This window comes from Ranitomeya variabilis, chromosome 4, assembly GCF_051348905.1.
Source record: "Ranitomeya variabilis isolate aRanVar5 chromosome 4, aRanVar5.hap1, whole genome shotgun sequence".
NCBI classification, from domain to species: Eukaryota; Metazoa; Chordata; class Amphibia; order Anura; family Dendrobatidae; genus Ranitomeya; species Ranitomeya variabilis.
In genome coordinates, this window is record NC_135235.1 from 380,343,058 (window position 1) to 380,475,578 (window position 132,521).

A 132,521-nucleotide genomic window follows, 5' to 3' on the forward strand; every position below is an offset into this window, starting at 1 on the left:
ATACGTCGTTGGCTGCAATGGAAGCCTATGAGCGACGGATGCGTCGGGACACGTCGTACGACGCAATACAGCGCTGCAATACGTTTTTTTTTACACTGAGCATGCTCAGAAGCAGAATTTTGTTGCCAATTGGTCAGACACCCCCAAATCTATATAAACCTGGCCTGGGCCTTCAACCCCACATATGCCAGCAAGAAGACAAAAGAGAGAAGCCTGCTAGCAAGAGCCAGCCAGCAACAGGACCCCAGCCAGCAACAGGACCCCAGCCAGCCACAGGACCCCAGCCAGCCACAGGACCCCAGCCAGCCACAGGACCCCAGCCAGCCACAGGACCCCAGCCAGCCACAGGACCCCAGCCAGCCACAGGACCCCAGCCAGCCACAAGACCCCAGCCAGCCACAAGACCCCAGCCAGCCACAAGACCCCAGCCAGCCACAAGACCCCAGCCAGCCACAAGACCCCAGCCAGCCACAAGACCCCAGCCAGCCACAAGACCCCAGCCAGCCACAAGACCCCAGCCAGCCACAAGACCCCAGCCAGCCACAAGACTCCAGCCACAAGACTCCAGCCACAAGACTCCAGCCACCATAGAGCCAGTGTGAGTATTGCAATTTTTGTGTGCCTGTGCATTTCTGTGCGTATGAGGTACTACTGACTACAGCAAGAGCTTAAAACCTGAAGAGAACCTGAGGCCTGCCATCGTCCTGCACCAGCCAGTGCCATGCTAGAGTCCAGATCCACCATGATGCCAGCCACTGTGAAGACCTGCTGCTTCAGCCAAAGGATTGTCAGCCTTTTGTATGTGTGTGTGTGTGTGTGTATTCGTCTTCTGATTGAGTTCACCTTTCTGCCTTTGTTGTACATATGTGTATTTGCATAAAGCTATGTGCGTGCATGTGTATGTGTGTATTTTTGGACGGCTGTGTGCTTTTGTATCATGTGCCTGCACCTTATTATGCCTTTGTCAATTTTATGCCTGTTCATGTGGGAGGGTATGTGTCCCTGTTCAGGATTGCATCAGGATTTGGTCAGGATTTTCCATCAGTATTTGTACGCCAAAACCAGGAGTGGGTGATAAAAGCAAAAGTGTGCCTGTTTTCCTATTATACTTTCCCTCTTGTTACACTCCTGGTTTTGGCTTACAAATACTGATGGAAAATCATGACCAAATCCTGATGCTATCCGGAATGTGGACACATACCATGCATGTTTGTGTGTGTGTCTTGTTGATTGCATGTGCATTTGTCCATGCTTTAATTAGTTAATTGCCTTTTTCTGATGTATTGACTGTATAGTGGTCTGTGCAGCATGTGGTTTAAAAGTGTTTTTTTTTTTTTTTTTAATCTGATGTATTTTTTTAAAAAGTCTAGCGGTCTGCAGCTTGTTGTTTGAATGTGTGAGTGTGGTTTTTTTTTTCTATTTAAAGGGAACCTATCACCCCGTTTTTTCGGCATGAGATAAAAATACTGTTAAATAGGGCCTGAGCTGTGCATTACAATAGTGTAGTTTGTGGACCCCGATTCCCCACCTATGCTGCCGAAATACGTTACCAAAGTAGTCGTTTTCGCCTGTCAATCAGGCTGGTCAGGTCAGATGGGCGTGGTGTCTTCCCCCAGATATTGCGTAGTTTTCCATTGGTGGCGTAGTGGTGTGCGCATGTCCAAGGTCCCGAATCCTGCACAGGGGTGTGAAAATAGCAGCGATGTCCGTTATTCCATTGGTGGTCGGTGGGCGCGGCCATCTTCCTTTGGCCGCGCGTGCGCAGAAGCGGCGCTCTGCTGGCCGCGGCGCTCTGCTGGCCGCGGCTTCAGGAAAATGGCCGCCGCGATAGCCATCTGCGCACGCGCGGCCAAAGGAAGATGGCCGCGCCCACCGACCACCAATGGAATAACGGACATCGCTGCTATTTTCACACCCCTGTGCAGGATTCGGGACCTTGGACATGCGCACACCACTACGCCACCAATGGAAAACTACGCAATATCTGGGGGAAGACACCACGCCCATCTGACCTGACCAGCCTGATTGACAGGCGAAAACGACTACTTTGGTAATGTATTTCGGCAGCATAGGTGGGGAATCGGGGTCCACAAACTACACTATTGTAATGCACAGCTCAGGCCCTATTTAACAGTATTTTTATCTCATGCCGAAAAAACGGGGTGATAGGTTCCCTTTAAAAGTGTTGATTTTATTTTAATTACTGTTAAAACCATTTGCAGTTGATGTACTTGTATTTAAAATAAAGAGCATGTCAGCTCCTAATTGTGATTTTTAAAAAAAAGAGTGAAAAAAAAAAAAAAAAAAAAAAATTTTGTTAAAAAAATGTCCGTAGTATCATTTCATACAGGTAAATTTAAAACAGGTGTATGTACCAATGGTTATACTTGCAATACACAGTTGGTTGAGGGCACTTTTTTTTAATAAAGGTTACACTTAAAGGTTTTTTTGGGGAGGTGATTTTTGAAATAAAATGTGGTAAATATATGTTTACATGGTGGGTTCACATTTAAAAAATTTTTTTGGGGAACATGGAAATGAATGGTATACCGTGCACCTGTTTTGGGGTTTTGGTGTTCACATTTAATGAACTTTTCTCACATCATTTTAGCAGGGTGTTTATTAAAACATTACCTAGTTTAGGGGGTGGTCTAACTAGAAATCCATTATACTTATTATAGATACACCAGGGCCCAGGACCACAGCCGCCGCCTGTCAGCCCACCAGGACCACAGCCACCAACTGTTAAAAGTAAGTTTTGAAGACCCCAAATCTGCTGCTTCAATGTGTAGAGCAGATTGCAAGTGTCTTTAAACTTACAGAAAAACCAGGACCACAGCCGCCGCCTGTCAGCCCAGGACCACAGCCGCCGCCTGTCAGCCCACCAGGACCACAGCCACCAACTGTTAAAAGTTTTGAAGACCCCAAATCTGCTGCTTCAATGTGTAGAGCAGATTGCAAGTGTCTTTAAACTTACAGAAAAACCAGGACCACAGCCGCCGCCTGTCAGCCCAGGACCACAGCCGCCGCCTGTCAGCCCACCAGGACCACAGCCACCAACTGTTAAAAGTAAGTTTTGAAGACCCCAAATCTGCTGCTTCAATGTGTAGAGCAGATTGCAAGTGTCTTTAAACTTACAGAAAAACCAGGACCACAGCCGCCGCCTGTCAGCCCAGGACCACAGCCGCCGCCTGTCAGCCCACCAGGACCACAGCCACCAACTGTTAAAAGTAAGTTTTGAAGACCCCAAATCTGCTGCTTCAATGTGTAGAGCAGATTGCAAGTGTCTTTAAACTTACAGAAAAACCAGGACCACAGCCGCCGCCTGTCAGCCCACCAGGACCACAGCCACCGGCCTTTACTTACACAACAATGTCCTCTTCTGACAGCCCTCCTCCACAGCAACAGCGTGTATCGGTAAGTTTACACAAATTTTTTTTTTTTTTTTTAAATTTACTTTTTTTTTTGATAACTACATGCATAAATTATGTTTCAACAGGAAGCTGAATCAGATGAGGAGCTGTCAGAAGGGGGCGAGATGGGTGGAGAGATGCAAGTGGAGGAGGAACCAAGTGTAAGTAGTGGTGAAACAGTTGCTTCGCACATCACACTGCACCATACACAAAACAGATTACTAAACACAGAAAATATATGCCTACCTTAACTGAGAATTTGTTTACTTTATTTCAGGCTGCTGCTGCTGCCGCTGAAGGCTCTCCCAGACACTCCCAGAGTCGGCGGACTCATCGCCGCGGTCGGCCATCAGTGAGTTTTTTTTTTTTGGGGAGGGGTATTCTATTGGTACTTTAGTGTTTCAGTGTACTAATTTGTTTGTTTTCCTTTTTGGCACAGGCTTCACAGCGTGCTCCCGCAGAAGAGGATGATGATGATGCCGACATTGATATCGAGAATCTCATCGAGGAGGTTCGCGAGCGGGAGCCGCTGTGGAACATGGCTGACCGCAGGCATGCTGATACCGGTGTCACCCGTCGGCTCTGGGACGAAGTGTGTCGCAACCTGTTTCCAAGGCGGGAGAGCCTTCATCCTCAGCAGCAGAGCAAACTAGGTAAGTATTCACTTTCCAGTGATGTTTTGAGCTGACTGTAATGTATTGCATTTACCAATTGTTTGTTTTTTCTTTTGATTCTTGTCTTCACAGTTGGAAAGGTTAGGAAGCGGTGGCGGTCACTGAGGGATCGCTTTAAGAGGGAATTCATCGATGAGATGAAGGCCCCGAGTGGATCTGCAGGAAGGAAGAGGAGCAAATATAAATATGGCCAGGCCCTCTCCTTCCTGAGGCGAACCATGCTAAGCAGAGTGTAAGTATTCTACAGCACACTAATAACCATGTTAACCTGTCTACTTAGTTTGTTTTCAGTCAGGGCTTTTTCATTCCAATGTATTAATTTCTTTTGTTTTTTCTTTCACAGCACCTTCTCCAGCCACCGGGCGCCTGCATCTTCCTCTGCGCCCTCTGGAGCGATCCCTCCTGAGTCCGCCACTGAGGGCCACGTCAGTAGGCCCCACACCTCTGTCCCCTCCTCTGACCCCTCTGTCCCCTCCTCTGACCCCTCTGTCCCCTCCACTTCATCCGCCCCAAGCAGTGGAGCATTATTGCAGGCTTCATTGCTCGCATCTGATGCTGAACAGTTAGCGTTCCCTTTACCCCACCCCTCTGATCCTGCCACCTCGACACCACCATTAGGTTCGTGGCGGCAGCGACAGAGGGGTCAGGAAAGGAGCTATGCTCCTGAGTTCTTACACCTGAATGCATCCTTCCAAGGCTCTTTCAAAATTTTGGGAGAGCAAGTGACTGCTGGTTTCAACATGGTGCAGTCACGCATCAGTGAAACAAGCCGTGAAACCAGCAGTCGCTTGGATAGGCTGCATTCAGCTGTAAGTCCCGATCCGGCCAATCTTTTTTTCCAATCCATGCTCATGAGCATGGAGAAGCTTTCTTTTGAGCAACAGATGCGGGTAATGAATACCTGCCATAATGCTGCACTGCAGGCCGTTAATGAAGCTACCCACACACCTCCCCACACCTCCACTCCAATTCCACCCCAGGCCCCACCCCAGGCCCCATTTCCACACCATACCCCCCATTACCAAACCCAGCCCCAATACCCACACCAGCACCATTACCAAACCCAGCTCCAATCCCCACACCAGCACCATTACCAAACCCAGCCACAAACCCCACGCCAGCCCCATTACCCAACCCAGTCCCACTACCCTACCCAGTCACAATACCCAACCCAGTCCCCACAACAATCCCGGCCCCCAGACCAAATTACTTCCCCAATGTTTTCTTTACTCAGCTTTTCTCTTCCCCCTACCCCAACACCACCCCCCTCTGGTCAGCCTCTTGGTTTAACCCCCCCTTCCACTGCACCCCAAACAAGTAGGGTTTCCCCACCTATCGACGTGGTCCAACCTTCCTGCCCCTCCTCCTCTCATATCTCCACCCAAAACTTTGAAGACTTGTAAATATGTTTTTTAAATGTTTATGTCAAAAAAATTTTGCTAAGTTTTCCCCCCAAAAAAATTGGAAAATAAAAAAAAACTTTTTTTTTTTTTTTTTTGCCAAAAAATAAAGAGTTAAAATAAAATTCTGATTATAATTGTACTCTGTGTGTGTGTGGATTTATTAAGGTAATATAATAAAAAAGGTTTAATAAAAACAAACACCAGACATGTTAAAGGTATAACATAATGGTTTTACTAGTAAGAAAACCACGCTTTTGGGCCTTTTTTTTTTTGGGGGGGGGCAGAAACACATTTTTTACATAAACAAAACACATGGGAAACAGGTTACACATGGGAAACAGGTTACACAATCATGTCTTGCCACGGGATCCGCCCGACAGGTGAGACAAAATAATCGGCAAACTGGTCCCTCATCCTTGTAACTGAACTTGTAGAGCGAACCGAGCTGCTGCGGTAGTCCCACAAGGTGGTCTCCAAATCTTCATCATCCAAGGAAACGGGCTCCTTTGAAAGGACAAAGTTGTGGAGCACCACACAGGCTTTAACTACCTCGTCTATTGTTGTTGTTTTCAGCTTGATAGCCGTCAGCAAAACTCGCCACTTCGCCGTCAATATGCCAAAGGAACACTCCACTACTCTTCGTGCTCTAGTAAGCCGGTAATTAAAGACCCGCTTGGTATGGTTTAAGTTCCGGCTACTGTACGGTTTCAGTAGGTGCGGCGACAGTTGAAAGGCTTCATCACCTACAAAGACATATTCCAGGGCTGGGTCATTTGTTCCTGGCAGTGGTCTGGCTGGCGGTAAATCGTAGCTCTCTCCATAAAGGCAACGACCCATTGGAGAGTTTTTAAGAACTTGCGAATCGTTGGACCGTCCATATGCTCCGATGTCCACGGCAAGGAACCTGCAGTTGGCATCTGCAATAGCCATAAGGACGATGGAGAAATACTTCTTATAATTATAATACTCCGATCCTGTTCCTGCCGGTTTCGCAATCCTTATATGTTTCCCGTCAACTGCACCCACACAATTAGGGAAATTGCAAATTTGCTGAAACTCTTCAGCACTTCGCAACCAGATTTCCATGGATGGTTGGGGGATATACTCTGGTTGCAAAGTGGTCCAAACAGCCTGACATGTGTCCTTCACTATTCCAGAGATAGTGGAAATGCCCAGCCTGAACTGATAATGGAGCGAAGTCATAAGGCCCCGTCTCACATAGCGACGCAACAGCGACCTCCATAGCGATCTCGCTATGTGTGACACGTACCAGCGATCAGGCCCCTGCTGCGAGATCGCTGGTCGTGTCGGAATGGCCTGGACCTTTTTTTGGTCGTTGAGGCCCCGCTGACATCGCTGAATCGGTGTGTGTGACACCGATCCAGCGATGTCTTCACTGGTAACCAGGGTAAACATCGGGTTACTAAGCGCAGGGCCGCGCTTAGTAACCCGATGTTTACCCTGGTTACCAGCGTAAATGTAAAAAAAAACAAACAGTACATACTCGCCTTTCGGTGTCCAGGTCCCCTGCCGTCTGCTTCCTGCTCTCACTGACTGCCGGCCGTACAGTGAGAAGTGAGAGCACAGCAGTGACGTCACCGCTGCGCTCTGCTCTCACTGTACGGCCGGATCTCAGTCAGAGCAGGAAGCAGACGGCAAGGGACCTGGACACCGAAAGGCGAGTATGTACTGTTTGTTTTTTTTGGTAACCAGGGTAAACATCGGGTTACTAAGCGCGGCCCTGCGCTTAGTAACCCGATGTTTACCCTGGTTACCCGGGTGCTGCAGGGGGACTTCGGCATCGTTGAAGACAGTTTCAACGATGCCGAAGTCGTTCCCCTGATCGTTGGTCGCTGGAGAGCGGTCTGTGTGACAGCTCCCCAGCGACCACACAGCGACTTACCAACGATCACGGCCAGGTCGTATCGCTGGTCGTGATCGTTGGTAAATCGCTATGTGAGACGGGGCCTTTAGATTCACCCGTAGCTAGGAAACTTTAAAAAAAAAAAAAAAAAAAATGTTAGAAAAAATTCCACAGACCAACAAGTTTTAATATGGCACTGTTAATTTTTTTTTAAGGACGGGACACACAATAAAACCAGCATGAAACCGGTGTAAAAAAGCAGTGGAATGTCCGCCAAGAAAACCCAAATTACATGCTGCAGAAAATAGTGCGCAGTATGCCAGCGCAGTATTGTCTGCAGCATGTAATATAACATTCAAAATGACCAATGAAAGAAAAAAAAGCAGTTGCATGTCATCAAACCCAAAAAACTTTAAAAAAAAAAAAACTGCAGAAAATGCAACGCAATATTTCAGCGCAGTATTTTCTGCAGTCTGTTATCTAACATTCAATATCAGCAATGACATTTAAATAAAGCAGTGGAATGTCCGCCAAGAAAACCCAAATTACATGCTGCAGAAAATAGTGCGCAGTATGTCAGCGCAGTATTGTCTGCAGCATGTAATATAACATTCAAAATGACCAATGACAGAAAAAAAAAAAAGAGGCTTACCGCAGGGTCACCATCAGCCGCTCCGCCGGTGTGATGGCAAGCCTCATCCTTGTATCCTGTCTTCGGATGACATCCTCCAGTTTTGCAAGCAAAAAATCAAAATGTTCAATCCTCATCCGCACGTAGTTGTGGAATTTGTGTGGATTGTGCCGCAACTCCAGGTACAGAGTGGACTGGACACCCCGGGTCATCCGTAGTTGATTAATCGGATGAATCCACAGTCGTCTCCGTTGCTGCAGAAGCATCCTACGCCTTTCCGCTGCCGCCTCCTTCTCCCGCACTATGATATCCAGGCGATTTGTCTCAAAGATAACGTCGGTAACCAAACTAGCAATCCTCCCAAGAACACCTTCCATCGCTGCCACAAAACTAAAACCCACAAAGATGGGCTGTAAAAACAGTACTATATAGTTTTTCAAATTTTCCAGTAGCCAATCAAATTTGGGAGCCTCCCATTTTAAAAACGGATCCGTCGGAAAAACGGATACAACGGATGGTAAAACGTATGCAACGCATCCAGTATTTTCGACAGAAACGTTTAGCGGATTTGCGACGTATCCGTCGAAATGCTGGATGCGTGGCATACGTTTGTCACAGTTTTTCACTTTTTTGACGCATCCGTTTTTTTCGGCAAAAAAACGGATTTGCGACGTTATCCAGTTAACGCTAGTGTGAAACTAGCCTTAGGGTATTTGCACACGTTGCAAATTTGCCTGTGCAATTTTCTGCGTGGATTCTTAGAGGAAGAAAGCGCAGTTGAAAATCTGCGTGGTTTTGATGCGGATTTGTATGTGTTTTTGTAAGCTAAATAAAGATATATTATTTAACAAAAAAAAATTGTGATGTAATTTCTTATCCAACCTCTTCATTTACATACTCCAAAAATAATATGATAGAATAATGTTTACACACACACAACAGATACTGTAGATAGATAATAGATATAGATAATACCAAGCCCGATGTTTAGTAAAAGGGAACCTGTCACCCCCAAAATCGAAGGTGAGCTAAGCCCACCGGCATCAGGGGCTTATCTACAGCATTCTGGAATGCTGTAAATAAGCCCCCGATGTAACCTGAAAAATGAGAAAAAGAGGTTAGATTATACTCACCTGGGCGGGCGGTCCGATGGGCGTCGCGGTCCGGGGCCTCCCATCTTCATAGGATGACATCCTCTTCTAGTCTTCATGCTCCAGCGCAGGCGTACTTTGTCCTGTTGAGTACTGCAGTGCTCAGGCGCCGGGCCGCTCTGACCTTTGTCGGCGCCTGCGCAGTGCAGTACTTTGCTCTGCCCTCAACAGGGCAAAGTATGCCTGCTCCGGAGCCTGAGGACGTCATCATAAGAAGATAGGAGGCCCCGGACTGGACCGCGAAGCCCATCGGACCGGACCGTAGCTCACCTTCGATTTTGGGGGTGACAGGTTCCCTTTAACATAATAAAATGGTACAGAAAGAGTTAAAATAAAGACACACACAAAATCTGCATTAGGGCATGTTTCCATGGTCCGGATATGCAGCAATTGGACGCAGTAGATACCCACTCCATCCAAAGCGCTGCCAGCTTTTGTACACGCTGTGATTCTGCATATGTTCATTGAACACATGTGGAATCACCGCATCCTATATATACATAGACATAGACTGAGCATCTCCACGAGATAGACATACTGCGGTCTATAAAGACGTGCCACATGTGCATATACACAGGTCTACCACCTGCATCTTTGAACGCACAGTGGAGATAGGATTTCATAAAATCCCATCCACTATGCTGTAACATCTGGACGCTGCTGATTGGATGCTGCGGCTGTATGCAGCGTCCAATCCACAGTGGTTTCTGACCGTGTAAACATACATTAAGGCTGGGGTCACACTTACAAGAAACTAGCTCGAGTATCTTGCATCAATTCCCGGCACCGCTGCCAGCACTTGGACCGGAGCGTTCAGCAGCATAGAAATACATGCAGCCGCACATTCCGGTCCTGAGTGCCGGCAACAGTGACAGGTATTGAGGTGCAAGACTCCTGCAAGTTTCTTGCAAGTATGACCCCGGCCTTAAACGCAATATCTGTCCAATTAAAAAAAAAATGGAAAAAACATTTGCATGGCGTCCTGCGCAATTTTCAAAACCAGCAGAGGGAAAGCCAGCGACTGGGGGCCGATGCTTATAACCTGGGAAGAGTGTAATCCCCATGGAGCTTCCCAGGCTATTAATATTGGCTCACAGCTGTATATTTAGCCTTTACTATTAAAATAGGGGAGGCCCCCCAAAAATGACGTGGGGTTCCCCCATAATTAATAGCCAGCAAGGGCTATGCAGACAGCTGCGGGCTGTTATTAATAGCCTAGGAAGGGGCCTTGGATATTGCCCCCTGGCCAAAAACCTCATTTCTCAGCCACCCCATCTCTAAGATGCGCCAATTCTGGCACTTAGCCTCGCTCTTCCCACTTGCCCTGTAGTGGTGGCAAATGTGGTAATAGTTGTGGGATTGATGTCACCTTTGTATTGTAAGGTGACATCAAGACAATAAGACACCTATCCATTACTAATCCTATAATTGTTACATGCTAAATACACAGCCAGAATACAGTATTTTAATGAAATAAGACAACGCAGTTTACCATATTTATTAGATGCCTAATTCTGGTGATGCCCTCATTCTCTTGCAAATAAATAAAATAATAAACCAACACAAATACTCCCTTTTCCGATGTAAGCCCACGATGATCTCCCCTGTAGAGCTGTCACATCAGATGTGACTGTTCTACATGGCCTCCGGCGATGCACTGACAGGAGATCATCACTACTGCAGTGCATCACTGAAAAGAGGTCACCGGAGCTCGTGCTCTCACTTTATGGCTCCGCTGCGTGAGAATTTTCTCACACCGCGTTGCCGGTGACTGCATGAATCAGGTAACCTCTCTCCCGGCGGCGGAGGGATACACTGCGGAGGTTATGTTTAGCTGTTTCACTTGGTGCTGTACAGAAGTCTTTCCCAATCCAGCCCTTGTTCATTTTTATGTCAGCTTGTCAGCATTTTCGGTTGACAGGCGAATGCGCTTAATCTGTTATAATTCCACCAGAGGCACTAAAAACCCGCTCTGATAGAACGCTAGCAGCAGGGCAGGCCAGGCCATCCAAGGCATAGAGAGCCGGTTCATGCCACGTGTCCAGCTTGGATACCCAGTAATTAAAAGGCACAGAGGAATCCCGGAGGATGTTTGTACCATCAGCAAGGTACTCACTCAGTATCTTTCCAAACATTGCACTTCTTGTGAGAGCACCCTTTGCCTCTGTGCCTTCACAATGAGAGTGTGAGAAAACTGTCCCAGAAATTTGCCATTGTTCCCCGGTCTGAGCTGGATTGTACTTCGGTCTCTCTGGCTTGGACTCCTTGGTTGTACAACAAACTGACGTCTGCTGCCTGCGTTTTCACATGGGAATTTTCTAAGTAATTCTGCTACAAGGGCTCTCTGGTACTGCAACATTTTAGTACACCTCTCTGCCTCTGGCAGAAGAGATTGAAAGTTCTCCTTGTAGCACGGGTCTACAAGTGTCACCAACCAGTAATGAGTGTCACCAAAAATTTTTAGACTGCAAGGGTCACGTGAAACACAGCGCAACACAAAGTCAGCCATGCGTGCCAGACTGCTAACAGGCAAGACTTACGTGTCCTCACCAACAGGATGATTGACCATGCGGTCCTCCTCCTCCCTGCTGACAGCTGTGCTTGTAGTACCGTCTATAGCGCAAGAAAGTAGCTCCTATTCCTCCTCATTGCCTGCCAATGCACCTTAGGAAGACATGAGGCTGGGCTGAGTGTAATCACCCTGTATGGTTCCTTGATCCATGTCCTCGTGCTCTGCCTGCAATGCATCCTCTAAATGAGAGCAGAGAGGTTTTCAGAATGCTGAGAAGCAGGATGGTGATGCTAATTATGGCGTAATCGCCGCTCACCATCTTGGTGCAGTCCTCAAAGTTTTGTAGGATGGTACATATGTCTGATATCCATGTCCACTCCTGAGGTCTTATGTGTGGAGTCTGAACTGAATATCGATGGCCTTGTTGATGTTGGTAGTCAACTGCCCTCTTCTGCTCACAAATCATTTCCAACATATGCAGCATAGAGTTCCAGCGCGTGGGGACATCACACACCAGTCGGTGAGCCGGAAGCTGCAAACGCTGCTGAAGCACGGCAAGGGCGGCTGAAGCTCTAGCTGACTTTCTAAAATGGGCAGACAGACGGCGTACTTTGACTAGCAGATCCGGCAGCTCCGGGTAGCTTTTCAGAAAATGTTGAACCACGAGGTTAAGCACATGGGCCAAGCAAGGTACGTGTGTGAGCTCACCTTGCCTCAGAGCCGCCACCAGGTTCTGGCCATTGTCACACACAACCATGACTGGCTGTAGGTTCAGCGGTGTCATCCAAGTATCTGACTGCTCTTTCAGCGCTGTCCACAATTCTTGAGCATTGTGTGGTTTGTCACCTATGCAGATTAGCTTCAGCACAGCCTATTGCCGCTTGGCTGAGGCAGTGCTTTCAGCTTCTGACTGATGTGTCGATTTCAGAGATGGAGGCTGAAGAGGAGGTGCAGGAGCTGTAGACTGTGAGGGCAACCGATTGATTTAGGGCCCGCAATCCTCAGCATGGGGAGGATGTGTTCCATCCCAAGGTCCGACTGGGTCCCGGCTTCCACCATGTTAACCCAGTGTGCTGTCAGTGAGATGTACCATCCCCGCCAACAAGCACTTATCCACGTGTCTGTGGTTAGGTGGACTTTACCCATGCCCTCAACAATGCTGTTACTGGGAATGTTGTGGGACATGTGCTGGTGTAATGCCGCTACGGCACACCAGGAGAAATAGTGGTGACTGGGGACCGAGTACCTTGGGACAGACACCACCATCAGGTTGTGGAAAGCTTTTCTCAACGAGCGTCATCATTCCTTTCGGCGCCTGCTCAAAGGCAACCCTAATGCTAATTCCCCAAAGCATCATTACAGGCAGGTGCCCTACATGTATGCAATTTGCACATTCTACAGCCTGTGTCCATTTGGATCCACACACTGCTCCACATTAGTTATAACTGCGCATCATTATTATAGCGTAGACAGAATCCTTCCGCCACCAAACATCCAAATGCTTTTTGGGCATTCCCCACATAAAAAGTTGAATATTAATCCCTTCATGACCTTGGGATTTTCAGTTTTCCCGTGTTCGTTTTTCACTCCCCTCCTTCCCAGAGCCATAACTTTTATTTTTCCGTCAATTTGGCCATGTAAGGGCTTATTTTTTTTTGCGGGACGAGTTGTACTTTTGAACGACATAATTGGTTTTACCATGTCGTGCACTAGAAAACGGGAAAAAAATTCCAAGTGCGGTGAAATTGCAAAAAAAGTGCAGTCCCACACTTGTTTTTTGTTTGGCTTTTTTGCTAGGTTCACTAAATGCTAAAACTTACCTGATATTATAATTCTCCAGGTCAGTACGTGTTCATAGACACCCAACATGACTAGGTTATTTTTTATCTAGGTGGTAAAAAAAAAACAAAAAATTGCGCCATTTTCCGATACCCATAGCATCTCCATTTTTCATGATCTGGGGTTGGTTGAGGGCTTATTTTTTGCGTGCCGAGCTGGCGTTTTTAATGATACCATTTTGGTGCAGATACGTTCTCTTGATTGCCCGTTATTGCATTTTAATGCAATGTCACGGCGACCCAAAAAACGTAATTCTGGCGTTTTTTTCTCGCTATGCCGTTTAGCAATCAGGTTAATGCTTTTTTTATTGATAGATTGGGCGATTCTGAACACGGCAATACCAAATATGTGTAGGTTTGATTTTTTTTTTTATTGATTTATTTTGATTGGGGCGAAAGGGGGGTGATTTAAACTTTTTTTAAATTTTTTTCACATTTTTTACTTTTTTTTTTTTTTTTTACTTTTGCCATGCTTCAATAGCCTCAGAAGCTGGCACAACGCGATCGGCTCTGCTACATAGCAGCGATCTGATGTTCGCTGCTATGTAGCAGAAATGCAGGTGTGCTGTGAGAACCGACCACAGGGTGGCGCTCACAGCTACCGTGGATCAGTAACCATAGAGGTCTCAAGGACCTCTATGGTTACAATGTAGAAGCATCGCCGACCTCCGATCATGTGACGGGGGTCGGCGATGCGCTCATTTCCGGCCGCCCGGCCAGAAGCGCAGGTTAAATGCCGCTGTCTGCGTTTGACAGCGGCATTTAACTAGTTAATAGGCGCGGGCAGATCACGATTCTGCCCGTGCCTATTGCGGGCACATGTCAGCTGTTCAAAACAGCTGACATGTCCCGGCTTTGATGCGGGCTCACCACCGGAGCCCGCATCAAAGCGGGGCTTCTGACCTCAGACGTACTATCCCGTCCGAGGTCAGAAAGGGGTTAATTTCTTTATTCATCCTTATTGACATCGCCTTGCTTATTTTCAATTTCTTTAAAAGAACCACACACCTGTTTTATATATACCTCATTATAGTGAGACAGTTAAACCAGATATTATTAAGATAACAATAGTAAGAAGTCCCCATATACCTGGACTTGTACAAACTTGATACCATGAACCATCTCTTAGGTCCATAAAGGGCTTTAATGGCTTTTCTAACTTCATAAAAATATATATGTTGAAAAATGTAGCTCGGTTATTTTCCTAGGAAGCAGCCATACATAAGTCGATCATTAAGTCCCCTAGGGATCACAGATTCCATTTTAAAAATCCATTGAGTCTCTTTTTGCAGAATCAGTTTATCCCAATCTCCCTGTCTCCCACTCTGTCTGATCACCTCCAACACAGAAGGAGAGAAGCTCCCCTTTACCCTGATGTACTTCCCATACGTGACGAGCCACTGGTGTATCCCTCTCATTTCTAACATCGCCCAGATGTTCACCAATCCATTTCCTAAATTCCCTCCTCATCTTTCTGATATAGTTCTTAGGGCATGAGCACGTGGCCATATACAGTTAGGTCCATATATATTTGGACAGAGACAACATTTTTCTAATTTTGGTTATAGACATTACCACAATGAATTTTAACCAAAACAATTCAGATGCAGTTGAAGTTCAGACTTTCAGCTTTCATTTGAGGGTATCCACATTAAAATTGGATGAAGGGTTAAGGAGTTTCAGCTACTTAACATGTGCCACCCTGTTTTTAAAGGGACCAAAAGTAATTGGACAGATTCAATAATTTTAAATGAAATGTTCATTTTTAATACTTGGTTGAAAACCCTCTGTTGGCAATGACTGCCTGAAGTCTTGAACTCATGGACATCACCAGACGCTGTGTTTCCTCCTTTTTGATGCTCTGCCAGGCCTTCACTGCGGTGGTTTTCAGTTGCTGTTTGTTTGTGGGCCTTTCTGTCTGAAGTTTAGTCTTTAACAAGTGAAATGCATGCTCAATTGGGTTGAGATCAGGTGACTGACTTGGCCATTCAAGAATATTCCACTTCTTTGCTTTAATTAACTCCTGGGTTGCTTTGGCTTTATGTTTTGGGTCATTGTCCATCTGTAGTATGAAATGACGACCAATCAGTTTTGCTGCATTTGGCTGGATCTGAGCACACAGTATGGCTCTGAATACCTCAGAATTCATTCGGCTGCTTCTGTCCTGTGTCACATCATCAATGAACACTAGTGACCCAGTGCCACTGGCAGCCATGCATGCCCAAGCCATCACACTGCCTCCACCATGTTTTACAGATGATGTGGTATGCTTTGGATCATGAGCTGTACCACGCCTTCGCCATACTTTTCTCTTTCCATCATTCTGGTTGAGGTTGATCTTGGTTTCATCTGTCCAAAGAATGTTCTTCCAGAACTGTGCTGGCTTTTTTAGATGTTTTTTAGCAAAGTCCAGTCTAGCCTTTTTATTCTTGATGCTTATGAGTGGCTTGCACCGTGCAGTGAACCCTCTGTATTTACTTTCATGCAGTCTTCTCTTTATGGTAGATTTGGATATTGATGCGCCTACCTCCTGGAGAGTGTTCTTCACTTGGTTGGCTGTTGTGAAGGGGTTTCTCTTCACCATGGAGATTATTCTGTGATCATCCACCACTGTTGTCTTCCGTGGGCGCCCAGGTCTTTTTGCATTGATGAGTTCACCAGTGCTTTCTTTCTTTCTCAGGATGTACCAAACTGTAGATTTTGCCACTCCTAATATTGTAGCAATTTCTCGGATGGGTTTTTTCTGTTTTCGCAGATTAAGGATGGCTTGTTTCACCTGCATGGAGAGCTCCTTTGACCGCATGTTTACTTCACAGCAAAACCTTCCAAATGCAAGCACCACACCTCAAATCACCTCCAGGCCTTTTATCTGCTTAATTAAGAATGACATAACGAATGGATTGCCCACACCTGTCCATGAAATAGCCTTGGAGTCAATTGTCCAATTACTTTTGGTCCCTTTAAAAACAGGGTGGCACATGTTAAGGAGCTGAAACTCCTAAACCCTTCATCCAATTTTAATGTGGATACCCTCAAATGAAAGCTGAAAGTCTGAACTTCAACTGCATCTGAATTGTTTTGTTTAAAATTCATTGTGGTAATGTCCATAACCAAAATTAGAAAAATGTTGTCTCTGTCCAAATATATATGGACCTAACTGTAGACTACTCCTGTAGTTTTACAGTTTGCAAAGTCTCTTGTAAATTTTTTTTTTTACCATTAGATGCACTCAAAAAACTCTTCCCTGGTTTCACCCATTTGCAGAATGAACAATTGCCACATACTTTCCTGTCTAGCCATGTGCCCTCAGGTTTTGGTCTCATATAGTGGCTATAAACCAATCAACCCTTCAAAGAGCGACCTCTCCGGAACGTGACTGCTGGTTTATTGGCAATCATGGCAGACAGTACTTCATCTGTTTTTAGGATACTCCAATGTTTGTTCAGAATTCTAAATATTTGATCTGTCTGATTATCTTATGTGCCTATAATTCTTACAACTTCAGAGTCCTTTTCAATACTAGTCGGTTGTAAAAGGGTCTGCCTATCTCTCCCAAGTGCATTTCTGAACGCTGGGTCTAGAACCCATTCTGGGTAGCCCCGTTCTCTAAATCTTTCCTTCAAATCATAAGATTGAGTCCTAAATGTCGCTGAGTCAGCAGTTCCTTCTTACCCTAAGGTACTGGCCTCACGGAATAAAACAATGATTATATTGATTCCTGAGCCCAATTCCGATTTAACATTAGTTAACAACTATAGGCCAATCTCCCTGATGAATTCAGATCTAAAGATCTACTCTAAATTAATTACAAGTAGACTCAAAACTTAATTACTTACCCTCGCTAATAGGTAGGGACCAAATTGACTTCATTAAAGGTCATCAAGTAACAAACGGTACAAGAAGATTATTAAAACACTATCAGATTGATTCATTCTTCTAAATTGCCCACAGTAATTATTAACCTGGATGCAGAAAAGGCCTTTGACCGTCTCAGTTGGTTATACCTAAAATTAGTACTTCAATTTGTTAATAAAATCCTCGTTAAAGCCAGTGATATGGCATTATATTCTATACTCCAACAATTATTCATCACAACCATTCGAGATCTCAAACGGAACTAGGCAGGGTTGCCCCCTATCCCCACTTTTATATTGGCAACGATGCCGCTTGCTCAATCTATTAGGCAAAATAGCAAAATTGAAGGTATCATGACTCACATGCGTCAACTTAAGATAGGCCTTTTCGCTGACGACTTGATACCGAGTCTAACAAATCACTCTGAATCAAAGAATTACAGAACACTTAAAATTTTCACCGAAATCTCTTACTTCAAGATTAATGAGAAAAAAAATCAAAAATTCTCCCCTTCTACCTGAGTGAATCCGAATTAAAAAAAGTTGACAGTATTTCGGCACAGAGTTGGTCAGACAGAGAAATAGAGTATCTGGGCACAATTATTACAAAAGATTTAAATCTAATAATGGCAAAGAATCTTAAAATACTTCTAGAAACAATTAAGAGAGACCTCTTCTTCGGAACAAGAGACCTGTCATTGTGGGGAAGAATTCTTGTTATCAAATCATTTATCGTCCCTAAAATTTTATATATATTGAGAACTCTCCCTCTCAAAGTCAATACCTCATACCTTACAAGCCTCCAAACAACGATCAATTTGTTCACAAGAAAAAAGCAAGAACATCCACCAACATTTTGTACAATTGTAAGCCATATGGTGGCATAGGCTTACCTGACGTAACAGCACTTTATTTAACAAATCCTATTAAACAAAGCCAGTATTGGTTTTCGAATGATGAGCACTGTTGTGAACTCTGTTTTTGGGCTCCCTCTTGTGGTCACAAGTGGTACTGTGTGAGTGCGGTCTTTGGGCTCCCTCTGGTGGCTTTGTGTCATTCTGCAGGTCTGAGGCTGGTTCAGCTGTCTCGTTATCTGTTAGCTGGTTTCCTATTTAGCTCACCTGGACTTTCAGTGGTTGCCTGCTGTCGATGTATTCAGTGCTATTTTGAGCTCTCCTGAATTCCTTCGTTATCAGTCTCTCCAAGAGAAGCTAAGTTTCTGTTTGGTTATTTTTTGCTCATCAGTGTTCAATATGTTTCTTGGTTATTTATTCCTTGTCCAGCTTGCTAATATGTGATTTCCTTGCTTGCTGGTAGCTCTAGGGGGCTGAGTTTCTCCCCTCACACAGTTAGTTGGTGTGGGGGTTCTTGAATTCTCAGCGTGGATATTTTGTATAGCGTTTTTTACTGACCGCACAGCTCCGTCTGTCTTCTGCTATCTAGTATTAGTGGGCCTCATTTGCTGAATCTGTTTTCATTTCTACGTTTTGTATTTTCCCCTTACCTCACCGTTATTATTTGTTGGGGGCTTCCTATATCTTTGGGGTCATTTCTCTGAGGCAAGTGAGGTCTTACTTTCTCTATAGGGGTAGCAAGTTTCTCAGGCTGCGTCGAGACGTCCAGGAATTTAGGCACGTTCACCGGCTACCTTTAGTGTGTTTGGTTAGGATCAGGTTGCGGTCAGTCCAGTTACCATCTCCCTAGACCTTGTTCTATGTTCAGTAACTTAGCTAGTCTATTTTGTGATCCTCAGCCACTAAGGATCACAACAGTACAGCAGGCCAAAAGTGTTTAATGCATCGCAGAAGTGGGATAAGAGAAGTCCTGAGTACAAATTTTTTTTCCCTCTCCCTTTGCTGCAGTCTGTCCAGCTTCTCTCATCCCCTTAATCTCTGTGTGGTTTTCAGTTCAGCTGCAGACATGGATATTCAGAGTCTGACTTCTAGTGTGGATCATCTTGCTGCAAGGGTGCAAAGCATTCAGGATTTTGTTGTTCACAGTCCTATGTCTAAGCCAAAAGTACCTATTCTTGAGTTGTTTTCTGGAGATAGATCTAGGTTTCTGAATTTTAAGAATAATTGTACATTATTTATTTCTTTGAGACCTCGTTCCTCTGGTGATTCCGCTCAGCAAGTTAGAATTGTTATCTCCCTGTTACGTGGCGACCCTCAAGATTGGGCTTTCTCCCTGGCGCTAGGAGATCCTGCATTGCTGAATGTGGATGCGTTTTTTCTGGCGCTTGGATTGCTTTATGAGGAACCTAATCTTGAGAACCAGGCAGAAAAGGCCTTGCTGGCTCTCTCTCAGGGCCAGGATGAAGCTGAGGTGTATTGTCAAAAATTTCGGAAATGGTCGGTGCTTACTCAATGGAATGAGTGTGCCCTGGCTGCAAATTTCAGAGAAGGTCTTTCCGAAGCCATTAAGACTGTTATGGTGGGGTTCCCCACGCCTGCAAGTCTGAATGACTCAATGGCTTTGGCCATTCAGATTGATCGGCGTTTGCGGGAGCGCAAATCTGCGCACCATCTGGCGGTGTTTTCTGAACAGAGACCTGAGTCTATGCAATGTGACCGAATTCTGACCAGAATTGAGCGGCAAAATCATAGACATCAAAATGGGTTGTGCTTTTACTGTGGAGAAGATCTTGGATTCTCGTATTTCTAGACGGAGGCTTCAGTATTTGGTTAAGTGGAAGGGCTATGGTCAGGAGGATAATTCCTGGGTTTTCGCCTCTGATGTTCATGCGGCCGATTTGGTTCATGCCTTCCATGTGGCTCATCCTGATTGCCCTGGGGGTTTTGATGAGGGTTCGGTGACCCCTCCTCAAGGGGGGGGGGGTACTGTTGTGAACTCTGTTTTTGGGCTCCCTCTTGTGGTCACAAGTGGTACTGTGTGAGTGCTGTCTTTGGGCTCCCTCTGGTGGCTTTGTGTCATTCTGCAGGTCTGAGGCTGGTTCAGCTGTCTCGTTATCTGTTAGCTGGTTTCCTATTTAGCTCACCTGGACTTTCAGTGGTTGCCTGTCGATGTATTCAGTGCTATTTTGATCTCTCCTGAATCCCTTCGTTATCAGTCTCGCCAAGAGAAGCTAAGTTTCTGTTTGGTTATTTTTTGCTCATCAGTGTTCAATATGTTTCTTGGTTATTTATTCCTTGTCCAGCTTGCTAATATGTGATTTCCTTGCTTGCTGGTAGCTCTAGGGGGCTGAGTTTACTCCCCTCACACCGTTAGTTGGTGTGGGGGTTCTTGAATTCTCAGCGTGGATATTTTGTATAGGGTTTTTACTGACCGCACAGCTCCCTGTCTGTCTTCTGCTATCTAGTATTAGTGGGCCTCATTTGCTGAATCTGTTTTCATTTCTACGTTTTGTATTTTCCCCTTACCTCACTGTTATTATTTGTTGGGGGCTTCCTATATCTTTGGGGTCATTTCTCTGAGGCAAGTGAGGTCTTACTTTCTCTATAGGGGTAGCAAGTTTCTCAGGCTGCGTTGAGACGTCCAGGAATTTAGGCACGTTCACCGGCTACCTTTAGTGTGTTTGGTTAGGATAAGGTTGCGGTCAGTCCAATTACCACCTCCCTAGAGCTTGTTCTATGTTCAGTAACTTAGCTAGTCTATTTTGTGATCCTCAGCCACTAAGGATCACAACAGAGCACCCAACATGGCTAGAACTAGAAGAGGTTTTTGAACAATAAACCCCGAAGGAAATCTTCAAATATTTTCTAAACAAATCTCCCAATAACTGTTGCAAGCATCCTATCTTCTCGGCTATTCTGTACGCGTGGGAAAAGCTTTCAAAAAGGAAAAGGTGTTCCAATAGGAAAAAAATGCTATTTAACACTCCAATAGATATTATAACGACAACTCAAAATATTGAATCCTTTCCCATATGGCGAGAAAAAGGGATTAAAAAAAAAATAAGACATTTATGACGGGGAGGAATTTATTAATTTTAGTACTCTGAAAAATAGATTTAAAATTCCTTCTTCAGCTTTTATTCATTACATGATACTGAAGGAACAAATTCAGAACTTTTTAACTAAAAAAACCTATTCTCTCTGAAGCAACTACTAATTTGTTAAATAATCCTAAGCACTATCTATTTTGGAGTAATAAAAGTATCTATAAATGGTTTAATAGCGATACAGACTTGATTAAATCACCTTATATGAAAAAGTGGGAAGAGGAGTTAAACATAACATTAATCCCTGAGCAATGGGAAAATGCTATCCATTTTACTTATTCATCGAACATATGTATGACACTACAAGAATCTTATTTTAAGATCCTCACAAGGTGGTACTAACACCTGCCCGCCTGTCACATATGACCCTTGGTAGCTCTCCTTTGTGTTGGAGAGGTTGTGGAGAATATGGAAACTTAGTCAACATGTTCTGGAAAGGCCCAAATATAAAACCCTTGTGGAAGCAAGCCACAAAATCAATTAGTAAAATCCTAAAAGATTGTTATATTATCACTCCACAAAGGGCTCTGCTATCAATAGGATGAGAAAAGGTTAGTTCAACAGCAAGACCTATTATAATCCATATCTGTTTAGTTATAAAGCAAATTATTGCTTTACACTGTAAAACCCGGTACTTCCAGCTTTTTCTGAAATCATTGATCAAATAAATTTGCACAGAATCTACGAAGAAAAATTTGCAATTGCGAACAACTATTATGACAAATATGGTAAAAAAAAAAAAAAAAAAATGGGCATTATGGGTTGAAATTTATCCTGACTTACTGGTCTAAAAGAAAAGAGTGATCATTGTTGTATGACTGTTGCATACCTGTAAGGGGAACAAAATTTTTTTTAAAAAAAATCTATGTTATATGTAATGTATTATAATTGTACCTGTTTAGGACAGAAAGTCCTCTCCGTTTTTAAACATTCCCCATGTTATTTGGGGTAGCTCCTCTCCCCTTTCTTTCCCTTTTGTTAAAATTTAATAAATACCATTATGAAACATGAAGTTTGGGGCTCCTTCATGTGTGTTGCCTGTAGAAGTAGGGCTCCCAGACAGGCAGGCCTGCACTTTCACTCAACTATTTGTGTTATTGTTCTTACATTTTTCTACCAATATCGTTAAAACATTTTTTTTTTTTTTACTTTTGCCATGCCTGATCGGCTCTGCTACATAGGAGTGATCTGATGATCGCTGCTATGTAGCTTAATTACAGGCTTGCTATGAGTGCCGACCACAGGGTTGCGCTCACAGCAAGCCGGCATCAGCAACCATAGAGGTTTCAAGGAGACATCTGGTTGCTACACTAATGCATCGCTGACCCCCGATCATGTGACAGGGGTCGGCGATGAGCGCATTTTCGCCCGCGCGGCCGGAAGCGGTAGTTAAATGCAGCGGTCAGGGTTTGACAGCGGCATTTAACTAGTTAATAGCGGCGGGTGGATCGAGATTCCACTCGCCGCTATTGCGCGCACATGTCTGTTCAAAACAGCTGACATGTCGCGGCTTTGATGTGGGCTCACCGCCAGAGCCCACATCAAAGCAGGGGATCTGACCTCGGACGTACTATCCAGTCCGAGGTCAGAAAGGGGTTAACAACCAGGTCTTCATAGAAACTTCAATTCAAAGCTGTAAATGCTGACCCAGACCCTGATAACTCATGCATGGCCCATGGCTGACTGCTGTTGTGCCATTAGCAAATTTCTACTGTGGGTCAATTGATGCTACTTTCCATGATACCTGCCCTAATTTTAGCCATTTTGTCACCCCTTAAGGTGTGTTTTGTATAAGTTTGTATTGACTTTTGACTTGTATTTGAATTTAATTGGGTTTGGTTATGTTTGTCTAAATGTTCTGCGAGTTGAACCGAACCTTAAAAGGTTTGCTCATCTCTACTGGGGACTACAATGGCAGTTTGCAATTTTCACTCGGCAACATCCACTTCGGCTTATTTCTGGAAAACACCCAGAGTTAAAATCGTCACAACATTTGTAGATAAACTTCCAAATGGGTATAATTTCCAAAATGGGAAAATGGGGTCAATTGATTGAGGGATTATTCTTTTATAGCACTTAGGGGCTCTGTATATGGAATCCACAAACTTCTTGCAAAATCTGCACTCCAGGAGGTAAATAGTGCTCTGTCACTCCAGAGTCTTATTGTATGGCTAAGCAGTACTGTACAGCCACACAAGGTTTTTCCACATTCAGCAGAAATTGTGGGACACATTTTTGTGCCATTTTCACCCATTTCAGTGTGTAAAAATGATGTAAAATCTGGGGCTAAAACAAACATTTGGTGGTGAAAATGCAATAATTTTCTTTTCACTGCTCAATGGTATAAAATTCTGTCAAGATCACTGCACCACTAGATGAATTAATTGAGAGGTGTAGTTTTTAAAATGGGGTCACTTATGGGGGGGGGGGGGGGGGTTTCTGCTGTTTAGGCACCTCATGGCCTCTCCACATGACATTGCGTCTGCTAATTATTCCAGCAAATTTTACGTTCAAAAAGTCAAATGGCGCTCCTTCCCAGTTCTGCCATGTGCCCAAACTGTGGTTTTCTACCGCATATGGGGCATCGCCATGCTCAGGAGAAGTTGCACAGCAAGTTTTGGGGTCCATTTTTTCCTGTTACACTGGAGAAAATAAAAAAAATAATTTGGGTCTAAAGTTAATGGAAAAAATGATTTTTACTGGCCATTTGCCAATACATGCAACTTCTTTTTACATCAACGTAGCCGTTTGAGGACTTTTTCACATGATGAACTTAAGTTGATTCTGATTGCATTTCTTGCACGGTCTAAAAAAAATGCTGCTCTGGCGTTTTTTTTTCCTTTTACGGCATTTACCAATCAAGTTAATTTTATGTATTGATAAATCTGACTTTCATGGATGCAGCGATACCACATGTTTAGTTCTTAATTTAGTTAATGTTCTTTAACTTTGATTGGGTGGAAAAGTCATAGTTACTCACCGATAACGGTGTTTCTCGGAGCCCATGACAGCACGACGGAGAGAGGGGATCCGCCCTTCAGGGACAGGAAACCTACAGATAAAAGGGCGGTACCTCTCCCTCGCATCAGTTAGTTTACAGAGCATCGGAGGACCTCCAGGTTAGTTACAACAGAGAAAAAAATCATATTATAACATTTCTTAATAAAGGAACCCGTGCCTAGACTATATTATATAAATTATATGTTATTAAAGGTGCTCACCGCACTCGTGATGGGAGGGAATAAGCGGGTGCTGTCATGGGCTCCGAGAAACACTGTTATCGGTGAGTAACTGACTTTCTCGGTCTCCCATGACAGCACTACGGAGAGAATTGCAGAGACTAAGCTAAGGGAGGGACCACCGCCTCGAGAACCCTTCTCCCGAAGGTCAAGTCAGACACAGAGGCTAGATTTAATCTATAGTGTCTAAAAAAGGTTGATGGTGATGACCAGGTGGCCGCCTTACATCTGTAACCTCTCAGCCCATGAGGTAGCTACTGCTCTTGTGGAATGCGCTCTTATACCATCTGGGATCGTATTCCCCGTGGATGAATATGCCGCTATTGCCTCCTTTATCCACCTTGCCAAAGTACCTTTGGATGCCCGGAATCCTTTTCTGGGACCCTGAAAACAGACAAACAAAGAGCCTTCCTTTCTATACTCCCTGGTGGAATCTAGATATTGGACTAGACATCTTCTGACATCTAGATTGGAAGTTCTGCTCTTTATCATTTCTGGGGTTTGGGCAAAAGGACGGCAGGGATATTTCTTGTGACCTATGGAATTTTGACGCCACTTTTGGCAAATAGGCCGAGTCGGGTCTAAGAGTGACTATCATCCAATATTTTTTGTAAAAGGTGGGTTAGAGGATAGGGCTTGAATATCACTTATTCTGCGCACAGATGTTAAGGCTACTAGAAGAATGGACTTAAGTGATAGTGTTTTTATGGGAATCGTCTGTATGGGTTCAAATGGAGGACCAGATAAAGCTGAGAGGACTAAATTTAGGTCCCACGAGGGCATCTTTTGAGTAACTAAAGGTTTTGATCTTGTTACCGCTTTAATGAATCTTATTACCCATGGGTTAGCCGCAATATTTTGGTTATAGAGTGCTCCCAGAGCTGCTATCTGTACCTTAAGAGTACTGACCGCTAACCCCTGTTCCAGACCTTTTTGTAGGAACTCAAGTATTTTATTAATTGAGGGCCCATCCTGGATTTTTACTTTGGAGACAGACAAGAATTTTTTCCATGTTTTCCCATATATTTTAGTAGTAATAGGTTTTCTTCATTTTAACAATGTAGCAACTAAGTTGTCTGAGAAACCCCTTTCTTTTAATAGTCTCCGTTCAAAAGCCAGGCTGTCAAATGCAAGTTCGACTCTTGTGGGTGGAAGATCGGTCCTTGCTGTAGCAGGTCTGGCATATTCGGTACGATCCATGGGTCTGAGACCGATAGCATCCTTAGCCAGGAAAACCATGTCCTTTTTGGCCAGAACGGGGCTTTAAGGATCATTTTTGTTTTGTCTTCTCTGACTTTCCGAATGACTGCCAGGATCAGAATGATTGGCGGAAAAGCGTATGTCAGCTTGTGGGTCCATGGGATCAGAAAGGCATCCAGAGCCTGGAAATTCCCTTCCGGATTCAGTGAGCAAAATTTGCTTACTTTTTTGTTTTTGGAATTGGCGAATAAGTCTATTGTTGGAGTTCCCCACATTCCTGTGATCTGGTTGTAGATAGACTGATTCAGGGACCACTCGCCTTGTTTTCAACTGGGTTCGACTCAAGTAATCTGCTTTCTCGTTGTTTGAACCCTGAATATGTAGCGCAGAGAGGGATAGTAGATTTTTTTCCGCAAGGCTGATAATTTTGGCGGAGGAACTCATCAGTGACAGAGACCTTGTTCCTCCCTGGTGATTTATATATGCTACTGTCACTATGTTGTCCGAAAAAATTTGGACATGATGTCCTCGAATGTAGGTTAGGAAAGATAGAAGAGCACGATGCACCGCCCAAAGTTCTTTTTGGTTTGAGGATGCTGATAGTTCCTGAACTGACCAGTTGCCCTGATCCACTCTGTCTTCCATGTGGGCCCCCCACCCCCTGGACTCGCATCGAAAGAAAATCTATTGGTAGACCGGATTGTATGAGTTTTAAAATCCAGGTGTTGTTGGATGAGGCGAGTCTTCCCCCCACCATAGGAAAAATGTCATTTGGAGGGCTTTTTGTCACGGGAAGTGTTGCCGAAAAGGTAACCTCTATCCCTTCTTCTCCCTTCTTTCCCATTTATTCTGTTCCCTGGGAGGCCTCCGACGAAAAAATTTCCGGTTCCGAAAGGACTGTCTGAATGGGGCTGGTCCCAGATTTGGAAACCCCTTCTTTTTGCCTCCAGCTTTCTGGAGGATGTCATCCATGGTCTCCCCAAACAAGAAATTCCCCTCACATGGGATAGAACATAATTTTAGCTTCGTTTGGAGGTCCTCTGGCCAACTCTTAAGCCATAAGGTTCTTCTGGCTGCGTTGGAGAGGGCAGCGGCCTTGGATGTTAAACGCACTGAGTCCGCTGAGGAGTCGCTAGGAACACTGCTGCTGCCCTAATTGCAGGGATTGAGTCTAGCAATTTTCTCATGGGTGACCCATCCTTAATCTGGCTTTCCAGCTGGTCAACCCACACCATTAAAGACCTGGAGGTAGGTCGCTGCAACTGCAGGTCTCAAGCTACCCCCAGCCGATTCCCATGCCCCTTTAAGAAAAGTATCCGCTTTCTTATCTAAAGGGTCTTTGAGGGTACCCATATCCTCAAACGGGAGCGCAAATTTTTTCGAGGCTTTGGCCATCACTACGTCCAATTTTGGTGCCTTGTCCCAAGAAGTGGACGCCTCGTCTTCAAAGGGATACTTCCTTTTAAGCGAGGGCACTGAAGAATTTCTCCTGTCCGGTTTCTCCCACTCTTTTTTGATCAGTGTCTGGACATTGGGATTTAATGGAAAAGTTCTCCGCTTTTTTTGTCCCAGACCTCCGAACATTATAGCTTGAGCCGTTTTATCGGGTCTGGGATCCTCAACCCCCATAGTAGCTCTCACGGCTTTTACTAGAGCATCCACCTCCTCTAGTGGAAAGCAATGATGGCCCGAATCTTCATCGGAGGAAGATAGGGAGGCTTTAGAATCGTCAGAATCCACGTCCTCAGATGAGGATCGGACAGAGTGGGAATATACCGTCTCCTTCACCTTATCCTTCCCTTTTTTGGAAGATAAAAGGGCATTCTAAACCTCAGATCTAATTATACAGGCCCTTCTCAAAAAATTAGCATATAGTGTTAAATTTCATTATTTACCATAATGTAATGATTACAATTAAACTTTCATATATTATAGATTCATTATCCACCAACTGAAATTTGTCAGGTCTTTTATTGTTTTAATACTGATGATTTTGGCATACAACTCCTGATAACCCAAAAAACCTGTCTCAATAAATTAGCATATTTCACCCGTCCAATCAAATAAAAGTGTTTTTTAATAACAAACAAAAAAACCATCAAATAATAATGTTCAGTTATGCACTCAATACTTGGTCGGGAATCCTTTGGCAGAAATGACTGCTTCAATGCGGCGTGGCATGGAGGCAATCAGCCTGTGACACTGCTGAGATGTTATGGAGGCCCAGGATGCTTCAATAGCGGCCTTAAGCTCATCCAGAGTGTTGGGTCTTGCGTCTCTCAACTTTCTCTTCACAATATCCCACAGATTCTCTATGGGGTTCAGGTCAGGAGAGTTGGCAGGCCAATTGAGCACAGTAATACCATGGTCAGTAAACCATTTACCAGTGGTTTTGGCACTGTGAGCAGGTGCCAGGTCGTGCTGAAAAATGAAATCTTCATCTCCATAAAGCATTTCAGCCGATGGAAGCATGAAGTGCTCCAAAATCTCCTGATAGCTAGCTGCATTGACCCTGCCCTTGATGAAACACAGTGGACCAACACCAGCAGCTGACATGGCACCCCACACCATCACTGACTGTGGGTACTTGACACTGGACTTCAGGCATTTTGGCATTTCCTTCTCCCCAGTCTTCCTCCAGACTCTGGCACCTTGATTTCCGAATGACATGCAAAATTTGCTTTCATCAGAAAAAAGTACTTGGGACCACTTAGCAACAGTCCAGTGCTGCTTCTCTGTAGCCCAGGTCAGGCGCTTCTGCCGCTGTTTATGGTTCAAAAGTGGCTTTACCTGGGGAATGCGGCACCTGTAGCCCATTTCCTGCACACGCCTGTGCACGGTGGCTCTGGATGTTTCCACACCAGACTCAGTCCACTGCTTCCTCAGGTTCCCCAAGGTCTGGAATCGGTCCTTCTCCACAATCTTCCTCAGGGTCCGGTCACCTCTTCTCTCCAACAGACTTACCATTGAGGTGCCTTGATACAGCACTCTGGGAACAGCCTATTTGTTGAGAAATTTCTTTCTGGGTCTTACCCTCTTGCTTGAGGGTGTCAATGATGGCCTTCTTGACATCTGTCAGGTCGCTAGTCTTACCCATGATGGGGGTTTTGAGTAATGAACCAGGCAGGGAGTTTTTAAAAGCCTCAGGTATCTTTTGCATGTGTTTAGAGTTAATTAGTTGATTCAGAAGATTAGGGTAATAGGTCATTTAGAGAACCTTTTCTTGATATGCTAATTTATTGAGACAGGTTTTTTGGGTTATCAGGAGTTGTATGCCAAAATCATCAGTATTAAAACAATAAAAGACCTGACAAATTTCAGTTGGTGGATAATGAATCTATAATATATGAAAGTTTAATTGTAATCATTACATTATGGTAAATAATGAAATTTAACACTATATGCTAATTTTTTGAGAAGGACCTGTAGTTTTAAGTTCAGATGAGAAATCATGGGTCTCTTCACACAATAAACGTTGAATGCATGATTTACAAAGCTTTTTGTTCCAGGCTACCGGCAAAGCTTTGTTACAGGTGGGGCAGGACCTATTTTTCTTTTTCTCCAGCCTCTTCTTACCCTAGTAAGGGAGAAGAGGGAACCCCATTATCAAATATGTACTTTCACGGAAATCACTCACCATTCGGATGTGGAGGTAGGTACCGGTTCTGGAGGAGGGCCCGGGTCTGGTAGAAGAGTCTCTTGAGGAGGGGAGTTAGTCCTTGCAACAGATCTGCTGCGCTGCGTTGACTGACTGCTAGACCCACTTCTCCTGGAACTCTTAGGGTCTACCTTCTTATGGTGCTGCTGCCTTGGCTGCAGTTGCTGCTGTGGATCGCTGTCCTCCATGCTTACAGGGAGATAGTGCGACAACTATGTGTGCACTATCTCCTTATTTGAATCCGGCACCACCTCCGGCGTTTACCGCACTTCCGGTCCTACGCACATCCTCCAGGGAGAGAAAGACTACCGCGCATGTGCGCGGAGATGACCTGGAAGTTCTTGCCGCATTTCCGGAGCGGCGGCCATCTTTCTACACCCGGAGCGTGCGCTAATCGGCACAGGCGCTCCGGGTGATCCAGCGCCCCTTTCTCCTTCAGAGTCAGCGGCGTTCTCTCCCCCACACACCCTGAAGAACCCCTCGGTTCCAGCGGTGGCGGCTTCGGGTGCCGGACAAGCCGTGGCAGGAGCCTCCTCGCTGCCGGAACCTGACTGCCCGGTCCGTGATACAGTGTCTTCTTCAGGTACCACCAAGAAGAGGTTCCCCTTCAGGGACAGGAAACCAACTGATGCGAGGGAGAGGTACCGCCCTTTTATCTGTAGGTTTCCTGTCCCTGAAGGGCAGATCCCCTCTCTCCGTAGTGCTGTCATGGGAGACCGAGAAAGGAGCCACTTTTACATTTAACTTTTTAGTCAGTTTAAGAAAATTTAACTTGCGATCATCTTTACACTATATACTTTAATAATCAGTACATAACAGTAAAAACCACAATCTCCTATAAAGTGTGCTCTAAATGCCGCTGTTCGAGAATGACAGCGGCATATAAAGAGTTAGCAAAACTGGGCAAAGCTCAGCTTGCACCTGTAAGAGGAACATGCTGGCTGTGTAACAGCCATCACCTGATGGATATGGGACAGGCTTAGCCACTGATTCGGCATTAAAAATGGGGATACCTATGAAGTATAAGTATGATATGACGGGAAGGGGTTGTGATTAGAGTTGAGCGAATTTCTTCGGGTTCTCTCTTATTCGGCAAGCTATAGTGCTTGCCGAATAAGCTCCAGAGGGAACCTGGCTTCCTGGATCGCTCCTGTTGATCAGCGCCATCACTGCATGTGTCGCGGCTGTGTCACAGTCACAGCACATGCATGGAGATCCTGTTGGGCTCTCCATGCATGTGTGGTGACGGTCACACAGCCACAGTGCTGATTGGCCGGCACGATCCAGGAAGCCGGGTTCCCTCTACAGCTTATTAAGTGGGAACCCGAACAAAAGAGTAAAGAGTAAATACTTTTTCATTCAGTGTATATCTAGAAAATGATGGATTGCTTTCTTAGGCTGGATAAAAAAATAATAAAAAAAATTAAAAAAAAACACAAAAAACAATCACTAAAAGGGGTTCTCGGAGAATGTGGTCAAAATGGCTGATGTCGCAAAATTCAAGTAGCAACCTGTCCAGGGCACATGTCAGGTCGGGTTGCAGGCTAAAGAAAAACTGACTGAGATGTCAGTTTCGACTGTAAGGCTTTAGGCATTGTGAACAAGCATGACTGATCGGCTCACTTATTCCGCAGAGCGGACTAAAGCAGAAGCGAAAAAACAACAACTTCTGGGCAGCCTTGAGCACAACTGGCTTTTTTCTGTCTTGCTTTAGTTCTGCTCTTTACTCATGGTAAACCCACTCTTCTCAGTTGGAAAGCTTTGCAGCAGGTTTCAGAAACCAAAGATCAACTGAGCAGAACGGACTCTCGTTTCAGTCCTGCTCTGTCAGCCAAGGAGAATTTTTTTCTCACCCGTTTCAGTTGTGCTCAGCAGATGACTGTGATGATCAGTTATGCATGTTCATGATGCTGCTGCTCCTCAGCCTTATAGCCAAGACATCTTGAGAGGTGCTTCTTCAGTCTGCAATCTGCACTGACATGCATGTGCCTAGGATGGGTTGTAGCTTGAAATAGAAGACATCGGCCATTTTAATCACATTTTCTGAGAACCCCGTTTAAATTTTCATATTGAGGTGTGCACACGACGTTTACTTACAAAATGGTTTTATTTTTGAAATATGAAACCAATGTCAGTGACCCACTACTTTATTACTAATTTAATAAAACATGGTTAAATGCAGGGAAAGAATAAGATGAAAACCGTGCTTTTCATGACTATGCCAAAAACAACAAGTTTAGATCAACTAATAAGAAGCTGGTTTTAAAAAGGAGTAGTGAGAAGAAAACAAAAAATAACCAAAAGTTTGGATTGGTATAAAATAAACTGAATAATAGTCACCTTACTCCTTTGATACTGATGAGCCATCACCAAGATAGGCAATCTATATCAGATCAGTGAGAGTGTGCGGCAATCAGCTTCGAATATATGTAAACAGTAGACTGAAATTAACAGCACAGCTGCGTAGGCCATTTTGGGGATGTTGCTGCATCTCAGCTCCTATTCAGGTGAACAAGAGATAAGCTGCCAATCTTGGAAACCACCACTAGTGTATAAACGGTGCAGTTTGGCTCCAGTTGTTGAAGGAGTTCATTGTGAAGGAGCAGTGTGATGAACTCACACTGTCACTGGGGACGTATCTTTAAGGTTGGTCATCAATACCAGATAAAGGTCATGGACAACCGCTCTACGGGTCTTCTGCCAGCCTTATGACCTTCAGTAATGATTTTTCGTCAAGGATGTGTGATTATTGCAGTAGTGATTGCAGCAGTGTCCACAACAGCAAGTTTGACATCTGTGTTGAAAGGTTATAGCTGCAAACCAAGATTCAAAGACAAAGCTGCAGTTAATTGGTAAGGTGAGTAAATACAAAGGCAGTCTGATATTTTATACCAAAGCTTTTGGTTTAAAAAACAAACAAAAAAAAAAAAAAACAACTAAAGTTTTGAGGAACTTGACAATGCCTTTTAAAGGGCATTTTTGCATCTGGGACCCATATATTTTTGTTTTAAGAAAAAGGTTATTCACAGAATTATCTTGAGATAGATGTGGGTCCCAGTGGTGATCTTATAGATATTTATGCTATATCTTTTGGATATTACAAAAACATCCTGGATAGGAATAACTAAGGTGACAGGAAAAAAACTGATAAAAAGGCGAGTAGAAGTCACAAACAGTGGTAGGAGAGCATTTTGCTGCTTTGAGAGAATCTTAGCGTCTGCAGAAAATACACTCCAATAGTTATCAATCACACAGATGTTATATTACAAGTCATGAGCATGTTGTGCAACATCATCTGTTGTGTGCTTCCAAGAGCATTAGAAGATGTCCAGACAACCACATCAAAGGCTGTAAAAGCGTAGACTCCGATCCATTCCAGTAGATGCCAAAAACTTTGCATTTTGACCAAATGCCAGACCTGTTGTGAGCGCACTGTGATCTGCAGAGAGGAGAAAATGTAGAAAATAAGTTTACAAGGGAAGAACTAGCCATTGACACTATTTGTTGAAAAAATAAGCGCCAGGGATACATTTGAACTATAAAAGAAGGCTAAAACCTAGAAGACTTGATGTTTTCCTTATGTCAACACGCTATAATTTCAAGTTTCATGCTAATTTTAAACATTAACAACTTCCCAATACATGACTTATCATTTACCATTACGTCATGCAGTAGGAAAGGGTGAATTGAGCTCCGGAGCTACACCATATCTGGTGGATGTAAGGGCATGTGAGAATCCCACAAGGAAATTATTTTATTATTTTTTTATAGTGCCATTTATTCCATGGCGCTTTACATGTGAAAATATAACATAGTGTACCTGGAATAAAAAGCTGAGGGGTCCTGCTACCTGACATCATATTCTTTGGTGCAAGAACTATTAACAAAGCGTTACACTGATTTGCTGGTAGAACCAGTGGTATGATTATTTCTCCAAAGTTTCCCAGTAACCAATCTTAAACCCTGCAATAATTTCAGGCCACATGTTGCTTATGCTACTGTGATCATCCTGTGTTGCCTAAAACATGCTGGGATGTCATTGGTCAGCAATTGCAAAGAAAGCTTCCAGCAGCGGATCTTCATGATTTACAGGTGCTTCTCACTAGTGATGAGCAAGTGTTACACTCCTTGCTCAAGTTTTCCCCAAATACGCTCGGGTGATCTCTGAGAATTTATGACTGCTCGGAGATTTAGTTTTTGTTGATTCAGCTGCTTGATTTACAGCTACTAGCCAGCCTAAAGGTACCTTCACACTGAACAACTTAACAACGATATCGCTAGTGATCCGTGACGTTGCAGCGTCCTGGATAGCGATATCGTTGTGTTTGACACGCAGCAGCGATCAGGATCCTGCTGTACCATCGTTGGTCGGAGCTAGAAGGCCAGCACCTTATTTCGTCGCTGGATCTCCCGCAGACATCGCTGAATCGGTGTGTGTGACGCCGATTAAGCGATGCCTTCACTGGTAACCAGGGTAAACATCGGGTTACTAAGCGCAGGGCCGCGCTTAGTAACCCGATGTTTACCCTGGTTACCAGTGTAAATGTAAAAAAAAAAAAAACACTACATACTTACATTCCGATGTCTGTCGCGTCCCCCGGCGTTCTGCTTCCCTTCCCCTTCCTCAGATAGCAGTTAATAACCTCACTGACAGCAACAAAGGCGTGCAAGTGCAGCGATTTCTGTGACGCTCATACACGATTGTGAATAAATCAAAATGTTTTTAAAATTACGGTCCTATTTTTTTCATAATTTGCATATTATTAACATGTATATCCATGCTGTGATTCCACAATGTCATGACTTTTGCTTCTTGTTGTTGTAATTTCAAAGTTGAGTGTATTGGACACTTATTTTTAGGGTGGAGGCGGCTAGTAAATTTTGATTGGCAGATGTCATTTTTATTATTCATTTATCTCACATTTAAACCCTTAAAAAATAAATCTGATTTACCCTGTCACTGTAGCTAGTAAATTAACAGGTGAAATTGGTGTTCCTGGATGCATATCAATGCAAACAAAATAGAGTAGCATTCTGTAGTGCTATAGCATGGAAATAAGAAATATGAACTGTATTACTGCTCTAGAAAATAGGAAAAAAATGAGAATACTTAGCGCATAAATTGGCCAATTCATGTGTACCCGGCAGCCGCCATAAGGCGATTCTCATTGCTCAGACCTATCCTTTTTAGGACTCCTTATCGGCCGATAGCCTACATTTATATGGGAAGGTAGGATCCTGCTGTAATTTAAACCGCCTGAGGCTGAGGGGCGGAGAACTCAGCCAGAGAGCCAATGTACACAAATATCAAAGACTGACCGTTACTTCCAAACAGAACTCTGGCGCGTACAGGTGCTTACTAAGAGTAGTTATCTCCATACATAATTAACAAAATAAAGTGGCACTCTATAGAATGCAAACATGAAATTTGAATTGCATTACTGCTCTACGAAATTAGAAAAATTGAGAATACTTAGCGCATAAATTTGCCAATTCATGTGTACCCAGCAGACTATTTAATTGGCCAAGTTATCCATCAAGTATTTTCAATTTTTGTTTTATTTTATAGAGCAGTAATGCAATTCATATATTTCATGTTTCCATGCTATAGCACTACTTTGTTTTGTTAGTTATGTGTGGGGACGGCTACTCTTAGTCCGTACCCGATTTCTGTTTGGAAGTGACCGTCAGTCTTGATATTTTATGTATATCAGAGGTGCCTGGAATTCATAAGACCAAGCAGTGCCAATCTCCTTACACCCAGCAATCACATAGTCACTAGGTCTGGAGGAAGAAGTGCTGAGACCGCCTTCTATAATGTACATAGTGCTTCCACACAGATCAGGAAGGCAGAGAGGGTAATAAACACTCGTGCAGCTGCTATACAATGCAGGGACTTTTTAGAATGTCAGTGCAGAGTAGAATTCCCACCACGACAGACGTTTAAAGTCTATTAGAGGTCCAGTAAGTAGTAGGTAAAGGATTTCCTAGATAAAACTCCTCTCAAATTCTTGTATACATATAAAATGACAAACAGCTGTTACTCACCTGCCCTCTGAAACTGCTATGTAGTTTACAGACATCACAACAACACCACTTATCACTACTTGCTTCAGGCATTCACAGAGCTTAGCAGCTTTGCTAGAGAAGACAACACAAGCCACAGAGCTCAGAGACTGGCTGCAGTGGTGATATGTGCTGTAATCATGACCTCCCCACTGCAGCCAGCTAAAGACTGAAGCGCATGAGGTTGGGAGTTTGAGTAACACCCGTGTGTGGTACTACTATGTATGCAAACTTCAATGATCATTGTGGTTTGTCCTGATGAAAAGGTATGACCACCTGGAAATGAGTAGACAAAACCGAATCTGGTCTACTATATATTGGATCCTCGACAGCACGGGTTTTATATCCACTTTCATCTCAAAGTTTGCATACTATCCGTTTGGTGGATCTGCAGCAGCCATTTTGTATTACAAGTTAGGAAAGGGGGTTCTGATTGCCACAACCCCGCAGGAGAGCAAATCTGGTTTTCAGACCTTCCTTTGCAATCCAGAAAAGACCCTATTGCGCCTATTGTCATTCCAGTTGTTATCTACATTAGCATATTATATGTAAACATTTGCTGGGATAAAAGTTTATCCCTGAAAACCTCTTGAGCAGAACCCATCGAATACAGAATCGAAGATTTTAACAGAAGTTCTATTTCAGTGGGATGGGAAATGATTTATGTTGCAATGCTACGGGAATTGCTTACAGTAGTAATGGTCTCAAAAAAGGTACCGTCACGGGCAAGTCACGTCCTCCTGGGAGATTTGGGGTCAGAAAGAGTCGCTGATCTTTCATTTAGCCGATGTGTGTGTGTTTCATATTAAGTGGATTTAGTTTCCTTTGGTGCTGAGGAGGTTAACGACCCTTTGTATGGAGGTTACAAACTTGCAACTCCATCTCACAGCTGTTCCTGACCTGGTCATTACCTCACTATAAAATCTGGTCACACCTCCTCTTCCTTGCCAGTGAAAGCTTTGTTTCCTAGCTTTTTGGAAACACTAGGCTTAACTGGAGATCTTGTGTGCCATTTTGGGTGTATGCTTTCCTCATTGTCCTATACCCATTTGTAATAGCACGGCATGTACATTTACCAAGGGATATTTCCCATTTGGTTATTAAATTCCTATCCCTCCCTCTACCTTTGCAGAGTGTTTTTGCATGTTGGCGGCTTTCTGTTATCCCAGTCTGTCATACCTGTTAATACACTAGCATTTCTGTCCCAGGTCTCCAAGCATAGGGAATAACAGGAGAACAGTAAGGCTTGTGGCCCGAACCTCCGAACCTTTAGTTAGGGCCCAAGTTGTAGGGACCGTTCAGGGACCCTTTCCCTAATCACGTACTGTCACCGTGTGACAGGTACAAGCTGATATCCACAGCCTGTATTGTAACTCTCCCCGGTCATCATTTGTAGTTACCAGCAGGATTATTCAGCAGAGGGCAGGACCAGATAAGCTGTCCGTTTCAAACACTGCAGACAGAATGGAACGGTCTATCCAGAACATTCATTACAAGGATACATATACCAAGATAAAAAATCCTCAGCACAGTAATCCTTGCAGCAGGTGCACAACATGAGATTTTACCAAATCATATGCACACTTTGTGGAAGAAAATCATGAGTGGAAGCAGGGAGTAAGTGACGGTGTGAAAGATCATTAGTCCGTGTTCACAACATGTCATACAGCTTCCATCAGTGGTACATCGGGATGGCTGCAGACATAGCTCCGCCTGAAGTCTTCCCACAAGGGAATACATTTCCCATACAGCCCCCTATACCCTTCAACATCAGAACATACCTACAAGGTCGACTCAGATATACAGAAATGGATTAGAATAATATGTACCGGAATGGAGAAAAGGATCTTTTAACCCCTTACTACTTATGATACATAGCATGACAGCTCGTTTAGCCGAAAGGCGTTGATATTTTGTGTGTGTTTTAAAAATCAAACAAATTATCACTTTGGATGTGCTCACTGACTTATGATATTGATCTGCCATGCCGTGGATGTCCGCTCTGTCCTCTGATGATAGGATTTTTTCAAAGCAACATGTGGAGTTGATCTGTCTTATACTCAATTCTTTAATGACATGCCTCAATACTATACTCAGATAACAGTTATTTTGTTCCTTTTTAAGGAAGTAAAAAAAAAAAAAAAAAAAAAAAAAAAAAGTAAGTGCAAAAACAAAAAAAATAAGGTTATCTGGGTCTTTAAAAGGGTTAAAGCAAATGCACCCCAAAATCCCAGTGACTTACAAGCCAGAGATTTTGGTGTGAATTTTAATGCGATTTCAGCCTAGGCATTGCAAGATTGAGGATATGTCTCAAAGAATATGGTGCAGGCAAAAGTTACAAGATCTGCATATGATTTGTGCATGTGACACTAAAAGCCTACTGATGCAAATGCAGATCAAAATACTGACAAATGGATAAGGCTTACACTTCAGCAGGATGGGAAGAAAATATTTTTCCACCCAGATGTCTAAAATTAATAAATGTTATCTATGGAGTTTAATCTGCACAAAAATAACATTCACAGTTAGTAATAAAAAGCCTCATTAGCACCATGAAACAGACCTGTGAAGTGTAAAACTTCAGCCCATTGTTTGCAGATATAAACCTGGACGTCGGTCCCGCCAATTGCAAGATATGTGCCACTCTGATCAAATACCAATGACCGCACCTGTTAAAAAAAAGTAAACGTTTCTCTCAAGCAAATGAGTCATAAAAACTGGATTTTGTAGAAACAGTGTCATAGAAACAAAGCTACTAACAGGGAAATGTATTCACAATATTACTGGGAAGCATTAACCTCTTCCTAACATATGCCCTAATTACAAGGTTGGTGTCGAGTGCAAGGGTAAGAAGAAGTCGCAGGAACTGAGCCTAAACCATACCCAGTGGGTGCAAATACCTGCCTCTAAAAGCAGACCACTGCTGTTTAAAAGGAAAGGTCATGCGCCTTGTCCCACGTAAGCCAATAAGCCCATTTTCATACTTCATATCTATAAAATTCAACTTTTAATGTGGTGGGATGTGTAAGCTGTGTGGAGTATATCAGATTATAAAAGGGTTTTCTGTTAACAGGGTAAAAACAAATCTTGTGGTACAGTTTGTGATACTCTTTGAAGCAATCCTTAATGCAAAGGCCAGGTTTCACAATGGTAAATGGTGTCCTTTCGTATTCCCCCTCCTGGAGAGTACTCTGCAGCTTTTCTGTGTTCCTCACTTTCCTGCAGTTTGGGAAAATGTTGCCCTGGTACAATACAGTCACCTTCAGTTTCAGAAGTACTGGGATGCTCACCGTCCAGGCTGCCAAATGTTATGGCCTTGATAACTATCTCCTGAAACTGAAAGAAGGGCCCCGTATTGCCTGCACATCAAAACAGAACAAAAAGCATTGCACAGTACCTATACAATGTGCATGGTCAGCTTTTAGTGTCACACCTTTTCACATGACCCTGAATGATTTCAGGACCTGATTGAGAGCTCTACAGAGATCATGCAGCTGTTGCATCGGGGAGCCAGTAGTCAGCCACAGCCTGACTTAGGGCTCATTTCCACTTGCGAGGAAAACGGACGAGTGCAATCCGATAAAAAAAATCGGATTGCACTCGGACCAATGTTATTCAATAGGTGTCTTTTCATTTGCGATTTTTTTCTCAGCCGAAATCGGACTGAGAAAAAAAATCGCAGCATGCTGCGAGTCTCGGACGAGACTAGCCAATGCAAGTCAATGGGTGCGAGAAAAAAAACGGACGGAATACAGATGGTCCGTATTCCATCCGTTTTTTACGGATACATCACCATTCTGTGGCCTAGAACACTGTCCATGGTCCTGTAAATGACTGTAGAAAAATAGTTGCAGAGAAATAAAACGGATTGCATACGGATGTAAAGCGGATGGTGCGATTAACAATGGCATTGCACTGGCATTACACTCGCATGACAATCGCATACGCTACATCCCTTTTTTCGGTCCAGATTACGGACCGATTTGTCTCTCGCCAGTGGAAATGAGCCCTTAGAAGGCAGAAGGGTTTATTAGATCTCAGCCTTGCTGCATACAGAGCTAGGCAAGCTCTGTGTATAATAGTGTAGGAAGTGTGGACATCGCTTCCTCTTCTGGACCCAGTAATCCTGTGAAAGCTGTGTGCAGGGAGGAAGCAGGAGCTGTTTTTTTGTAGTTTGCTAGTCTTTTTACCGTGTGGGGTAGTGTACTATTATTGGCCGCTTCACATTCTATTTTTAAACTTTTCTGGTTCATGTCACTTTTATCCTCCTATATGTAACTTGCTTAACTGTTCAAATAACAGTAATTTTGACCAGGGGTTAGAATCTATACAAAAACCACCAGGCTTATCATAAATTAGGGGCTGGGAGCACCCAAATTTTACTCCCCCAGTATCATTAACCACACCGCAATGGCTGGTAGGGAAACTCCAAAACAGATATACCACAAAAAACCGGAGTAACAAAATCCCAGAGCACATGTTCGAAAACATATAAACTTTATTAACAATAAATAACAATGCAATGCAATAAAATTCCAATTGTAATAAGAGCACAAATAAGACAGGAGAGTTTTCAAATGGAGAGCCCATAGGTATACCAGCGGTGAAAAAAAGAGTCCAATAAAACCAGGGTAAGTATATCATATATCAAGTTCCCAGAATCATGTGGGGAAACATACGGTACCCCCATATCAAGAGACAAATAGTAAAACACATACTTGTGTAGTAACATGCCCCCACACAAATCACAGTCAAATTCTCCGTTCGTAGAGCTTACCCATGTGTGAGGTTAGAGGACCCTCTCCGCTCCGCTGGCAGCCCCCTGACGCGCGTTTCGCGGTTTGCTTTATCAAAGATATCAATAGATATCAATAGATATCAAAGAGTCTTTGGTGAAAACTTGACTCTAATGTTTTTCTTTTTCTTGCTCACAGAGAATGCCAGGCAATCATAGAAGAGGGACACTCCTCTGCTTTTAAGAGCAAGCCTCCCAAACCTTGCACCTGCTTGTTAATGGCCGTAACTAGTGCAAGCACATAAAAGTGCACGCTTACTTTGCTAGTACTTCCATTGCACTACTGGTGAGCAGTGATGTGGGAATGTGATGACGTAGGGTAGCATTCTACTAGCCTTGCAACTGCACAGGATTTGTATCTACACTATGGAGCTGAGCCAAGAGGAAAGCAGGGAAATTTACATACTGGGCAAGGAAGAAACAACGACAATGTACTGAGTATGTGGAGGGTTAGGAAAAAATAGAAACAAAGATTCATGGGAGTAAAGTGAGGTGACCAGTTCACTTTAGGCATAGAATATGTATCTATGCATTGCACATGAATTCTTGTAAGTTTTCATACCTGGTATCCTTCTTCTAGCTGCAGTGTCTTAAAGTTCTTTAGCTTCCGTAAATCCCACAGTTTGACACTGGAATCATCAGCCGCAGTCGCCAAGTAATAACCATTTTCTGAAAATGCCACACATGATACAGGACCAGAATGTCCAGGAAAATTGGCCACATTTGATCGTTCCTGATAAACGCCACAGACAGAATATTAATAAATTTTATTTATGTCTAAAAAGGATCCAAACAAAATGTGCACAATCTGAACTAAAAGTACTGTGCAGATACATTTCTCACACAAAATAATTGAACTACAAAACAAATATCGACTGGACACCCTGCACATTTAGATTTACTAAGGGGTTCCCAAAGAATGCAATAAAATGGCCCCGTCAGGCTATTCATACTACAGCCCGTGATATGTGACTAGGATGGGTTAAAGTTTGAAGAAACACAGCACCTGGGGCTTGTATCAACTGACAGAGGAGCTGTATTGTGAGCACACATACAGGAGAACTATTGGAGAAATGTGTGATGAGAAAAAAAAATAAACCTCCTATGCTAACTGAGCACAGAAGTCAGAGGCTGGAGAAAAAAAAATCCTTTGTGCTCGGTCAGCCAAGGTGATTTATTTCCACTCCTGTCACACACCTCTCCAGCAGCTTAGACATGTGTGCATATGATACAGTTCCTCTGACAGTTGAGACACAGCGGTCTCTATTTCTTCATAGTGCAGCCTGTTCTGACACATGAATGGGAAAGGGTGCCATTTGACAGGCTATTTTATTACTTTCTTGGAGAATCCCTTTAATTAGCTGCAGAGAATGAGAAAATGTTTAAAGGTGTTGTCCACTATTTTGTTACTAATGACCTATCCTTAGGACACCCAGCTCCCCCACAGATCAGCCGGAAGTAAACAGTGCTCAGATTAACAACTCCATATAATATTTAATAGCAACTGTTGCAAAGAACTGCAGCTCAGTTAGGTCCAGAAATATTTGGAGAGACACACAAGTTTTGGCATTTTAGCACAACATATTGAAGATACATTTATACAATAATCAATTATATTGATAACTCTCAAATTGCAGCAAACTCCGCTTCAATTGGAGGGTATTTGCAGACTAATGGGGGTAAGGGTTTAGGAATTATAGATCATTAAGGCTATGTGCACACGTTCAGGATTTTTTGCGGTTTTTTGGCGGTTTCCTGTGGGAAAAACGCTTAAAAACCGCATACATAAGAATCCCATCATTTTTAATGCATTCTGCAATTTTTGTGCACATCGCGGTATAAAAAAAAAAAAAAAAAAAAGCAGCCTGTTCATTAATTTAGCGGATTTTTTGCGTTTTTCCCCCTCTAATGCATTGGGAAGCCCCGGAAAAAAAACGTCAAAAAACAAGTCAAAAACGCGAAAAAAAATGCATGCGGATTTCTTGCAGAAAATGTCCGGTTTTGTTCAGGAAATTTCTGCAAGAAATCCTGACGTGTGCACATAGCCTTAAAAGTAGCTGCTTCTTTTTTAAAAAGGGACAAAAAGAAATTGGACAGTTATTGCAAAACCTCTTTAAAGGGGCTGTTCACTACTAGGATATTCCTTTCTTGATCTGAATGCTTGGCACCAATAAAATAAAAACCCCTTATACTCTCCTCCCGTGCCGCTGCCGTTCCAGCGGTGTCAGCACTTATGCAGTTGTGCTGACATGTGAGCCCTGCGCCCAATCAGTGGTGGCATCACTCACAGGCTTCAGACAAATCAATCATCAAGAGGATCAGGGCTGTGGCTGCTCTCTTCCTCTTGATTCTCTTATGCAGTTAGTCATATTTGTGGACTTAACTGTGCGGTCTTCTGATGAAATAGCATTTTAAAAGTGGGGTTGTCTGACATTTGAATATTTTTTTCATGCATGAATGATTTTAAAATATAAAACTGAGGTAGTCTCCTTCAAAGGCACCCCTATAAATCTAGGAGGTATGCACTGACATTGGAAGCCATGTCTGCTCCGTTCGGAATAATCAATCAGGTAACACACACACAGCTCAAAAAAAAATAAAAATAAAGGGAACAATAAAATCCCACATCCTAGATATCACTGAATGAAATATTCCAGTTGCAAATCTTTATTCGTCACATAGTGGAATGCGTTGAGAACAATAAAACATAAAAATAACCAATGAAATCAAAATTAATATCCCATGGAGGTCTTGATTTGGAGTGAAATTCGAAATTAAATGGGAAATATATATAAAAATATAGCCTAAAAATGTAAATTACAACTAATATCCCACGGAGGTCTGGAGTTGGAATGATGCTCAAAATCAAAGTGGAAAATGAAGTTACAGGCTGATCCAACTTCAGTGGAAAAGCCTCAAGACAAGGAAATGATGATCAGTAGTGTGTGTGGACTCCACGTGCCTGTATGCATGGGCATGCTCCTGATAAGGCAGCAGATATTCTTCAAAGGGATATCCTCGCAGACCTGGACTAAAGAATCAGTCAACTTCTGGACAGTCTGTGGTACAACGTGGCATTTGTGGATGGAGCGAGACATGTCGTCTCAGATATGATCAATTGGATTCAGGTCTGGGAAACAGGCAGGTCAGTCCATAGCATCAATGCCTTCATCATGCAGGACCTGCTGACACTTCAGCCACATGAGGCCTATCATTGTAATGCATCTGAAGGAACTCAGGGCCCACTGCACCACCATATGGTCACACAGTGGGTCTGAGGATCTCATCATGGTACTTAATGGCAGTCAGGATACCTCTGGCAGGCACATGGAGGGCTGTATGGCCCTCCAAAGAAATGCCTCCCCACACCATTACTGACCCACTGCCAAATTGGTCATGCTGGAGGCTGTTGCTGGCAGCAGAACGTTCTCCACGGCATCTCCAGACTGTCACATGTGCTCAGTGTGAACCTGTTCGTTTCCTTGAAGAACACAGGGTGCCTATTTCCAATCTGCCAATCTTGGTGTTCTCTGGCAAATGCCAATTGCCATGCACGGTGTTGGGCTGCAAGCACAACACCAACTTGTGGACGTTGGGCCCTCATACCACCCTTATGGAGTCTTTTTCTGACAGTTTGAGCAGACAAATCAATGCTAGTGGCCTGCTGGAGGTCATTTTTCAGGGCTCTGGCACTGCTCCTCCTTGCACAAAGGAAGAGGTAGTGGTCCTACTGCTGTGTTGTTGCCCTTCTACGCCCCCCTCCATGTCTCTTGAGTACTGGCCTATCTCCTGGTACCGTATTTGCTCCCTGCTCTGGACACACAGCTAACAGAAGCAGCTACCCTCCTTGCCAGAGCTCCCATTGATGTGCCATTCTGGATGAGTTGCACTACATAAACAACTTCTGTGGGTTGTAGACACCACCTCATGCTACTGTACCTCTAAGCCTGAGAGCAATGACTAAATACAGAAGTGACCAAAACAGCCAAAAAGGATGAGAACAGAGAAATGGTCTGTGGTCATCCCCTGCAGAACCATCTCTTTATAGGGGTTGTCCTGCTAATCATTTCTACCTGTTGTCTGTTCCATTTTCACAACAGCAGGAGACATTTATTCACAATCAGTGTTGCTTCATAAGTGGACAGGTTGATTTCACAGAAGTGTGATTGATTTGGAGTTGCATCATTGTATTGTTTAAGTGTTCCCTTTATTTTTTGGAGCAGAGTGTACCAGCTACTTATTAGGTCACTAAGGAGGTCTGGATATCAAATCAATCAAATGGAACGTACAAAAGTGGGACTTTGATTCCACCAACCAAATCTAGAAGGCATAGTTTCTATTGACCATGGCAGCAAGTGAACTAAATATCTAGAATAACAGTCATCTCCAATTCCACCCGTTCAAGTGGGATTTCAGCTGTATATTAATGTACACTGCAAATGTAGAAAATGGTTATAGTACCAGTCATCCTCCAAAAGCAATATTTATTTGCAAATCTAGTGGTATTCAGCAGGTAAAAAAAAAAAAGTTAGAAAGTTTTATTATAAGCACGCCTACAGGAAAAAAATAAAAATAAAACTGTTATATATTTCCCTGCAACTGCTCACTTCCAGTCAATGGAGAGATGCAGGGAGTCATCATTCACTACACATTACATGCAGGATCACTTCCTCAGCTCCATGACAGACTGGCTGCAACAAACACTGCCAGTGCTGCACAGCAGGTTGTCACACAGCGCACGCACTGTAACAGCTCCCTTGCATCACTGCAATATCTGGAAGCAAGCAGCTGCAGCGAGATTAGAGCCTAATTCTCTCCCAATAGCCCTACTTCCAGCAAACCAGACCAAATGATTGAAAAGCTATTCACCTGTGGAGTACCATTATATTTATTAGACAAACAGTGTTTTCCTTTACCATGGGCAGCATGAAGCAGAGCCTGGCTGCACGTCTGCTATACCCTGAAACCCTGTGGTGTTTCCAGCTTCTCCAAACCCTGCTCTAGCTAGCAGACAGGTCTCTCTCTGTACATAGGGACAGAGCGGTTATCCACATGGATCGAAAGTGGCTGGCTGGTGGGATGCAGCAGACTAGTTAGCAAGGAGGTGTGCATTCGTTATATGTGGTTCTTTTTCTGCTTTGCCATGTTCATCACTTGTTTGCACCCCCGCATTTTTTCATTTGAATTATTGGTAGTGCGCCAGTGACTTATTACCTTGGCAGACTAGTCAGCAAGGACACGTCCCCGATCAGCCGTTAATTCTGTGATGCTGCAGCATTTTAGAATAAATTATATCCGTTTGCAGTTGTGAAGCCAGTGTTTGATTCATGCTGCCTGTGGATTGGGCAGCGTGAATCTAATGACAGGTTCCCTTTAAATTTTTCATCCGAGATTAGGGTTTACAAGATGAGATCATTTTAGATGCAGGAGGGATACTACAAGTATTATTGGTGACATTACCTTCAAATCCCAGATCTTAATTTGGGAATCCATTGTCCCGGTACCAAAAATTAGTCCATCAGGATGAAACTGAGCACAGGTAAGAGCTGCAAGAAAAAAGAAAAACATCCGAGTGTAAAAAGGTTGTCTGGTGATAGCAAAGTTTATAATCTATCGATCGGATTAGTGAACACGTAATGAGGGTGACGGGGTCAGACAGCTGGGACCCTGACTGATTGGCACATGGGGCACTCATCTCTCAGAATGGAGTGCACATGCCAAACGGCCATTACATATGGAGCTGCCAAGCTTTTTCCGTTCAGTGAGAGTACCAACAGCCGGATGCTGACTGACCAATAAGTGATCACCCATGGGCTGGAGAGGTGATAAAGGGTTGTCTGGTAAAAACAAGTTAAGCACAAGTTCACAAAACTATCTTATAAATCAAGTAGAAAGAATCATGTTACCACATCCTGAAGTTTCATCTGTCACTTTGGTCAGAACACGTCCTGCATGAATGTCAGAGAACGCCCAGTACTGAAAGAGGGAAGAAAGGGACAACGAAGGGATATCATTACTCCTTTACACGTTCATGAACAAAACAGATTTCTGCAGCATTTTTAAAGAAGATATTTCATTTTTTTTTTTTTTAAACTAACACTCCAGCGTGTTTTTTTTTCCCCAGCGCTGGAGTCAAGCTTTAAATGCAAAAGAAAGTCAAAACCGCACCCTTTTATATAAAGATTGAAGGTCTCAGCAGACACAAGGGTGCACGTCCAAAACCAGGGAGCCCATCCTGGACAGCTTTAAATGCAAGTCTCTGCCCCCCAGGTCACATTCTCACGCTCCAGAGTCTCCACCGTTTTTCGGCACGTTCCAGTCCCAGTGTGCCATCTTGTGAGTGCAGCTTCTGACTGCCTGGAAGTCAGAAGTTACGTCACAAGCTCTCAATACAAGTCAGAGCCAGAATGAGGCAAAGGAATCACAGACTTGTATTGAAAAGTGACCTCCGCGCAGCTCCACGAAACACTGGAGTAGCTGGCAGGTCACTTTTCTTCAGAGACAGACAGGTGCGACACTGGAATAAGATGGATGGCGGCAGGCAAGTATGAGAAGGGGTAGGGGAATTACATTTAAAGCACCACTCCAGTAGCACAAGAAAAAAACCCGCTGGCATGGTGCTTTAAACAGAGTACCTTCTCTAATTACTGCAGCTCCACTAACAGTTTTATGTCACAGAAGAAAAAAAAAGACAGCAACTATTGCAGAAACAGTTAAACAGCAGCAATTAATGGAGGAACCCAGTTTAAATAAAAAAAAAAAATACAGTGAGAGGTCCTCTTTAAGAAATGGGTGGATTGTATGTGTGATCAAGGACTAAGAACTGCAGGGTTTGAAACGCGCATGTCCACTCTATTCTTCCCACATTGGGGGTTGTGATTTCTACGCTGAATGGATTACTAATTTTAAAGAATTTTTCAGTAAAATTAAAAAGATTTTATGGGACAGTTTGAGCTGGATTACCTGCTCGATTGAGTGATAATTTTTTCGTTACGTACTTTACTTCATGCATTGTGCTTTAATCCCTTCCTGATGCATGGCTATCACCTCAGGTGCAGGCTGAGCCAACGACAGGGCACCAGACCCAACAGGCGCCAGCCCCACCAGACCCAACAGGCGCCAGCCCCACCAGACCCAACAGGCGCCAGCCCCACCAGGCGCCAGCCCCACCAGACCCCCAACAGGCGCCAGCCCCACCAGACCCAACAGGCGCCAGCCCCAACAGGCGCCAGCCCCACCAGACCCAACAGGCGCCAGCCCCACCAGACCCAACAGGCGCCAGCCCCACCAGACCCAACAGGCGCCAGCCCCACCAGACCCAACAGGCGCCAGCCCCACCAGACCCAACAGGCGCCAGCCCCACCAGACCCCCAACAGGCGCCAGCCCCACCAGACCCCCAACAGGCGCCAGCCCCACCAGACCCAACAAGCGCCAGCCCCACCAGACCCAACAGGCGCCAGCCCCACCAGACCCAACAGGCGCCAGCCCCAACAGGCGCCAGCCCCACCAGACCCAACAGGCGCCAGCCCCACCAGACCCAACAGGCGCCAGCCCCAACAGGCGCCAGCCCCACCAGACCCAACAGGCGCCAGCCCCACCAGACCCAACAGGCTCCAGCCCCACCAGACCCAACAGGCGCCAGCCCCACCAGACCCAACAGGCGCCAGCCCCACCAGACCCAACAGGCGCCAGCCCCACCAAACCCCCAACAGGCGCCAGCCCCACCAAACCCCCAACAGGCGCCAGCCCCACCAGACCCCCAACAGGCGCCAGCCCCACCAGACCCCCAACAGGCGCCAGCCCCACCAGACCCCCAACAGGCGCCAGCCCCACCAGACCCAACAGGCGCCAGCCCCACCAGACCCAACAGGCGCCAGCCCCACCAGACCCAACAGGCGCCAGCCCCACCAGACCCAACAGGCGCCAGCCCCACCAGACCCAACAGGCGCCAGCCCCACCAGACCCAACAGGCGCCAGCCTTTAAAGTGTAACTTCTGTTTCAGGAAAACTTGCAGCAGAATGTCCATGCGGTTTTCAACTCCTCCCTTATCTCTCCACTCCATAGCAAAAAATGCAACACAAAGTTATCAAAAGGTCGATTTGGACACTACACCAAAAACAGGTAGAGATGCTTACCAGTCTGGTCGATTTGGACACTAAAATGGTATAAAAAACTTTAGCTTTCTATTTAGAAAAGTAAATAAAGCTCATACACAGGTTTGTAGGCAGAAAAATAAAGTTACTGGTGTCTGAAAATAGTGACTTTTTTTTTTTTTTAACCACACATAGGTAGTTCAACATATTTTACATTGTACATTTCTGTAACTGCACGGAACTGGAAAGTCATGTTGCTAGGTCATTACCACCACACAATCAGCCATAGAAACAAAACCTAAAAACCTGCTGTAATCACTCCCTGGCACATTGATTGGCAGCCCACTCAGCAGCATGTGTGGACTGAGCCAAAGTGCCACGGTGTGATTACATTGCCCCAACAGGAAGAGCGGTTACAGGGGAGGGTGGATAGAGCTTCATTTTCTCCATGTAGCCACTGCTCCACTAATATAGCCTAAATTGATTTTAAAACACCATTAACCTGCAGATTAACCCCATATTTGCAGAACAGTTACGTTTGACATGACAGGATCCCTTTACTTAAAGAACATAAATGACTGTCTTATTTAACCGAAGAGGGTCTATGGTTTTAAGATAATAAATCCACTGGGCCTCTTTTTGAAGGATATGACTATCCCAATCCTCTATTCTTTCTGTGTATCTTATGGTCTGAAATATTGGAAAAACTGCAAAGGGATTATTGGAATGTACTGGTCTTGTATGTTTGGCAACTGGTCTCTCTCCCCAATTATCGACATTCCCAAAGTGTTCTAGGATACAATGTCAAAATCATCATCTTACTCTGCTAATATGACAATTAGGAGGATCATTACATTACTTCCTTTATTTTCACCTTTGTACTCCACACAGTAAATATGCTGAATGTATCCATGAGCTAATGTCATCTCTCAAAAATAAGAACAATCACAACAATTAAAACCATTAAGAAGCATTACTTCTGCTGTGACGCTCCATAGTGGAATATTTTCAGGATATAATTTGAGTCAGCCTTGTGTCATATTTGGGTAAAGTAACTCATTTTGGCTCATGAAATCAGTCTCTCATTGGATAGCAGCATTTTTTAGTCAAGTAGGACTTTATTTAAATTGGTTGTCTGGTCAAAACCAGTAAGTGAATGCGCTGCGGGAATTCGCCGGTTTCAGGGTGGGGAACAGACGGTATGACTTATACATAACCCGGGCCAGTGGGCTCAGCCTTGCTGTCCATACACTTGTAAAGCGCGAGGTCGGGCCCTCTAGTCAGCTACGCCCAATGGCCAGCCACACAACACTAGTTAACCTCTTAACGACCAGAGGTATTTTTACTTTTGCATTTTCATTTTTCGCTCGCCTTCTTCCCAGAGCCATAACTTTTATTATTTCGGTCAAAATGACCAAGTGAGGGCTTGTTTTTTCGTGGGAAGAGTTGTACTTTTGAATGACACCATTGGTTTTACCATGTCGTGTACTCGAAAACAGGAAACAAATTCCAAGTACGGTAAACTTGCAAAAAATAAAGTTAAATTCAACATTTTTTTTTTTAACCATGCTCACTAAATGCTAAAAATGACCTGACATTATGAACTCGTAATGACCTGCAGAATAATAGACACCAAACATGTCTAGGTTCATTTTTATCTAAGTGGTGAAAAAAAAAATCCAGTTTGTTAAGAAAAAAAAAATTGCGCCGTTTTCTGATACCCGTAACATTTCCATTTTTCGTGATCTCTGGTTGGTGAGGGCTTATTTTTTTGCGCGCCGAGCTGACGTTTTTAATGATACATTTTTGGTGCAGATATGATCTTTTGATCGCCAGTTATTGCATTTTAACGCAATGTTGCTGCATCCAAAAAAACGTAATTCTGTAGTTTTGACTTTTTTCCCTCGGAGTTTGGAAGCAAATAGGAGCAACGATATGGGGCGATACCTGGACATAGCGCTCGGGTCAAGGGATGGCTTTTTGAGGATAGGTGTGATTGTGGCATGTTTGAAAGCAGAGGGAAAGGTACCAGAAGTTAGTGATAGATTGAAGAGATGGGTTAGGGATGGGATTAGTGTTGTGGTGAGGTTGGGGAGGAGGTGGGATGGGGTCAAATGCACAAGTGGTGAGGTGTGATTTGGAGAGGAGAGGAGCAAGCTACTCCTCCTTGGTCAGGCCTCATCTGGAATATTGTGTCCAGTTCTGGGCACCACATTGTAAAAAAGACATTGAAAAACTGGAGCAAGTTCAGAGAAGAGCTACCAGGATGGTGACTGGTCTGCAAAGTACGTCCTATGAAGAGCGGTTATAGGATCTGGGAATGCTTAGCTTGTAAAAAAAAAAGAAAAGATCTAAACGGAGACTTAATAGCCTTCTACAAATATCTGAAGGAATGTCAGTGTGTAGAGGGATCATCCTTCTCACTTGCACATGGAAACACTAGAAGCAATAGAATGAAACTGAAACGGAGAAGATACCGATTAGATATTAGAAAAAAAACTTTTTGACAGAGTGATCAATAAGTGGAACAGGCTGCCATGAGAGGTGGCGAGCTCTCCTTCAATGGAAGTCTTCACACAGAGGCTGGATAGACATCTGTCTGAAATGGTTTAGTGAGTCCTGCATTGAGCAGGGGGTTGGACACGATGACCCTGGAGGTCCCTTACAATGCTAACATTCTATGATAGTGGATAGAGTAATTGTAATGCTGAGGTTAGACAGGCCCATCAGCTGTAAGATTCTGAAAATAAGGCTTTCCGTTAGTAAAATAAAAACCTGTAAAGACATTACCTGGTCATCTGAGCAGCTCAAAAGGTAGTCTCCAGTTGCATGCAGACTCAGACCGGTTACCGCTCCTTCATGGGCTTTTAGCACTTGAACACAGGAGGACTCTGGCACGGACCAGACACGTATTGTTGAGTCAGGTGAGGCCGAGAACACCAACTCCTAAGAAATGTGAAAGGTTTAGGCATATTCAAATACGCAGGAAGCTAGTCACATATATTGCAACTAAAATTTCTCACTGCTCCGGATCAGAATAGATCAAGGTGTTAAATTGACATCAAGGCACCGTACCTGTGAAGGATGAAAGAGAACATTGGTGACTTTCTTAGTGTGGCCTTTAAGAGTTGCAAGGATCTGCTGAGAAGAGGCATCAAACACGACAACACTCTTATCAGCCCCACCTGTAGGAAAAAAAAATATGCATGTAACTTTGCAGTACAATTTAACAAAATGGTTTATAAAAGGACATAATGCAATTAGAAGTATACAAAGCATTTAATCTTTGCTTTTTGGAGCAGCCTTTGATAGATGTAAAGTAATGTCACCCAACACTGAGATCATGGTGTCGCACTGCATCTAATGATATCCAGTGGGGTCACAATATGACCTAGCGTGACAGCAGCACAAAATTACCAAGGTTTCCAAAAGTGCAGAATTTTCTGTCGCTGGTCAAAAATGGCACGAGATTCATTTGCTATAGACTACAACTACACAAGCTGCTGTGCTCAGTGATTGGCTACAGCACTGTTGATGTGAAGTCATTGCCGCAACCAAATAGACTGGGGTAGTGGCAGAGACACCCCAACCGAGCAGGGGAATGCAAGTAAAGCGCAGTTGGATTTGGCTTTTTGTTTTCTTTTTACCACGAGGTTGTTGAAAGGGAACACCACCTTTCAGCAAATCCTCATTATACAACCAGTTGGGTGTGCTCGAAGAATGAAGCTGAATGCACTCGCACAAAAAAAGCAACAAAACTATTGGCAGAGAAACACTGCCTCTTGGCAATATGGTAGTGGTTTTCTCACAAAAAATTCTGCAATACATCTGCCTACTGTAGGTTTCTTTACTGGAAGCACAAGAAAAATCTAAAAGAATAGTAAAATGTTAATATTTGTTTTTACTCATCTGTCCTACAACAAAATTAAATAATAGAAAGATCATGATTTCTCCCCCCTCCCATGCTAGGGCAGGTGAGCAAGGGTGTGCATGTGGAGACAGATTGGTTTACCCTGCACACCCGGTCCCCACAACGCCCAGCAATTTTGTTGGAAGGAATCTGCCAAGTTTTCAATAGTACAGTACCAGAACAATACAAACAGTACAGCAGTAGTACACAGTGTCACTAGGGTGAACCCAAATATCTGAGGCTCAGTACAACACGCTTTACGCCACAAGCAATCCAATTGTTCATGCATGGACAGAAGCCTTCATTGTATTACACCTCCACAAATAAGATAGCTCAACTTTCTAATACCACTGGAAGGCAAAATTAGCCTTGTTCTAGTGTTCATTTCCTCTTTCCTATACTTCAGCACACGGTAATTAGGCAACTTGCCTTTCAGATGGATGAAGAGCATTGCAAGGTTATGTTGGAGACGTATAACCACAGTTGCTTTAATACTACATATATGCATAGATATACTAAACAGTGTGCAATGGGCATATTCTATGTACCGTACTTAGCTGGGCCAACGTTTCAATAGAAAGTAACCGCAGATAAATGCAAGTCCATGTAACTGACGAGGCAAAAAAAAAAAAGTACTAAGCAAACAGTGGATAAAGTGGACACTGAAAAATACTTGAAACTGTTGGATAGGAACATAAACCCTCTATAGGAGGCAACAGGTCAGAATACACTTCAAATATCATGTACAAGCAGCATTTGTGACACAATCAATTGTTTTTAGATGTAGCAGAGCTCAGAAAACTAACACGACCACACTAACGTTTTTTTTTTTTTTTTTATGTACATGGTCTATTGACAGGTGCATGAACTGTAGTCCAGGCAATGATAATATCCTAGTGCTAAAACCTTCATTGTAACTAAACAGCACACAGGTAAAAAATGACACATTGCTGAATTCTGTGTGTCTGCCTCTATCTCATGCGGTCTTCAGATTACATAGCAACAATGGGAATCAGATTTAAATATATCACCAAGCTTGAAACAATGGGAAAACGTCAAATACTCTTACTCATCCAACATCTCAATGATACTTTACGAGTCTTATTACAAAACTCTCGTAAGATGTTATTACACCTCCTCCCGCCTTTCTCACATTGACTCACAGAATTCGCCCTTTTGTTGGAGAAACTGCTGATTGCATGGCAACCTACTCCACATGTTTTAGAGCTGCCCAAGAATCAAAGGTCTCTGGAAACAGATATCACTACATATTGACTCCCTACTCAATAGGCATTTCCCGATAACTCCACAGGTCGCTCTTCTCTCAATGGATTTGGAAGAGATTGACCCTTCAGTAACATCTGTCATGATTCATATTTTCCTAGTCGATAGGAATTCCCTGGCATTGTATATGAAAAGAGCAGATATACCAAAATTTTCAGACATTTTGGAAAAAATCTCTTTACACTGTTCCTTAGAATTACGTTTTGCTGTAATCAATAACAATTTCATAAAATACTCTAAGAAGTGGGATAAATGGAACTCGATTTTTGCTAACTCTAAACCTTAAACTTAAGTTGTATTCAAGTTTCTCAAACGGATTTTATTTTTTTTAATATTTTTTTTTTTAAATAATTTTGTGACAGTATTTGGCTGATAGATATCATTTACTTCTCTTGTTCTATAACCTGGTCATTAAGCGCTTCTAAACCTGTAACAATGTTAAGGAAGATACATTCTATAACTAATTTAGCTGCTACTGCCGTAGAGTTATGCATCTTTGGAGTTTTCTAGTTTTTATTGTGCTTATCCCTTTCTTTCCAATTACATCTCTCATTCCCTTTCCTTGTTTCTTTTCCGGTCCCCCCCCCCATTTAAAATTTCTAAAAAAAATAAATAAATCAATCTATCAATAAACACAGTTAAGATTGCATAGCAAAAACCTGCTGACAGTCACTTTAAACCCATTAGAAGCCAACTGCATGTAAACAAAAAAAAAAAAAAAAGATATAGTACATAAAATCAAAACACCAGCTCTTTATTTGGTAGCTGCAACTCACTCGAAAATGCAGTGAAAAGCGAGTAATGTAAAAAGTTAAGTCATTAGTCTTTATATGAAAAAAAAAAAGTGACAAAGCTCAAAATTTAAATAAAAGCACTGTTAAAGATTGGTATCCTCCACATTTAAACTGTTGCGACCGTACAGACGGAAGAAACGGACAGAGTGGACCCTCTGGGTTACAGCACTGAAGCTTCAACGGGCGAGCGAACCTGGAAGACCAACCCCTATACAGGGATCGTGAGGAGCAGGCCCGAAGAAGTCAGACACCGCAACAGCTGGAACCAAGAGGGACGGCTCAAGAAGGAAAGCGTGAAAATACGGACAACAGAAGAGAACCAGCAAAAGGCGAGACGGAGAAACTAGGACGGGTCAGAAGATAATTGGCCAGAAGCACGCATGTAGTGCACACGATAATCAGGCGTAGCTGGAATGGTGGAGACGCCTGAAATACCCTGTGCTGGAAACTGAATGGAACGCAGGGGCTGCTGGGAACAGGCAGAGAAGGTTAAACAGAACAAGGAGTGCGCACCCGCGCCCTAAAGCACCTGGAAGGAGCCGAGACTGGCCGAAAGGACACCTGGAAAGGAGCACCACACCGAAGCCCCCTACTGGCAGGAGGGGAAATCGAGAAACCAGTGAGAGACCTGGAGTGAGGAGGAGCAGACGGCACAGGAAGCCCGGGAGCAGCAGCGGCGGCAATGGAGGAGACATCAGCAAGACGACGAGAGCGGCAGGAAGAAAGCGGAGCGGCGGACACAGCAGCAGGAACAGCGGTGGAGACGGCTGCAGACGAGAAGGAGCCAATGCTACGCCCGGAGAGGTGAGTAGAAGCGGCGGCAGTGGCTGTAAAACTCTTGCCCACTTGTTTTGAAGAATTGTAGAGCAGGTGTTTAGATATTAAATTAATCCTTATCCAGATGACCACGCAAAATATTCCTAAATGAGTAAATGGGAAGGCTTATTGGGGAAACCTCTCCCACCATGTGTCAGGCAGGAGATCTTGAGAAACTCAAGTCAAAACTTCTACATGTTGCATCTACTGTGAAAAAAACTCCTCATGTTCTGGTGTCATACTCGTTCCTTCCTGCATAAACTTAACCCTACCATCCCTACTTGTTGTTGGAGATGAGGAAAATAAAAGGTGACCTTCCCCCATTTTTTTGGTCATGCCCAAATATACAAGGTTTCTGGTAAATTGTCAAGTCCCTGATGTGTAAAGTTACTCGCCTCCAGGTTCCCTTGGGTCCAAAATGTATTTACTCAACATTCCACCATTTCAACTAGGTTGTACAGTTAAACAGCGTCTATTGAACATAACGGCTGTCAGAGGTTTGATAGCCTGTAAGTGGAAGTCGGCTCATCCCCATCAAATTCTGAACTTCAGCTGTGAATACTAAATTATCTGTGGTGTGGAATACCTGACAGCTAAGCTGAATAACACTAGAGCGTTTCGACGCAGTTTGGACTCTTTTGGACACACATTGGGTTCAGAGAGACTGCTAATAAGTGTACTGGCAATTAGAGTCTTATATAGCGAGTACGGTTTTCATCTCTTCCCTCCTTACTTTCGGTCTAAGTGTTTGTTTAATCAACATATTGATTATATCTATCCTCAGGATCCCACTAATCTGAATGGTCTTAATTCCCAGCAATTTTTACAGTGCAAAAACAAAGCCTGGTTCATGATGTTATATCTACTGCAATGGCAGCTTCCTCGGCTACTTGCTATAGCAATAGAACTGGTACAAGTGAGGGAATGGAAAAGTGTTTCTGGGTTAGACACGTAGTAGGCAGTTGCCTGCTTGGCGAAAACTTCACCGAGCAAGGAGAACTGCTTATCCTGGTAATGCACCAATTTTGACTTCCTTTAGGAAGACATAAAAACTACCTTCCCATGTTGTCATTCCTTTCCTTGACACCAACAATTAGTCAGACCACAAGCAATCGAACAAGCAAATTGCCATGCTCATCAGCACAACAGAGATCCAGTTAGGTTACTGAACACCACCAAGTGATGGTTGGTCATCATAGCCAGCTTCATCGTAGTTGACTTCACACTGTAAGCCTTGCCCCCTCCTGTACTTGAGAACTTTAATGTCCCTCTCCAAATCCACCTGCTGCATTTGACAGCGTTCCAAACAGCCCCAGAGTGGCAAACAACATGTAAAAGTTGCTGTTCTTTCTTCATCCCTTAAGGTATCCTTGCAAGCGTTTATTACAATATAAGAAGTATATGACAAGGTTGATGCTATAAAATTGTCCTTACTGACAAATTTAGCATCCTTCTTGAAGGGCTAAAGCCTCTTTCACACATCAGTTTTTTGCCATCAGTCACAATCCGTCTTTTTTAGAAAAAAACGGATCCAGTAAATGTTGCTGCTGGATCCATTTTTTTTGTCAGACTTGTATTAGCGACAGATTGTGACGGATGGCCTTCTGTTTCATCCGTCCTTTGACGGATACACCGTAAAGTCTTTGTAAGTCGGCCGGAGACAACGGACAAAGTAAAGTTTTTTTTGTGTACGTCGAAAAGTCAGACAGCGAAGGATCCCACGCCGTCCGTCGTTGGCTGGAAGTCTCTTTCTCAGGTCCCTGCTTTTTGGTGCTTGTACAGACGCTCTAAATTATGAAGCATTGGATGTCATATCACTGCAACATCTCAAAACAGGTGGTGATCAGGCAAACCATCCTGTTTTGGGAAAGCCTGGAGGGCATGATTCGCCACTATGAAGAACATTTTTAAGAAACCTGCATGCTCAAATTTAGGATATGCGCCACAAAGTAAGCAGAAGCTATTTTGCCTGAACGTAGTTCAGCCACAAGGTTTCAAACACTGCGGTCGCTTACGACAAAGCCCAGTCACTGTTGGTGGGGAGCCATGCAGCGGAGGATTTGCTCTGTGGCTTCTGTTGCCCAGGGTCAAAAAACAGTTTGGCAATGCTTAAGATTACAAGAAAGAAAAGACTAAAAAGCAGGGAGTGGATGCAACATCCTGCCATGCTGCTGTTTGATGAGGTGATGTCCACAGAGGATGCTGTAAACTGGGTGGGTAGGCAGTGTCTTGCATTGGAAACAGACCTAGTGCCCAAAGTAAAGCTTCAACACCTGATCTAGTTAGGTCTGTGCATTGCTGCCACTGAAAACATTGATCGAGTGTGCTTTGAAAAGCAAGTTTTATCCATGCTTCTGCTGTGGGTGTTGAAAGTTCTGTGCACTTTTGAACACAATGCCAAATCCAGGGAGATGTCCACATATTCCTGCACATGAGAGCACAGTGCAGGCTTCCCTTTTTGTGAAGAAAAAATGGTAGCTGGGTTTCTTACAGCAATGTAGCGTGCACATTTCTTGAAAGTTTGCGGAGTCCACAAATAGTATGGCAGCAGCAGCATCACCAGCAACATAACCAAGTGGGAGTTGAGTTGGAATATAAGTGGATGACTGGAAGCTAATTGTTTTTTCATCTATGGATAACCAAATGGTACAACTGAGAAGGAGTAGTCAGCATGACAAGCAATAGATGTTGAACAATAAATGCTAGGTACACTTTGAAAACAAACAGCAGCAGCAAAAGGCTGCAGGATTGTTTTGCCGCGTACAGATCAGGGCTGTGGAGTTGGAGTCGTAGAGTGTGTCCATATAAAATGGACCGATAAACTCCTAAAATATATAATAAATTGGGTACAGTAGTGCAATGCAGGATGTGCTGTAGTTTTTTTTTCAGAATTTGGGAAAGTTATAAAATGTCCTATAAATGTTAGTTTTGTTCCAGATATTGGCTTTTAGTGGAGATGAATCTGTGCTGCCCTTTATGTACATGCTCAGTAGTGAGGCAGTGCTGTGGGGTCAGGGAAATGTCCTATAAATGTTCTGTTCTGCTCCTGATCTCTGCTTTTTAGTGGAGATGAATCTGTGATGTACTTTACATACATGCTCAATAGGGAGGCAGGGAAATGTCCTATAAATGTCTGTTCTGCTCCTGAACTCTGCTTTTAATTGTGATGAATCTGTGCTGCCCTTCGTGTACATGCTCAACGTTGACCAGTGCTGTGGAGTCGGGAGTCAGGGAAATTGAGGAATCAGATGTTTGGCTTTTTGACTCCACAGAATTAAAACATATGCGCAAAAAAAAAAAAGTTTGAGAACTAGACAGACCCAGTGAAAAGTCTGGATTTTTAAATTCCCTTTTGTATTTTCTTAACACATTCTCCTCCTTCCCAAAAAGGACTGAAGAAGAGATGCAAGATATACAGGTCCTTCTCAAAAAATTAGCATATAGTGTTAAATTTCATTATTTACCATAATGTAATGATTACAATTAAACTTTCATATATTATAGATTCATTATCCACCAACTGAAATTTGTCAGGTCTTTTATTGTTTTAATACTGATGATTTTGGCATACAACTCCTGAAAACCCAAAAAACCTGTCTCAATAAATTAGCATATCAAGAAAAGGTTCTCTAAACGACCTATTACCCTAATCTTCTGAATCAACTAATTAACTCTAAACACATGCAAAAGATACCTGAGGCTTTTAAAAACTCCCTGCCTGGTTCATTACTCAAAACCCCCATCATGGGTAAGACTAGCGACCTGACAGATGTCAAGAAGGCCATCATTGACACCCTCAAGCAAGAGGGTAAGACCCAGAAAGAAATTTCTCAACAAATAGGCTGTTCCCAGAGTGCTGTATCAAGGCACCTCAATGGTAAGTCTGTTGGAAGGAAACAATGTGGCAGAAAACGCTGTACAATGAGAAGAGGTGACCGGACCCTGAGGAAGATTGTGGACTGAGTCTGGTGTGGAAACATCCAGAGCCACCGTGCACAGGCGTGTGCAGGAAATGGGCTACAGGTGCCGCATTCCCCAGGTAAAGCCACTTTTGAACCATAAACAGCGGCAGAAGCGCCTGACCTGGGCTACAGAGAAGCAGCACTGGACTGTTGCTAAGTGGTCCCAAGTACTTTTTTCTGATGAAAGCAAATTTTGCATGTCATTCGGAAATCAAGGTGCCAGAGTCTGGAGGAAGACTGGGGAGAAGGAAATGCCAAAATGCCTGAAGTCCAGTGTCAAGTACCCACAGTCAGTGATGGTGTGGGGTGCCATGTCAGCTGCTGGTGTTGGTCCACTGTGTTTCATCAAGGGCAGGGTCAATGCAGCTAGCTATCAGGAGATTTTGGAGCACTTCATGCTTCCATCGGCTGAAATGCTTTATGGAGATGAAGATTTCATTTTCCAGCACGACCTGGCACCTGCTCACAGTGCCAAAACCACTGGTAAATGGTTTACTGACCATGGTATTACTGTGCTCAATTGGCCTGCCAACTCTCCTGACCTGAACCCCATAGAGAATCTGTGGGATATTGTGAAGAGAAAGTTGAGAGACGCAAGACCCAACACTCTGGATGAGCTTAAGGCCGCTATTGAAGCATCCTGGGCCTCCATAACATCTCAGCAGTGTCACAGGCTGATTGCCTCCATGCCACGCCGCATTGAAGCAGTCATTTCTGCCAAAGGATTCCCGACCAAGTATTGAGTGCATAACTGAACATTATTATTTGATGGTTTTTTTGTTTGTTATTAAAAAACACTTTTATTTGATTGGACGGGTGAAATATGCTAATTTATTGAGACAGGTTTTTTGGGTTTTCAGGAGTTGTATGCCAAAATCATCAGTATTAACACAATAAAAGACCTGACAAATTTCAGTTGGTGGATAATGAATCTATAATATATGAAAGTTTAATTGTAATCATTACATTATGGTAAATAATGAAATTTAACACTATATGCTAATTTTTTGAGAAGGACCTGTATAGCATACCACAAAATAAGAACCAAATGCAGCATGGAGTTGCATGTATGCAATCTAAACTAACAATAATAGGTGTGCAAAAAGTCAGTTTGTCTCACTCATGCTTTGTGTAAGGGGCATAGATCTTTTTCTTTTCAGCAATATTTTTTGCTTTCTGCTGCATGAAAAGTGTAAAAGTAGAAAAAGAATGCAGCAGGTGCACTATAAATCACAAGATGTTCCAGGTCTAAAGAGACAACGATAAAAGTGGTGCTCTAATTGAAGAGAACAATATAATCTAGATAAAGAGAATAAAGCACAGCACTCACAACACAAGCTAGAGGCAGATGAGGCTTTAATGGTAGAAAATGACTTGTGGAAATGGACTATTTTGCTTCTCTGATAAATTAGAGCTTTATTATAATACATATACTGTATGTGAAAGGACATGGGACATGCTGTAAACCAGCAAAACAAAGTGCACCTTTGTCTGAATTATATTTAATCAGATGTATCGATCTATTACCAGTTTCAATAGATTTTATATACTCACTAAATATTTTGCTAATGGTAAATATGATCTAACTAATGTACAAAAAAATTACATGGGCAACAGATCACATACCTTACATTTAAAAATAATGAAATGCCGTACTTAATGCTCTGTACCCACCCCCCTTTCTGAAATGACTGCCAATAAGACCAAAATTACAGTTATGAACAATGTCCACAATTAAAGTTGCCTGAAGGAATAGAGTGTTCTAGCCTTTTAACCAAGTTAAAAGATCCCACCTCCAAGACATGTGCCTGATCTCTGTAGAGCCAGTTTCGATGAGGTAGTGTGTAGAGTTCCCTTAGCTGTGTAATTGAGCAGGGGAAGTAGCTACAAGAAAGCTACAATAACTCAAGAGTAGAAGATTTACAAAGATTAAAAATGAACAAAACTAATTTTTAATGAAACAGAAGGGACAAAAGTAAAAAATAGATGGAGGTGTGCGTAATCTATTCTTAACTAAGAAAGGATTACTCACTAGAAACGTCTCAAGTGGCTCTCCCTAGTCCAGCAGCGTCAACTTTTTGGTGCATTTCTTTTTGGCAGGGGGACAGCGTGAACAGGAAGTTTGGAATATTAGGTGACCCTACAGCAAGGAGGTTACGGCGAAGCAAGTGTTGTCTATGCCTCCTTTTCTTACAGGTACGGCTGGTAACAGTGGGGTAACAACACTGTTCTCCCTCCTGTAAGCCAATAGGGTGATGTCTTTCCACCCCAAAAGGGAAAGGGGAAAAATAAAATAAAATGTACCTGAAAGCAAGGCTGCCTCCTATGGTAACAAAGATAAAACTGATTAACTTTAGGAGGGATTTATTTGGCAGGAGAAGCAAGTACTCAACTACTTATAGCTGTCAGCCATTAGCTCATGATATGGTGTTCCACAATGGCACAGACAAGAAAAGTCCTAAGAATCAACGTAATCAGAAGTGTATATAAGTGCGATTTCGTCATCACTAAAAAGGAGTGCAGTGTCTGATTTTATTAATAGGAAAGCCAGGAAAAGCCCAATGCACTTTGAACTCAATGCCTTCTCATAGCCTAAAATTTGATGTTTTTTTTTTTTTTTACTTTTTCAAGTCACCAAAAAAAATTTGTGGAATGTTTCAGCACAGGTCAATACAGAGGTAATGCTTTTTAGAAGAAGGAACAATGCAGTATTTATGGCTCAGAAATATGGATTCCTCACCTGTAAGGGTTTTGTTTGTATCTGTTGGACACAGATCCAATGCCAAGATGCCAGGAACACTTGCACTGTGTAATCCCTGAAAAAATAAATATGGATGAAAAAGATTAGTAATCTGGTTTTTAGAAACACTGACAGCACCACAGCTAGTCGACTCTGCACGCTAACTGGGATATTAACCCCTTTACACCCAAGGGTGGTTTGCATGTTAATGACCGGGCCAATTTTTGCAATTCTGACCACTGTCCCTTTATGAGATTATAACTCTGGAGCGCTTCAACGGATCCTGATGATTCTGACTGTTTTCTCGAGACATATTGTACTTCATGATAGTGGTAAAATTTCTTTGATATTACCTGCGTTGATTTGTGAAAAAAAAACGGAAATATGGCGAAAATTGAAAATTTAGCAATTTTCCAACTTTGAATTTTTATGCCCTTAAATCACAGAGATATGTCACACAAAATACTTAATAAGTAACATTTCCCACATGTCTACTTTACATCAGCACAATTTGGGAACCAGCATTTTTTTTGTTACGGAGTTATAAGGGTTAAAAGTTGACCAGCAGTTTCTCATTTTTACACCATTTATTTTTGGGGACCACATCACATTTGAAGTCACTTTGAGGGGTGAATATGACAGAAAATACCCAAGTGTGACACCATTCTAAAAACTGCACATCTCAAGGTGCTCAAAACCACATTTAAGAAGTTTATTATCGCTTGAGATGTTTCACAGGAATTTTTGGAATGTTTAAAAAAAAAATAAAAAAAAAATTAACATTTAACTTTGTTTCACAAAAAATTAAATTCAGCTCAAATTCGTTTTATTTTACCAAGGGTAACAGGAGAAATTGGACCCCAAAAGTTGTTGTACTAGTTGTAACGAGTATGCTGATACCTCATATGTGGGGGTAAACCACTGTTTGGGCGCAGGGCAGAGCTTGGAAGGGAAGGAGCGCCGTTTGACTTTTCAATGCAAAATTGACTGGAATTGGGACGCCATGTCGCATTTGGAGAGCCACTGAGCCTAAACATTGAAACCCCCCACAAAGTGACACCATTTTGGAAAGTAAACCCCCTAAGGAACTTATCTAGATGTGTTGTGAAAACTTTGAACCCCCAAGTGTTTCACTACAGTTTATATAACGCAAAGCCGTGAAAATAAAGAATCTTTTTTTTTTCCCCACAAAAATGATTTTTAGCCCCCCAAATTATTATTATTTTCCCAAGGATAACAAGAGAACTTGTACACCAAACGTTGTTGTCCAATTTGTCTCGAGTACACTGATACCTAATATGTTGGGGTAAACCCGTTTGGGCGCACGGGAGAGCTCAGAAGGGAAGGAGCACTGTTTTACTTTTTCCACACAGAATTGGCTGGAATGGAGATCGGATGCCATGTCGGGTTTGGAGAGCCCCTGATGTGTCCAAAGTGGAAACCCCCAATTCTAACTGAAACCCTAACCCCAACCATAACCCTAACCACACCCCTAACCCTAATCACAACCCTAATCCCAACCGTAAATGTAATCCAAACCTTAACTTTAGCCCCAGCCCCAACCCTAACTGGCCACGCTCCCCCAGTGAGCGCGGCTGATCGGTGATGACGTACTATCCTGTCCGTGGTCATATGGGCCCATACCACCTCGACGGGATACTACGTCAGATGTCAGAAAGCGGTTAAAGAAAAAAAGGGTAAATACTACCAGACGCCATTTCTCACATTTGCATGGCATAGATGCTTAAACTACACTAAAAAGATATCTGCTCATCTAAATGCTTCATAATTTAATTTTCTACCATCACCTTCCATGACAGCACCATGAGAGAAAAATCAGACTTCTCTCCCAAAGGATAAATCACTGTAATCTAGAATGCTTCAAAAAGGTAAGGACCGAGGACATGTTAGCAGTTCTGCAGATCTACACAATGGAGGTTCTGGTCCTCTCACCCCAGGTGACAGACACAACATATGTTTTTCTTTACTCCTGATGAAGAAGTCAGTTGTACTTGAAAGTACTTTGAGAATAAAATCGCAATACTTGTTCTACAACTTCAGGTTTATACTGGACATCTTTGAGACACCTGCAGTGCAGCATATTCGCTTCTCCACACCATTTCACAGCTTAACATATGGCTTTCTTAACCGAGTTAGCTAAAGCTCTAGACAGTCAGCCGATCAATGGTTTGGCCGATTGTTAGTCCAGCGGGTTTCTTCCCTGTACCTTACACAGGAGGGCTTGGCCTGCAAACGCTCCTATTTCCTTTATAAGGCCATGTTCACATGGGAAGTATTCAGAAAGTATCCAGCAGCAAACAATTAACAAAAAAGTTGTGCAGCCAGCTAAAAAAACAAAAACATAACTGGATCTGTTATTTTTTTCTCCCCACTTAACAGCGTTTACTGGTCGAGTTAATTCAATTTATATGTTGATAGATCGGACTTTTATGGACATGGCAATATCAAATGTTTGATTTTTTATTCCTTTATTTTTAACCCTTCATGACATATGTCAGTTATATGTCGTGTCTCTACCATTGATATGGGTTCAAAGCCTAGCCTGTATTTTTCCTGGTATGATGGCTGATTTATTCAGACATAATCAGCCTCTTACAGCCGCGGGTGGAGTGGAGCTCCAACCGCAGCTGTTAACCTGTTAAATGACACTCTCAATCTATGAGGTGATCACAAGGCAATGATGGGATGACATGACAGCTGGGAGTCTTATGAAGACCCTCGTTGCCTTTCATTAAGATACTTTTGTGAAAGATCATGATTATAGCTATACATGTATGGTACAAGTGATCAGACGATAGCAGCTTCACCGTCAACTTGACTATTAAACACAGAAAAATGTGAGTAGTGTAAACAAAAGAAAGCAAAATGGTCAACCTTCACCCCATTAGAAAAAAAACAAAAAACACATATTTGGCACTGTTGCGTTCGTAAAATATATTAATCTAAAACGGTATACTGCGCAACAAGAGAAAAAAAAAACAACAATCTCAAAAAGCCAGAATTATTATTTTTCTGGCTGTGTCAACATTGCAATAAAATGCATTAAAAAGGTGATTAAACCATTGTTTCTTTGGAAAAGAGCAGAGCGGAAAAGCAGCCGCTCTGCCGACTTGACGTCAGCGGAGGCAGTTGAATCCCCGGCAGGAGCGGTCTGTGACCGCTCTGTGTCAGTAATGGACTGCACAACAGGCAGATAGGTAGCAACTAACTCAGTGTGCTATTGCTTAGACACATTTTTAGATTTTCACAAAGTCACAGATATATCCTTTAAGTAAGGCGTTACAAAGACCCGACATGTGACACACTTTTAGTTTAGAGGGGATAACCGCTTCACTAGGTGCTAAAACTGACCTGACAATACGATTTCCCAGATCAGTACAAGCACAAAGATACCATATCGCTCTCTCTCTCTCTTATATGTTCTTTTTTATTTAAGTGATGAAAACAAATCCGAAATGTGTAAGAAAAGTAAAAACAATTTCTGGGATCCATTTTTGACATATAGGGCTGAGTAAAGGCTTTTTTTGTTTTCTTTACACTTGCTTCAACAGTGCCCTTAGGAGACTTGAAGCTGCGATCATCCGATCGTCTGTGCTACACAGCAGAGCTTCAGCTCATAACAACCCATCGGCGGCCTGGGTGGGACTAGTGACTCTTTTGGATGGCGGGTTAAACTTCGCTGTCAATGATTGTCAGCGGCATTTAACTGGTTAATAGCGGTGGGTGCATCTCTAATTCATCTGCGGGAATTCGAGGCAATAAAATTAAATAAGACTAAATCAGCTGTTATGTGAGGGGGGAAAGATGATGGCTCAGCTTCGGAGTCCACATGACAGGAGGATACACAACCTTTGAAATACCTAAACGTCAAAGGTCATGAAGGGGTTAAGGTCTGTATACACTTACCACATGAGAAGAGACTTGATGATATTTGCTGAGCTCCTCAGGCTTGACCAGATCCTCTGGGACTGTCTTACCACGCTACATAACAATTAAAATAATTAGTGGACAGTGGATTAGTATTTAGCTATACATTTTAACCCCTTAAAGACAAACATTTTCATCACAGCTCAAGTGTAAAGTTGATGGAGCGGGCTCAACTCCACAGCTAGCAATGAAGTCTTGCTCTGATGGCTGTTGCTTGACCATTTAAAGCATTGACAGCGGCACTTCAATAGCAATCGCATGGAGCCCATCAGTTACCATTTTAAGACACTGTTATTATATATAAAATTTGGCATTGTTGTGTTCGTAAAATATATTACTCTAAAACGGTATACTGCGCAACAAGAGGAGAAAAGTAAAATCACACCAATCTCAAAAAGCCAGAATTAATTTTTTGGGGACTGTGTCAACATTGCAATAAAATGCATTAAAAAGGTGATTAAACCATTGTTTCTTTGGAAAAGAGCTGAGCGGAAAAGCAGCCGCTCTGCCGACTTGACGATAGCGGATGCAGTTGTATCTCCGGTAGTTACCATCAGTTACCATTTTAATATACACTTATTATATAGAAAACATTTACAAATAACATTTTGCATATAGATTAGAAGTATAACAAAATGAAATATCGTACTGCCAAAAGATCTGAATACAGTTTCTCTATTCACTATACCCAGGGCCAATTATTAATGCCAGAAGCCTTCAGAAGTGTTACTCAGGATGCACATACTGTAGTCTTTTGAATTTACAGGAGTAAACTCATTTAAATTGTTAGTTCATAAAATCAACAGTACACACGAAAACAACTTAGTAATATATCTTAGAAGGGCGGTGGAGTAGGAGTCCATTTTGGCGGAGTCAGTAGTAGTACAATGCAGGATGTGCTGTAGATTTTTTCATAAGAATTTGGTAAAGTTATGAAATGTCAGTTCTGTTCCCGATCTCGGCTTTTAGTCGAGATGAATCTCTGATGCACTTTATGCCCATACTCAGTAGTGATCAGTGCTGTGGGGTCAGAGTCGTGAAGTCAGGGAAATTGAGAAGTCGGAGGTTTGACTTACCGACCCCACAACCCAGCTCGTCAGACAAATCTGCTTATTTCACATATTGGACTAATCATTCATTCTCAAGTCATGTGTAAAACTTGTAAAATCTGTATTCAGTGGAGACTGAATTTGTAAAGCACCAACCGCCATTTCCATTGTCAGTAGTGGGAAAAGCACCAACCGCCATTTCCATTGTCAGTAGTGGGAAAAGCACCAACCGCCATTTCCATTGTCAGTAGTGGGAAAAGCACCAACCGCCATTTCCATTGTCAGTAGTGGGAAAAGCACCAACCGCCATTTCCATTGTCAGTAGTGGGAAAAGCACCAACCGCCATTTCCATTGTCAGTAGTGGGAAAAGCACCAACCGCCATTTCCATTGTTAGTAGCGGGAAAAGCATTAACCGCCCTTTCCATTGTTAGTAACGGGAAAAGCACCAACTGCCATTTCCATTGTCAGTAGTGGGAAAAGCACCAACTGCCATTTCCATTGTCAGTAGTGGGAAAAGCACCAACTGCCATTTCCATTGTCAGTAGTGGGAAAAGCACCAACCACCATTTCCATTGTCAGTAGTGGGAAAAGCACCAACCGCCATTTCCATTGTCAGTAGTGGGAAAAGCATAAGGCCATGTGCACACTTTGCGGTGTGCTCTGCGGGTTTATCCCGCAGCGGAATTGATAAATCTGCAGGGCAAAACCGCTGCGGTTATCCCTGCAGATTTATCGCGGTTTGTTCCGCGGTTTCCGCTGCGGGATTACTCCTGTACTATTGATGCTGCATATGCAGCAATATGCAGCATCAATAGTAATGATAAAAATAATAAAAATTGGCGATACTCACCCTCTGACGTCCCGAACTCCTCGGCGCTGCACTCGGCGGTCCGATTCCAAAGATGCTGTGCCGAGAAGGACCTTCGTGACGTCACGGTCGTGTGACCGCGGCGTCATCACGGTCATGTGACCGCGACGTCACCGCAGGTCCTGTTCGCACAGCAAACCGAAGACCGGGCGGCCGCGGGCAGCGCTGAGAGGTGAGTATAGCATTATTTTTTATTTTTATTCTTTTTTTTTTTTTTACACTATTTATGCTTCCCAGGGCCTGGAGGAGAGTCTCCTCTCCTCCACCCCGGGTAGCAACCGCGCATTATCCGCTTACTTCCCGCAAAGTGGGCACAGCCCCATGCGGGAAGTAAGCGGTTCAATGCATTTCTATGGGTGCAGAATCGCAGCGATTCTGCACAAAGAAGTGACATGCTGCGGGTTTTAAACTGCTGCGTTTCTGCGCGGTTTTTCCCGCAGCATGTGCACAGCGGTTTGCGGTTTCCATAGGGTTTACATGTTAATGGAAACGCTATGGAAACTGCTGCGGACCCGCAGCATCAAAATCGCCGCGGATCCGCGGTAAAAACCGCGAAGTGTGAACATGGCCTTAACCGCCATTTCCATTGTTAGTAGCGGGAAAAGCACCAACCACCATTTCCATTGTCAGTAGTGGGAAAAGCACCAACGGCCATTTCCATTGTCAGTAGTGGGAAAAGCACCAACCACCTTTTCCATTGTCAGTAGTGGGAAAAGCACCAACCGCCATTTCCATTGTCAGTAGTGGGAAAAGCACCAACCACCTTTTCCATTGTCAGTAGTGGGAAAAGCACCAACCACCTTTTCCATTGTCAGTAGTGGGAAAAGCACCAACCACCTTTTCCATTGTCAGTAGTTGGAAAAGCACCAACCGCCATTTCCATTGTCAGTAGTGGGAAAAGCACCAACCACCATTTCCATTGTAGACAAAATATTGATCAAATACTGTCGTGTGAAGGATGACTAATGGGATGGTCTGCATGCAAAAAGTAAAACAGCAGAATTTTGTTTATGAATATTTCACTACGCTTTTTTAACTTTTTCCATAGTAAAAGGAGTATCATCACTCTAAATGACAATTCGCCCCGTTAAATAAAAAAAAACAACAACCCTCTTTTGGATTTCTACAGACAAATAAAGGTAAGGCTCTCTAAAAGGTGAAAGGATAAAATAAAATGAAAGCACAAAATGCCCAGAATTTGAAAGTTAAATACATTTACACTTGTAATAACAAAGAAAAGAGCAAAGAAGAAAAATAAAGAAAACTTAATTGATATAAAAAAAAATATATAGCAGGTTACACTAACACTATCCCCCAAAAGCTACTTTCAGAGTTCCAAAGAACTACAGATGCGTTGCAGTGCATTATATGTGCATTTAAGATCATTAAAGTTTAACATTCCCTAGTGGAACTAAAAGTACCGTATATACTCGAGTATAAGGCGACCCGAGTATAAGCTGACCCCCTCTAATTTTGCCACAAAAAACTGGGAAAACTTAATGACTCGAGTATAAGCCTAGGGTGGAAAATGCAGCAGCTACTGGTAAATTTCAAAAATAAAAATAGGTACCAATAAAAGTAAAATTAATTGAGACATCAGTAGGTTACCGTATATACTCGAGTATAAGCCGAGATTTTCAGCCCACTTTTTTGGGCAGAAAGTCCCCCTCTCGGCTTATACTCGAGTCATACCCAGAGGTCGGCATGGGAGGGGGAGCGGGGGCTGTCTAAAAATACTCACCTAGTCCAGGCGTGGCCCCTGCAGGTCCCCTGGCTTTCCCAGCGCCGGCAGCAGCAGCTTCAGCTTCTTCCTGTACTGAGCGGTCACATGGTACCGCTCATTACAGTAAATGAATATGCGGCTCCACCTCCCATAGGGGTGGAGCCGCATATTCATTACTGTATTGAGCGGTAACAGTGACCGCTCAGTACAGTTAGAAGCTGCGGCGCCGGGGAAGCAGGGACTGCACAGCGCCAGGACCAGGTGAGTATACGGGGAGGGGAGCGCTGCGCGATAGTCACCTTTCCTCGTTCCGGGCACCGCTCTGTCTTCAGCAGTGACGCTCAGGTCAGAGGGCGCGGTGACGTAGTTAGTGTGCGCCCTCTGCTGAACGTCGGTGCTGAACATGGAGTGGCGCCGGAACGAGGTGCGGGTGACTATTGAAAGTGCCGGGGGCCTGAGCGACGGAGAGGTGAGTATGTGATTTTTTTTTTTTATCGCAGCAAATGGGGCAAATATCTGTATGGAGCATCTATGGGGCCATGTTTGTGCAGCACTATATGGGGCCCATAAAGTTTGTGCAGCACTATATGGGGCCCATAACGTTTGTGCAGCACTATATGGGGCCCATAACGTTTGTGCAGCACTATATGGGGCCCATAACGTTTGTGCAGCACTATATGGGGCCCATAACGTTTGTGCAGCACTATATGGGGCCCATAACGTTTGTGCAGCACTATATGGGGCCCATAACGTTTGTGCAGCACTATATGGGGCCCATAACGTTTGTGCAGCACTATATGGGGCCCATAACGTTTGTGCAGCACTATATGGGGCCCATAACGTTTGTGCAGCACTATATGGGGCCCATAACGTTTGTGCAAAACTATATGGGGCCCATAACGTTTGTGCAGCACTATATGGGGCCCATAACGTTTGTGCAGCACTATATGGGGCCATAACGTTTGTGCAGCACTATATGGGGCCATAACGTTTGTGCAGCACTATATGGGGCCATAACGTTTGTGCAGCACTATATGGGGCCATAACGTTTGTGCAGCACTATATGGGGCCATAACGTTTGTGCAGCACTATATGGGGCCATAACGTTTGTGCAGCACTATATGGGGCCATAACGTTTGTGCAGCACTATATGGGGCCATAACGTTTGTGCAGCACTATATGGGGCCATAACGTTTGTGCAGCACTATATGGGGCCATAACGTTTGTGCAGCACTATATGGGGCCATAACGTTTGTGCAGCACTATATGGGGCCATAACGTTTGTGCAGCACTATATGGGGCCATAACGTTTGTGCAGCACTATATGGGGCCATAACGTTTGTGCAGCACTATATGGGGCCATAACGTTTGTGCAGCACTATATGGGGCCATAACGTTTGTGCAGCACTATATGGGGCCATAACGTTTGTGCAGCACTATATGGGGCCATAACGTTTGTGCAGCACTATATGGGGCCATAACGTTTGTGCAGCACTATATGGGGCCATAACGTTTGTGCAGCACTATATGGGGCCATAACGTTTGTGCAGCACTATATGGGGCCATAACGTTTGTGCAGCACTATATGGGGCCATAACGTTTGTGCAGCACTATATGGGGCCATAACGTTTGTGCAGCACTATATGGGGCCCATAACGTTTGTGCAGCACTATATGGGGCAAGTGTCTGTATGGGGCCATAATTAACATTTGTAGGGCACTACAGTATATGGGGCAAGTGTCTATATGGAGCATCTTATAGGGCCATAATCAAGGTTTGTGCAGCACTATATGGGGCAAATATCTTTATAGAGCATCTTATGGGGCCATAATCAGCATTTGTGCAGCATTATATTGGGCAAATGTGTCTATGGAGCATCTTATGGGGCCTTTATTAACCTTTATGCAGGATTATATGGGGCATATTTTAACCCCTTCACCCCCCCCCCCCCCCCCAAGGGTGGTTTGCACGTTAATGACCAGGCCAATTTTTAAAATTCTGACCACTGTCCCTTTATGAGGTTATAACTCTGGAACGCTTCAACGGATCCCAGTGATTCTGACATTGTTTTCTAGTGACATATTGTACTTCATGATAGTGGTAAAATGTATTTAATATTACCTGCGTTTATTTGTGAAAAAAACGGAAATTTGGCGAAAATTTCGCAATTTTCCAACTTTGAATTTTTATGCAATTAAATCACAGTGATATGTCACACAAAATACCGTATATACTCGAGTATAAGCCGACCCGAATATAAGCCAACCCCCTTAATTTTGCCACAAAAAACTGGGAAAACTTATTAACTCGAGTATAAGCCTAGGGTGGAAAATGCAGCAGCTACCGGTGAATTTCAAAAATAAAAATAGATGCTCCATACCGTTCATTATGGCCCCATAGACGCTCCACATAAAGCTGCCGCATATATAATGCTCTGCACAGTTCATTATGGCCCCATAGATGCTCCATAGAAAGCTGTGCCATATAAAATGCTCTGCACCTTTGATTATGGCCCCATAGAAAGCTGTGCCATATACAATGCTCTGCACCTTTGATTATGGCCCCATAGAAAGCTGTGCCATATACAATGCTCTGCACCTTTGATTATGGCCCCATAGATGCTCCATAGAAAGCTGTGCCATATACAATGCTCTGCACCTTTGATTATGGCCCCATAGATGCTCCATAGAAAGCTGTGCCATACAAAATGCTCTGCAGCTTTGATTATGGCCCCATAGATAGCTGTGCCATATACAATGCTCTGCACCTTTGATTATGGCCCCATAGATAGCTGTGCCATATACAATGCTCTGCACCTTTGATTATAGCCCCATAGATAGCTGTGCCATATATAATGCCCTGCACCTTTGATTATGGCCCCATAGATAGCTGTGCCATATACAATGCTCTGCACCTTTGATTATGGCCCCATAGATAGCTGTGCCATATACAATGCTCTGCACCTTTGATTATGGCCCCATAGATAGCTGTGCCATATATAATGCCCTGCACCTTTGATTATGGCCCCATAGATGCTCCATAGAAAGCTGTGCCATATAAAATGCTCTGCAGCTTTGATTATGGCCCCATAGATAGCTGTGCCATATACAATGCTCTGCACCTTTGATTATGGCCCCATAGATAGCTGTGCCATATATAATGCCCTGCACCTTTGATTATGGCCCCATAGATAGCTGTGCCATATATAACGCCCTGCACCATTGATTATGGCCCCATAGATAGCTGTGCCATATACAATGCTATGCACCTTTGATTATGGCCCCATAGATAGCTGTGCCATATATAATGCCCTGCACCATTGATTATGGCCCCATAGATAGCTGTGCCATATACAATGCTCTGCACCATTGATTATGGCCCCATAGATAGCTGTGCCATATATAATGCCCTGCACCTTTGATTATGGCCCCATAGATAGCTGTGCCATATATAACGCCCTGCACCATTGATTATGGCCCCATAGATAGCTGTGCCATATACAATGCTCTGCACCTTTGATTATGGCCCCATAGATGCTCCACATAAAGCTGTGCCCCATATACAATGCTCTGCACCGTTGCCCCATAGATACTCCACATAAATCTGTGCAATATACAATGCCGCTGCTGCAATAAAAAAAACAAAACACATACTCACCTCTCTTGCTTGCAGCTCCTCAGCGTCCCGTCTCGGCGTCTCTCCGCACTGACTGTTCAGGCAGAGGGCGGCGCGCACACTATATGCGTCATCGCGCCCTCTGACCTGAACAGTCAGAACAAGAGGACGCGAAGACAGAGCGGCGCCCGGCATGTGGAACGTGGACACGTAAATATGACATACTTACCTGCTCCCAGCGTCCCTGGCTCCTTCTCCCGGACAGCTGGTCTCCGGGTGCCGCAGCCTCTTCCTCTGTCAGCGGTCACCGTTACCGTCATTAGAGGAATGAATTTGCGGATCCACCCCTATGGGAGTGGAGTCCATATTCATTTCTCTAATGAGCGGTCCCATGTGACCGCTGAACAGGGGACGAGCTGCGGCACCGAAGACTGTGGGACGGGCAGGGGGAGCGCCAGGAGCCCTGGGACTAGGTGAGTATGCGACACGCTCTCTCACCCTCACCCGCCGACCCCACCGCCGACCGTGACTCGAGTATAAGCCGAGAGGGGCACTTTCAGCCCAAAAAGTTGGGCTGAAAATCTCGGCTTATACTCGAGTATATACGGTACTTAATAAGTAACATTTCCCACATGTCTACTTTACATCAGCACAATTTTGGAACCAACATTTTTTTTTTTGTTAGGGAGTTATAAGGGTTAAAAGTTGATCAGCAATTTTTCATTTTTACAACACCATTGTTTTTTTTGTTAGGGACCACATCTCATTTGAAGTCATTTTGAGGGGTCTACATGATAGAAAATACCCAAGTATGACACCATTCTAAAAACTGCACCACTCAAGGTGCTCAAAACCACATTCAAGAAGTTTATTAACCCTTCAGGTGTTTCACAGGAATTTTTGGAATGTTTAAATTCACACAAAATTTACTTCAGCTCCAATTTGTTTTATTTTACCAAGAGTAACAGGAGAAAATGGACCTCAAAAGATGTTGTACAATTTGTCCTGAGTATGCCGATACCCCATATGTGGGGGTAAACCACTGTTTGGGCGCATGACAGAGCTCGGAAGCGCCATTTGACTTTTCAATGCAAAATTGACTGGAATTGAGATGGGACGCCATGTTGCGTTTGGAGAGCCCCTGATGTGCCTAAACATTGAAACCCCCCACAAGTGACACCATTTTGGAAAGTAGACCCCCTAAGGAGCTTACCTAGACGTGTGGTGAGCACTTTGACTCACCAAGTGCTTCACAGAAGTTTATAATGCAGAACCGTAAAAAACAAAAATTTTCACAAAAATTATCTTTTCGCCCCAATTTTTTATTTTCCCAAGGGTAAGAGAAGAAATTGGACCCCAAAAGTTGTTGTACAATTTGTCCTGAGTACGCTGATACCCCATATGTGGGGGGGAACCACTGTTTGAGCGCATGGGAGGGCTCGGAAGGGATGGAGCGCCATTTGGAATGCAGACTTAGATGGAATGGTCTGCAGGCGTCACATTGCATTTGCAGAGCCCCTAATGTACCTAAACAGTAAAAAAAAACCACAAGTGACACCATTTTGGAAAGTAGACCCCCTAAGGAACTCATCTAGATGTGTTGTGAGAGTTTTGAACTCTCAAGTGTTTCACTACAGTTTATAACGCAGAGCCGTGAAAATAAAAAAAAAATTTTTTCCCCCACAAATTATTTTTTAGCCCCCAGTTTTGTATTTTCCCAACGGTAACAGGAGAAATTGGACCCCAAAAGCTGTTGTCCAATTTGTCCTGAGTACGCGGATACCCCATATGTGGGGGTAAACCACTGTTTGGGCGCACGGGAGAGCTTGGAAGGGAAGGAGCACTGTTTTACTTTTTCAACGCAGAATTGGCTGAAATTGAGATCGGACGCCATGTCGCGTTTGGAGAGCCCCTGATGTGCCTAAACAGTGGAAACCCCCCAATTATAACTGAAACCCTAATCCAAACGGTAACCCTAACCACACCTCTAACCCAGACTCACCCTTAACCCTAATCCCAACCCTATTCCCAACCGTAAATGTAATCCAAACCCTAACCCTAACTTTAGCCCCAACCCTAACCCTAACTTTAGCCCCAACTCTAACTGTAGCCTTAACCCTAGCCCCAACTCTAACCCTAGCCCTAACCCTAACCCTAACGGGAAAATGGAAATAAATACATTTTTTAAATTTTTGAATTTTTCCCTAATTAAGCAGGTGATGAAGGGGGGTTTGATTTACTTTTATAGCGGGTTTTTTAGCAGATTTTTATGATTGGCAGCAGTCACACACTGAAAGACGCTATTTATTGCAAAAAATATTTTTTGCGTTACCACATTTTGAGAGCTATAATTTTTCAATATTTGAGTCCACAGAGTCATGTGAGGTCTTGTTTTTTGCAGGACGAGTTGACGTTTCTATTGGCAACATGTTCGGACACGGGAGATTTTTCGATCGCTTTTTATTCCGATTTTTGTGAGGCAGAATGACCAAAAACCAGCTATTCATTAATTTCTTTTGGGGGAGGCGTTTATACCGTTCCACATTTGGTAAAATTGATAAAGCATTTTTATTCTTCGGGTCAGTACGATTACAGCGATACCTCATTTATATAATTTTTTTTGTTTTGGCGCTTTTATACGATAAAAACTATTTTATAGAAAAAATAATTATTTTGGCATCGCTTTATTCTGAGGACTATAACTTTTTTATTTTTTCGCTGATGATGCTGTATGGCGGCTCGTTTTTTGCGGGACAAGATGACGTTTGCAGCGGTACCATGGTTATTTATATCCGTCTTTTTGATGGCGTGTTATTCCACTTTTTGTTTGGCGGTATGAGAATAAAGCGTTTTTTGCTTTTTTTTTTTTTAACGGTGTTCACTGAAGGGGTTAACTAGTGATATAGTTTCATAGGCGGGGTCGTTACGGAGGCGGCGATACTAAGTATGTGTACTTTTATTGTTTGATTTTTTTTATTTAGATATAGAAATGTATTTATGGGAATTATATATATATATATATATATATATATATATATATATATATATATATATATATATATATATATATATATATATATATATTTATTTATTTTTCTTTATTTAGGAAATTTTTTTTTTACCTTTTTACTTTGTCCCGGGGGGGGGGGGAAGACATCACAGATCGATGATCTGACAGTTTGCACAGCACTCTGTCAGATCACCGATCTGACATACGGCCGTGCAGGCTTACCAGCGCCTGGTAAGGCACCCGGAAGTACTCCCTGCAGGACCCGGATGCAGCCCCACGGCCATTTTGGATCCGGGGCCTGCAGGGATAGGAGGTAAGAGGCCCTCGCAGCAACGCGATCACATCGCGTTGCTCCGGGGGTCTCAGGGAAGCCCGCAGGAAGCCCCCTCCCTGCGCGATGCTTCCCTGTACCATCGGCACACCGCGATCATGTTTGATCGTGGTGTGCCGGGGGTTAATGTGCCGGGGGCGGTCCGTGACTGCTCCTGGCACATAGTGCCGGATGTCAGCTGCGATAGGCAGCCGACACCCGGCCGCGATCGGCCGCGCTCCCCCCGTGAGCGCGGCCGATCGTGCTGGACGTACTATTCCGTCCTTGGGAATTAGGGCCCACCCCACATGGACGGAATAGTACGTCCAATGGCAGAAAGGGGTTAATATGGAACATCTTATGGGGCCATCATAAACTGCATGGAGCATTATATGGGGCTCCTGATTGAATATGGATATTCAAAAACACTTAACCTACTGATGTCTCAATTAATTTTACTTTTATTGGTATCTATTTTTACTTTTGACATTTATCGGTAGCTGCTGCATTTCCCACCCTAGGCTTATATTTCGAGTCATTAAGTTTTCCCAGTTTTTTGTGGCAAAATTAGGGGGTCGGCTTATACTCAGGTCGGCTTATACTCGAGTATATACGGTAAGTGTTTTTAAATATCCATATTGAATCGGGAGCCCCATATAATGCTCCATACAGTTCATGATGGACTCCATAAGATGCTCCATACAAAATACGCCCCATATAATGCTGCACAAATGTTGATTATGGCCCCAAAAGATGCTCCATACAGATAATTGCCCCATATGCTGTTGCTGCGATAAAAAAAAAAAATCACATACTCACCTCTCAGGCCCCCAGCACTTGCTATATTTACCTGCTCCGCGTTCCACCGCTGCCGGGCGCCGCTGTGTCTTCCATCCTCTGCACCAACGATCCGGCAGAGGGCGGCGCGCTCTAATCGCGTCACCGCGCCCTCTGACCTGAGCGTTATTGCGGAAGACGCAGCGGCGCCAACGGTGGAACGAGGAGCAGGTGAATATCGTGCACTGCCCCCCGTCATACTCACCTGCTCCTGGCGCCGTCGCTGCACGTCTGTTTCCCGGTGCCGCAGCTTCCTCCTGTAGTGAGAGGTCACATGGTACCGCTCATTACAGTAATGAATATGCGGCTCCACCCCTATATGACAGCTCACTACAAGAGGAAGCTGCCAGCGCCGGGGAAAAGACGTGAAGGGACCGCACCAGGAGCAGGTGAGTATTATTACACAGCTCCGCTCCCCCTCCCCTGCCGACCCCTGGGTATGACTCGAGTATAAGCCGAGAGGGTTACTTTCAGCCCAAAAAAGTGGGCTGAAAATCTTGGCTTATACTCGAGTATATACGGTATATAGAATTAAATAAAGGGAAAAAAGTTAAAAATAAAAAAATGAAAAATAAAGCAGTTTGAGGAAAAAAAACCTGTTTACGTACACAAAAATAAATACACAGAAATGTGTAGGAAATGTTTAAAATAAATAAATAAATAGATGGAGCCTGAAGATGTTAAGCTCTTTCCATACCTTCTTACGCTCCGTTGTGAGCACTGTTGCTTTGTCCTGAAGCTGAATAAAAAAATAAAAAGATAAAATCATAAGTACAAGAAAATCAGCTATTACTGTATACCAGTTTGATTAACAGTTTCAGATACATTTACCTTTTGTATGATTTCTGTTGACATTCCCACCAGTTCTCCCAAATCCATTGCCTCTGCTGAACCCTAAAAAGGAAAAAATGCCGCTCAGAAATGATGTAGTCACATAAGAGGCACAAATACTTACAATAGTACACTTACTGCTACACCTGCTTGCAGAGTTGGGTTGGTCTGCACAGAAATACCAGCTTGTGGTTTCAGGGTAGCCAAAGCTATAAAACAAGAAGGGAAAAATAAACTAAGGCCGGCGTCACACTGGCGAGTTTTACGGACGTAAGAGCGCAGAAACTACGTCCGTAAAACTCGCATAACATACGGCACAATTATTCTCAATGGGGCTGCTCCTATTAGCCGTATATTACGGTTCAGTATTATACGGCTTTCTACGGCCGTACAAAATCGCAGCATGCTGCGTTTGTCAGCGTACTGCGCAAAAAAATCGCCAATGAAAGTCTATGGGGGCGAGAAAAATACGGATTCCACACGGACCAGCAGTGTGACTTGCGAGAAATACGCAGCGGTGTTAGTGAAAAGTCGGTAATTCAATTGCCGGCTTTTCATTTCTCCTGCACAAACCCGACAGGATATGAGACATGGTTTACATACAGTAAACCATCTCATATCCCCCTTTTTTTTGCATATTCCACACTACTAATGTTAGTAGTGTGTATGTGCAAAATTTCAGCGCTGTAGCTGCTGAAATAAAGGGTTAAATGGCGGAAAAAATTGGCGTGGGCTCCCGCGCAATTTTCTCCGCCAGAGCGGTAAAGCCAGTGACTGAGGGTAGATATTAATAGCCAGGAGAGGGTCCATGGTTATTGGCCCCCCCGTGGCTAAAAACATCTGCCCCCAGCCACCCCAGAAAAGGCACATCTGGAAGATGCGCCTATTCTGGCACTTGGCCACTCTCTTCCCACTCCCTGTAGCGGTGGGATATGGGGTAATGAAGGGTTAATGCCACCTTGCTATTGGAAGGTGACATTAAGCCAGATTAATGATGGAGAGGCGTCAATTATGACACCTATCCATTATTAATCCAATTGTAGGAAAGGGTTAAAAAAAACACACACACATGATTGAAAAGTATTTTAATGAAATAAACACAGCGGTTGTTGTAATAATTTATTGTTCTCTCAAATCCATTTGCAGTCCCTCGCTTGGCAACATAATAAACGCACAAGATACATACCTTCTGATGTACTGTCAGGTCCAACGATGTAATCCATCTGAAGGGGTTAACTAATATTACAAGCAGGAGCCCTGCTATAATGCAGCTGTGCTCCGTGCTTGTAATTCCCCTGCGAATGAATGAAATGTAGGTCATTGACCTACATTTCATTCATTCGCGGTGAGGCGCCCTCTGGTGGATGTTCTCATGAACTGCAGCCTGGGAACTTTTTCCCACGCTCCAGGTCATATGAGGACATCCACCAGGGGGCCATCACCGCGACTGAAGGAAATGTAGGTCAATGACCTACATTTCATTCATTCGCAGGGGAATTACAAGCACGGAGCACAGCTGCATTATAGCAGGGCTCCTGCTTGTAATATTAGTTAACCCCTTCAGATGGATTACATCGTTGGACCTGACAGTACATCAGAAGGTATGTATCTTGTGCGTTTATTATGTTGCCAAGCGAGGGACTGCAAATGGATTTGCGAGAACAATAAATTATTACAACAACCGCTGTGTTTATTTCATTAAAATACTTTTCAATCATGTGTGTGTGTGTTTTTTAACCCTTTCCTACAATTGGATTAATAATGGATAGGTGTCATAATTGACGCCTCTCCATCATTAATCTGGCTTAATGTCACCTTCCAATAGCAAGGTGGCATTAACCCTTCATTACCCCATATCCCACCGCTACAGGGAGTGGGAAGAGAGTGGCCAAGTGCCAGAATAGGCGCATCTTCCAGATGTGCCTTTTCTGGGGTGGCTGGGGGCAGATGTTTTTAGCCACGGGGGGGCCAATAACCATGGACCCTCTCCTGGCTATTAATATCTGCCCTCAGTCACTGGCTTTACCGCTCTGGCGGAGAAAATTGCGCGGGAGCCCACGCCAATTTTTTCCGCCATTTAACCCTTTATTTTAGCAGCTACAGCGCTGAAATTTTGCACATACACACTACTAACATTAGTAGTGTGGAATATGCAAAAAAAAAGGGGATATGAGATGGTTTACTATATGTAAACCATGTCTCATATCCTGTCGGGTTTGTGCAGGAGAAATGAAAAGCCGGCAATTGAATTAGCGGCTGTTCACAGATATCGCGCTGAATGAAATCTAAATACAGAATATATATATATGTGTCTCAATGACATATATATATATACTAGCTGTACTACCCGGCTTCGCCCGGGTTAATGACTGCTGTTAGCAAAATAGAATGTGTTAACAAAAATTTATTCTGCACACAAAAACCACAAAACAAATAGATAGAAATGTAATTATTAAAAGGCAAAAACTAAGCAAATAGAAGCATTTCACAACATATATTAGCTTTGTTATACTGAGAATGTCTTTGTTGCCTATATTAACCAATCAGAGCTCAGGTTAATTAACTGTAGCAAAATAGAAGCTGAGCTGTGATTGGTTGCTATTGGCAGCCTGATAAATCCCCAGCCAACAGGAAGCCCTCCCCCCTGGCAGTATATATTAGCTCACACATACACATAATAGACAGGTCATGTGACTGACAGCTGCCGTATTTCCTATATGGTACATTTGTTGCTCTTGTAGTTTGCTTATTAATCAGATTTTTATTTTTGAAGGACAATACCAGACTTGTGTGTGTTTTAGGGCGAGTTTTATGTGTCAAGTTGTGTGTGTTGAGTTGCGTGTGGCGACATGCATGTAGCGACTTTTGTGAGATGAGTTTTGTGTGGCGACATGCGTGTAGCAACATTTTGTGTGTTGAGTTGCATGTGACAGGTTAGTGTAGCAAGTTGTGTGCAGCAAGATTTGTGCATGGCGAGTTTTGCGCGTGGCGAGTTTTATGTGTGGTGCATTTTGAGTATGTGCAAGTTTTGTGTGAGGCAACTTTTGCATGTGGTGCAACTTTTGTACATGTGGCAATTTTTCTGTGTGTGCAAGTTTTGCATGAGGTGAGTTTTCCATGAGGTGAGTTTTGCACGTGTGGCGAGTTTTGCGTGAGCCTAGTTTTGCATATGGCGAGTTTTGCATGTAGCGAGTTTTGAGTGGTGACTTTTGTGTTTCGACTTTTATGTGGCGAGGTTGGTGTGTGTGTGTGGTGAAATGTGTGCTGAGGGTGGTATATGTGTTCAAGCACGTGGTAGTGTGTGGCGCATTTTGTGTTTGTGTTCATATCCCCGTGTGTGGTGAGTATCCCATGTCGGGGCCCCACCTTAGCAACTGTACGGTATATACTCTTTGTCGCCATCGCTCTCATTCTTTAAGTCCTCATTGTTCACATCTGGCAGCTGTCAATTTTCCTCCAACACTTTTCCCTTCACTTTTTCCCCATTATGTAGATAGGAGCAAAATTGTTTGGTGAATTGGAACGCGCGGGGTTAAAATTTCACCTCACAACATAGCCTATGACGCTCTCGGGGTCCAGACGTGTGACTGTGCAAAATTTTGTGGCTGTAGCTGCGACGGTACAGATGCCAATCCCGGACATACACACATACATACATACACACATTCAGCTTTATATATTAGATATACCTGTATGTAATCTCCTGTATATAGTATATACCTGTGTGTCATCTCACCTATATATAGTATATATCTGTGTGTCATCTCCTGTATATAGTATATACCTGTATGTCATCTCCTCCTATACATAGCATATACCTGTGTCATCTCCTCCTGTATATACTATATACCTGTAGGTAATCTGCTCCTGTATATAGTATATACCTGTGTGTCATCTCCTCCTGTATATAGTATATACCTGTATGTCATCTCCTCCTGTATGTAGTATGTACCTGTATGTCATCTCCTCCTCTATATAGTATATACCTGTGTGTCATCTCTCCTGTATATAGTATATATCTGTGTGTCATCTCCTCCTGTATATAGTATATACCTGTGTGTCATCTCCCCTGTAAATAGTATATACCTGTGTGTCATCTCCTGTATATAGTATATAGCTGTATGCCATCTCCTCCTGTATTAGCCCTCGTTCACACGTTATTTGGTCAGTATTTTTACCTCAGTATTTGTAAGCTAAAATGGCAGCCTGATAAATCCCCAGCCAACAGTAAGCCCACCCCCTGGCAGTATATATTAGCTCACACATACACATAATAGACTGGTCATGTGACTGACAGCTGCCGGATTCCTATATGGTACATTTGTTGCTCTTGTAGTTTGTCTGCTTATTAATCAGATTTTTATTTTTGAAGGATACCAGACTTGTGTGTGTTTTAGGGCGAGTTTCGTGTGTCAAGTTGTGTGTGTTGAGTTGCGTGTGGCGACATGCATGTAGGGACTTTTGTGAGATGAGTTTTGTGTGGCGACATGCGTGTAGCAACTTTTTGTGTGTCGAGTTGCATGTGACAGGTTAGTGTAGCAAGTTGTGTGCAGCAAGTTTTGCGCATGGCGAGTTTTGCGCGTGGCGAGTTTTATGTGTGGTGCCTTTTGAGTATGTGCAAGTTTTGTGTGAGGCAACTTTTGCATGTGTTGCAACTTTTGTGCATGTGGCAATTTTTCTGCGTGTGGCAATTTTTCTGCGTGTGCAAGTTTTGCGTGTGGCGAGTTTTGCACGTGTGGCGAGTTTTGCATGTGGAGAGTTTTGCGCGTGGCGAGTTTTGAGCGGCGACTTTTGTGTTTCTACTTTTATGTGGCGAGGTTGGTGTATGTGTGGTGAAATGTGCACTGAGGGTGGTATATGTGTTCGAGCACGTGGTAGTGTGTGGCGCATTTTGTGTGTGTGTTCATATCCCCGTGGTGGTGTGATTATCCCATGTTGGGGCCCCACCTTAGCAACTGTACAGTATATACTCTTTGGTGCCATCGCTGTCATTCTTTAAGTCCCCCTTGTTCACATCTGGCAGCTGTTAATTTGCCTCCAACACTTTTCCTTTCATTTTTTCCCCATTATGTAGATAGGGGCAAAATTGTTTGGTGACTTGGAAAGCGCGGGGTTAAAATTTCACCTCACAATATAGCTTTGACGCTCTCAGGGTCCAGACGTGTGACTGTGCAAAATTTTGTGCCTGTAGCTGCGACGCCTCCAACACTTTTCCTTTCACTTTTTCCCCATTATGTAGATAGGGGCAAAATTGTTTGGTGAATTGGAAAGCGCGGGGTTAAAATTTCACCTCACAACATAGCCTATGACGCTCTCGGGGTCCAGACGTGTGACTGTGCAAAATTTTGTGGCTGTAGCTGCTACGGTTCAGATGCCAATCCCGGACATACATACATACATACATACATACACACACACACACATTCAGCTTTATATATTAGATATATATATATATACACTGTATATATGTTTTAATGAACATTTGAGCACATAAATCCATTAGATGTCGGTTTTGCAAGCCTGCGAGAAAATATCGCAGTACGGATGCCATACGGATTACATACGGAGGATGCCATGCGCAAAATACGCTGACACACCCTGCCTACGGATCACTATTTTGGGAACATTTCACCGTATTTCGGCCGTATTACGGCCGTAAAATACGGATCGTATTGTCTTACGCCGAGTGTGACGCCGGCCTAACAGTTGCATATCCAACATTCACTTAGCCTAGACGTCTAACTGACCCCTTCACCCCCAAGCCTGTTTTCATCTTCCTGACCATTCCAAATCTTACAAATCAGATCAGTGTCACTTTAAGTGGTAATAACTATCAAACTCTAACAGATCCCAGTAATTCTGAAATTTTTGCACTTCAAGTGCGTGGTAAATTTTGGTTGTTACGATTTGGGGCCATTTATGAAAATATTGTAAATTGTACAATTTTTTTGCCAATTTTTTTTGCCAAACTTAAAAAAAATCTATATCTATCTATCTATCTATCTATCTATATATATTTGTCTAAGGGGTACTTCCGTTTTTCTGTCCTCAACTTCCGTAACGGAAATCCCGCGTCGCTGATTGGTTTCGCCAGCTGCCTGTCATGGCTGCCGCGACCAATCAGCGACAGGCACAGTCAGATTAGTCCCTCCCTACTCCCCTGCAGTTAATTCCCCGTGCCCGCATACTCCCCTCCAGTCACCGCTCACAAAGGGTTAATGTCAGCGGTAACGGCCCACGTTATGCCGCGGGTAACGCACTCAGTTATCGCTGCTATTAACCCTGTGTGTCCCCAACTTTTTACTATTGATGCTGCCTATGCAGCATCAATAGTAAAAAGATGTAATGTTAAAATAAAAAAACAAAAAACCTGCTATTCTCACCTTCCGTCGAGGCGCACGCGGCTGCCACCACCTTCCGCTCCCAGAGATGCATTGTGAAATTACCCAGAAGACTCAGCGGTCTCGCGAGACCGCTAAGTCATCTGGGTAATTTTGCAATGCATCCTGGGAACGGAAGATGGCAGCAGCCGCGCATCGCCAGAGTTTCGCTGGATCCCGGCGGGTGAGTATATAACTATTTTTTATTTTAATTCATACTACGTGGGCTGTGTTATATACCGCGTGGCTGCTATAATAAAGATGACTTTTTAACCCCTGAAAATCTTCTTAAAAGTCGGGGGTCGTCTTGTACGCCGGGAATCGCCTTGTACGCCGGGTGTATATGGTGGGTGGGTGGGGGGAGTGGTCCTGATGACGACGAGGGGGCGTCTCACAGGAAAGTGAGTATCCCCCATTACCTTATCATAGCGCTGCAGCGTGGGGTCTCTGTGCTGGGAGCGGCGGCTGCTGTGCTGTGGTGCGGCGGCTCCTCTTCTGCAGTGTGGGGCGGTGGCGTATCTTCATGCAGTCGGGGCTCCTCCGGCATCTCAAAGCCTGGAAGCCCCGCCGGCAACTCCATCGGTGTAATGCGGTGGCCTCCGGGAAAATGGCCGCTGCTTAGATTCAGATCTCGTGTCCCGAGATTTCGGGACGAGATCTGAATCAGAGCATGCGCAGCCCCCAGCGGCCATTTTCCCGGAGGCCACCGCATCGCACCTATTGAGCTGCCTCCGGGAAAATGGCCGCTGCTCAGATTCAGATCTCGTCTCCCGAGATCTCGGGACGAGATCTGAATCTGAGCAGCGGCCATTTTCCCGGAGGCCACCGCATTGTACCGATGGAGTTGCCGGCGGGGCCTCCAGGCTTTAATGAGATGCCGGAGGAGCCCCGACTGCATAAAGATACGCCGCCGCCGCCACCCCACAGCACAGAGGCCCCACACTGCAGAAGAGGAGCCGCTGCACCACAGCACAGCAGCCGCCGCTCCCAGCACAGAGACCCCACGCTGCAGCGCTATGATACGGTAATGGGGGATACTCACTTTCCTGTGAGACGCCCCCTCGTCGTCATCAGGATCACTCCCCCCCCCCAAAAGGGCACATATTCACCGGCCCTATAAGACGACATACGGTGTATAAGAAGACCCCCGACTGTTAAGATTTTATTTTTTAACTGGTAAAGTTGGGGGGTCGTCTTATACGCCCAGTCGTCTTATACGCCGGAAAATACGGTATATACACACACACACACATATACATACGCTGCGTGGCCAGTGTTATATAGTACGTGGGCTGTGTTATATATTGTGTGGCCTGCATTAACGCATCGGGTATTCTACTGTATGTATGTATGTATCAGCCACATAGTATATAGGACAGGCCACGTACTGTTTGTCTGCTATATACTACATGGCTCGTATATACTATGTGGCCTGTGCTATATACTATGTGGCTGCTATATACATACATACATACTCTAGAATACCCGATGTGTTAGAATCGGGCCACCATCTAGTAATTAATTCTTAATACATATATATATAGTATTAATATAATATCTATATCTATCTATATATCTATCTATCTATATTTATTATAATATATCTGGCACCTTATACCAATTGTTGCTTTGTTTAATTTTTATACCACCTTACTTGCTGTACGGTCATTGTTTTGGAACGCCCCATGGCAGTTAGGTCCCGCTCTCATTGGATCATGCAGCTTTACATGAACACCCGAGCCTTACACTATGGCTGGTCCAAATAACTAAAGCAATTGTTACCATCCACCTCTCATGTCTCCCCTTTTCCTCATAGTTTGTAAGCTTGCGAGCAGGGCCCTCATTCCTCCTGGTATCTGTTTTGAACTGTGATTTCTGTTATGCTGTAATGTCTATTGTCTGTACAAGTCCCCTCTATAAGTTGTAAAGCGCTGCGGAATATGTTGGCGCTATATAAATAAAATTATTATTATTATTATTATTATTATTATCTAGCATCTTTTCATTTTGTATGTTTTTAAGCTATTGTATCAGTAAAAATAACATTTCATTTTAAAAAGTACCACTTCATTTGGGATCATTTTTTCACTTTTTGGTCGCCAATATAGTGAACTACGCATTTCTTAAGTGGTACATCACCCGATTGGTATATGGGTTTTGATACTTATCAGAGGAGTTAGAAAAGGGGTCCCCGAGCCCCCAGTGTCCCTGGACCCTCCTGCATCCCCCGGTCCTGTCCCCTGGAGATTTCTTCCGGGAAGAAAATAGCGGGCTCATGCGCAGTGCGCCGCCAAGAATTGCTGGCCGGCACCCAGCAACAATAACAGGATTTTTGTATGCTTATCGTAAAATCTGTTTCATGGAGCCTTCATTGGGGAATACAGGTACCATGGGTGTATACTGCTGCCACTAGGAGGTTGACATTATGCACAAAAAAAAGTTAGCTCCTCCTCTGCAGTATACACCCCACCGACTGGAACTAGGATAATCAGTTAGTGAGAAGGCAGTAGGAGAAAAAGCCGAAAGAACACAAACAGATATTTGAACTGTTAACATGGAACATAGAAGAAACCATTCATTGAATACCAAGGAACTGATCAACATGGGAGGGGGCTGTGTCCCCCGATGAAGGCTCCGAGAAACAGATTTTACGGTAAGCAACCAAAAATCCCGTTTTCTCCATGGCCTCATTGGGGGACACAGGAACCATGGGACGTCCAAAAGCAGTCCCTAGGGAGGGAAAACAGAGTTCCATCAGGTCGGAGAACTGACCACTGCCGCCTGCACGATCCTTCTGCCTAGGCTGACGTCCGCCGAAGCGTAGGTATGGACCTTGTAAAATTTGGCGAACATATGGATGGAAGACGAGGTTACCACTTTACAAAGCTGTAGGGTGGAAGCCCTGTGGAGCACCACCCAGGAGGCGCCGACTGCCCGGGTAGAGTGAGCCCCAACTCCAGAGGGGGGACACTGTTCTTAACCCGGTAAGCCTCTAAAATTGCCGTTTTAATCCAGCGAGCAATAGTCAACTTGGGGGCAGGCAGGACTCTTCGCATACCATCCAGAATGACGAATAGAGAATCCATCTTTCGAAAGGAGGCCGTACTAGCCAGGTAAACTCTGACCAAGACAAGCTTGGTCAACGAACGCTCCAGAGGATGAGTCGGACAAAAGGAAGGCAGAACAATGTCGTCATTGAGATGGAAGGTGGATACCCCCTTAGAGAGGAAAAGAAGAGGCTGCAGTACCACCTTATCCTGGTGAATAACCAAAAAAGGCGGGCGGCAAGGGAGGGCCGCCAACTCCGAAACGCGCCGGATGGAGGTGATGGCCACGAGAAAGACCACCTTCCAAGTCAGAAAAGACAGGGAAACCTCCCTGGGCGACTCAAAGGGAGGACCCCTCAGGACTTCCAGTACAAGATTGAGATCCCAGGGATCCACTGGAGCCCGGTATGGAGGAGCTGCATGCGCTACTCCCTGAAGGAAGTCTTGACCTGCGGTCGGGATGCTAATGTCCTCTGAAAAAGAATAGAAAGCGCTGATACTTGACCCTTCAGAGAACTAAGGGCAAGCCCCGCCTGGAAGAAAAAGGACATAGGTGGAACACGATTGGACTCGCACCAGCAGATAAAGGCCCTCCAGGTTCGATAGTAGATCCTGGAAGACGAGACTTCCGAGCCTGGATCATGATGTGAATCACCCGATCTGAAAAAAAAAAAGGACGCTTTTAGAAACGCTGTCTCAACAGCCACGCCGTCAAAATGAGCGACCGAGAATTCGAGTGGCAGTTCAGACCTTGAGACTGGATTGGATCTGTCTGGAAGCGTCCGGGGAGCGGGTGCGAGAAGGTTGACGACCTCCACGAACCAAGACCTTCTGGGCCAACCTGGAGCGATCAAGATGACCGGTACTCCCTCCGCCTTGATCCTCCTCAATAGGTTGAGAAGAAGAGGAAGGAACATACAGGGAAGCACGAACTTCGACCAAGGAATGGCCAGAGCATCGGCTCCCACCACAAGAGGATCGCGGGACCTGGAGACGAAATGAGGGGCCTTCCTGTTCAGTCGACGCCATGAGGTCCACATCCGGAGTCCCTCATCGAAGGCTAACCTGATGGAAAGACCTCCTGATGCAAGGACCATTCCCCTGCCGCGAGGCCCTAGCGGCTGAGGAAGTCGGCGGCCCAATTGTCTACGCCGGGATATGCACAGCGGATATAGCCGGAACAGTCACCTCTGCCCAAAGGAGGATCTTTGAGATCTCTGCCAACGCCAAAGAACTCCAAGCCCCTCCCTCGTGGTTGACATATGCCACTGCCGTGTCATTGTTTGTCTGAATTCGGGCTGGCAGACCCTGAGAAATCTCTCCCAGAAAAGGAGGGACAGAAAAATAGCCCGTATTTCGAGGATGTTGATCGGCAGTGAGACTCCTGCGCCGACCAACATCCCTGGAAGAACAGGTGGTGAAAAACCGCCCCCCAGCCGAGAGGGCTGGCGTCCGTCGTCACAACCTGCCAGTGAACGTGAAGGAAGAACTGACCTGGGAAAATGAGAGGAGACATCAGCCACCAAGTGAGGAACCGTTTGACTCGGGGCGGGAGACGAATTGGACGATCCAGAAGAAGGACAGACTTGTCCCACTGCGAAAGGATCGCTTGCTGAAGAGGTCGTGAGTGAATTGAGCGAAGGGGGATCGCTTTCAATGTTGTCACCATCCTTCCCAGGACCTTCATGGCTGTTCTGAAAGATGGAAGCCGGGTGCCCTGAAGCAAGCGAACATCCAGGCGGAGAAGCGCTCTCTTCTCCTCGGGAAGAAAAAACCCCTAGTTCGACGGGTGACGAAACAGCATGCCTAGGAACACAAGGCGCTGAGTCGGAACAAGGCAAGACTTCTTATTGGCAAGCCACCCGAAACGGGACAGAGTGTTGAGAACGATGGACAGGCTTTCTTGGGTCTGAGAAAAGGATGGAGCCTAGATGAGAATATCGCAGAGGTACGGAAAGAGTACCAGACCTCTGACCCTCAAGATGGCCAGCGAGTCTGCCATGATCTTTGTAAAGACCCTGGGAGCGGTTGCGAGACCGAAATGCAGGGCGACAAACTGGAAAAACTCCGGATGTACTGCAAAATGCAGGAACTGTGATGTCACGGAAATATAGGAACATGAAAATAGGCGTCCTGAATGTCTATGGAGCACAGAAATTCCTGTGCCTCCCTGGAAGCGATTACTGAACGAAGGGATTCCGTTCAGAAATGTCGCGGACGAACCCTTTTGTTCAGTAACTTGAGATCCAGGATTAAACGGACCGCGCCATCATTCTTTGGCACCACAAATAGATTCCAGTAGTAGCCTGTGAATCTTTCTCTTTCTGGAACGAGAACGATTACCCCCGAGCTGAGGAGGGAGGCAATGGCTGCAAAGAAACCCGGAACCAAAGTTGGGTCTTTTGGGGGGCGAAATTTGAAGAAAAAAATCCCGGGGTCGAGGAACGAAATGGATTTTTGTATTCCGAGGATACCACTTCCCTGATCCATGCATCCTCCACCGCCGTGAGCCAAACGTCTGAAGAAAAGAAGATGACCGCCCAGCTTGGGAAATGCACTAGGATCTCGGTGAGAGTCATGCCGAGGTAGATCTTCCAGGTCTAAACCTGGTGGATCTTCCTTGGGAATAGCGGGAGCGCCAGGAAGGAGTGGGCCTAAAGGAAAACTTCTTCCTATCTTGGCGCGCTTGCGGCCTCTGCTGTAGAAAAGAGGGGTCCGTCGTCGGAAAACGACGAAAAGGCCGAGAGGACCAAAACTCTCTTGGGAAGAGGCGGGCGAGGATTGGATTGGGGGAGAAGGGAACTTGTCCCCCCGGTTGCGTCCTTAATAATTTGGTCCAGCCTGGAACCAAAAAGACGCGATCCCAGAAAAGGTAAGCTGGTAAGGGACTTTTTGGAAGACAGGTCCGCTTGCCAGGCCTTAAGCCAAAAGGTCTGGCGGATGTCAACGACATTGCTGGATGCCTAAGCTGCACAAGACACGGTATCCAGGGGAGCAGAAAACAAATACTCACCTGTGTGAGAAATCTGGTTGGCAAGTTCCGCTAGCTGTTCCGGTTGGGCCCCAGCCAGAATGCCTTGACCGAGTTGCTTTGCCCATTTGGCCACAGACTTTGAAACCCATGTGGAGAAAAAAGCCGGGCAAAGAGCGGACGCAGCCGCATCGAAGGCCGACTTCGCAAAGGATTCTAAAAGTCTATCAGAGTCCTTCAAAGATGCTGCACCAGAGAGGGGCAGGACTGTGTTGGTACATAGTCTAGAAACTGGCGGGTCCACGGAGGGAGAAGTTGTGCAGTTGGCGGTGAGCTCCGGGGAAAAAGGATATAACACGCCGAGGCGCTTTCCTCTTTGAAAGCGTCTGGTCTGATTTCTCCCTTTCTCTGGCCATAAGCTCCTCGAATTCAGAATGAGGAGCAAAAACTTTGGAAGGTGGTTTGGACCGTCTAAACGAAACCGCCTGATCTGCAGGTTCCGTAGCGGAGTCTGATGCCACAGGTCTAGTTAACTGCAGCCATGAGAACCATATTCCTCATGCTAGCGATTTGGTTAGAATCCAGCTCCAAAACATCCTCCAAAGGCGCATTTGAGAACACTTCGCCTGATTCGGGGGAGGAAGACCGGGAAGAAACAGACCACGGAGGCGGGCACAAGGGGTAGATGGAACAGGAAGAGGACTCAAACCGGCGTTCCTGCCTAGATCTTTTGCAGCCAATATTGGTAGGCTCAGACTGAGTTTCCTGTGACCCGCTGGCTACAGCGGAAGTCGTCAGGGGCAACCTATCAAGAACAGACACCAGGGTCTGAGATACCCTGGTGAGATCTGTCACGGATTGGGACAGAGAGGAAACCCACCCTGGGATAGGGGTCTCACTCTCTCGGACAGCAGGGGGGTCCTGGGCGGTGGGCATCGTGGGGCTGTTGCAGTCCTGACAGAGGGAAGAGGACTGACCGAGGGAAGTCCGCATTAAACAGGAAGAACCTACAAAGCGACGGACCAAAGAAGCAGGAGAAGCCGAGAGAGAAGCCGAGAAAGAAGCCGGAGGACGGGAACGTTCTCCCTTAGAATTAGACATGGGAGCAGATGAGAGTGTCAGTCTGCTGTGCAGATTTACTCACAGCAGATGTTCTGTAACTTCCAGGATGTAGAGGTCAGTGGGAAAACAGGTCCTGCAGAAGCACTGCTGGATGCCACGACGGAGTGGGCGGGGTCAAGCGCGCACACCAGGGGGACCAATATGGCGCCAATTGCAGACACTGCTATGGGGGCGGAGCTAGGCGACGCTGCAGGAAGAAGGAACAGGCGAGAGAAAAGTCCGCCAGAAGGAGAACGAATGGGGGGCGGAGTTACTGCGCCGGAGTAGGCCCGAGAAGTCGGGACCTAGATTAGAAGCCGGCAACCGCCGTGCTTGAGTAGGCCCGAGAAGCCGGGCCTAAATTAGAACCCGGCGACCATTGCGCCGGAGCTGGCCCGAGAAGCCAGGGCCTAGACTAGAACCCGGCGACCATCGCGCCGGAGCTGGCCCGAGAAGCCAGGGCCTAGACTAGAACCCGGCGACCGCCGCGCCGGAGAAAGTCCGAAAATCAGGGCCTGGGTTAGAACCCGGCGAGCGCCTGGAAGGAGGCGAATAACCCTTTGCAGCAGCAAACGTCTCGCCTGTGTCCCTGAAAAGGTAGCCCATCAAGTAGCGCCGGAGCCCCACTCCAGAACGGGGGGAGGGGGAGCACCTGAACCCAGGGAAACATGTCCTGAACCTCCTGCTGAAAGCTCTACGAAATGGCCCTGAGGGAGATAGAGGGGCACCTTCCTAAATACTCACCTTCTTCATCTGTATATCTTCTTCAGAAAAACCTGAGGAAAAAGGTAGAAATATACCTCATTATTCCGGAATGCAAAAACACGTCCAGATCTTGTGGGTGGACGTACTCGTCTCCTCCAACCGACAGGCTCTGGTGGGTGAGTGGGTGGGGGACGGAGCTAGGACTGGCCAGGTCTCCTAAACACCTTCTGTGATAGGGTCTTGGTCCTGCAGCCAGATCTATGAGGATACAGGGTGGCAGTACACGCCATACTCAGTCTCTTGTGGGAGTACAGTTGTGACCGTTCACACTATTTTCCCTCCAGGTACCTGAAAGGAAACGACGCACATTGAGGTAGATATGGGTCTAATGAAAGACCCGTGTCCACCTCCTACTGACACTAAGCTAAAATGATTATCCTAGTGCCAGTCGGTGGGGTGTATACTGCAGAGGAGGAGCTAACTTTTTATGCATAGTGTCAGCCTCCTAGTGGCTGCAGCATACACCCATGGTTCCTATGTCCCCCAATGAGGCGATAGAGAAAGGACATTTTTCCTATTGGTTCATTCCGATCACTGCTATAGGGTCTATCCCAGTGATCAAAATAAAGGGGGGTTTGATTTTCTAATTTTTTTTTCCCATCACCCCCTTAGTTAGGTAAAAATAATGAAGTTTAAAAAAAAAAAAAAATAATAATGTCGTTCCATTTTTTCCATTAGGGTCAGAGTTGGGGCTAGGTTTGTGGTTTTAGGGATGCGGTTATGGTTGCGGTTAGGCTTATGGGTGTGTTGAGGTTAGGGTTGGAGTTAGATTTTGGGGGAAATTCCACCGTTTAGGTACATCAGGGGGGTCTCCAAACGCGACATGGGGCCCACCATTTATTCCAGCCAATTTTGCGTTCAAAAAGTCAAACAGTGCTCCCTCCCTTCTAAGCCCTCTAACAGTGGCTTTCCCCCACATATGGGGTATCGGCGAACTCCGGAGAAATTGCACAACAAATTTTGTGGTCCATTTTCTCCTGATACCCTTGCGAAAATAAAAATTGGTCCCAAAGTAAATAATTTGTGAAAAAGTAAAATGTTTCTTTTTCCTTCCATATTACTTTAGGTCTCGTGAAGCACCTGAAGGGTTAATAAACTTTTTGAATGTAATTTTGCGCAACTCGAGGGGTGCAGTTTTTAGAATGGTGTCACTGTTATATTGACCTCCTAAGCTCACTTCAAATGTGAGGTGGTCCCTAAAAAAGATAGTTTGTAAATTTTGTTGGAAAAATGAGAAATCGCTTGTTCCCTTATAACATACTAACAAAAAAATTATGTTTCCAAAATTGTGCTGATGTAAAGTTGACATTTGGGAAATGTTATTTATTAACAATTTGTGTGACATGATTTAAGGGTACAAAAATTAAAAGTTTGTGAAATTTTCCACATTTTTGCCAAATTTCCTTTTTTTCATAAATAAATGCAAGTTATATCGAAGAAATTTTACCACCAACATGACGTACAATGTCACGAAAAAACAATCTCAGAATCAGTGGGATCCGTTGAAGCGTCCCAAAGTTACAACTTCAAAGTGAGTGTGGTCAGAATTGGAAAAATTGGTCTGGTCATTAAAGGGAACCTGTCACCCCCAAAATCGTAGATGAGCTAAGCCCACCGGCATCAGGGGCCTATCTACAGCATTCTGCAATGCTGTAGATAAGCCCCCGATGTATCCTGAAAGATGAGAAAAAGAGGTTAGATTATACTCACCCAGGGGCGGTCCCGCTGCGGTGGGCGTTGCGGTCCGGGGCCTCCCATCTTCTTATGATGACATCCTCTTCTTGTCTTCACGCTGCGGCTCTGGCGCAGGCGTACTTTGTCAGCCCTGTTGAGGGCAGAGCAAAGTACTGCAGTGCGCAGACGCCGGGCCTCTCTGACCTTTCCGGGCGCCTGCGCACTTCAATACTTTGCTCTGCCCTTAACAGGGCAGACAAAGTACGCCTGCGCCGGAGCATGAAGACAAGAAAAGGACGTCATCGTAAGATGGGAGGCGCTGGACCAGACCACGACGCCCATCAGACCGGACCGCAGCGGGACCGCCCCTGGGTGAGTATAATCTAACCTCTTTTTCCCATCTTTCAGGATGCTGTAGATAAGCCCCTGATGCTGGTGGGCTTAGCTCATCTGCAATTTTGGGGGTGACAGGTTCCCTTTAAGTACTAAATTGGCTCTGTCACTAAGGGGTTAAGAAGGGGTTGTCCAAGTATGACAACCCTTTTAATGTTATGTGCAATACAAAGAGCAATTATTACAGCTTAAACTGACTAATTATGGCGACTTTTACTTGGAAATAGCCTTTAAAAGCAAAAACCCATGTACCTTCACGTGCAGCTGTTACTTCCTTAGTAAGACGGGCTATGACACGACAGGCAGCGTCATGCTGGTAGAGAGCGTGGGAGAGTTCCTGGCGAGTAGTCTGCAGCTGCTGCCGCAGAGTGAAGCTATGAAGCATTACTGCATCCTAAACATGAGAAGGAGAAAGAAAACAAAACATACATATATAAAAATATAGGAAGTCAAACAAACACACAATCACAGACAAGAGGAAGCCATGAGTCTTGTGTATGTAATCCTCTTGATAACACACAAAAATACATAGTAACCTTCTATTCTCTTCACCGACTCTGTAAACAGATGCATTTAATAGTACAGTATGTGAAAGGCATTTCAGTAGCAAGAAAATAAGCTGCCAATCCACATGACCTTCGAACACTGGGCAAAACTCACCCACTCATCCTGCAGTGACTTGAGGATTGCTGGGATACTTGTAGCTGAAGGTGGCTTCGGACGAATTGGGTGAGCAACTAAAGGAGGCAGACGGCAATTTAAGATTCAATTCATTATCTCCACATACTGAAACAATTAATTCATGGTGAACCCTGCTTATTTCGAACATGTAGCTACGATAAACAGCAATTCCAATATACAGTTGCAATCAACATTATTCATTCTGATTACAAATTACCGTATATACTCGTGTATAAGCCGAGTTTTTCAGCACATTTTTTTTGTGCTGAAAACACCCACTCTGCTTATACACGAGTCACTGTCCCAGAAAGCCAGCCGGAGCAGCGTGCCGTAGCCGGCAGCTGTGGCTAAAGCCTGTGCCGCTGCTGTAACAGCACACACTGCCAGCTGTAACCGCCGGCTTCCAGCACTCATCATACTCACCTACCAGTGCGCCCTCGGTGCTGGCACTGCATCTCGTTCCGGCCCCTGCAGCTCTTCATCTGAGCAATCATGTGGCACCGCTCATTAAGGTAATGAATATGCCCACCTCTCCACTCCAATAGGCGTGGCGCGCATATTCATTACCTTACTGAGAGGGGAAACGTGATCGCTCGGCAGGAAGAGCTGCTGGAAGTCGGGAACAAGATGCAGTGCCACCGAGGGAGCGCTGCAAGTAAATAAGATTTTATTTTTTTTTTTCAACAGGAATCATACATAGGGATAAGGAGCCATGCCCACCAGGACGGGGACTGGGAGAGCCATGCCCACCAGGACGGGGACTGGGAGAGCCATGCCCACCAGGACGGTGACTGGGAGAGCCATGCCCACCAGGACGGTGACTGGGAGAGCCATGCCCACCTGGACGGGGACTGGGAGAACCATGCCCACCAGGACGGGGACTGGGAGAACCATGCCCACCAGGACGGGGACTGGGAGAGCCATGCCCACCAGGACAGGATGAGGGGACAATGCATACCCGGCTTATACTCGAGTCAATAAGTTTGCCCAGTTTTTCGTGGCAAAAGTAGGTACCTCAGTATACTCGGGTCGGCTTATACTCAAGTATATACAGTAAGTGTATTAGCAAAATGCACAACTTCTCTGCTCTTTGCAATAAATCAATGACATGAACAAATGGTTTCTCCAAATTCACCACTGCACGCTTAGAATAATTCACTTCCTTTATGACAAGGGTCTTTAGAACTTAGTAGAGCCCCATTGGCTTTTATGACAGTGTTTATGAGGAATCTTAGACCATTATTCATGGGCAATGACCTGCATGTCACCAAAATTCTTGTGTTTCCGTGCAGCAACTGTGTTTAAATCCCAGTAAAGATTTTCTATGGGGTTCAGGAGACTGACCGCCACACTAGAATCTTCCAGGACTTTTTCTGAAACTAAACCTTGGTGAACTTTGAGATGTGCATAGAATCACTGTCCTGTTGAAAGGTCCAAGGACACCTAATCTTCAGTGTTCCCACAAGAAAACATGATGGATTATCATAGGATTTCCTGATATCTGATTTCAGCATAGAGGACCAGATGAATTCAGGTTTCCCATGCCAGAAAAAGCAGATCAGCTTCAGAGAATAACTAAGCTTTACTGTAGGAAGGGTGCTCTTATAGCATATGCTTCATTTCTCCTTCAGATATCCCGCTGATCTGTGGGCATGAAAAGTTTCAGCTTTTCTTCATGGTTGCACAGGACCTCACAGTTTCTATAGCTCATTTATATGGTTTGAGCATATTGGAGCAGACGTTTCTTGTTTATTTGGCGGGTCAGGAGAAGCGTATGGCCCTTAGACAATCACATTTACTATGCATCTTACTGTGCACACTGCATACCTGTGCCACCAAATCCTGCTGTAGGTAGGTCTTTTGCAGTCACACAACAGATTTTGACTACCTGCCTCTTTGAAATGGGTGATTTCTTCTTTATGCCAAGTCTATATAGTTCCTTTAGGTTTTAATTGGCGAACCATGCTTCCAAATGCGTCTCTAGAAAGTCAGTCAATGCCTTTTCTTTTTGTATCAATTATTATTAATTCAACAAGGCAATTATATCACTCCTCTTATGCCACATTCAATATGTGGTCAGTATTTTACATCAGTATTTGTAAGCCAAAAGCAGAGGAAAAAAAATAAATAAAAAAAATAAAATCATAGGCAAAGTATAATAGAAACACGTCACTTCTGCATTTATCACCCACTCATGGCTTTGGCTTACAAATACTGATGTAGAATACAGACCAAATAGTCAATGTGGCCTTAAAGCCCTCTGTTCGCAAAGAATGACTGTTCAAACTCAAAAGTCCTGCCACTTGGTGCTTCCTGCCGGGGCCAATCAGTTGCATACAGTAGGTACAGAAAATATTCAGACCCCATTTTTCACTCTTTCATTGCAGCCATTTGGTAAATGCAAAAAAAATCATTTTTCTTTTCATTAATGTACACTCTGCACCCCATCTTGAATGAAAAAAAAAAAAAAAAAAAAAAAAGTAGTAATTTTGGCAAATGTATTAAAAAAGAAAAACTGAAATATCACATGGTCATAAGTATTCAGACCCCTTTGCTCAGTATTGAGTAGAAGCCCACTTTTGAGCTAGCACAGCCATGAGTCTTCTTGGGAATGATGCAACAAGTTTTTCACACCTGGATTTGGGGATCCTCTGCCATTCTTCCTTGCAGATCCTCTCCAGTTCCGTCAGGTTGGATGGTGAACGTTGGTGGACAGCCATTTTCAGGTCTCTCCGGAGATGCTCAATTGGGTTTAGGTCAGGGCTCCGGCTGGGCCAGTCAAGTATGGTCACAGAGTTGTTCTGAAACCACTCCTTTACTATTTTAGCTGTGTGCTTAGGGTCATTGTCTTGTTGGAAGGTGAACCTTCGGCTACGTCTGAGGTCCAGAGCACTTTGGAAGAGGTTTTCATCCAGGATGTCTCTGTACTTTGCCACACTCATGTTTCCTTCAGTGGCAACCAGTTGTACTGTCCCTGCAGCTGAAAAACACCCCCATAGCATAATGCTGCCACCACGTTTCACTGTTGGGATTGTATTGGGCAGGTGATGAGCAATGCCTGATTTTCTCCACACATAAAGCTTAGAATTATCACCAAAAAAAGGTTATCTTCGTCTCATCAGACCAGAGAATCTTATTTCTCATAGTCTGGGAATCCTTCATGTGTTTTTTAGCAAAATATGCGGGCTTTCATATGTCTTGCACTGAGGAGAGGCTTCCGTCAGGCCACTCTGCCATAAAGGCCTGACTGGTGAAGGGCTGCAGCGATAAGTTAACTTTGTGGAACTTCTCCCATCACTCTACTGCATCTCGGGAGCTCAGCTACAGTGATCTTGGGGTTCTTCTTTACCTCTCTCACCAAGGCTCTTCTCCCACGATTGCTCAGTTGGCTGGATGGCCAGGTCTAGGAAGACTTCTGGTGGTCCCAAACTTCTTCCATTTAAGGATTATGGAGGCCACTGTGCTTAGGAACCTTGAGCACTGCAGAAATTCTGTTGTAACCTTGGCCAGATCTGTGCCTTGCCACAATTCTGTCTCTGATCTCCTTGGCCAGTTCCTTTGACCTCATGATTGTCATTTGGTCTCACATGCACTGTGAGGTCTGATATAGACAGGTGTGTGCCTTTCCAAATCAAGTCCTATCAGTTTAATAAACACAGCTGGACTCCAATGAATGAGTAGAACCAGCTCAAGGAGGATCACAAGGAAATGGACAGCATGTGACTTAAATATGAGTGTCTGAGCAAAGGGTCTCTGAACAATTATGACCATGTGATATTTCAGTTTTTCTTTTTTAATAAATAAGCAAATATTTCTAAATTTCTGTTTTTTCAGTCAAGATGGGGTGCAGAGTGTAAATTAATCAGAAAAAAAAAATAATAATATAGTTCTTACCGATAACGGTATTTCTTTAAGCCCATGACGGCACCACGGAGATAGGGGGATCCGCCCACCAAGGACAGGAAACCTACAGATAAAAAGGCGGTACCTCTCTCCTGCATCAGTTGTTTACTAGAGAACGATGGGAGACTATGAATAGAGACTTGCTTTTAACATTACTTAAAGGCTTAACTGAGATACCGCGTGACTATTTATACTATTAGCATAAGGCACTATATTAACGTGCACACCCAAGAAGTGAATCGAGGGAATGTACGGGTGCCGTCATGGGCTCAGAGAAATACCGTTATCGGTAAGAACTATATTTTTCTCTGACGCCCATGACGGCACCACGGAGGGAATTGCAGAGATTTGTACATTAGGGAGGGACCACCGCTTCCAGAACCCATTTACCAAAGGTAAGGTCCGAAGAGGAGATAAGGTCCAATCTATGGTGCCTATAGAAAGTGGACGGTGAAGACCAGGTAGCAGCTTTACATATCTGCTCAATTGAAGCTCCGGCCTTCTCCACCCAAGAGATTGCTACTGCTCTCGTTGAGCGCGCCTTGATATTTCCTGGGACGGGTACGCCACTCGATGAGTATGACAGGCTGATGGCCTCTGTGATCCATCTTGCCAGGGTGCCCTTAGATGCTTTCTTCCCCTTCCAGGGACCCTGAAAACATACAAAGAGAGGCATCCTCCCTACACTCCCTAGTGACTTCTATGTAATGCATCAGGCATCTCCTCACATCCTATGTATGCAATGACTCTTCTTCTTTGTTTTTGGGATTAGGACAGAAGGAGGGAAGAGATATTTCTTGCGTCCTATGGAAACGGGATGCCACTTTTGGGAGATATGCCGGGTCAGTTTTTAGGACGACCCTATCATCGAGGAATTGCGTGAAAGGGGGGTTAGCGTATAGGGCCTGGATGTCACTGACCCTACGTGCAGAAGTGAGAGCAACGAGCAAGGAGGTTTTAAGGGATAAGAGTTTAATTGGAGCAGCCGCTAAGGGTTCAAAGGGAGGTTTAGATAATGCTCTAAGGACTAAATTTAAATCCCACTGAGGGGTAATTTTTACAGGTAGAGGCCTTGATCTACCGGCTGCTTTGATGAATCTAGAAATCCATCGATTCCCTGCCAAACCATAGTTGAATAAAGCTCCTAAAGCTGCTACATGGACTTTTAGGGTGCTTGTGGCCAGACCGATCTCTAGTCCATTCTGCAGGAACTCAAGTATGGCTCTAAGAGGGACGCCCTCCTCTATTATGACACCTGAGGTTGAGAGGAATTTTTTCCATACTTTGCCATATTGTTTGGTTGTAACGGGTTTTCTGCTTTGTAACAGTAGATACCAGCCCTGGAGAAAACCCCGTTTTCTAATAACTCCCTTTCAAATGCCAGGCTGTCAAGTGTAAACCTGCCACTTGCGGATGATGAACTGGGCCCTGGGAGAGAAGATTGGGGAGATCCGGTAGTACCCATGGATCGGAGATGGACATCCTCATCATCCAGGAAAACCAAGGCCTCTTCGGCCAGAACGGGGCTATTAAGATTATGTGAGCCCCGTCCTCCCGAATCTTCCTCAGCACTGCCGGAATCAGAGCAATAGGGGGAAAGGCATATGCTAGTTGATGGTACCAGGGAATCAGGAATGCATCTAGTTAAACAGGGCTCCCCACTGGCGTTATTGAGCAAAAGGTGTCCACTTTTTTGTTCAGATGGTTTGCGAAAAGGTCTGTTTGGTACGCCCCACTTTACTGAAATCTGAGTGAACACTGACTGATTTAGCTCCCACTCCCCTTGCTTTAAGTGAGAACGACTCAGGTAATCTGCTCTGTAGTTGTCCACCCCCTTTATATGAAGGCCCGATAGGGATTGAAGGTTGCTCTCTGCTATGTGGAAGATTGATTTGGTTATCCCCATCAGACTCCGAGAACGGGTACCCCCCTGGTGATTTAGATATGCTATCACCACTTTGTTGTCTGACATAATTCTGACATGGTGGGACCGAAGGGGATCTAGGAACTCCAATAGTGCAAACTTGACTGCTAGCAGTTCCTTCATATTGGAGGACACTATTTTCAGGTATGGTGGCCAAGCCCCCTGAGGTAACAGGTCGTTCAGGTGTGCCCCCCCACCCGCTGGGACTCGTATCTGTTGTTACTACTTGCGAGACTGGAGTTACCCACAGGATTCCTTGAGAAAGATTGTCTTGCGATGTCCACCAATCTAGTGACCGAATCGTGTTTGGAGATAAATTGAGCCAACCTTCTAAATTCCCTTTTAGAGAAACTTCTTCTGACAAGATTTGCCATTGAAGATCTCTTGAATGTAGTTGAGCCCATTGGACTGCCGGGATGCAGGCTGTCATGGATCCTAAGAGGGACATTGCTTGGCGGAGGGTTAAGGAGGGGGTGTCTCGCCTTCTGGATACTAGCCTCATGATGTTTTGAATTTTTTCCTCTGGAAGACGACATTCTTGCTTTATAGAGTCCAGAGTAAGCCCCAGGTACTCCTGGATTTGGCACGGTAATAACCTGGACTTTTTTAAGTTCACTAACCAGCCCAGATTTTCCAGAGAATGCCTGATTGTCTGTAGTTGTTTTTCGCAGTGTTGTGGAGAGGAACCGATTACCAAAAAATCGTCGAGGTATGGCACTATCAGGGTATCTTGCTCCCTCAGGTGAGCCATTACCTCTGCAACTAATTTTGTGAAGACCCGTGGGGGCTATATCCAGCCCGAAGGGGAGGGCTAAAAATTGGAAGTGGTGTATCACCCCCCTGATGTAGACTGCTATCCTGAGGAATTTTTGGTGATCCTTGTGGATCGGGACGTGATAGTAGGCGTCCTTTAGATCCAGGACTGCCATGAAACACAGTGGAAACAACATTTTTATCGAGGTTTTTATTGTTTCCATTTTGAATGACTGGACTTCCAGGAATTTGTTTAGACTCTTCAGATTTATGATAGTCCTGAAAGATCTGTCCGATTTCTTCCTCAGGAACAGAGGGGAGTAATACCCTTGTCCTCTTTCTTGTAGGGGAACTTCCATGAGAACCCCTTTGCTCACTAGTCCCATGACTTCTTTTTCTAATGCTAGTTGCTCTTCCTCCGAAGACCTTAGCGATGTTGTCATGAACGAGGGGGCTTTTGAAATTTCAGTTTCAGTCCGGATCTTATTATATTCAAAACCCTGGTAATTCAAAACTGCTGGTAATTTTCTCCCAGGCTGAGAGGAAGAGGGACAGTCTTCCCCCCACCTGGGGCAAGCATTCATTGGGCGGGTTTTTTGTTGTCGTTAGGGTTTTTGTTGAATATGAAACCCTTGTTTTTGTTCCGCTTGTCTTCCCACCTATCTTGGTTTTTCCCTGGCTTCCTTCGGAAGAACCTCTTGCTCCGAAAGGGCCTCCTGTATGAAGGGAAACCCAGGGAGGGAAATTATTTCTTTTTATCACCCGCTTTCTCTAATATATCATCCAGAGTGGGCCCGAATAGTAACTCTCCTTCACAGGGGATGGTACACAGTTTAGACTTTGTCTGGAGATCTCCCGGCCAACATTTCAGCCAAAGGGCCCGTCTTGCGGCATTAGAAAAAACTGCTGACCTAGCGGATAGTTTGATTGAATCGGCCGAAGGATCTGCTAAGAAGGCAGCAGCTTCACGCATAACTGGTAACGTATTTAAAATTGAATCTCGGGATGCCCTGTTTTTGAGCTGGCTTTCTAATTGGTCTAACCATATCATTAGGGAGCGAGATGTACATGCGGCAGCGACTGCCGGTTTAAGGCCTCCACCAGCCGCCTCCCATGAACCTCTGAGGAAGCCATCTGCCTTCTTGTCCATTGGGTTTTTTAAAACCCCCATGTCCTCAAACGGAAGGGCATATTTTCTCATTAAGGGGAAAGGCCCTTCTCTTTTTTTGGTCAAGCCCCCCGAACATTATGTCTTGAACAGATCTTTTTGGGTGAGGGTCTGCCAGCCCCATAGTGCTCCTAACGGCCTTAACAAGACTGTCAGTTTCCTCTATAGGGAAGCAACTACGGCCTCCCGAGGAAGATGAAGATGATGATGAGGAGGAAGAATTAGATGTGTCTGAATCCATATCTTCCCCTGAATCACCAGACTCAGGAGACGGAGATCTGTGCTTAGTCTTCCTTTGCTTTTTTCCCCCTTTGAGGGATATAAAGGTCTCTTCTACCTGGACTTTAATCAGGTTTTTAAGGTCTGCTGCGAACCCGGGGAGGCCTTCTGACACTGTCTGCTGAATACAAAACACTGCAAAGTCTTTTTCCCCCATGAAGATGGAAGATCTTCTTTACATAAGGCACATATGTTATGTTTAGTTTTGCTTGCACTTTTCTTCCCCTATAGTAAGAAAACACAAAGATAGGCCCTCACTATCACTAACTTTCACAAAGATCACTTACCACCTTATGGACCCATAAATACCGGTTGGGGACAATCCATGTTTGTTATCGCTTTTTCCCTTGAGCCGGACGTTACGCTGGACTCCTTGCTGCGCAGTGATCCAGAACGCCCTTTCCCGGTAGAGTCCTGGTGTTCTTTCTGGGTTCGTCGCTTCTGCTGCTGTGGCGGCGGCTGTGGAGATGCCCTGGGCAGGGGAGATGCTTGCTCTGCATCGCTTATGGCTGGTGAGCGCTGGCCGGTCTCCATTGGAAGCGTTTGCCCCCAGGTGTGCCTTGCTAAAATATCGGTGGATGGCGCCATTTTTTTTTTCTCGCGCATGCGCAGTTGCAGCATCGTGCACCAAATCCCGCGCCTGCGCAGTTCGCCAGTGGCTGCGCGAGCGCATAGAGGCGAGGATCGTGGCGCTCGCGCGCGGTACCCTTCCAGCCGCACGTGCGCAAAGTCCCCGCTGCTTGAAATCTCGCGCGTGCGCAGACGGGGGCAAGATGGCGCCGCGCATCACCGCATGTTGCTGGACTCCTCGGAACCCCCGGGAACTACAGCCTGCAGACTGACGCTAGGGAGCAAGACATCGGCTCCTATCCATAGAGGGACCCTCCTTGGATACTGCTGCTGCTGGTGAGTCTTACCTAGAGGGGTGGCCGAGGTCCCGTCACCTCTCTCCGCGCACCCTAAAGGCCTACTAGCCCCAGCGGTGGCGCTTCGGGTCATCACACCAGCCGAGGCAGGGGAGCCCCCGCTGCCTGAATCGAGCTGATTGGCCCCGGAATTCCCACGACTAATCTTTTTCTCTGACGGAGGTGAATCTGTAGGTCTCCCATCAAGGACAGGAAACCTACTGATGCAGGAGAGAGGTACCGCCTTTTTATCTGTAGGTTTCCTGTCCTTGGTGGGCGGATCCCCCTCTCTCCGTGGTGCAGTCATGGGCGTCAGAGAAATTAACTTTTTTTATCAAATGGCTGCAATGAAACAGAGTGAAAAATTGAAAGGGGTCTGAGTACTTTTCATACCCACTGCACATCTTTCCCAATATTTCTACACCCACACCTTCTCTTTGGCTGACAGCAATGGCTTCAAACAGCCAGAGAAGGGTGGAGATTGTGGGAAACAAGCAGATGGGAATGTGTATTTAAATAAATTTTAAATAAATTAGAAAAAAAAAAAAAAAGTGGTTCTCCAGCAAGAATGGAAAAACAGGTAGGTATAAACTTTATTTTCTTTTTAAGTATATTTAAAAGTCCTACATGTCTGCATGACAATGCAGCACTACAGAAAAAACAACTCATTACAGCTAGCGTGCCTTAGTCATGGATGTTAAGGCACGCTAGCCGGAACGTGTGGTTTTCTGTAGTGCTGCACTGTGTCAGGCAGACATGTAGGACTTTAAAATAAACGAACTTTATACCTGCCTGTTTTTCCATCATCGCTGGAGACCCACTTTTTCTACATGATTATGTCTGCCTGGAGTAGTGAGGCTCCGTGCAGTGTACCAGCTGACAAGGTGCTTCAGATTGTGGAGAGCTGACTCTCCCTTGTTCCCTCTCCCTCTTCATTATTTAAAGGGAACCTATCACCCCGTTTTTTTCGGTATGAGATAAAAATACTGTTAAATATGGCCTGAGCTGTGCATTACAATAGTGTAGTTTGTGGACCCCGATTCCCCACCTATGCTGCCGAAATACGTTACCAAAGTAGTCATTTTCGCCTGTCAATCAGGCTGGTCAGGTCGGATGGGCGTGGCTTCTTCCCCCAGATATTGCGTAGTTTTCCGTTGGTGGCGTAGTGGTGTGCGCATGTCCAACGTCCCCAATCCTGCACGGGGGGGTGAAAATAGCAGCGATGTCCGTTATTCCATTGGTGGTCGGTGGGCGCGGCCATCTTCCTTTGGCCGCGGCTTCAGGAAAATGGCCGCGGGATGCCGCGCGTGCGCAGATGGAGATCGCGGCGGCCATTTTCCTGAAGCCGCGGCCAGCAGAGCGCCGCTTCTGCGCACGCGCGGCCAAAGGAAGATGGCCGCGCCCACCGACCACCAATGGAATAACGGACATCGCTGCTATTTTCACCCCCCCGTGCAGGATTGGGGACGTTGGACATGCGCACACCACTACGCCACCAACGGAAAGCTACGCAATATCTGGGGGAAGAAGCCACGCCCATCCGACCTGACCAGCCTGATTGACAGGCGAAAATGACTACTTTGGTAACGTATTTCGGCAGCATAGGTGGGGAATCGGGGTCCACAAACTACACTATTGTAATGCACAGCTCAGGCCCTATTTAACAGTATTTTTATCTCATACCGAAAAAAACGGGGTGATAGGTTCCCTTTAAATGACTGGGTCTGCTGTGAGGCAGTCAGCACTTGTACTTTGTTTCCACAGTCATTCTGTGCTGACAGTTAAAACAAAGTACAGGTGCCCTGTGTACCATGGCGAGGCCAAACATATACACCTTCCCACCTGCTTGTTTTCCCTCTATCTCCACCCTTCTCTTTGATTGACAGTTTTGGCTTCATACAGCCAGAGAAAAGATGAGATGGAAGGAAAACAAGCAGGTGGGGAGAAGCAATTAAATAATTGGCTCCGCCATAAAGCAAATAGTGCCTGTACTTCTGTGCCAACAAAGTCCCTTTAACTTTTTTGACCACTCTTGACAAACAACAAATATTAGTGACCAGAAGGCTGCTGCCAATGTTAAATCGGCCAAGATTCCTTGAGAAAGCTGTCAGATGCTGGGGCCTGGCTATACATGATGTTTGCGGCAGTCAATAACAGCCAAAGGTGCCCTACTAAGATGTAGAAGTGTGTTATACAACTGCTTGTTATATTAGCTCTTTCAAGCTAATTAAAAGTTGCTCTTATTTCATTGTTTTTTACAAATTTTGCTTATGACCCTACTTAGTACATTTACAGTAGTAATCAAAAATGTAAATCCCCCATTGCTAAACAAATGATGTGTGTCTAACATTGGGTTTTAAAGATGGGACACAGAATTGTACAACCAACACTGCAACAAAACTGACCTTTAATATCAATCAACTGATCTTCACTCAATGGTTGATTAGTTACTGGATCGGTCCCATTTTCCGCCAGATATTTCTCAATGAGACGCCTATCAAAGACATGACCCGATAGTGGAGAGATACAAGGACGATCTGTAACCTCATTACTGACTATAAAGAGAAAAAGAAAAAGAAAAAAATAAAGTTTAAAATAGAAATATTTATACATACACAAATATATCTCAGGAAGAGGCATTTGAAGCCGTCAATAGTCATAGTCACCCCATTTTTCGCCTATAAGCTAAGGCCACCGCCATCAGGGGCTTATCTACAGTATTCTGTAATGCTGTAGATAAGCCCCCGATGTAACCTGAAAGATAACAAAAACAAGTTAAGGCTGAGTCACACATAACGATATCGTTAACGATATTGTTGCAACGTCACGCTTTTGGTGACGTAGCAACGATCCCGCTAACGATCTTGTTATGTGTGAGAGCGACCAACGATCAGGCCCCTGCTGGGAGATCGTTGGTCGTTGGGGAATGATCAGGACCATTTTTTGGTCGCTGATCACCCGCTGTCATCGCTGGATCGGCGTGTGTGACGCCGATCCAGCGATGTGTTCACTTGTAACCAGGGTAAATATCGGGTTACTAAGCACAGGGCCGCGCTTAGTAACCCGATATTTACCCTGGTTACCATTGTAAAAGTAAAAAAAAAAACAAAAAAAACAGTACATACTCACATTCTGATGTCCGTCACGTCCCCCGGCGTCCACAGGGTTAAAACTGCTTTCGGCAGGAGCGCTGCTGCCGAGAGCTTCCCTGCACTGACTGTCAGCGCCGGCCCTAAACCAGAGCACAGCGGTGACGTCACCGCTGTTACTGCCGGCGCTGACACATTCAGTGCAGGGGCAGGGAAGCTCTCGGCAGCAGCGCGTGCATTAGCAGCAGTTATAACCCTGTGGACGCCGGCGTGGGACGTGACAGACATCAGAATGTGAGTATGTAGTGTTTTTTTTTTTTTTACTTTTACAATGGTAACCAGGGTAAATATCGGGTTACTAAGCGCGGCCCTGCACTTAGTAACCCGATGTTTACCCTGGTTCTGCAGGGGGGCTTCGGCATCGTTGAAGACAGTTTCAACGATGCCGAAGTCGTTCCCCTGATCGTTGGTCGCTGGAGAGAGCTGTCTGTGTGACAGCTCCCCAGCGACCACACAACGACTTACCAACGATCACGGCCAGGTCGTATCGCTGGTCGTGATCGTTGGTAAGTCGTTTAGTGTGACTCCAGCTTTAGACTATACTCACCCAGGGGCGGTCCCATGGGCGTCGCGGTCCGGGTCCAGCGCCTCCCATCTTCATGCAATGACATCCTCTTTGCTTCCTGCTGCGGCTCCGGCGCAGGTGTACTTTGTCTGCCCTGTTGAGGGCAAAGCAAAGTACTGCAGTGCGCAGGTGCCGGGAAAGGTCAGAGAGGGCCGGCGCCTGCGCACTGCAGTACTTTGCTTTGCCCTCAACAGGGCAAAGTACGCCTGTGCCGGAGCCGCAGCGCGAAGACAAGAAGAGGACGTCATCATATGAAGATAGTAGCTGCCAGACCGCCACGCCCATCGGACCCGGACCGCAGCGGGACCGCCCCTGGGTGAGTATAATCTAACCTCATTCTCATCTTTCAGGATACATCAGGGGCTTATCTACAGCATTACAGAATGCTGTAGATAAGCCCCTGATGCCGGTGGCCGCAGCTCATCTTTGATTTTTGGGGTGACGGGTTCCCTTTCAATCTGCCATCAACAACCATAGAGGTCTCCAGGAGACCTCTGATTGTCATGCTGATGCACCGCTGACATACATACAAATACAGACAATTGAATTGTGCGTTGATGGGTTTAAAAAAAAATTAAATAATTAATTATTTAATGATTAGAACATACTGTCTAGCCCTTCTGGCAGGAATCTAAAGTGTGTGGCTAGCTCAAAGGAGTTGTCTAACAATAGACAATTATGGTATATCTATACATTATACCACAAATGTATAAAGCACCACTCCAGCGTTTTTTTATTAGTGTTGGAGTGGCGCTACCAATGTAAGGCCCCTGTATTTAGTCTTATACTTACCAGCAGCCATTTTCTGCTCTCGGCTCCTGTCTTCAGCAGGTTGTGATCTGCCGAATCGCTGCAGTGTTTGCTGGAGTGAACCAAAGTCACTTTTCAATGCAATTCTATGAAAGTCTTGTTGTGATAGATAACATGTAGAGCTTGTGAACATTACCTCCGACTTCATCAGTAAGAAGTTGCAGTCACAAGATGGTGTTGCCAGATAGGGTCAGTGATGACAGTGCGTGGCGAGTATAAGATTAGGTGCAGGGAGCTTACATTAGTAGCACCACTCCATTGCTAAATTAAAGCTCCAAGCATGTTTAGTTTAATAGATGAAGATGACCTTCATCTCCAGAACAAGGCACCCTCAATCCCCCATAATGACTGCGAGTACCCTGCAGCGATAACAGGAGGTCCCCCATCCTCGCTCTACTATGGAAGTTTTGACTGCAGTAATGCGGTATGATCAGCAGTAATCAGAATTAAAAATAGCAGTGAATGGAGAGAGTTGAGGAACATGTAGCTCTTCTGTCACTACCAGTCACAACAGCAGTCAGAAGGGGAATCAGGGGTGACCCACTTCCTGAAGTTAGAGATGCATCTCATCGCTAGGACCCTCACCTATAAACAGTTGTGGATCATAATAATAAAAAAAAAAAAAGTTACACTTTTAAGTATATTAAAGCTGAGCGTAAACACAAGATATTTATCTGCACATCATTGGCAGATCAGGCTAAATTTTACAAGATCTGAAAAAACTAAACATCTGTGGATATCGGAAACTTAAAAAAGAACCCGTCAGGTCCCGATTCCCTTTGCAAGTTAAACGGAGCATGTTAGGGGTGGTAGTCAGCATCCAGAGTACACGTTTGTCACAGGTTTCAGACAATGAAGATAGAAAACAATGCTAGAATAGTGCTACTCCTTTCTAGTCTTCAGCAGTCATGGCTGCAATTCTGCCCACGGTGCGGTTCATTGACATCCCCCATCAGCACCATTAAAGGGAAAGCAGGATATCAATCAAAGGGACAGTGCGCATGACCTGTCAGTGCTGCAGCCGCAAGGACCGGTGACAGTATCTGCACCGCTAACACGCTCTACCTTTACGGACATAGGGCAACTAGACCTGGCAGGTCTTTCCACTATGAACTATCCCTAAAAAGTGGTGATCACTATTAGGCGGTGGTGTGGAGGGGGTCAGCGGTTACCTGTGCCAGCAGGATGTGAACAGTGTGATAGAGAGGAACATGCAGCACTACCAAATATTGGACGTGGGTGCACAGATCCTGGCAACCACCGGAGCGTGACAAAACTGCCATGTTCCTGGGTGAGCAGATGGCACTGCCAGAGATAGCAGATAGTTATCACCTTTCCTAAGGACAGCTCAGCAATATGAAACTACTAGTCCTGCTGTGCAGTGTGCTCCATCACCGGCAGCAGAGACAACACTGCAGCTCAGAGGCTGACAGGTGCTGCGGGGGAGCACATACACCCACCGGGCTGTGCACCCCAAATACAGGAACTCCTCAAGGAGCGCAGGTAACGGACCAACAAGAGCAGAGACCTCCTGCGGAACACCAGTGGGGTAACTGCACACGGAGGCAGCAGGATAGGGGGCGCTACACGGAGGCCACTTACTAAAGCACGTGAGAGACATGGTGCTCCGCTCCTCGCCGCGCTCTTATGGCCGCTCTCCTTCCGACAGGCAAAAAGAATAGGAAACTGTGCCGCCAAATAGCACGAAGCCACCGTGCTCGCGTCTTCCGCTTCCGCTCCAAAGCCGAGAACTTCCGAGTTAGGGTAGGTGGCAGCATGTGTGGGCTCCTGATAGGTATGACGTCACGTGTCTCGGCGGTCATGTGGCAGGCTGAGGAGGACTAACAGGAAGGCTGCTTCTAGAGTGGAGTGGCTTCTGGGATGGTCTCCTTCCAGCAGCTCCACTGTAGACGGCTCCTCACTGGTGAGGTGACAGGAGCTGCTGCAGTGAGGTCCTCACAGCAACCACGCTTATATAGTAGACTCTCTGGTGAGGTCCTCACAGGAACCACTCTTATCTAGAAGAGTCACTGGTGAGGTTCTCACAGGAACTGCTCTTATCTAGAAGGCTCACTGGTGAGGTCCTCACAGGAACTGCTCTTATCTAGAAGGCTCACTGGTGAGGTCCTCACAGCAACCACTCTTATCTAGAAGAGTCACTGGTGAGGTTCTCACAGGAACTGCTCTTATCTAGAAGGCTCACTGGTGAGGTCCTCACAGCAACCACTCTTATCTAGAAGAGTCACTGGTGAGGTTCTCACAGGAACTGCTCTTATCTAGAAGGCTCACTGGTGAGGTCCTCACAGCAACCACTCTTATATAGACGGCTCACTGGTGAGCTCCTCACAGGAACTGCTCTTATCTAGAAGGCTCACTGGTGAGGTCCTCACAGCAACCACTCTTATCTAGAAGAGTCACTGGTGAGGTCCTCACAGCAACCACTCTTATCTAGAAGAGTCACTGGTGAGGTTCTCACAGGAACTGCTCTTATCTAGAAGGCTCACTGGTGAGCTCCTCACAGGAACCACTCTTATATAGACAGCTCACTGGTGAGGCCCTCACAGGAACCACTCTTATATAGACGGCTCACTGGTGAGGTCCTCACAGGAACTGCTCTTATCTAGAAGGCTCATTGGTGAGGTCCTCACAGGAACTGCTCTTATCTAGAAGGCTCACTGGTGAGGTCCTCACAGCAACCACTCTTATCTAGAAGGCTCACTGGTGAGGTCCTCACAGCAACCACTCTTATCTAGAAGAGTCGCTGGTGAGGGTCTCACAGGAACCACTCTTATATAGACGGCTCACTGGTGAGCTCCTCACAGCAACCACTCTTATCTAGAAGAGTCACTGGTGAGGTTCTCACAGGAACTGCTCTTATCTAGAAGGCTCACTGGTGAGCTCCTCACAGGAACCACTCTTATATAGACAGCTCACTGGTGAGGCCCTCACAGGAACCACTCATATAGACGGCTCACTGGTGAGGTCCTCACAGGAACCACTCTTATCTAGAAGAGTCACTGGTGAGGTTCTCACAGGAACTGCTCTTATCTAGAAGGCTCATTGGTGAGGTCCTCACAGCAACCACTCTTATATAGACGGCTCACTGGTGAGGTCCTCACAGGAACTGCTCTTATCTAGAAGGCTCACTGGTGAGGTCTGTTGTGAATTCCGTTCTCGGGCTCCCTCCTGTGGTCATGAGCGGTATTGTGTGAGTTTGTTCTGGGGCTCCCTCTGGTGGCCTTTAGCGATATGGCTGGTCTTGGCTGGGCTCAGCTTCTTCATTTCCTGCTGTGCTGGGACTATTTAATTCACCTGGCCCTTCATTTGTTGCCTGCTGTCGGTGTATTCAGTCCTGTTTCTGAGAGCTCCTGAATATTCCTTGTGACCAGTCTCCTGCTGGAGAAGTTAAGTTTTTTTGCTCATTATTTCCTTGAAAACGTTTCTCTGTATATGATGAGTTCAGTCCAGCTTGCTTATATGTGATCTTGCGCTTGCTGGTTAGTTCTGGGGTGCAGAGTGCGCCCCTCACATCGTGAGTCGGTGTGAGGGTTCTTGTATTCTCTGTGTGGTTTATTTTTGATAGTTTTTGTACTGACCGCACAGACGCCTATCTATTTTCAGTCTATCTAGTGTTAGCGGGCCTCATTTGCTAAACCTGTTTCATTTCTACGTTTGTCTTTTCCCCTTAACTCACCGTTATTATTTGTGGGGGGCTGACTAAATCTTTGGGGTTATTTCTCTGAGGCAAGTGAGGTCTTTGCTTTCTCTCTAGGGGTAGTCAGTTTCTCAGGCTGTGAACGTGGCGTCTAGGATTTTAGGAACGCTCCACGGCTGCCTTTAGTGTTTGTGGATAGGATCAGGATTGCGGTCAGTATAGTTTCCACCTCCCCAGAACTGGTCCTATATTCTGGTCACATGTGTCAGGTCAGTTTTGAGATCCTACCACCGGATCATAACAGGGGTCCTCGCAGCAACCACTCTTATCTAGAAGAGTCACTGGTGAGGTTCTCACAGGAACTGCTCTTATCTAGAAGGCTCACTGGTGAGCTCCTCACAGGAACCACTCTTATATAGACAGCTCACTGGTGAGGTCCTCACAGGAACCACTCTTATCTAGAAGAGTCACTGGTGAGGTTCTCACAGGAACTGCTCTTATCTAGAAGGCTCACTGGTGAGGTCCTCACAGGAACCACTCATATAGACGGCTCACTGGTGAGGTCCTCACAGGAACCACTCTTATCTAGAAGACTCACTGGTGAGCTCCTCACAGGAACCACTCTTATCTAGAAGACTCACTGGTGAGGTCCTCACAGGACCACTCTTATATAGACAGCTCACTGGTGAGGTCCTCACAGGAACAACTCTTTATAGACAGCTCCCTGGTGAACTCTTCACAGGAACCACTCATATAGATGGCTCACTGATGAGCTCCTCACAGGAACCACTCTTATCTAGATGGCTCACTGGTGAGGTCCTCACAGGAACGACTCTTATATAGACGTCTCACTGCTGAGCTCCTCACAGGACCACTCTTATCTAGACGGCTCACTGGTGAGCTCCTCACAGGACCACTCTTATATAGACAGCTCACTGGTGAGCTCCTCACTGGAACCACTCATATAGATGGCTCACTGGTGAGCTCCTCACAGGACCACTCTTATATAGACGGCTCACTGGTGAGCTCCTCACTGGAACCACTCTTATCTAGATGGCTCACTGGTGAGGTCCTCACAGGAACCACTCTTATATAGATGGCTCACTGCTGAGCTCCTCACAGGACCACTCTTATCTAGATGGCTCACTGGTGAGCTCCTCACAGGACCACTCTTATATAGACGGCTCACTGGTGAGCTCCTCACTGGAACCACTCTTTATAGACGGCTCCCTGGTGAACTCTTCACAGGAACCACTAATATAGACGGCTCACTGGTGAGCTCCTCACAGGACCACTCTTATCGAGATGGCTCACTGGTGAGGTCCTCACAGGAACTACTCATATAGACGGCTCACTGGTAAGCTCCTCACAATAACCACTCTTATATAGACGGCTCACTGGTGAGGTCCTCACAGGAACCACTCTTATCTAGACGGCTCACTGGTGAGGTCCTCACAGGAAGTACTTTTATATAGACTGCTCACTGGTGAGGCCCTCACAGGAACTACTTTTATCTAGACGGCTCACTGGTGGCCCTCACAGGAACCACTCTTATCTAGACGGCTCACTGGTGAGGTCCTCACAGGAACCACTCTTATCTAGATGGCTCACTGGTAATGTCCTCACAGGAGCTTCTCTTAACTAGACGGCTCACTGGTGAGGTCCTCAGAGGAACCACTCCAATGTAGACGGCTCACTGGTGAGGTGACCAGAGCTGCTGGAGAGAGGACTCACAGGAACCACTCTTACCTAGATGGCTGACAGCATTGTCAGAGCTAACCATCTTAGTAGCCAAAACCGTGTAGAGGTCATTCATCTGTGCCCACTCGCAAGCGTAATTTGCACCACTTCCGGACTGCATTTGCCCAGGCTATGCAAAAGGACATACTGCATCAGGGATCGTCGTGGCTCCAACATGTGCAGAGTGGAATTACACAGGGTCGGCACGTCGCATATCAAATGGTTAACCGGTAGGCCGAAAGACCTCTGTAGTAATGAAAGTCTATGACCTGCAGGGTGTGATTGTCAGAAGTGAGCACATGGTGTTGTCGCAGGTCTCGACCTACTCTCTGATGAGTCCACTGTAGAGATGACGTCACGGCACCGGAGAGACATGACACAGTACACCAGGGCTGTATCTGAAATATCTCTAGTTTATTTAAGCTTACACACACTTTTTATGCATTCTTGTGTTGGAGGCGGATTCTCCATATTTTGGCTAAGCGTCGGAGTGTATTACTCCCTTGACTCCCTATGGTTTCGCAAACACATTTTTACACAGTACATTATTCGTTATTTTACCAAGGACATTCCCTGCTACAATTAGTTCTTATGAATCAGCGATAACAGCACAATGAAGAATAGTGAATTATGTCTTATTTTGCTGACCTTAGGTAACACTTATACAAAATGGAGGCAAGCAAAATAAAATGGATTCTGCTCTAACATTCCCCCATTTTATTCACTATTCTGAATGAGCTGTACTGTTTCCTGGCTGTAGGATTTGTTAGTATATATCATCATCAGCTGTGTGAGTGCAGAATTTCCCAGCGCGTACTACACCAAGGACAGAAAATACAGAGAAAACTGGAACGCAGCTACGAGCCCCCTCCATCAGGTATTTTAGAAATTTCACACAGAAACGGAATACAGCAGTTCTCAGACTTAATTTCTACAAAACCTTCATCAAACAAATTCAAAGTCGTCTTCTTCTACGGAAACTGATTATCTAGCAGGGAGACCCTCTGTCCCAAATTTTTAACTGTTTGCTTTCCCGACACATTAATCTCAGTCACTTTCTCAGTTCCTTCTTGCACCACAAAACATCCAGTTTTTTGTCATAGTAATAGACAACTTTCCTTTTTTCAACGTGACAAAAACAATCAGAATTCACTTCCTCTGTTGATCCTCAATTTGCTATATATCAACCACTCAACTTGAAGCAGGTAAATCTTTTACCAATCTTTCAATCACACTGATAACCAAATAATCACTTACAAGTTTCCTTCTAAAACTAGGCACCATATTTCACCTTCAACTTCCAACTTCAACTTACAATATTTCTTTCTACTGCAAAACAATATTGTTGCTTTAAACAAAACACAGATCTCCCTGCACATACAGAGATACACTTAAAAAAAAAAAAAAACTATTTTGAACACTATATATGCAATAAGGACAATCGCAACTATATGCAATAAGCTTTGTAAAATCCCAGCTACCCAGCCCCCGATCCCCTTAAACCAATTGGCTGGGTTTAGGAAAGAGAAAGTATCTGACCACCAGCTGTCCGACAGTAGTGTTCCACAACTGAACATTGTTCGTGGCATTGTTGGCAAGTGTGTCAGAACAATCAGTCCAGGCAAGCAGTTCCTCAGGTGACACAGGGATAGCTAGGAAGGGGATACTTGTGGCTGACGTTGGTGAATGCGTACAGATCCAACTAGGTTTTCCTTCGAGCTTGACAGCTATGGCTGTGGTCAGGAGTACTTGGTATAGTCCGTCAAATCTTGGATCCAGGCTCTTCCGGACGTGCCGCTTTATCACTACCCAGTCTCCTGGCTCCAAGGGATGGTGTCCAGGAACCTTGTCTGGGTCTGGAAGAGAACTGAAGACAGTTAAATGCACTTTAGCAAGGTGTCCATGTAAGGCCTGCACATAGCTAGTCAAGTCCTGGTACTTGAGTTGCAACTGTTGTGGAAAGAAACATCCAAGATTGGGGCTCCTGCCAAACAGAATCTCATACGGTGACAGTCCTGTCTTCCTGTTTGGGGTATATCTTACTGAAAACAAAGCTAGAGGAAGGCATTCTGTCCATGGTTTACCAGTCTCTGCCATTGCCTTCTGGATTTTAAGCTTAAAACTTCCATTTAGTCTCTCCACTTTTCCACTGCTCTGTGGATGGTATGGAGTATGCAATGCTTGACTTACCCCCAGTGCTGCCATTACCTCTGACATGATCTCTCCAGTAAAATGGGAACCCCGATCGCTTTCAATGACTTCAGGAACTCCATACCTGCATATGATCTCAGCCATCAGTTTCTTCGCCGTTATCTTAGCCGTAGCTTTGGCAACTGGGTAGGCTTCTGGCCAACCTGAAAATAAATCAATGCAGACCAACACATACTCATACGTCCCTACCCTGGGTAACTGAATATAATCAATCTGCAGTCTCTGGAATGGATAAAGGGGCCGGGGAGTGTGTTTGGATGGAGTTTTCACTGTCCTACCCTGATTATGTGTGGCACATATCATGCAGCTCTGTACCTGCCTTTCTGCGCAGGTGGAAAACCCGGGGGCAATCCATTGTTTCTGTAGGGTGTCACACATGGCCGTCTTCGAGTGGTGCACATTCTCGTGCAGAACCTGTGCCATCATTGGGTACAGTACCTGTGGTAGGCAGACCTTTTCACCCCTCCCCCATAGCCCAGTGACGGTATCAGAGCAAGCCCCTATCTCTTGCCACCTATTTTTCTCCTCCTTACTTGCCTGTTCTTGTAACCGGGCTAAGATGTCTTTTGACACAAGTGGAGATGGTGGGGTGTCTAGGTGATGTACTTTAGAGGCTACAGGAGTGCTTGCTGCTTTCTTGGCAGCCTGGTCTGCCAGTGCGTTACCCTTTGCCTGTCCATCAGTGCCTTCGGTATGTGCCTTTACCTTTATGATGCCTGCTTGGGTGGGAAGCTGTAGTGCATTCATAAGTTGCTGGACTGCCTCAGCATGTTTAATGGGGTGGCCATTTGCTGTCAGGAAAGCCCTGGCTCTCCAGATAGGCCCATAATCGTGTGCAATGCCAAAGGCATACCTGGAATCAGTGTAGATATTTACAGTCTTACCTTCTGCTAGTTTGCACGCTTCTGTGAGCGCCTTGAGCTCTGCTTCTTGTGCAGACATATGAGCTGGCATTGACTCTGCCTTGATTACCTCATGTTCTGAGACCACAGCATACCCGGTACAGAAGCGTCCTTGGTCATCTTGGTGACGGGATCCATCTACAAAAAGCTCAAAATCAGCATTAGAATAGGCACACTAGAGACAGTAGGGAAACCAGCTGTTTCCTGAGACATCAATTCTAGACAATCATGTGGTTTGGAAACCTGATCTTGTTCCTCTGGATCCATTCTAGAAAGAAAAAGAGTCTCCTTTTCCATGTCACCTACCCCTCCCCCATTTGGATCCATAGGAACTGGAAGAAGAGTAGCGGGGTTTAGGACAGTGCACCTTTTCAAAGTCACATTAGTAGGCATGAGAATAGCACACTGAAGTCGCGGCTGTCTGGCCATGGACAGGTGGCTAGGTTGTACTCGGTTAAGGATACTATGTACATCGTGTGGGGTATGGACCATCAGTGGGTGATCCAAAACAATCTCTGAAGACTTGTGTAGCAACAGCTGGACAGACAACACAGCCCGAACACAGGAGGGGCTTTCTCTTGCCACTTTATCCAGGCGGCCGCTGTAAGAAGCGACAGGTCTCTGTTTGTCTCCATGAAGCTGAGTCAGCACACCCGTAGCATGTCCTGCATTTTCTTGAAGAAAAAGGTTAAAAGGAAGGGCATAATTGGGGATGCCCAAAGTTGGAGAAGAAACAATGCATAATTTCAGAGAGTAAAAACAGTCAAATGCCTCTGGTGTAAGACAGAAGGGGACAGGTTGCATACGGTCATATACTGTAGAGGTTGCATTAAGATGGAGGCAGACCGAATCTATGGACGACTGTAGGAAGTTAGTCCTAGAAACACACGGAGGCCCTGCAAATTCCGTGGGGGCTGCATGTCCATGATAGCCTGTTTTCGCTCAGGGGTGAGATGCTTTTTCCCTGGAGAGAGACAATGTCCTAGAAACACAACAGTACTTAAGCAAAACTGTAATTTTTGTTTGGATACCTTACACCCCTGTTCATAGAGGAAAAAGAGTAAAGAGATTGTGGCCATTTTACACAGAGAACGAGAAGGAGCACACAGCAATAGGTCATCAACATACTGAATGAGAACTGCTCCTTTAACATGCCAGCCTTGTGATACTGACAAACTAGGTGCAATGGAACACTGAAAAAGGCATTTGCTAAGTCAATCACTGAAAAACAAATACTGTTAACAGGTATGTGTGCCAACAAGGTGTGAGGGTTAGGAACCAAGGGAGCAAGCAGTTCTGTTGCGGCATTGACTGCTCTGAGGTCATGGACCATTCTATAATTCACCGGCTCCCCAGGCCTAACCTTCTCCTTTACTGGATACAGGGGAGTGTTGCAAGCGGACTGTGTAGGCACAACAACCCCTGATTCCAGCAATTTTTGTAACTGTGCGTCTATTGCAGCCTCCTGAGCAGCACTCAAGGGGTACTGACGCAATAGGGGTGGTGCTACCCCTGGTTTCAATTTGACTATTATGGGAGGAACTTTGAGTTTTCCCACATCAGTTTTGCCTTTTGCCCACAGATCAGTGGGGAGTTGATCCAGGGCAGGTACAGTGGGCGGATCACTTTCTGCAGTACTTGCAGCTGCATCCAGGGCCATAATCTTGTAGAGGGTACTGGGTTTAAGTTGAGGGGTCATAGTCACTGTTCCGTCATTATGGCAAGTAATAACCGCCTGTAGTTTCCGCAAAAAGTCAGCACCTAGCAAATTACATTGTCCCCTGGGGGCTACCATTAACTGAGTCAGAATGGTCTTCCCACAAATGGAGAGGGGAATGGGTTCTGTCAGTCCCAAGGTTTGGGTCGGCGCATTGAAAGGTGTGGCCATGACAAAGTCGGTGGTGTCACGGAAGGGTAATGGACAGTCTGAAAGCGTAATAACTGAGTTGTCAGCTCCCGTGTTAACCTGAAAGTCAGCTGTAGTTCCTCCTGGCAGGCTCACCTGTACTGTACAGTCGGGGATGGGGGGTAGAGTGACTAGAGGACACAGTTGCAGGCTGTCAGTTACCTATTCGTCGGTCTGGGGGGTAGCAGCGGTGGGAACCTTATCTGGGTATGGGTTTGTGCGACAATCTTTCCTAAAATGTCCTGGTTTCTTACATCCGTAACACAATCTAGGACCCGTAGTGGGTCCTCCACCTCTCTGTGAGGGTCCACTCCTCTGAAAGTGAACCTTAGTTTTCTGCTTCAGCGAGTCCAAACTGACTCCATGTGCAATCTTAGCAAGATCGCCTGGGGGGGCAGGATCTCCAATCTGGTCTACTTGCCATCACCTTCTATCTCACATACTTATCAATCTCTTGCATACATGCATGACTTAACAAATTTGTCGCAGTTCTATCATCTTCACCATAACCCATATCAGACCACCGTTGTTGCAACCTGTAGAAATAATCAATGGGGAGCTCCTTCGGGTCCTGTATACAGTTTTCTAAATGCACCGATACTTCCTCTTGTCTAATCTTACAGGCTTTTTCTAGTGCTTCAACAAAGTCAGACCCTGACTTGGCATTGTTAGGTTCTCCGTCTTGGGGACCATTTCCCCCTGGGTACATTTTAAATGTCTCAGCTGTCAGTCGGGTGGAAGGTGCTTCCCCCAGGGCTGAACGCACTAACTGTTGCATGTCCTGTCTGGTTGCCTGGTAAGTGTGCTGTATCACCCCACACTGTCTGGCAAAAGTCATAGGTCGTTGGTTAATGTCTGGCAGCTGGGCAGTCAAAGACATCTGTTCTGTGGGAGACCATGGCTGATACCTACTAGCAACATGGTAAGTCGGAGGTCCACTGTCAGTTGCACAGTGTGGGTTTTCATGAAGTCATGCCATTTACCTCAATCTAATTCCCCTGAGGGGTGGAAGCCTCCTGTCTTCAAGATCACACTAACCTGCTTCTGGGATTCCTTCCCTTCTGGACTATTCTGTGGACTAATTTTCTAGCACTATGGAACCCTGTACTTAGTTCCCAATTCTATTGCTAGTATACGTGCAGGCTGAAAACTTATCAGATGGACCTTTCCTCCTCACCTAGAGTAGGCTATGTCATCCTGCCTTAGTCCTAAACCTAAACTATAGGTTTACTGTGCTTACAGGTTACTGTATTAGCTTGCTTCCAAGATTGATAACACAGGTATATGAACAGACAAACAACAAACACTCCACAAGCACAACATACAAAGAGTCAATCATTTTAGTCTAACAGTGGAGTCATCAGTAACCACACAATGAGGGTCAATATCTGGGTTCAAGGGTACCTGAGCCGGGCAAAGCCCGTGATCTTACCTGGTCCCGGTCGACTAGAAGCAGGGGAAAACCCGTCCACAAGTGGAATGACGTAGGCAGAATATAATCAGTATTCTCACTCCAGCGCTGTGTGATGCCACTAGTCCCGGGAAGTCCCCTGGTCCATTACTGGAGTCGGCCGGGTCTCAGATGAAGCACTCAGGTCCCTGTTCGGGCACCAGAATTGTTGTCGCAGGTCTCGACCTACTCTCTGATGAGTCCACTGTAGAGATGACGTCACGGCACCGGAGAGACATGACACAGTACACCAGGGCTGTATCTGAAATATCTCTAGTTTATTTAAGCTTACACACACTTTTTATGCATTCTTGTGTTGGAGGCGGATTCTCCATATATTGGCTAAGCGTCGGAGTGTATTACTCCCTTGACTCCCTATGGTTTCGCAAACACATTTTTACACAGTACATTATTCGTTATTTTACCAAGGACATTCCCTGCTACAATTAGTTCTTATGAATCAGCGATAACAGCACAATGAAGAATAGTGAATTATGTCTTATTTTGCTGACCTTAGGTAACACTTATACAAAATGGAGGCAAGCAAAATAAAATGGATTCTGCTCTAACATTGGCAACTGTGCGTTCTCCAGCAGCGCATCCAGGCCGGTATAGTGGCAGAGAAATTGCTGTACCACCAGGTTGAAGACGTGAGCACGTGTGTGAGGTTGCCCCAGCATAGGTCCGCCACCAGATTTGCACCATTATCGCACATGCCCTTCCCTGGCTCAAGGTTCAGTGGAGACAGTCATTTCTCAAACTCAGCCTGAATAGAGGTCCACAACTGTTGAGCTGTGTGACTGCGATCTCCAAGGCATATTCATTTTAACACTGCCTGGTTGCAGTGAGCCCTGGCTGCGCAGTACAAAGGCAGGGGAGATTCTTTTGGCACTGTTAGAACACGTGTCTTATTTAGGGAGAGGTTGAGTGTGCTGGTGGAGGCCCTAGAGGAGGCGGAAGAAGTGTTAGATACAGTGGTTTGTCCCACAACCCTTGGGGATTCCAAGGCTTGTGGAGCAGTCCCTTGCCCGCCTGCCCCCACAGCCACCAGAGTCACCCAGTGCCCAGTCAGCAAGATGTAACGCCCCTGGCCATGTTTGTTCGTCCAGGTGCAGTGGTGAAATGCACCCTGGCAGACATATATTTTTTTCAAGGAACGGGTGATGTCTGCGACATGCTGGTGTAGCGCAGGCACAGCTTTCTTAGAGAAGTAATGGCGACTGGGTAAGTGGTACTGGCGGACTGCAATGGCCATCTTTTCTCTTCGCCACGACATCACCCACTGAGAGAGGGGATCCGCCCTAGCAGGGCCGTTTCTTCAACAGGGCGGGCAGGGCGGCCACACGGGGCGCCGTGGGGCCGGGGGGCGCAGGAGAGGCCTCGGGCCCCGGTGGTCCCCTGCCCGCTGCTGCTGCTGTTTAAGGGCTGTCAGGGGCGCGGATGCCGCGCTCAGTGCTGAGCGCGGGCGCGCCCTGCCCGAACTCAGCTGCAAATCTGACAGCTGAGCGGTCAGATCATCGCCTCGCGTCGCCGCGCCCCCCCCCCCGCATCGCACATAATGGTTGCGGCCACCTCGGCGCCGCCACTCACCCATACCTCCCAACCGTCCCGATTTCAGCGGGACAGTCCCGCTTTGGCACCGGGGTCCCGCTGTCCCGCTTCGGGCATTTAAAATCCCGAATTTGCGGCCGCCGGTGAAGCCCCGCCCACTTCCGGGACGTAGAGAGAGCCTGTTTTTTTTTTTTTTTATATAAAAGCTGCCTCCTGACCGCCCGCGCAACACCCCCCCCCCCTCCCGCCCCCTGTGCGGCGCTGCCACGCTGAAGGAGAGAGCCTGCAGCAATCAAGAAGAAAGGTCAGCGATTCACTACCTCTGGCTGTGTGTGCACGGAGCTCCGGCTTCTGCTCTTAGCTGCTATCCCGGCAGAGAAGGAGAGACGGGGGAGGTGCCGGGATAGTGCAGAGCTGTGAGCAGGAGACTGAAGACTTCAGCAGAGAGCTGCACATGGACATCAGCCGCCCCTGCATCACAGAGGAGATTGTGTGTGTGTGATGTGTGTGATGGCTGCGTGTGTGTGTGTGTGATGGCTGGGTGTGTGTGTGTGATGGCTGTGTGTGTGTGATGGCTGCGTGTGTGTGTGTGTGATGGCTGCGTGTGTGTGATGGCTGCGTGTGTGTGTGTGATGGCTGTGTGTGTGTGATGGCTGCGTGTGTGTGTGTGTGATGGCTGCGTGTGTGTGTGTGTGATGGCTGCGTGTGTGTGTGTGATGGCTGCGTGTGTGTGTGATGGCTGCGTGTGTGTGTGTGATGGCTGCGTGTGTGTGTGTGATGGCTGCGTGTGTGTGTGATGGCTGCATGTGTGATGGCTGCGCGTGTGTGTGTGTGTGTGATGGCTGCGTGTGTGTGTGTGATGGCTGTGTGTGTGATGGCTGCGTGTGTGTGTGATGGCTGCGTGTGTGTGTGTGATGGCTGCGTGTGTGTGATGGCTGCGTGTGTGTGATGGCTGCGTGTGTGTGATGGCTGCGTGTGTGTGATGGCTGCGTGTGTGTGTGATGGCTGTGTGTGTGTGATGGCTGCGTGTGTGTGATGGCTGCGTGTGTGTGATGGCTGTGTGTGTGTGATGGCTGTGTGTGTGTGATGGCTGTGTGTGTGTGATGGCTGTGTGTGTGTGATGGCTGCGTGTGTGTGATGGCTGCGTGTGTGTGTGATGGCTGCGTGTGTGTGTGTGTGTGATGGCTGCGTGTGTGATGTCTGCGTGTGTGTGTGATGGCTGCATGTGTGTGTGATGGCTGCGTGTGTGTGTGTGTGTGATGGCTGCGTGTGTGTGTGTGATGGCTGCGTGTGTGTGTGTGTGATGGCTGCGTGTGTGTGTGTGTGATGGCTGCGTGTGTGTGTGATGGCTGCGTGTGTGATGCATTTGTGTCAAAGCTGCATGTGTTTGTGAGCTGCGTGCGTGTGAGCTGCGTGCCTGTGTGTGAGCTGCGTGCCTGTATGTCATTATACAGTATGGAGCATCATGTGTGGTCATTATACAATATGGAGCATCATGTGCGGTCATTATACAGTATGGAGCATCATGTGCGGTCATTATACAGTATGGAGCATTATGTGTGGCCATTATACAGTATGGAGCATCATGTGCGGTCATTATACAGTATGGAGCATCATGTGCGGTCATTATACAATATGGAGCATCATGTGCGGTCATTGTACAGTATGGAGCATCATGTGCGGTCATTATACAGTATGGAGCATCATTTGCGGTCATACAGTATGGAGCATCATGTGTGTTCATTATACAGTATGGAGCATCATGTGCGGCCATTATACAGTATGGAGCATCATGTGGGGTCATTATACAGTATGGAGCATCATGTGCGGTCATTATACAGTATGGAGCATCATGTGCGGTCATACAGTATGGAGCATCATGTGTGTTCATTATACAGTATGGAGCATCATGTGTGGCCATTATACAGTATGGAGCGTCATGTGTGTTCATTATACAGTATGGAGCATCATGTGTGGCCATTATACAGTATGGGGCACTGTGTGGCCATATTTTTTTGTTTATAATTATTGTATATGAAACAGTGTGATCGGCAGTGCTAAATGGGTGTGGTTGGGATGTGGATATGGGTGTGACTAATTATGAATGGGTGTGGTCAGAGGCGTGGCCTAAAATTTGCCGCGGCGCGCAAAGCGCGCCGCAAACTTTGTCCCTCTTTCCCATCTTCAAAAGTTGGGAGGTATGACTCACCTCCGCTCCGCGCTGGATGAACAGCGAGAATGAACAGCCAGGATGAGGCAGCTCGGCCACTCCCACACTGATAGCAGGGGCGCCGCGCTCTCGGCTGAGCACGGGCGCTCCCTGAGACAGTGATCAAAGAGCTAAGCACACACACTATCACTGTCAGACTAGGCTGCCTGGCTGTTGCCAATTTCAATGCTGGACAGGACAGGCTGCAGTCTAGTCTGACAGTGGTAGCAGTATAGCAAAAATGCCCACCCCCTGCCTATGGATTAGTCCTTCCCTTCCCAGCAGCCCCATTTAGCAGTCTGAGCGCGCTCAGACTCAGAGGGCAGAGGGCACTGACACACTGAACAGGTGAGGGGGTCTGAGGGATGGGATGGGTTGGGCTAGCCTTTTTTTTTGGATGGGGACCCCCACACCTGCCCCCCCCCCAACCACCCTTGGGGCATGCTGATTTGGCATGCCCCACAGCATGAAACCCGGGAGGGGGCCCAGCTGACTTACCTCATCTTTGGCAGTCTGGTGGCATCCTCACCCAGGCGAGAAGTGTTGGAAAGAGTTATGGCAGTAACTGTATACCTGGCAACCAATAATTTAGCTTTTCGAGGATCGTCAAATACATTGTTTACACCAAATAATGGACATTTCCTTGGGCTTATAGAGCTTCTTGGAAAATTTGAACCAGTAATGAGAGATCATTTAAAACGAATTACTTCCCAGGAAATCCATACACATTACTGTGGAAATTTAATTCAAAATGAAATTATCTGCTTGATGGCCTCTCAGGTGAAGAAATGTATTCTAGAAAAAGCCAAAAGATCTAAGTATTTTTCAATAATGTTGGACTGCACACAAGATGCAGGTCACACTGAACAGTTGTCATACACCTTAAGATTTGTTGATATAGATGATGATCACGTAGCAATAAAGGAACATTTTATTGGCTATCGTCCTGCTACTGATACATCTGGGGAAAGTCTCGCCAATCTCCTTTTAGAAGAGATTAGTAAATGTGACCTGGAATTAGAAAATGAACTGGCAGAAAAGCTGAATTATTCGGAAGCTATTAATGCTTTTGCAGCGGCTAAATCTAGAAGAGTCAGTTTCTCATAAATCTGCAACCTACAATTTTTAGGATCTGTTTCCAAAATAATTAATAGATATTATTTACCTACAACTTTGTTCTCACCGTTAATAATTAGCATACTTGTCCCTTTTCCCCAAGTTCTATATAAGTTAAAGGCAAATTATAATTTATTAAAAAAAGGGAAGATACAAGCCTGCTCTCTATTTATTACTCAAGCCCACAAAAATAATGTTTATTATTTTCGGTGCCGGGGGGGGGGGGGGGGGGGGAGAAATTTCCTACTCTCGCCCTGTGTCATTTTTGGGCTAGAAACTGCCCTGCGCCCTAGGAACAGGAAACCTACGGAGAGATAAAAGGGGCGGTCCCCCTCTCTCCCGCAGTTGGATTCCTGTTCCTAGGGAACCTGTGGAGAGAAGAGGATACCTGAGCTGTGATGCCACCTGTGCGGTTGCTGTAGGGGCTCCAGCACCAAAAGCAGCATTGGGGGATTCATGTGTCCAGCTCCCCCCTCAGCTGACAGGACACCGTGTGGCCGGGATCCGGGAAGTCGCCCTAGCTCATGAAGAGAGCAAGGCAGAATGGGTCGGTGCCTGTCTGGGGCTGCACATGAAGCTCAGCTTGAGGAAGATAAAATGGTCCCCAAAGGCACGCCGCCATGGCAAGTTTGCTGGCGTGCACGCGTGTGCAGAGTCCCCAGATGCGCTCTCCCCCGGAAGTCCTCGGTTAACTTCTGGGAGGTACCAAGGAGGTGAGAGGATGCGCCTGTACAGAGCGGCAAAGGCGCGCACAGTGCGGCCGTGACCCGGAAGTGGTGAGTACTTCCGGAGTAAAAAAGGGAGATGAATTTCCGACATTTGAGGGGAAAAGCCGCATAAAAACACCGGCTAGAAAGCCACCGGTGTGCAATATGGCATCCCCTGAACAGACGACTGTATTCCCTTTGGAGAATACAGCAGCATCAGCACACAGCAGCTGCAGAAGCGGCAGTGGACGCTCCAAACAGAGCGGATCCTCGACCAAGAGTGGAAAAGATAAAAAATCTGGCCGGTCCACATCGCAGCCTGTGCCTTCACCTCTGCAATTGGTACCATGTTGTCAAAAGCTTCACTGGGTGAGTGTTATTGTCCCACCTATTAAGCTAATAGTCCCCTTTCTTTCTGTATACCTAGGCAAAAATAGCCGAAAAGTCCAAACATAAGCAATGCACCCTGTGTTCCCAGCCCCTTCCGGACAACTACCCCAAAAGGATGTGCCAAATATGCATTGAAAATACCCTACAGGAAGAGTCCTCTATAAGGACAGAGGATATCAGACTGATGATCAGGGAAGAATTGCAGACCTTCAGGGGTTCAGGTAGTGTTATGGAAATAAGGGCCAATAAGAAATATGACTCTCCGAGATCAGAACGTTCCTTAGATATCGATGATAGAGGCTCAGATTCCTCCCGAGAATCCCTTTCTTCAGAAGGAGAACAAGATACCGTATATACTCGATTATAAGCCGACCCGAGTATAAGCCGAGACCCCTAATTTTGCCACAAAAAACTGGGAAAACTTAATGACTCGAATATAAGCCTAGGGTGGAAAATGCAGCAGCTACCGGTAAATGTCAAAAATAAAAATAGATAAAAATAAAATTGATTGAGACATCAGTAGTTTACGTGTTTTTGAATATCCATATTGAATCAGGAGCCCCATATAATGCTCCATACAGTTCATGGTGTGCCCCATAAGATGCTCCATACAAAATATGCCCCATATAATGCTCCATACAGTTCATGATGGGCCCCATAAGATGCTTCATATTAAAATATGCCCCATATAATGCTGCACAAATGTTGATTATGGCCCCATAAGATGCTCCATACAGACATTTACTCCATACAATGCTGCACAAATGCTGATTATGGCCCCATAATATGCTCCATAGAGACATTTGCCCCATACAATGCTGCACAAATGCTGATTATGGCCCCATTAGATGCTCCATACAGACATTTTCCCCATACAATGCTGCACAAATGCTGATTATGGCCCTATAAGATGCTCCATACAGATATTTGCCCCATATAATGCTGCACGAATGCTGATTATGGCCCTATAAGATGCTCCATACAGACATTTGCCCCATACAATGCTGCACAAATGCTGATTATGGCCCCATTAGATGCTCCATACAGACATTTGCCCCATACAATGCTGCACAAATGCTGATTATGGCCCCATAAGATGCTCCATACAGATATTTGCCCCATATAATGCTCCACAAATTCTGATTATGGCCCCATAAGATGCTCCATAGACACATTTGCCTCATATGCTATTGCTGCGATTAAAAAAAAAAAATCACTCGCCTCTCGTCGCTCAGGCCCCCGGCACTTGCTATAGTCCACCGCTGGGCACACTAATCGCGTCATCACGCCCTGTGACCTGAGCGTCACTGCAGAGGAAGACGGAGCGGCGCCTAGCGGTATAACGCGGACAGGTGAATATCGCGCAATGCCCCCATACTCACCTGCTCCTGGCGCTGTCCCTGCACATCCCTGGTTCTCCGGGCGCCGGCAGCTTCTTCCTGTGTTGAGCGGTCACATGGTACCGCTCTTTACAGTAATGAATATGAGGCTCCACCCCTATGGGAGTGGAGTCGCGTCCATATTCATTAGGGTAATAAGCAGTACCATGTGACCGCTCAACACTGGAAGAAGCTATCAGTGCCCAGAGAACCTGGGATGTGCAGGGACCGCGCCAGAAGCAGGTGAGTATGATTAGACAGCTGCTGCTCCCCCTCCCCTGCCAACCCCTGGAAATGACTCGAGTATAAGCCGAGAGGGGCAATTTCAACCTAAAAAGTGAGCTGAAATTCTCGGCTTATACTCAAGTATATACGGTACATGTTTTCCAACCGAGAGTATCGACAATCTTGTCAGGTCAGTTCGGAAGACCATGGGTCTTCCGGACACTAAAGATCCCAAAACCCCTCAGGATATTATGTTCGCAGGACTTTCTGAGAGAAAGAGAGGAGTATTGCCTGTGATTCCAGCAATAAAGTATGGTCAGTAGTCAACAACCCCACGATATTCCTTAGATAGGGTTTGTCTCTTCTTGGTTCATTAACATCCTGTATCCCAGCAGTCCCATGGGCGCAGTTCCATACTAAACAGCTACAAAACACCATCCTGCAGGAAGAAGGGAGGCTACAGGGTCATTTAGAGGGTTTTATATTCCTATCAGCAGAAGTAGTTGAATTTCTAACCTGGTGGCTAGAGCAAGACCATCTCTTAGGAGGGGTTCCATGGGTAATTAGACTCTCAAAAATAATTTTCACAGACACCAGTACTAGGGGATGGGGAGCGCACCTGGGAGAACAGATAGTTCAGGGGCAAATGGTCTATAAGCGAAGCATGTGACTCATCAAAAGTAAAGGAGTTAAAGGCATTTACCATGCCTTATGTAATTTTCTTCCACAGTTGCGAGGGACCCACACAAGGGTGCTATCAGACAACGTGACATCCGTGGCGTATATAAATCATCAAGGAGGAACAAGATCAGGAGCTCTTGTGTCTATGTAATAATTATAGGGGATAATTCAGGAGGCTCTTTGCGTGGAACAAGACAACAGGACACAGTTTTATAAGTGGTAAAGTTTATATTATCGCACGGTGATTCAAACAGGTGCAGAGAGAAGCTCAAGTCCACAACACTTGGTGCAAATAATAAACGCAGCTTAGCAGTCAATAGGAAACTTCAGAGGTAGATGCAAACAAGCAGAAAGTCTATGAAGCACAGTTATTCTTGAGGAAACTTGACAGGAATAGATCCTTGACTTAGTCCAGACACAGATAGATATGCTATAAGGCAGTTCAAATCATATCTTAGCTCAACCAGGGAGGCCTGGTTAATAGTCTCAGGTTTTGCAGAGCAGCAAAGCTTACATATCCAGAAAATGCAGATGGAAGTAACACAAGCAGCAGATAAAGGAGGATTACTGAACACTGGTGTATGCAGCAGGAACTCAGAGCCGAGTGGCAGGATCTCCAACACAGGTTGACAGGAGTAGGTGCAGGTGCAAGGCCAGGGAGTAATCAGGAGCTGGATGCAAAGCAGAATAATCTAGCACAGACTGAAGGCTGGGGTGGAGTTTTATAGCAGGAAGACAAGTGCACATGAGACCAAAGACACCATGTTGGAAAAGGGCAGTAATGTACAAAAGGTAAAAAATGTTCAGAGTCCTGACATTACTCCCTCCTTAGAAGCGGCCTCAGGACGATCCTAGACCTGGTTTCTCAGGGAATCTCTGATGAAAACGAGAAATCTTCTGTTGGGCATTGATGTTTTCCACAGGTTCCCAAGCAGGGGCTGGCTGGCACTTTTCAGCCTGGGGGGCAATCACAAGGTAGTGGCCCTCGAGTCGCGGTGTCCCTCCTTTTCCCTGCTTACATCTGGCCATTGCATTGAAGAAGTAGAGATAACAGGCTTTAAAAACAGGCTGGTATGTAGATACGGGAACAGAATAGAGTTTACTCTGGAGATATTGGAGCAGAACCGAGCTTCCTACAGAGATATGGGTGCAGAACCGAGCTTAAGGTACCTTCACACTAAACGATATCGCTAGCGATCCGTGATGTTGCAGCGTCCTGGCTAGCGATATCGTTGAGTTTGACAGGCAGCAGCGATCAGGATCCTGCTGTGATATCGCTGGTCGTTGCTGAAAGTTCAGAACTTTATTTGGTCGTCAGACCGGCGTGTATCGTCGTGTTTGACACCAAAAGCAACGATGCCAGCGATGTTTTACACTGGTAACCAGGGTAAACATCGGGTTGCTAAGCGCAGGGCCGCGCTTAGTAACCCGATGTTTACCCTGGTTACCAGTGTAAAATGTAAAAAAAACAAACACTACATACTCACCTTCGCGTCCCCCGGCGTCCGCTTCCTGCACTGCCACTGACTGAGTGAGCGCCGGCCGTAAAGTGAAAGTACAGCACAGCGGTGACGTCACAGCTCTGCTGTTAGGGCCGGCACTCACACAGTGCAGGGAAGCAGACGCCGGGGGACGCGAAGGTGAGTATGTACTGTTTGTTTTTTTTACATTTTACACTGGTAACCAGGGTAAACATCAAGTTACTAAGCGCAGCCCTGCGCTTAGCAACCCGATGTTTACCCTGGTTACCCGGGGACCTCGGCATCGTTGGTCGCTGGAGAGCGGTCTGTGTGACAGCTCTCCAGCGACCAAACAGCGACGCTGCAGCGATCGGCATCGTTGTCGCTATCGCTGCAGCGTTGCTTAATGTGAAGGTACCTTTACTACAGAGCAGTGGCATAACTACAAAGTTATGGGCCCCGATGCAAACTTCAAATGGGGTCCCCCCCATGCCAAAATATATAGGTGAATTAGAAATGGTGACACACGCAAACGACATCTGCGTTAGTAATATCTGCACCATTATGGAATTAGTTGTAGGCTGGATTCACAAGAGTGAAGTACACGGTCTATATACAGACCACAACCTCCAGCCTTGTGGAGGGTATCCCAATCCGAACTCACACCCTCATGTGTCTATGGTAATACGCTCCTGTAAACCCAGCCTAACAGGGATGACCCCTTATAAATGGAAGTGTGCCCCTCTAAACCCTGGTGGGGAAAGTCACATCCTGACAAGTAATATTGCCAATTCTCCAACCATAAATTGTGCATTTCCAGAGCTGGCAAATGGGAGTTCAATACTAGAACACGTCAACTATGATTCCCATCCCGCCTCAAGGAAGTATGGCAGACAGGTGTGATAAGCCTATTAAAAGAACTACTGCCACACACATGGATGTGTAGTGCCCGTGTATGGACATGTCAGAGGTTAGAAAGAAGAAAGCTTGATCCCTCTTAGCTTCTGGCAATGTTTTACCTCAGCTCACATTTGGGCCATAACATTGTAAAACAGGTAGACACATTTACCCACTGACCCTACTATTCATAAGGAACTGCTGTCTACACCTTAGTTGCCCACTGTATATAGTCAGTGTGGGGATGTGGGCTACAGAACAACACAGGGCGATGACACTGCTACCTGAACCCTTCAGCTGCCCCACAATATGCAGGGAGTAAAACCAGTACAAAGTATGGCAGCCTCCCTGCAGAGCTGTCCAGGGCCGGACTGGGACTAAAAAGCAGCCCTGAAACACAAACCCCACAAACTATAAAACTCCCCCCACACCCGATCAGTGGATTTTGCTTTATTGTGTTGTGCCCTTCAACAGTCCTCTTAAAGGCGTTAGTTGAAGAGCCACGTGTAAATGCCGCAGCAGTGCGCATGATCGACCACCTCTATAGAGCGCCTGTTCTCGAGATCATGGGGGTCCCAGCGGTCAGACTCCAGCGACTACAAAGCTCTCGGGAATGGGGATTACTTGGCATAATCCATTTAAATGGGTTTTCCAATATAAACCAATATTAACCCTCCCAAAGACCAATGTCGCCTCTCCAAGAACAGGACAGGAGCAGTGGTACTGTACAGTGTATATACACAGGACAGGAGAAGTGGTACTGTACAGTGTATATATACAGGACAGGAGAAGTGGTACTGTACAGTGTATATATACAGGACAGGAGGAGTGGTACTGTACAGTGTATATATACAGGACAGGAGAAGTGGTACTGTACAGTGTATATATACAGGACAGGAGAAGTGGTACTGTACAGTATATACACAGGACAGGAGGAGTGGTACTGTACAGTGTATATATACAGGACAGGAGGAGTGGTACTGTACAGTGTATATATACAGGACAGGAGAAGTGGTACTGTACAGTGTATATATACAGGACAGGAGGAGTGGTACTGTACAGTGTATATATACAGGAGAAGTGGTACTGTACAGTGTATATTTACAGGACAGGAGGAGTGGTACTGTACAGTGTATATATACAGGAGAAGTGGTACTGTACAGTGTATATTTACAGGACAGGAGGAGTGGTACTGTACAGTGTATATATACAGGACAGCAGGAGTGGTACTGTACAGTGTATATATACAGGACAGGAGGAGTGGTACTGTACAGTGTATATTTACAGGACAGGAGGAGTGGTACTGTACAGTGTATATATACAGGACAGGAGCAGTGGTACTGTACAGTGTATATTTACAGGACAGGAGGAGTGGTACTGTACAGTGTATATATACAGGACAGGAGCAGTGGTACTTTGCAGTGTATATATACAGGACAGGAGAAGTGGTACTGTGATATATATATATATACACATACACACACACACACACACCGTATATACACTCGAGTATAAGCCGAG

At 45.2% G+C, this 132,521-nt stretch overlaps 2 protein-coding genes and 1 long non-coding RNA gene across 4 annotated transcripts; 1 reads left to right on the forward strand and 2 right to left on the reverse strand.

Moving 5' to 3' along the window:
• Positions 1–3,248: 3,248 nt before the first annotated feature.
• On the forward strand, positions 3,249–3,827 carry LOC143764816 (uncharacterized). The gene is made up of 3 exons (XR_013213274.1): positions 3,249–3,417; positions 3,500–3,574; positions 3,691–3,827. It is a non-coding gene; the product is annotated as an uncharacterized LOC143764816 (long non-coding RNA).
• A 27,659-nt stretch (positions 3,828–31,486) lies between these two features.
• PRPF19 (pre-mRNA processing factor 19) lies at positions 31,487–110,637 on the reverse strand. Its single transcript, XM_077250804.1, has 16 exons — positions 110,124–110,637; positions 106,403–106,552; positions 95,045–95,121; positions 94,637–94,778; positions 78,192–78,262; positions 78,054–78,116; positions 77,920–77,961; positions 65,788–65,862; positions 61,861–61,936; positions 51,430–51,539; positions 51,145–51,300; positions 46,166–46,235; positions 45,720–45,805; positions 40,822–40,992; positions 38,028–38,133; positions 31,487–32,837 (listed from the first exon to the last, which is right to left on the reverse strand). The coding sequence occupies exons 1-16, from the start codon at positions 110,140–110,142 to the stop codon at positions 32,740–32,742; spliced, it is 1,512 nt and encodes a 503-aa protein (XP_077106919.1). The 5' UTR covers positions 110,143–110,637; the 3' UTR covers positions 31,487–32,739.
• A 3,748-nt stretch (positions 110,638–114,385) lies between these two features.
• Positions 114,386–117,803, reverse strand: LOC143764818 (uncharacterized). Of its 2 annotated transcripts, none has more exons than XM_077250803.1 (2): positions 116,192–117,803; positions 114,386–115,772 (listed from the first exon to the last, which is right to left on the reverse strand). In XM_077250803.1, the coding sequence occupies exons 1-2, from the start codon at positions 117,079–117,081 to the stop codon at positions 115,679–115,681; spliced, it is 984 nt and encodes a 327-aa protein (XP_077106918.1). In that variant the 5' UTR covers positions 117,082–117,803; the 3' UTR covers positions 114,386–115,678. The 2 variants fall into 2 exon arrangements, with proteins under 2 accessions (XP_077106918.1, XP_077106917.1); XM_077250802.1 differs by having other exon boundaries at positions 114,386–115,783; positions 116,192–117,797.
• Between the last annotated feature and the right edge of the window lie 14,718 nt (positions 117,804–132,521).

Coding starts and splice junctions, on each gene's coding strand:
- PRPF19 (XM_077250804.1), bottom strand. Junction 51,301..51,429: donor TTCTCTTTCATCCTTCACAG/GTACGGTGCCTT, acceptor CACATTTCTTAG/GAGTTGGTGTTCTCGGCCTC. Junction 45,806..46,165: donor AGATGAAACTTCAGGATGTG/GTAACATGATTC, acceptor TTTTTCTTGCAG/CTCTTACCTGTGCTCAGTTT.
- LOC143764818 (XM_077250802.1), bottom strand. CDS start 117,081: ATGCCAGCTCATATGTCTGCACAAGAAGCAGAGCTCAAGGCGCTCACA. Junction 115,784..116,191: donor ATGGCTGAGATCATATGCAG/GTATGGAGTTCC, acceptor AACTGTCTTCAG/TTCTCTTCCAGACCCAGACA.